At 34.2% G+C, this 144,179-nt stretch overlaps 12 protein-coding genes across 12 annotated transcripts; 6 read left to right on the top strand and 6 right to left on the bottom strand.

Moving 5' to 3' along the window:
- Positions 1–49,501: 49,501 nt before the first annotated feature.
- On the top strand, positions 49,502–55,607 carry LOTGIDRAFT_231967 (hypothetical protein; the record flags this gene model as incomplete). Its single annotated transcript, XM_009055400.1, has 5 exons — positions 49,502–49,697; positions 50,766–50,797; positions 51,749–51,806; positions 52,513–52,692; positions 53,427–55,607. 5 exons carry the CDS (start codon positions 49,502–49,504, stop codon positions 55,160–55,162), a joined length of 2,202 nt encoding a protein of 733 aa, XP_009053648.1. The 3' UTR covers positions 55,163–55,607.
- Positions 55,608–65,400: 9,793 nt separating this feature from the next.
- LOTGIDRAFT_116750 (hypothetical protein) lies at positions 65,401–66,838 on the bottom strand (the record flags this gene model as incomplete). The annotated part of the gene is made up of 3 exons (XM_009055399.1): positions 65,401–65,501; positions 65,960–66,371; positions 66,659–66,838. Coding segments are annotated over 3 exons (693 nt in total), but the record flags the coding sequence as incomplete, so codon positions are not given.
- Positions 66,839–70,519: 3,681 nt separating this feature from the next.
- Positions 70,520–72,577, top strand: LOTGIDRAFT_160351 (hypothetical protein; the record flags this gene model as incomplete). Its single annotated transcript, XM_009055398.1, has 1 exon — positions 70,520–72,577. One exon carries the CDS (start codon positions 70,520–70,522, stop codon positions 72,575–72,577), a length of 2,058 nt encoding a protein of 685 aa, XP_009053646.1.
- A 4,887-nt stretch (positions 72,578–77,464) lies between these two features.
- Positions 77,465–79,727, bottom strand: LOTGIDRAFT_160350 (hypothetical protein; the record flags this gene model as incomplete). The annotated part of the gene is made up of 5 exons (XM_009055397.1): positions 77,465–77,492; positions 77,766–78,143; positions 78,528–78,670; positions 79,130–79,231; positions 79,623–79,727. 5 exons carry the CDS (start codon positions 79,725–79,727, stop codon positions 77,465–77,467), a joined length of 756 nt encoding a protein of 251 aa, XP_009053645.1.
- A 6,735-nt stretch (positions 79,728–86,462) lies between these two features.
- Positions 86,463–88,483, top strand: LOTGIDRAFT_231966 (hypothetical protein). The gene is made up of 4 exons (XM_009055396.1): positions 86,463–86,727; positions 87,133–87,234; positions 87,416–87,573; positions 87,718–88,483. The coding sequence occupies exons 1-4, from the start codon at positions 86,635–86,637 to the stop codon at positions 88,214–88,216; spliced, it is 852 nt and encodes a 283-aa protein (XP_009053644.1). The 5' UTR covers positions 86,463–86,634; the 3' UTR covers positions 88,217–88,483.
- A 1,017-nt stretch (positions 88,484–89,500) lies between these two features.
- LOTGIDRAFT_160348 (hypothetical protein) lies at positions 89,501–97,756 on the bottom strand (the record flags this gene model as incomplete). Its single annotated transcript, XM_009055395.1, has 14 exons — positions 89,501–89,902; positions 90,111–90,390; positions 90,825–91,022; positions 91,163–91,323; positions 91,950–92,102; positions 92,465–92,631; positions 93,055–93,351; positions 93,592–93,806; positions 94,102–94,217; positions 94,614–94,811; positions 95,281–95,421; positions 96,013–96,311; positions 96,927–97,134; positions 97,568–97,756. The coding sequence occupies 14 exons, from the start codon at positions 97,754–97,756 to the stop codon at positions 89,501–89,503; spliced, it is 3,024 nt and encodes a 1,007-aa protein (XP_009053643.1).
- Positions 97,757–111,167: 13,411 nt separating this feature from the next.
- Positions 111,168–115,050, top strand: LOTGIDRAFT_160347 (hypothetical protein; the record flags this gene model as incomplete). The annotated part of the gene is made up of 5 exons (XM_009055394.1): positions 111,168–111,338; positions 111,973–112,186; positions 113,354–113,643; positions 114,153–114,299; positions 114,706–115,050. The coding sequence occupies 5 exons, from the start codon at positions 111,168–111,170 to the stop codon at positions 115,048–115,050; spliced, it is 1,167 nt and encodes a 388-aa protein (XP_009053642.1).
- Positions 114,979–118,390, top strand: LOTGIDRAFT_231964 (hypothetical protein). The gene is made up of 4 exons (XM_009055393.1): positions 114,979–115,046; positions 115,353–116,636; positions 116,842–117,073; positions 117,405–118,390. The coding sequence occupies exons 2-4, from the start codon at positions 115,399–115,401 to the stop codon at positions 117,906–117,908; spliced, it is 1,974 nt and encodes a 657-aa protein (XP_009053641.1). The 5' UTR covers positions 114,979–115,046; positions 115,353–115,398; the 3' UTR covers positions 117,909–118,390.
- A 1,300-nt stretch (positions 118,391–119,690) lies between these two features.
- On the top strand, positions 119,691–126,848 carry LOTGIDRAFT_214893 (hypothetical protein). The gene is made up of 12 exons (XM_009055392.1): positions 119,691–119,763; positions 120,449–120,655; positions 121,060–121,191; positions 121,942–122,127; positions 122,597–122,723; positions 123,144–123,364; positions 123,845–123,907; positions 124,091–124,183; positions 124,457–124,540; positions 124,892–125,069; positions 125,560–125,703; positions 125,901–126,848. The coding sequence occupies exons 2-12, from the start codon at positions 120,461–120,463 to the stop codon at positions 126,068–126,070; spliced, it is 1,593 nt and encodes a 530-aa protein (XP_009053640.1). The 5' UTR covers positions 119,691–119,763; positions 120,449–120,460; the 3' UTR covers positions 126,071–126,848.
- A 449-nt stretch (positions 126,849–127,297) lies between these two features.
- LOTGIDRAFT_160344 (hypothetical protein) lies at positions 127,298–129,055 on the bottom strand (the record flags this gene model as incomplete). Its single annotated transcript, XM_009055391.1, has 2 exons — positions 127,298–128,203; positions 129,026–129,055. 2 exons carry the CDS (start codon positions 129,053–129,055, stop codon positions 127,298–127,300), a joined length of 936 nt encoding a protein of 311 aa, XP_009053639.1.
- A 798-nt stretch (positions 129,056–129,853) lies between these two features.
- On the bottom strand, positions 129,854–136,533 carry LOTGIDRAFT_160343 (hypothetical protein; the record flags this gene model as incomplete). Its single annotated transcript, XM_009055390.1, has 11 exons — positions 129,854–129,873; positions 130,290–130,345; positions 130,596–130,740; positions 131,563–132,090; positions 132,777–132,954; positions 133,251–133,498; positions 133,724–133,966; positions 134,330–134,523; positions 135,039–135,273; positions 135,684–136,115; positions 136,476–136,533. The coding sequence occupies 11 exons, from the start codon at positions 136,531–136,533 to the stop codon at positions 129,854–129,856; spliced, it is 2,337 nt and encodes a 778-aa protein (XP_009053638.1).
- Positions 136,534–137,753: 1,220 nt separating this feature from the next.
- On the bottom strand, positions 137,754–138,182 carry LOTGIDRAFT_160342 (hypothetical protein; the record flags this gene model as incomplete). The annotated part of the gene is made up of 1 exon (XM_009055389.1): positions 137,754–138,182. The coding sequence occupies one exon, from the start codon at positions 138,180–138,182 to the stop codon at positions 137,754–137,756; it is 429 nt and encodes a 142-aa protein (XP_009053637.1).
- Positions 138,183–144,179: the final 5,997 nt, after the last annotated feature.

Here is a 144,179-nt window from a genome sequence, read left to right as displayed (position 1 = left end):
ACGTTAAGTTTTTCGGACGCTGTACTTGTAGTAAGCGCACACTTTCCGTCGTTTAAATCGCGATTCTAGCGTCCACTTGCAGAACTACCCTTTCACTTTTGACCTCTTTTTTTCTATTTTGCCTGCTGTAAATGACCCATTGCCTTAAAAGGGAAAGGAACAGTGTGATGAAGAAACTGTTTTGTGCTAGAAAATATTTGTACCCAAATGACTGCTAACCATATAAACAATGACCATGTCGTTACTGAATAAACGCTGCGAGAGTTGACTCCTTCCACAAACACCATCTTACAGGGCTTATCGAATAAGACATATCAATACTTAAAAAATCGAACTGAAAAACACTGGAGATTTAACACGGCTTTATAAGTAAAAGTACAGAATCTCATCTATTTTACGATCGTTTTAAAATTTCCAGACTTGTTAGCTCGCTGGAAATAAAGATTCTTCCGGAAATTGACGAGGTTTAATTATTTATATCAATTCAAAGTAATAATCAACATTTATTGCGAGATCCATTCCTTGATACAAAAACACAGGAAATGACAAGGAAAATATCTATTCGATAATAGTGCATCTACAGTCTGTTTCCGGTTCCTTATTTTCAAAAGTGATAATTAAAATGACGAATGAAAACGCTTATTTTTTTAATCTTGAGTCATAAGTTCTGATCAGTCCAACATTTTGAAGACAGGAATAGAAATATACGTGAAAATATCAGGTTTCTCCGATATTCAATCATCAATAGTTTAGTTTAACTTCGGGGTCACGACAGTAAAGAAGCATATATAAATCCAGATTTTCGTATCAGAACGACAATTTTTATACAATTTCGTTTCTGTAAATGGGCCTAAGAACAAGCTCGCGAATAAGGGCGATAACCATTACACATACGTGGCGCTTCTGACCCGGCTTAGGCCCCTCACTTTGGAATTTCTAGTCATTATACTGAGTTACGGAATTTCCTTTGTCTGCGTTGGAATTTCTTTTGCCCCTACTCGCCTAATGATTAATAATGATGCCAATGAGTGTATTGTATTAGTTTACATCAAAATAAAAAAAAATAAAAGAAAACCACTTAACCCTATTAAAAACAAAGAAAGAACACATTACTGTCGTTTAGAATACTCGATAACAATGGTTTATAACGCTTTAATTTTAAACAAACAAATTACAAATGAAATCCCATTCTAGGGAATCTTACTATTCCCTTCTGTAAATTTAATAACTGAACATCTTCCGAACGAATTAAGTTATGTAGCATTATTTCCATGTATCTACAGTATGAACCTACTTTACATGAAAGCCATGGGCCGGTTATAGCCCCGTCACACCGGACTGCGACCAATTGCTATAAAATTTAGTCGCGGTCAAACATGAGGAAAACTAGAGTAAAGGTCCCTTAAAATATTATTTGTTTTGGCCGTGACTCGGCAAATAGTGGCGACAATGGCGCCAAATCTAACGTGTCCTACGCGCTTATTCCACGCCTTCAGCGAACTTAACACACCCTGGGCCAGTTTTTTTTTGTCATCGCAATAGCAGCAGTAAGAACGTCTTTCTGGTGTGACGAGGCCATTAAAAAATTGCAGTTTTGACTTGCTTGCCATAAAGAACCCATTGACAATGTCGTAGTACAGGAAGAACAAGCTTTTATCACAAAATCAAGTTTTTGGTCAAATTAGATGAATAAACACTTCAGCAAAGAATCCAGGGGATCATGAAACTTATTGAGAAATCGGTTGTCTCTATCGCCAAATAATGTGATCAAAATTACCAGAGGCACACATAAATCACTAAATAATTAAGCATTATAAAAACTCTTTTCATGTTTTCTAGTGGATAGGACTTCGACAAATTCAGAAATCACACATTTGATAACCTGTGAACCTAAACGTCTCGGATCTCCTCTTGATGAAAGAAATCATTTCATTGACTCCAGTCCACAAGCGGCGAAGCTCTGACGCAGATAGTGAGAGGTTTTACCAGTCTATGGCGAGCTAAAGTTTTGAACATAACATTTTTATATTCATAATCAATTTGGTTTCAATCATACGTTTCCAGAGAATATCCCTTTAAAACCCAATTTTAAAGATAAGATTGATAAGATAAAGCATAACGCGATATATAGTTATTAAACAATACGATGTCTATCAGACAAAAGCACGCGATATATAGTTATTAAACAATACGATGTCTATCAGACAAAAGCACGCGATATATAGTTATTAAACAATACGATGTCTATCAGACAAAAGCAGATAAAGCCCACATGAAAATAAGTGATTTTATCATTACGTGATACTGTCGCGCGGTTTCTCCTTTAGTTGAACATGATTTATCATTCTTTAAGATCATTTGGACGGTTTCTTCCAGAGAACGAATCTATATCATACCTATCTGAACTATGTGGGCATATACCTTATTGTAACTTTTTCTATGAAACATGGCAGGTGTGGTGGCTCAACCTGAAGATCCACGGTTCAATCCCGGCGAATGTCGAGATAATACCTTAGGATTTTTCAACCCGGTTTAAGAGGGGCTGCCATTTAAAAAGCATCTAGTCCTTTGGATGAGGCAATAAACCGTTGCCCCGTGTGCTACAGGCTGTGCACGTTAAAGATCCCTCGACAGTTGGAAATCAACTAAGAGCAGGCCAATTCCGGTGTCCTGGCAAAATTTCCCTCATTGCACTTTGCAGTCTTGCTCGTCTTCACATGGTGCAGAAAAGTAGGACGTAAAACTCCTTTCATTTTATTTCGATATTTTATGAGACAATACATTCCCAGAGGGCACTTTAACTGTAAACTTCCGGTAGTGACATTCTGATTGTCGAGATTTGATTTTCCATTCTCTTTGTAACGGAAATTACTTTTAATCCCTTTTTTGAAACAAACACATTGATATTACAGATAACATAAAAAGTTCTTTGTTAATTGTTTCATGAACGAGACCATTGACCTAGTTTTCTAACATAATCCGAAATAGGAAAGCCCTCTTTCTTTACAAAAAGAAATCTAATACAAAGTCTCGGGCACTTTTCATGGCAATTGTGTTTGTGTAATATTGTAGTATCTGTGGACGCCTATTGGATGCTTTGTGAGATATTAATGTGTTTAAATATATTTGTATATTTTTAATTATTCTGTGAATGATTTCTCGTCTCTAACTTAGCTATAATGTGTGCAGCAATGGCATTAGGAACCAAATTTGAAGAAATCTGGTATGCATGTATATCGACCAGTTCCAATGTTTATTATTTTCTATGTTATTGGCCTTGATTTTTTCTCTTGTATTGATCTGCTTTTGCAAAACAAGTAAACAAATCTGATACATTGTTGGAGACTTTTGACAGGAAGTACTATTAGCAAGTATATTTCCACGAAAGTTAATACAAACGTAACCTTTATAAAGCTATAGTTAACAAAGTCAAGGGAAATGGAATACCGATGTGCCTTATGGAGAACTTACAAGAAGGGTTTGTCATTCGTCTATACTTTTATTATGCATGTAGCCTGTACTTCATCCAAAATAACAAGACGTCTTTCCCATTAATTATCTACGACTTTCATCTGTGAGCTAAAATTTTAAAGAACTTATTTAGATCTGCAGCGTTAACCTAGACTAACAAGTAATATCAACGATCAAAATAAAAGACAGAATATTCTTATAAACATTGCAGGACAAAGAACAAAACCTTCTTTATAGTAGCCCGCAAACTTTTATTCAGAATTCATCATAGGATTGAAAAAAAAAACAATTTTGAGATTAACGGCCAGACGATTTATAACTATTTTATTGAACTGTAAAATAAGTTAATGTTCTCACAAATTATCTATTTATGGCTGGTTTCTGTCTATGTTTTAGATGAGATAACTATTCTTTTACTTTCTTCTTCTACTGCTCTCAACTAAATTATCTCTTCTAAAAGCTTACGTTATATTATTGACCTACTGGAATGTTGAAGTAGGAATATGACGCTGATATTAAGTGTATTTAAAACAAATTAAACTGTGTATATTACTAAATTACTCGAATGTCGTATGTATATACATCTCAGAACTGCAGAATATCATTAACCATGATCGATTACGGTCATGAATTCAATTTTGCATAATCTTAGGTCTTTGGCTCCCTGATGCGACAATGATAAGCAAACTGTTCATTGGATGCATTCGCATTATATTTAATTTTCAAGAAAATAGCCCCCCACAACCCCCCCCCCCCCCCCCCAAAAAAAAACCCAAAACAAACAAAAGCCAAACAATCACAACAAAATATTAATGCCCATGGCTGCAGAGATGAGTTACTGTGCTTCGGACATAGTTCAAATTGAAAGGTAGAATTGTTAATTGCCATATTGATTTCAGGACCATTATTTTGCATAAACCGTTAAAAGGTTGTGTCATTTATCGTTTAAGATCCAAGCCATTATTGGTGACCAAAGAAAGCTAGACTTAATTCTCCTTATACAGCAATTTTATAGCTTTGATCTCTTGAAGAATGTCTTTCTAAGCATTTTTTTTTATCCTTGCTAAAAATGTATGGTGGACAACAAAACATTGCCTTCCTCTTCACGAATGGACAATGCGAAAGATTTGTTATTAAATAATTAAGTTAAGTTAACTTCAAAATATGATAAGCCAACAGTTGAGACTGAAGGTGCAAGCGAGCCTACATTTGAGCAGTCAGTCATTCGGGATATCGAAAAATGACCAGTGCGATATTTAAAATGATAACTTATCTTATTTTGTCTGTAGGGGTCAAAGAGCCGTTTTTTTTTTTCATTTTAGGTCTTCAGATAATCTAACCTAACTAAACCAAACTAAACTGCCAATCAACCAATTACCACGATCGATCAGAACGAGTAAGGAAGAATAAAGAAAGTCTACTAACTCAAGTCACACCTTCGAGGGCAGAGTTTCACCGCAATGTCATTCGACCCGACCCGACCCGACCAGATCTTACGAATTATCAACAACAAAACCAACAACACAGAATCATCCAATTTGAACCAACCCAACTACTACGACTACCAACAACTACCTTGTTTGCCATATCTACTGAAAATGAATACAATGATGTTCCTACGTTGGTTAGGAAAATAAGTGAAAGAGATTACTTCTGTTTCCGCCTTTCAATATCATATATAAGCTTGGCATTCAAGAACCTGTTGACCTTGCCGTTGAACCACCTTGCATGATTATCAAACTACTCTTTATGTCCGGTGAACGTGAGTGTAATGCTAATATAATGATCTTATCATTCGATATTAAAAATAGATACCAGAAGACAGCTTATCCCTACGACCGTATATTATAGTATTTCTATTACTTGTTGCTAATTGAATTAATATGTTTCTCTCCATATTGATCTCTCTTGCCCTTCCTTCGCCAAATGTTTGATTTTCATAATTCTTTACAGTGAGCTTGATCTGATCTTTCTTGGTTTTGTTTTTTTTTTAATCTGATCAAGAGTCCATGTTCTTACGAACTCATTCCGTCTTATACAATACTTATTCACTAATAATATAATAATTTATAATATTACCATCATATTATGCCTTTTTATCCCCAATCTATCAATAATATTTATGGCGATTATCCGGATAACGCAATACGAATTCATACATTTAAGCGACCAGTAAGATATCTGTCAATTTGAGATAAGGAAGTAAACAATGTCTCAGTGTCCTGTTCAAAACAAATGACGTGACGTACACACTAAATGGACAGTTTGCCATTTTTTTCGGCCAATCTTGTCTTAAGTCTCAGAAACGGGAATTGTTATAGCTACATTTATCATTAATGCTCCTTTCCACAATGTGAGAGCGCCACAGATCGGATAGCCCTTCTGGGGATCGTGGCGCTGTATACGTATATATCTGTGGCGCTCTCATAGATTGCCACATAGTGGATAGGGGGTATTATATTGTCAACAGGCTCACCGTTGAAATTTGAACTTTCGAATCTATGTGTGTCCAGAATTATCCGCGTTCAAAAGTTGACTCGTCTTCTCTTGAAATCCTGCTGTATTATACGTATATAGAAACACAAATGAATTCTCAGTTTCAGTATTTTGGAAGTAATAATGCTATGATATTTCCTATCCAGTACTTCAGAAGATTATTTACATTTATTCAAGACCCAAATTAACCACCCCCCCCAAAAAAAACAAATCTGCGATTCCACGATAAATTGAATACAGAACAGAAGTAGTAAACTGACGCCACGTATCTTGGAAATAAATAATTCAGTGACCAGCCTTCATCCTCACAAACATCGGACGTTACATTCCATTTCATAATAAATTCCAGTGTCTGTAACAAAGATCAAGTAATTCGCAGATGAATTTGGCACTTCTTGATTAGCGAACATACTATTCTAACCAAGCTGTCGACGACCAAACAGAACAATTTAGCGTAAAGACTGTAAATCACATGCTTGCTTGTAATCGAATAACTTGACATTTAAAAGTTCAATGTCATTACGAGATCACAAGGGGAGTCTTATAGGAGATTCATTAAGATATCTTGACAAGACTTGATTACATCAAACATTCCAAACTCCGGTACAATCCTCGATGAAACTGAGTGATAAAGTTGAAAGGATATTTTTTACCCAAAGCTGATGACTTTAAGAGAAGTGGTAGCCAGTAACTTATTGATATGTCGTTGCTTCTAAGGCTTCTTCACATATGATACACAATTCTTACCCTTCCTTAAATCTAAATGTCTTTAAGCACATTCACGTGATAAGAAGAAGGCAGGCAAGTCCATCAGGCCTCACCATTCTCGATCTTTCTAAAATCGGTCATTATCCAGTATTTAACAACACTTTTGAGACTAGGAAAATAATCATTAACCTTTTTATGGGGACTTAAAACATTATTTATATGTTAAAACCTCGGTGTGATTGTCGTCTATCATGTTCTTTGGCACTGGGTAATATCTATCTATAGACGATGAGCTGTTATTGGCGCACAAGGCGAAAGCATCCGAAATTTATATAGAGGTGTCAATAACAGCTGAAATTAATGATATAAGCTGGTTTAGAACGCATGTACATGTAATGTACTATAAACAATTTGTCGATACTTGCAGAAAAATAAGGAAGGTAGATGAAAAGTTAACGTTCGCTTCCAGCGGATACTGATATCGCAAACTAAGCTGTATTTTAATCATTTATACCTACACACGATGAGCTGTTGCCGACACACAAGGTTGAAAATAGGAATTGTAGTTACAGGCGTCAGTAACGGCTGAAATCAGGCTTTAAATAAACTAATTTAGAATTCAACTACAACTATATTATTGAAAATCCTCTTAAAAAGGAAAACTTTCGGTATTTGGTACTCTCTACATCTACAGAAAACTGAACTGCATTCTAATTGAATGTACTACCTAGAGGTGATAATCGTATATTCATAACGTAGATACATTTCATCTCGTATTTTATAGCTTGGGGTCGAATGTTATACATTAACACAACTTCGACATTCGTCAATCATGGCAGCTTTGACCCACCTATTTCGATAAATAGGCCAATGGAAGGGTTCTAGAATCCGGTACCGTTTGGCCATCTAAATCAATTTTGCTACTTTTATGGCATCTGAATGACCTCATTATAGTGTCTTTCTGGTTTAATGGAGACAATAATAATGCTAATGCATTTAGGGCATAAATATATTCTTTTCAAGACCTTCGAGTTTGTTATCAGGCTAAAATCTCGGCCAATATATACCGATATACAACATTATCATTCGTTCTGCATTCAACCATACATCAATCAAGCAATTAATCACCCGCTACAACCTATTAATTCATTCATTTGATCTGAATGATGATATAAATCGAATTAATGAATTGCAGAAGCTTGGTATTTCACGAAGCTCTGACTATCACTGTCTAAAACGTATGAATTGAGATTAATTCCGCGAATGAGAAGCAAATTGGCTCTTGTACTACAAAAGAGACGTGATGATTTTCTAAAGAACGTTCTGTTCCCAATCCTATAACAAACACTCCAATAAGTTGTTGGTCCAGTTTTCCATACACGTTTGGTATTAATGCAATCGTACGAGTAGGATTAGATCATAAGAAGCTATTGAAGAGGGAGCATTATTCCCTCTAGAAAGAGATATTGAGAGAAAACGTAATGAAAAGATGCAATTAATCTATGATGATAGAAGCACATTATCTGATCAGACTTATGTTTAGGTGAATCAAATTCTTATCTATTAGACATTATCCGACTTTATTTTGTCTAAATAACCTCTTTTCTCATTAAAATATTAAGTAACACCTATTAAACAGCTTTAAACTTCTATCACACTCAGGTGTTTTCCTCAATAAGGACTACTAACAGGTTGTGAAGATTAATCATCAAGATCTCACAGTATCATTCTAACGATTCGACATTTACAAGAATTTTCGTAAATTTCGCTCGTTTCCTCGCTAATCGATTAAAATTGTCTCATGATTTTTCAACCCAGTTTTTTCCCTGTCAGTAATTTATGCTACAGATGATGTTTGTACATGCTATACATTTTAATTGGATGATTTTAAGGTTTCATTTTTAGTATCAAAAATATAACCGTTGTTAGCATTGGTATCAGTTCATCTTGTAGACGTGTATGACAGCAACATAATCTATCCATCTTACACTTTTGCTCGCTAACCTGAAAGTTCAGTGTTCAATCCCGGCAAAGGTCGAGATAACAACCCGGTGTCCCCCTGTCAGTGATGCAGGCTGACATGGAAAAAGCGTCTAGTCGTTCGGATGGGACAATAAACCGAGGCCCCGTGTGCTACAGGCTGTGCACGTTAAAGATCCCTCGACAGTTGGAAGCTGTCATGGCAAAATTTCCCTCATTGCACCCTGCATAGCGTTGACCATCTTCATTAACCCACAAGGTACAGAAGAGTAGGACGTAAAAACCCCTTCATTTCATTTCACTTAACACTTTTGTAGATTCATAGTCCAACAATAGTACATATAAATTATTGTGTAACCTACTATTTGAAGCCTTTCATCTAGTGATTCTGTATTTGATGTCAACATATTATTCCAGTGAAAGCAGCTATCCAAGTTTCCGATTTAGATTTCTATATAAAGCCAGTTTATCACACTGTGTCGTAAATCTGTGTAATAGCGTGTTGTACAGTTCAATATATTTTTGTAAAATACTTATCATACTAAACCTGCTACCAGGTCCAGTCAGTTAAAAAAATTTCATTGACAGCCATGTTATTAATCTTTGCGTTCATTTATTACATTATATATTTCTATTAGAATCTGTGACCAAAATGTCGAACAAAACTTTAAATCAAAACCATCTGGGACCATTCAAATCCAAATGCGTTCTAGTTATATTTTCATGCTTATTCGTTTTTATGTAAATAATGATACACATGTAAATCATCTGTGTATTAAATTGCCTCTCATTACGTAATGATCCAATAGTAATACCATTTTCATCGAATACAAATGTTAGATAATTGTTATCTGGTACATCAAATATTCATGAGCTGCTGTCTTTCATGTGGAGTCTACGGTTAAATTGACTTGACATCATACAAACCAACAGATGTCACAAAACACATTCGAATTATTAATGTTTTAGCTGCGCAGCTTACAGATTAAAACAACGGTACTTGAAAGGGATTGCAACCGTTTGTTGTTTTTTAACTTTTTATGAGTATCGGGGACACTGTTAGCATTGATTTGTACCAGTCATATTCTTAAGACTATGCATTTGTATACGCCCACATCTCTCTATGTGGACCTATATTGTCGGTACCCCTGTCCGTCCGTCGATCAACATTTGCTTGTAAACGCTCTAAAAACTAGATTTTTTGATGGAATCAAATGAAATTCGGTATGTGTATACATATTCATAAAACTAAGATCAAATTCGAATTTGAGCTATTTTCGACCGTTAAAAGCAGAGTTATTGCCCCTGCCCCAAAATCTTGAATATTTACCATCCGCATGCAGTGGTGGGCGTATATGGCTGTGGTCCACTATCTTCTGAAGCTATCAGTGTTTTAGTTAAGTTATTATGTCCTTTAGTGTAATTTCAAGAACCACAAGTGTTACTGTGAATTTTTTATGTGCAAATCGATGCAATAATGTAAATATAAAGAGCTAAGAAAACATCTCCAATACTTTTAATGAAGTATTTGTTTGGTTCTTCAACAGCGGAGGTCGGAAATGTATTTTTTGATTTCAGTTCACAGAGATCATGTAGACTATGATGTGAGCCAGAGATGCAATAATGCTATTACTATTTATCTAATATATTATTGGATTGTCCAAAATCAAGCAAGGTATCGCGGGATAGAGATTTGTTCCGATGCTTTCAGTATGTGCTATGTGGATAAGAATAAAATTAACCCCCTATCCTAAAAAAAACCCCAACAAACCCGAAACAAAAATAGCTTTTAAATAGTAAAAACCGCTCTATGGTTAATTCATGATAGTGTTTAACGCTAAATGCTAACATGGAAATCATAAGTTTCTTTTGTTCCTCCGCAATGATTTATTGCTTACGAATTCGGTTGAAGCTGCGAATGGTGGTGGAAATGAAGTGTTTCTGTAAATAAAACAAATTGGCTAATAATAGGGTGAAAACTCATCAATTTCGTGAGGTGAAACTAGTACAGTTTATTTAAAGATAATCAATGGATTGAGAATTTGAGGAATTGTAGAAATGATAAAAGTTTAATGATTCAGGTTCTTGCAAAACACTGGATGTTGATATTTTCCTAAATGTACTTTCAATATGTACCCTTTTACATCATTTTCAGCAAAATTTTCTTATGGCTTATGGCACAGCAAGTTAAGTTTGGTCATTTTTTCAAATGTGGGGCATTTGCCACGACCTAGTTTTTTAACTATTGGTCAGATTTTGTAGTGTGCTAAGGAAATAATATAGAATTAAACAAATGTTACCAAAATTGTCCAGGTTATTAGTACTTTAATAGTATATAGTCATAGAAGATGGCAAAAAAAAACCTGACAAAAAAAACTTGCAAAGCCATTAAAGATCTAACAATATAGTATCCACGGATAAAAGATGGCGACTTCTCTGTGGGTTGCACCAGTCAAGATAGACGGAGCAATTCCAGCCTCTGATATCTAGTTTGAAAGTTGTCGGCTGGTGTAGGGACAGAAAAACTAGGCCACGTTTATGGCATTTTTGGCAGTTCAAAGGTCACAGTCACGTGATATTAAAAACGAAGTCGCGATGATACTTAACACTAAGTTTCAGTCGTCAAATAGGGAATTTAATATTTTGTTCGAGAATTTTTTTCCTAATATTTCAGACTCCAGCCAATAACTGTCAAAATATCTAGCCTGGGATAGAAAGAAAGCAAGAAACAAATCGATGAAATTATCATTAGGCCTTACCTCAGATAACTTTCCAGTCACTGGTTTTTAAATGAAAATGTGTAACGTTAGAATATTTACTTAAATTCCAAGTGTTTCAGGGAATTGTCTGTGTGAAATGAACCGAAAGTTGTGTAACATGTTTGAAACTAACTTGTAATGAAGTGAAAACATTTAGCTTTATAATTATCAAAAAGTTGTTTACCCTTCTTTCCATACACAGGTCTACAGACATTCATTAATAAATTTACAATGGATTCGTTTGGAAGAATTTCTCAAATTTAAAGAACTTTGCACTTTGGTTTTATTTCATGTATGTTATTGAATAGTCCCAAGCGTACTGACTTGTGACTTCAGAAAATTATTTCTGCCAGCCAGAGTGTTGAGTCAGTCATATATTACGACGTTTGCATGCTGTAGAAAGCAGAGAAAAAATTTTATAGAGCATTTAGCCCCCCTTTAGAGTACCGGATGTCGGACTGAACTCAATAGATAACACTCGACATTTTAAATTGGATTTGGTTTGACATGACGACACGCAGGTGACAAGTCAATTACTATTTCTTAATTGATGATGGAAGCAGAAAATATCCAGGCAAAGGTTATTGAAAATCCGTTTATAAAAGGATTTTAATCAGTAGAATCCGAATGAAAAATGTAATTCACAAGTAAATGTAAATTATTGTTATGATCAATAAATCCATTCAGAGTTATGTTGTTCTACAAGTGTATGGTTGAAATCATTTGAAATCTTTGCCATGGTTAGATCTCGACCTCACTTTTTATATATACAACCAATTGATCAGTGTTCGATTACTTAATCCCCTGGGAGTAGCGGACAACTCTCATAACAATCAGAGCATGGTCAAGTGGCATTCCTATTATCTATCTGTAACTTTTTAAGCAATTGAGAGAAAAACATGTAAAATTATCGCAACGATTGCAACGAGAAACTTGGTTTTGTTTATAAAGAACATTATTTAAAAGTAAGGCTACACACACAGTGAATTAATCTAAGCATGATGTATGATTTATGGAATCTGTAAAGTAAATTGCAATTATTCAAATGCCAAATACGACATGACCTGCTATTTATTTTGTGACTTCTGACAGAATAATCTATATCTGATATGAAGACACAAAACAGATCTTTGTTGATGAAACTTGATTGATGGTACGTGTATGTAAGAGTCATTTTTTACATTATTTCATATGTTTAGTGGGAAATCTAATGTTGATTTTAAAACCTTACAAATTGATCTGAGTTTGTTATATCTGATCTATACCTCAGTTGGCCTTTGATACCGTACTGTGTCAACAAATACAGTACATATATGTAAAGGTTTTAAAGCTGCGACTATCCGAATAATATTGGATTTCAAAGATTTACCGCGATTTTCCGTGTCAGTTATACTATTAATGACCGACAAGAGATAACTTTGGAAGAAATCAGAGTACATAATTTCCAGCTTTGAACTCCAGATGCAACCAAGCGTCATAGGCTGGCTTTATTATAGTAGCGATTGGCAATATAAAGTTGTAAAACTAATAAATGTCGATCCAAACTGGACCCTTTCATCAACATTTAAATAATCTCCATTGATAATGATTTGTAATATAAAGCGTTGCCAACCGTTGATAGTAGGTTAATTATTTTTGTACTTAATACTTTTACCAACTAAGTTCTTCTAAGTAAGGGAGAAAATATTTTGCAACACTAGGTATCCAGAACACCATTCATTAAGCATAAAACTTCATAATAGCATAACACGAGTAAATTATGAAAACTTCATGTAAAACGAAAATATTCTAAACTATATAAAATAAAAATGTTTTTAAAAGCGTGTACGGTACAGGTTTATTAATGCAATAGAAAATAGAAGCGAACAAATACGCCATGTAATAGCTTTTACACGCCTACATGGAAATAGTGCCGTCATCCCTGTCCGTCTGTCCGTTCACAATTCTTGTAGGTATAATTCAGACTGCAGGTTTTTTTTTTATCTTGAACCTTGGTATGCATGTATATATTGACGAGATCTCGATCAAGTCCGAATTTGGTAATAATCGGATGAACGGTGTCACAGTTATTGCCCTTGACTTAGTAAAAGCGCGTCAAATTTGGCTTGTAGGCACGATACTGGCTACAGTTATTATCCTATCTCGATGAAACTTGTTATGCATGTATATATTGATGAGATCTTGGCCCATTTCAACATTGACGATATTTTGCCTTTTTTTTTAGGAATTGCCCTCGACTTTTAAAGGATATAAAATTTGTTCTGTAAAGATCATAGAGACTGCAATATTTATCCAATTTAGATGAAATTTGAATAAAATGTGTATGTTTATGTTAGAATGTGATGATAAACTGTTATTGACTTGAAATAAAATACATAAAGAATCTGGCCTGGTTAGCTATCTTTCTACTTATACTGAATGAATAATACTGCATGGTACACTGTGCAGTTACTACCTTTATTCTATAGTCCATATAAACTGAGACTTGTGCAAGAAGCCTTAATAGAAATCCTAAAGGACCTTCTTGGGTCTACGTATACCTTTAAATCATTGAGTGTGTAAACAAAATTAAATGGAAAGTTTGTTAACGTCCGCTTCCAGCAGATGCTCACATCGCAGACTGAATGAAATGTTGGCCCCTGGAGGTTAAATTTATGGCAAACAAATCGTGTTTAAGATATTAGTATTTGTGTTACTTTTTTTCTAAAATAAATGTTATGTTTTCATGTTATTTGGCTCCAATGATAACAATCTGTTTGATGTGTTATAATGTTTTATCACAATTCGCCAGCTAATAAATTAACTAAATATAGCTCATATCACGGTAGCTAATGAATTATCACTGTTATATGTTAGTGCAGGTTTTCAACACTCGAAATCCCCTGTTTAAAGGTGGGAATAGACGAGGCAGCGAAATTTTTCTCAGTAGAAAATCGAAGAAGGAACACTCGAGATCAGAAATCACGATTGACACACTGGACACCGTGTCTATCTATTGAACCTTAGTTCAACCAAAGTGAGTAATTCATTTTCAGATAGTCTAATCTGGTATTACATTGTTCCATAAGCCGCGTTGCCCTTTACGCTTACCCAAGGTAGTATTATTCCACCACCAGATAAACTCATTACTGGCATTATGGTTGCGTACTTGCAACTTTGAAAATTTCTCAGTAACATACTGTGCAGTATGTATACAAAATATCCAACCGTTAACTTTGTCCAAGTAAATACCTATCATCAACAACTTCTTTATTAAACATAGGTTCCATATCTTGGAAGAATACAGAACTATGATGTGCGTACCATCTAGACGATCGCAAGCAGATGCAGAAGCATGCAATCTGGATAAGGTACCTCGTTTATCAACCGCGATACCCAAAGATGCCTCGATCAATGGGAACCGATCGGCACCCTTGCCCGAATCATTATAAAATGTCTTCATCTAATTCATTTTCTGGAATAACTCCAGATTGTAGATATTATATAATTCATTGGGACTAACGAAGAACGCATTTATCAATAATTAGCTGATTTGAATATTTTATACTATAATAAATCGGGGAATGTCTATTGTTTGCCAGGTAGTTATTATGTACTATATTTGCTATCGACTAGTGACAATAATCACTGTAATTTCATTGGTGTTTTTCTCTTGTGAACAATTGCGTTCTGTTCCTATAATATCAATGCAGCCTGCCGTATATGTCATATGGATTTTTTAAAAAGAATAACATTTGAAGGTTTATGGTTTTTTTTTCTATAATTGAATGGAAGATGTGATATCCGAGCATTTCGTGACGCATTCTTTTAAAACTCTAAACTAATTCTAGTTGAACAATAGTATGCTATTGTGTTAAGTCTTGTCACGTGAGGTCCACAACCCTTTTCAAGTAACGAACTCAACAGGGTAGTTATCGTGTTATTTTCATGGAATAATTGCAGGTCAGAATAAGTATTAGTTTGCTAGATAATTTGGAGGACATAATTTTAGTCTTCATTCATGTGCGAATAACTAACAGGCGATAACGAAGTAGTGTATGTGATGTTCCCAGCATACCATTGAAATTAAATGAGAACATATATTAACTTATTCATAACGTATGTTCATTCTCGCACTTTCATTGAAACCCCCGCTACACACACCCTATCTCCAAATAACCTCCTCTGTCAGGTTGGGGGTCGTCCTTGTAGATTTGGAAATGAATTATTTTGAAATGATATTAAATATAACGAGTAAAACACTGGGGGTCCACGGTTCCACCTCGGCATTGATGAAGATACTACACCCTAGCGTGTACTGCCCGTAATGCACATTTCATGGCCTTGCTGGAAAGCGAGTTCGTGTGAAGTATTTTGTTGTGAAAGGATCCAATACTATTCCTATGAAAGTATTTGTTAGAACTTAAGTGAATCGCGGTTTCTATTTTATAAGTCTTGAAGCTAAAAATTTGTATGACATATAGCTATTTTTCGTGATATTTTTTCTAGGGAATTATGACCACGGCTTGTAACATTGTTGATATATAGATTAAAATTACAAGATTTATGTCCTGCCAGTATATGTAGCTTGTACATTGTTATTTTCATTATTACTTATCAGTTTCATTAGTGCCTTCGCTTTGTATTTTTTCCATTATTTTGTTTGCATATTTCCATGCTTCTAATTAATATTGGTTCATGTTATTATTAGTTTTTGTGAGAAGAAAGAAAGAACTATGTTTTACAGGGATAACAACTTCGGTTCATTTATTATATGATCCTTTAATCAAACTGGTCTCTGCCCAAACTTCTTGGCGTGCATCTTCCCCAGATTTTCATGAGTGGCTTCTTCAAGGTCAATTCATTACACCCTGACCAAGATTAGAACCAATGACCATTAAGGCGCAATGCTTTTCCTACCACTTGTTATAGAATTATCAATACAATTAGAATCGTTGTGCAGGAAATTTATTTATTCAATCGCATACAAACACTAGTTAACTTGTCGATTTTACAAAATGTTAAATAATGCATGGTCCGAAACAGAACAAAACGTATTCAATCTATAATGGTGAATTTGTCTTTGACATCCAGGGTAAGTGATATCAAAAATCAGCTCGGCCATTAAAAAGATGAAGGCCTTACCAAAAATGTAAAATATAATGTTCGAAGAAAATATATTTTAACATATAATATCACGAAATTATTCAATAATACTCAGACTGTTCTTTAAGCATGAGAAGACAACATAAAAGGGCATAGTGTTATTGTCAGGCAATATCAGAACAAAAAGTACACCCGTGACAACGTATATGAGGAACAATGACAGACGAACGGTAATTATTGAAAGATTTGGTATAACGTATTGCTTATTGCCACGATATTGAAAACTTGATTCGTCTTCCGACAAAATACATGTTAGAAACACAGAGGGCTTAAACTGTAGAATGAAAGACACATTAACTAGTCTAGCGCGCGACAAACTCATTATTGTAAATGATCTGAATTTTAGTGAATATTTGATAAACGGGCTTTTAGAGGAAGGACTCCTTGTTTCAGCATCTTAGTAAATATCAATCCAAGAAATTGTTATGCTTCAGTTTCAATGAGTTGGAGTTCGGAAACACACTTTACGAAGTAACAACTTAATAGTGCCACCGACATTGTGACATCACTTATGGAGAATATGAGCATTGTAAATACCTTGTGTGTACCTATAACACAAAACAACTCACTAAGTCAATTTTGAAACAATGAAATGTGGGGTATGCACGAATTCGTATTTTCTGTTGACCACACATATCTCTCTTAACTGAAGAAGCTTTATCATAATCTGATCATTGTTCCTTTAGGAATTTGCTACATGAATAACCTCACAAGACGTTACATTAAAAGACAAAATGTCATTAGTATCTGACGGAAATTAATTCTCTTAATATGACTTTTCATTATCAATGTCCTTTTGATGGTTTATTACAAAGAAATACCTATATTATTGCTTTTGAAAGTTGAACCTTTTATTCATTACCTTATAGCAAATGATAGCGTCTTTCATTTGATGAAGGTTGATTAATTCCTAATAATAATTGTATTTTTCAGACTGTTGTTTCCGTTATGGATGGAGCCATGAGCAGCCACGCCTTGTTTATGCACAATATAATTATATGAATAAAAATATTTGCAATGAGAATTTGTCAGTCGAGAAACCCAACTGGAGCATTATTGATGACTCGACACAATATTTATTACAGCTCAGCTGTGTTTAGAAATAAAGTTATTGGATTCCACACGGTTTATGCGAGAGATTATATCAGGTGTTCCCCAAAAGGGTCACAAAGATCGACGGGTAGTATTGTTTGTACCATCCCAAGATGCCAACAAGACGAGGTCCCATCGTATATTAGCAAGGTATCCCAAGCATATCTGGATGAGGCTACACCAGAATTTATTCACAAGAATGACTTGCCGCCCTGATCCCCACACTATAATCCAATGGTTTATGCCATTAGGGATTCTCTTAAAGAAAAGGCGTACTGGGGTCAGTTACAAACTGACTGAACAGAAATTGAAAGGCAGGATAGTCGCTTAGTGGGTACAGATACTTTTAGAAGAAAACCGTAACAGCATCTCAAGATGGAAAAAGGGTTGCGAACGGTGGTCGAAGAAGGTGGAGGGCACTTTGAACAATGGTTGAAATAGGTAAATCCTCATTCTAGGTTGGACTGTTCAAGCATGGTAGACTAGCTGACCTTGTCAGTAGGACCGCTCGCTCTGAGTTGGTCTGCTCAGTCTTGGTTAGATTAGTTGACATGCTCACTCTAGGTTGGACTAGTTGGCCTGCTCACTCTAGGTTAGATTAGTTGACATGCTCACTCTAGGTTAGACTAGTTGGCCTGCTCAGTCTTGGTTAGATTAGTTGACATGCTCACTCTAGGTTGGACTAGTTGGCCTGCTCACTCTAGGTTGGACTAGTTGGCCTGCTCACTCTAGGTTAGACTAGTTGGCATGCTCACTCTAGGTTGGACGAGTTGGTCTGCTCACACTTGGTTAGACTAGTTGACATGCTCACTCTGGGTTAGACAAGTTGACCTGCTCACTCTAGGTCAGACTAGTTGGCCTGCTCACTCTAGGTTGGACTAGTTGGCCTGCTCACTCTGGGTTGGACGAGTTGGCATGCTCACATTAGAATTGATAAATAATTGAACCACTCAATCTAGATTAGTGGGACGGCTATCTGTAGCCGTAGAGTTTCTTAACTTTAAGTTGGACTTAACGCTAGATTAACTGAATGTTATATCAAAGTTTCTGGAAAGCGCCAAGAGTTCCCGATTCAATTAATTTGATTTTTTAGATCCGCACTAATCAATCGCCCTTGTTCCGTTTTCCCACCAAAACAACTTCATCAGTTATTTGGATATTTCAGAGTGAAGCTGAATGAACCAAGTCAATCAAATTCTGGTAGAAGGTGTTCGGAGAATTGATAGGCTCGTTAAAAACAATGATATTAATAACATGATAACATGACATTGCAAGGTCAATCCTAGTAATTACTGTATTTTTTATTCTGAATGATATTCGTATTTTATGGTAATAAGCATTCCATTTAATATTGGCATAGACGTGCGTGTTACAACTATAAAATTTACTAATGATAATTATTATTGAATTCTGGATACTGTCTATTACAAAAAATACACAGTATTTTGCGATGTTCAACCCATTTAATGATGGTAAAAACAGAGTGTTCGAACTTCATTAAAAACTTTTGTTAAAATCTTCTTAATTCTGTACATGATTCATTATTTGCTAATGATCATAATACCTGAATTCCGATCACATCCTTTTAAAAATGACAAACATGTAGGCGTCTCTTTTCTCCTTCACTCTTTAAGATGCTGATTATTTTTTAGGTCAGAACAGAAAAAACTATTAATTTCAGAATGAAGTATTTATTTCATTCTACGCCTGCACCCTCCCTTCCCCAAAAGCTAAATTTAAAAATGTAATTCGGTCGTAAACATCAGTAAAAGGTTTTAAGTTGCCATTTTCTTGCTATTATTACGATAAATCAGTGTCAAATTATAAAAAAAACTCCGGAGTCTTCCTATGCGTTAATTCTAAACGTTAATTTTCAATATTGTGCATTTTTGAAAGTTGAAAGTCGCTGGTGCAGGTATATAGCAACATGATTTCGTAGCTTAAGGTGGTCTTTTTTTTATCGTGGCTCAATCTTCACCACCTTGTAAAACAATCACTCCCCCAACCATGGATTGAATAATTACAATGATTTCCATCATATGGCTTTGTGTAAATTGAAATACAAGAATTCTTGGAACAATATTTCCGTTAAGGTGCTAAGGTCTGTATCAATGAAGATTTTTTTTTATGTCACTTGATATTATCATTAATTTCGGAATCGGTTCATTAAATGAGTTGAATGGAAATATCCTTCAAATTTAATACGTATATTAGTATTGAAGAATATTACATAAACATTAAAAGACAAAGAAGGGGATTTAGGAGAGTAAGCACACTCTTGTGTGCGACCAATCAAAAAAACTGCCTTTGCGTTGTACTGTAAAGATGATAAATTAAGACCTGGAGGAGCAAAGGTAACCGTATAAGGTCACCATTGTCTGCCAGGAACAAAATGATCTATAATGTGATCATCACGTGATCCATGATTTGATCATAACGTCATCCATGATGTAATCATCACGTTATCCATGATGTGCTCGTTACGTTATCCATGATGTGATTATAACTCAGTTTGAGTAGCTGGTAAATAAGGCTTTACAAGTGAAGTAGGTATGCTATTACCATGAATTGTTTTATAAAGTACCATTTTCATACTATATTATAAACCAATATTAAACTTGTGGTTCATTCTGTTGTTATTTCCTATTCTATTAGATGTGAAATCGTGTTCAAGCCGATAAACTATCAATTTCACTTACATATTTATATAAAAAGCGTGTAATTAATTATAGACAGGACAAGTCGGTACCACCTGAAAATTTGCATCATTCTTAAAATAACTAAACGTAACTTAGCTAAGGTTTGTTGGTAGATGACAACTGAACGCGGATGGTGAAGTCGCAAACTAGGTAGTCGTAGTAGTTGGATTAACTTAGCTAATCAGCACTTTGAATTAAATAGTTCTTGATGCAGACCTAGGCCTATGATTTCCATGAGTTTTAATCTCATATCGCCCAAATACTACCAAATATACAGCCTTGTAGAAGGCATTCATTTTATTGTTAAGATACCAATTCCAACAAATGGTACATTGAGTTAATAAAACTAAACATATTTCAGTCTTAGCGATCTAGACTATGAAATGTGCTCGTATTTCATCAGACTTCTGTAATATATGTTTCTTTATTTTATTTTAACAACATTGGAGCCACCGGGATTTATCTACCATTACTTCAGGTGATTTTATATCGGAGAATCTGAACCATTTAATAGGACCCCATCACAAAGTATAGAATGTACGCTATCATTGAAATATTCACCTAAGCCCAAAACATAGCACGAATTCAAAAAGTCACAAATTGTGAGAGAACATGTTAAATAACGTTTCTTAGTGATATCTGAAATCATGATCATGAATGAATATAGAAAATACCTTAAAATATATGTTCAAAGGTAGAATTATGTTAGTCAGTAAAACCTCGACCAACTGGTCCAGAGCATCAAGAAACTAAACAACCTTGGGTTTACTACCACAATAACTGTATGAAAAACTAGCAAAATAGGTAAACTAAATCGTAAAAGTTATTCACACTTTAAGCAGTAGTTGGTATTCATTTGCATTGAAAGTTATAGTTGAAAGCCTTCGAAATATTGAATTGCAGAGATGACATTGAAACGTTGGTTTTGACAATGCCCGAGGTCAAATTTAAGTGTACTTTACTTTATTTCACACATTTATGAATTTTCCCAAACTTGATAATGATATTTTTATTGATTTATGATTTATGTTGTGTTTTGGGTGCAATAAAAGTTTTTCTCAATTTTTCGAATTTGGAAAGTTGTTCTTAACACAGAAATCAAAGTTCCGATAAATTGAAGGGAAAATTAAAATGAAATAAAATTAAATGAATGGAGTTTTACGTCCTCCTTTTCTGCACAAAACCTTTTGTATAAGAAGTACAGTATAGAACAGCACCAAGAAGAAATTTTATAAACAAAAATCAACGTTTTTAAACAAAGTCATCTTATATCTTTGAAAGATTTTAAGGAATAGTTTTAAAATTTACCTTAACTACAGCCGATGCGCCTTTTTAATCCATCCTGTCCAAATAACTATCAGTTGATGAATAAATACGCCTCGAAAATAATGATAATCCTTTCAAAATCACGATAAAATTATGTTGTTATTGAAGTCAAAAGTTAATATCGACGTGCAAATTGGTTTAAATATTCGAATTTACTGCTGAATCGCACGCAGTCGCATTAGTTTCATTTTTTACATTAAGTCTATGTCACTTTAAGCCACTTACTTTTATGACAAGAAACTTAACAGCGCAACAACTTATACAAGATCACTACAAATAAACCAAATCAGCAGTAAATGAAAGTTAATGTTTGCACCAACACAATAACAGTCCCAAGTAAGCGGGATCTCACTTTCAACTTGTCTTGAAACTTGTAAAGTTGTCACAGACAAACAACTACACTGCTTTACAGCGGTGCTCACTTCTACTAAGTTAGACTAAGTTGAGAGAAGTTCAGTAGTCGAGATGTTAATATATCATAGTGTATACGGAACACGATGAAGACTGGTAGACTGTCGGGCTCATTCTGTATCGCTAAGAGATCGATAGTTTTATAATCAGTGATATTGACTACCTGTACTTCACTTAATAAAAGTTTAAACATAGATGTGAATATATCTGATTTGGGGCTGACCAGTAGGTATTGTAAGTTTAAAGATCTGATGTTGTAACTACAAATGGTAAGTTCTTTTTCAACCGTGGCATAATAGTTTAGATTTATAGTAATAGAGTATCTACCAGCCATTTTCTGGCCTAATCTTATAACAACCGTCCTGAATCAGCAGTTCCCATGAGCACCAGGATCAACTAGAATAAGGACCTTACTAGGCCTATGAAATTGTAATGATAACTTGAAGCTCTTTAACAAACTGGGCTACACGAATCTGGCCCTAATTTGTCTTATACATATATAATATACAACTATAACAATGATTTGGAATTTATTAACCTCAACACCCGACATAATACAATTCTCATGGAGACATAAAAGTATGTTCAGTTCAGTTGAACTCTCAAATATATCTAAAAAATACATTAACTTATTTCAACAGGTGCGCTGTTGTGATTCGAAATTTAATGACATACAGTAAAAAAAAATCATACGATAAATCAAAGTTACGATGCTGAAATGATTAACCGATATGAGTACAGAAGGTGGTTTCATCTCACCAATCTGACCAAACTAGTTCTTGCCGCACAATTGTACATGTAGCTTCCGTTTGGCATTTGACAATGCCCTTTGAACAAACGCCCTTCATAAAGCTAGGACTAGTTCGCCATAGTAAAAGTAAGTGATGGACAACTTAAACTTAATATATTTTACAGGCAAGAATCAATTTACTACACAATATATCGGAAATATAATCACTGGCTACAATAAAAAAAATAAATTCCTAGCAATTAACCGAAACCAGAGTAGAATGCAAGTGGCATAGCTTGGAGAATAAACACGTTAACAAATGTAGTTCAAAGGACACATCAATATGTGCACCACCCGATATCATTTCTTTTTTAACAAAAAGTTGTGATATTAATCTCACGCTGTGCCAGTAAATCTCATGTGTTCGACCGATTGGTCCTCGCTCGGAAACTAGTCGAATTTCATTTTCTCAATAATATTTTTGTCATTCATCAAAAATAAATTGAGCAATTTCTGTTGGTGTAACAAAAATAAATATTGCATATTTCATAAACAAATTCTCATCTAAAGAATTAGTCATGACAGAAAGAGAAGGGACGATAAAAATGTGATTTTAATAACGATTTGTCAAGGACAGTCCATCGAACCTTGAATTAACATAAAACAAAACACCCGTGTTTACCGATTCATTAAACAAAATAAATGTTGAACGATGAAGGTAAATTGAGTGATTACCAGCTTTAATGACTGTACTTTAGCTAGTCAATGACTTTTATACTCATCCGAGCTTATTCTAAACAAGAATGGTTCACTACATAAGCTAGAATAAATAGACTACATTGCTAATGGTGTACTCTGATTATACAATGATTTAGAGAGGTCTGTTGTAACAGTAACAGGGTTCGTCGTAGCAAAGCATTAAAATCGGGATTCGACCGGTAACTAGAAGCAGTAATGGTCGTAGATAACTAAAGGCAATGGAGGCACTTATTCCCTTGTCATTGATCCTCTTGTATCGATTTTCAGCCAGGTCCATTGGAATAATGGATGACTTATCAGCATGATCGTCGAAACAACACAATTTATAACTTCCTGATCCAACCACTCAAAATTTAGTCTCTGTCAGGAGACAAATGTTTTCATGTTGACTAACTTTGACGATTGACCAGTCTCCTTGTGTTTCACCACCTGCTTCAACCAATTGACGCAAGTCCAGTAGTTCTCCGATCCTCCAGTTGTCCTCAACCCCACTTGTGATATCTCATTCTGTCTGTTATATGCCTTTTACCATAACTTTGTATCTATAGCATACGAATCCCCAAGGTTCTATTCAACAACTGAGAAATCATAATGTAACTATATTTCCAATGCGATAATGCTACATCGAGATGGCCAATAATGTAGTAGCATATTCCATGTCATAAGACAACTCGAGACAATTGACTGTTCAAGAGGTGTCTCTTCCGTTGGTTGGGTTTAACTTTTTAATGATTGGCGAAAGGGAATTAGTTTATGATGGTGTAGATTGGAGTAAATCGAAGTTGTCTTATGAATAGACGATTTCAATTTATTTTTGTCACAAATTTGAGTTCCATAACAGACGACATGTTAATTATGTCATTTTAAGTAACTTAAAACGAGCATGTGTTATGTGAATTAATAATTTTTCTACTGAAACGTTAATTAATCTGTCTGCTAAAAGTTATTTTTGATAAGGTAATTTTGTATGACCATTATGTACTAACACAGCAGTTTTTTCAAGTAAAATCATACTAATGACGAACTAATTTTCACATAATTAATATTTATTATCTATTGCTCTGTGACCTAGGCCAGTGCTTTCATTGAGACTCGTCTCAATACACCCTAACACAGAATAGATAAAAATTTGCTGTGCTGTGTTTATGAAACGATTCGTGTCGTAGTATTTTGTACACGATATGGTTCGCATTGTACTGTGTTGTGATTGTGATATGATTCGTGTTGAAATAAATTGTATCTATGAAATGAATCGTGTTATAATATCATGTAGATATGATTCGCGTTGTACTGAATTGTGTTTGTGATATAATCCGTGTTGTAATATATTGAACACGATATAATTCGTGTTGTAATATAGTGTACACGATATAATTCGTGTTGTAATATAGTGTACACGATATAATTCGTGATGTAATATAGTGTACACGATATAATTCGTGATGTAATATAGTGTACACGATATAAATGGTGATAAGATTGTGGTATAATTCGTGTAGTGATTGTGACATAATTCGTGTTGTAATATATTGAACACGATATAATTCGTGTTGTAATATAGTGTACACGATATAATTCGTGATGTAATATAGTATACACGATATAAATCGTGTTTAGATTGTGGTATAATTCGTGTTGTAATATACTTAACACGATGTAATTCGTTTTGTAATATAGTGTGCACGATATAATTCGTTTTGTAATATAATTAGTGTTGTTATATATTGTATCTATGAAATGATTCGTGCTATAACACACTGTAGCTATATATTTGATATGTTTGTATTGTTATATATTATTTTACACGACATGATACTTGTTTACAAGATATAATTCGTGATGTAATATTTTGAAATTACATATTATGATTTAAATGATACTTCTGTAAAATGGTGGTTTTTTTCTCTCATTTTACAGAGATATATGTAATATTCGGGTTGTTGAACGGTATATCAATGATAAGATAAGCACAACCGTGATTTACATAGTGCTGAAAACATTGTATCAAGGTACCAGATACAGAAACCATTAAACGGTTGTAAATGATGATGGACATCATACTTGCTCTGAGATTCAAAAGAGTTAATATCGACTGATTCTGATACATTAGAGTATGTACCCTTTCATTGAATAAGTGATATACATATAAATGCGTAATATTGGAAGGCCTTGACCCAGGAACAATCTGTATTTCATAATCAAGATAGTATTATAGTATAAATCAATCACGAAATCTTCGTATTTTTAGTATTTCCAATTCTTTTCTTCTAAACGCAATTTTACACTCGGTCATATCACCAAGCTTCATCTTGTTACTATCATTCTATAATTTATGATATTACTGTGTGATATATTGAGAAAGTAAATGAGAATACTGGGTGAATGACTAACTATCAAGTAATAAAGTACTAATATAGGTGAAACTATAATGTAACAATCTTAAAAGTACAATATTCGCAGTCATTTATTACGCTCTCGCTACATCTAATAATATGTCGCCATCTTGTGTATCCATGGTCCAGCTTGATATTACACGAACATCAAGACTCCCTGATCAAGCCTTGCATTACAAGAACACCAAACCTCTCGTGTATCCGTGGTCCAGCTCGACATTATATGTACATCAAGGCTCTCGTGTATTCTTGGTACAGTCTTAAAATTACAGAAACCTCAAGGATCTCATGTATCCGTGGTCCACCTTGACATTAGCAAGAACATCAACAGCTTGTGGGGGTTGGGGGTTATGGAAAATGTACCTTAATTGTGTGATAATTTAGGTTCACACACACGTTCGAACCACACGTAGCATTGATCACGTGTATTTGGTTCTTGTAATGTCACCGGACAACATATACGAAAAACGTGACTCGCCAATACGTTAAACAGCCAGTGTAGCAACTAGTTTGATAATGAAGTTTATGTGGTTACATGAATGGCGTTACATCGGAATGTAAGAGATTAACAATTGCCTAATTTTAGATCTCTCACCTCTCTTATGATACCTTTAGATTTCGGTAACTGACAAGAAAAACCCTATATATCATACACGAAAAATAGAGTGAAAAAACAGTTAGAAAACAAGAAATTAATCAGTTGTACATATGTTATCTTGTAGATAAAACAGTACCTACACACGTAGATTATCTTAACTTGTTCATCATCTTTCTTAAGGCGACTAAAAGCTCGTGTTTAAGGAATCAAGCCAAAAATCTAGTCGCGTAATAACTTTAACATGGAAGAAACAGAGTGAAATCTAATCCACTCAATTAGAAATGTCTGTCAATGATACATGAATTAAGCTTAGTTAGTATTCCAAATTCAGAATCCAGTAGACACTGATCGTACTAGGAAATTTAAGACAACACATTGTCCCACCGACTGTAAAGCTCATCATTATTACATGATCTTCTTTGGCTGAACAGTGATTCATCTCTTTGAAATAGCGAGATTTTTCGTGTTGAAAATGGTAAATAAAACCGATTTTATCGTGTAATACATTTAAAATACGTCGCAATACGAGAATTCTCTTGTTGATAACATGAAATTCTTTCAGTGAAGTAACACAAGATTAATTTCCATTTGCAGCTAAATTACATTTCCGATAAAAAAAATTGTTTACAAAGAAAAGTGATTAGTTTGCCGGTCTCTATACACAGCATCTTTCTGCAGATGTAAATCATTATAAAAATATGAGTAAGAAACTGCAGCAAATTGATTAGCAATAAGCTATAGAGGGATATAATTTTACAGCCGTATATTATAGACACAAGAAACACAATTAATGTACCGAGCTGTTCTATGGTGCAGGTATAGACCTTTTATAGATGGGTCTTCAACTCGTCATTCTTAACACGACCTAAATAGGATAATGTTGTATATTGCAGTCTTGGGTCGCAGGGTGACAGCTTCAATCTCGAACATGCAGTAATGGTTGTACATAGGGTGCCTGAGTAACACCTCTGATCCACTCTTACTAGCGACCCACCTCGTCTCAATTTTCACGGGATGACATGTCCATTTAATATTAATCCCGCATTTCGACATTACCAATCTGTAATATTGTGCAAGAAGAACACCTTGCTTATGAAGCACAAACTTTCATCAAAATATCTATTGTCAAGGTAGTTTCAGTTGACATGAGGAGAATGATATCAGTTTATTTCACACGTAGGACTTTTAATTATCATTGAAATTTAACCCTTCATGTAAACGGAAATAATAATTCACATGTTTTTCAATGCTACTTTAATGCCAATGCATTTACGGCATATTCCTGTAAAACGTAGAAAAATATTCAGTGCAGGTGGACTTTAGAATTCTATATTTAGCCCCGTTACATTATTTATCATTAGTGCACGTTTTATAGACCACATTCATCATTAAAACATTTTATTCTGGCCTGAAGACATATTCAACCGGGTAATTAGAAGGTTTTTAAGGGTATATGAATGAGATGAAAATTGGACGTCGATTGATTTTGAGTCGCCAGGAATCGCGGAATGAACCCTGATTAAATTTCAGAAAGGATCACATTACAGCTAGGCTATCCTCAACTAATGTATAAAAATATAAGATAATGGTAACCTTAAGGAGAAGTATTTTGAGCAAAGGTATTATAAATTATTGGGAAATAAAAGTAAATGTCAACATTTAAAAAAATTGACTTTTACTTTCTCATTGTTTGAATGAACAAACATCGTCAGTGCTATAAATTAGGTATTTGTACCATAAATATAACCATGGATGGACATTATTAACTATCTTAGTATCTTTCTGACTTCTCTTTTGTTCTTTTAGTTTCGCAATTCCTAAAGTTCGTGATATATTGTCATATTATATTCCGTTTTACATTTCTATGGAAAATTAAAAAGCCAAACATATGAAGAAAGAAACAACCATTTTTTACAGGTTCAGATGAATTCTTTCTCCAGCTTGCCATTGGCCAAAAATCTTGATTTTTCTGTACCCATTTACTGCGACTGGAATTATTGGGAGATGACTTTTGAGCAAGAATAGTTTATAGTTAATGTACCTATGTCTCTTAAAATCTTTCATTATCGGATTAAATTATTTAGTGTTACAAACGAGACAAGTAAAGATTCAATTTGTCTGCCTCCTCTATCCTTTACCATAGTTGTGAAAATATATTCCTGTTGGTTCGTCGGTCGTTGGCAAGGCAAATTGAAACGCATCTTTCAAAAGCTCGGTGATCCAAGTACGCGCAGCTATCCAACAGTCAGACGAATGTTCCTGTGTCATAAATATTCGGTTCCATAGCTGATAAAAAGTTCAGATTATGATCTTTTCAGATTGTGTCAGAAAATTCTCTTAATTTTGATTTCCAGGGCGGATTGTGGAATAGACAGACCTTGGGTGCAATATATTTTGTATATTATCTTATATTTCTTTGTCTGTCCGTTCCTTCCGATTTTTGTTTGTTTTAAGGCGATAACATATATGAGATAGTATTTAGGTGATATTTGTTCATTGTGTTCACGGTTACGTAGCTATGGCTCATATTAACAAGTACAGTGTACTGTGTGATATCCGATATCTGAATATTCCGACAATGAGATAAAATATATCATATCGACATATGCAGTATAAAAAAAATTAAATGTCTGTCCAGACACAGATCATTGAATATTTCAGGCGGTTCAAACCATCTGTAGTTTTGTTTTTCGAGTAGAAGAAATAAACAATGAAAATATGCAAGAATTACATTTTGATTATCATTTAACCTACCTATAAATAAATAAAAAATCTCATGTTTATATTTTTATATTATATTTATGTTGCTGGTTGTGCACAAATACATTTACTCGTATACATTCATTGATTGATAAAGAACATCATATAATATATATATATATATTTTATATATAGGTTGTTTATATGTAGTATGTAAGAAATGTGAAATCGGTTAATTTTGTTGGGTGAATAGAAGCGTTAATAAACTGTTGTTGATAAGAAAATATGTTGCCAAAAGCATTGTTATACTCATTTGCTTCCAGTTGACCTAGCTTGTCGATAATCTGTCAGTCAGATATAGTAGCGTCCTTAACCTACTTCTCTGGACACGTCGGTCTACAATTCGTTAAGGCCTTTAAGACATAGACCTACTTCACGAACTTGGTGGATGTAGAAAATTGGAACGGGTAACCTACATCTGCACTGACCTTATTCACTTAGATCGTTTTTTTCATATTCTTAATGTGCTTGTTGTGCTCTTTGTACCGAAATAACGCTTTTTAAAATAAGAATTAAGAAAGAATTATTTCTGTTTTTTTTGTTATTAATATTTGTGCCATAAGGGTAACCGTATAAAACACTGGCTTTAAAACAGAGGCAAAATTAACTGGAAAAATATAAACTTTCAAATTATCACTGAAAGTCTTTTCAAAATGCATTCATACATCCTGTCTTTGAAAAATTCGTTCGAATTAGATAGATTTTGACGTGTGAATTTAAATCAAAACATGAAGTAGCGGAAACTAGCTCGACTTTTCTGAAGGACTATACTTACAGATAACAAAAATTATTACATTTTTTTTTAAATCTTATTTTAATGCAGCCTGACTGTTGATATGATTACGAATTATTCTAGAATTGCTAGTTTTCAAACAACTTAATTATACGTCTTACAAGGTTCCGATTAACAAGGTGATATATAGAATATTTCTCGTCTACCAAAACCATCTATTAGATAACACAACTACCAACCAGATAATGTTCGATATCAGCGCAAGATACCAATTTTCAAACTGTCCATTGCAGTACGATGCGATGGTCAATTCATTGTTTTTTTTCAAAATTTCGTACAATAAATATGAATATATTAAAGAGAGGATCGCCATGTTATCTTGTAAGCAAATCGTGAAAGTAACAACATGACATATACACGGAAAAGCCAATTATTCGTGTAACAATTTTCCGGATTTCGCTATGAGATAAAAAGCCAAGAATATGAAATGAAATACTTTGATAATGTAAGACTATTAAAATAAAAAAGGAGACTATTTTCAGCTTCGTTTATGTTTCATTTTGTTCTTGAATTAAGCTTATCATTTATAATGAAATAATATAGTATTATACACTCTGGTTATTAAGCTTATTATCATGGCATTCAAAATGATTTTTTAGTTTGTTTAAAAACCGTAATTACGCCATAGGCGTCTATTTCGTCTTCGTGATTTCCGTCGTTTGTTTAACATTTCCTCCCTTGGGAAAGAACAAAATAGAAGCTTTTAATTATGAATGAAGATTGCGTCCCCCTGTATTCATTTGTCCAATGAGCCCATGTTGACATGTTTCTGAAATGAAAGTTAATAAATTCAAAGATAGCGATGAATTTCCTACAAAATATCTTGAGATTGCACATATATATATGTATTTTTCATTTTTCTGAATTATACTTATAAACACTTCGTATGATACACTGTACTGAGAGGGGTTATATGGGCGTAATTATTTCCCCACTCCCTTTCGTGTATCAATAAAATCTTTTGTTAGTAAATAAAATGGTTAAAATCACAATGTCTCACAAGTCAAACAATTATACATCATATTCATCAACGCTGAATTTCTAGGTAAACTAAATCATATAATCAAACCCAAAATACTAAATTCTGACCAATCTCAATGCAGGACCTCGGAATAACCGGACAAGGTAATATGAAACGTATCCATGCACCAATCATCAGCATAGGTTCATCTGAACTAATCAGTTATTCACACTAATTCCTATACTACTTTATTTGAACCATCTTAAACATATTTAACGAATGATCTTTTTTTTAAGATGGGGATAGCTATCCATTCAATGTATCTGGTGATATCTTCTACTCTATTTTAGCCTCAAGCTTTCTAATTTAAGACTGTATTGTTTTTCAAATCATTCAGTATATCATTCTTTATAACTCAAGTCTACTTCTTTAACATCTGGTGTCTGGCTCGTCTTCAATATGCATGTCTATGTTTTATTCTGATATGATTTTAGTTGGCCAAGAAGATTGACAGATTTTAGACTTAAAACGCATTCTTATATTCTAAAATAAACAATCCATAATATATACCTATGTCTATAGCTGTAATTACAAAACCATTCTGTTAAAGTACGCTTGCTATGGATAAAGTACACAGCTAATGTAATGCATTAAAACTTAAAACATAACATTCTTAAAAATACAATTGTCGGCAACCATATGACTACAAATTATTTGACCAGTTGTCAACCCAAAAATTTGCATTGCGTCAAAGTCATAAAAAATACCTGAAACAACTTTGCCATCATTGCAAGAATCTCAAATCTTGCAGACAGATGTATGGCTGTCGATTCTTGCAGACAGATGTATGGCTGTCGATTCGTGCAGACAGATGTATGGCTGTCGAATCTTGCAGACAGATGTATGGCTGTCGATTCGTGCAGACAGATGTATGGCTGTCGATTCTTGCAGACAGATGTATGGCTGTCGATTCGTGCAGACAGATGTATGGCTGTCGAATCTTGCAGACAGGTGTATGGTTGTCGAATCTTGCAGACAAAAACCATGAACAAATAAATATCTAGTACGCAGAAAGATACGGGCATGCTTTGTGCAATATTGTCCAATGACGTTAATGAGAAGCGGAACAGCACATCTGGCATTGCGTTTTCCTCAAAGTTTCTCATTTGATAAACATTGTAATGATTCTGTCATTAACCTTCATCAGTTTTTGGCGTCTATGTTCAGACATGTTGATTATATAACAGAAAACAGATTTCAGACAGTTTGTATTCTAGATGAGTTTACATTAGATCGGATTTGTTTGGTTTAACATGATAGCTATTTTATTGTTTGTTTTCGTTTGATTTAAACCAGAAATGAACATTAGTTGCTATAAAAAAAATTCTTATTTGCAGATAACATTTCCTAGTTTGCGTATCTCTACCATGCATGTGAATTGCAACAAGTTGCTTGGTTAGGTTAATTCTTCGCACAGAGACCTCTCTCAATTCCTATTTTAAGATTTCCATTGCATAATACGTCAATAATTTGCTATTTTCGTTTGGGAAGTATTGATTTGGATTTGAAGGCTCAAATTTCGACGGTGAGCTGTATACTCTATTACCGATTGGTCTGGCTAAAAAAGAGCCCGTTTCTGAGACTGAAGTATGATTGATCATAAAATAAAAAGGCACATCTGCCCCTTTAAGGATGAACACTCATATGGGAACCAACTAAAAGGTTATATAATAATACTTATATAATAAAACTAGTATACACTTACCAAGAGTAGTTTTCTCATCGACTTAACGACATAAATGCACCAACTATCTTCAGGATCAAATCAACAATTCATCTTCCTATGTCGTAGCGTAATACTATTTTGCTATTTACAGGGGTCGCAATCGCAAAATTCCTTCAAAAATATCTCAAACTAAAAATGTCACTTTCTATTTAAATATTAGTCTCGAGAAAACACGAGTTGTCAATTTCATAAAAAAAAGTGGATAATTCTGAACATTAATGGATTTGGAGGCTTAAATTTCGACAGTGAGTGTGTAACCTGGGCATGTTTCCTGATTAGCTTAGCTAAAAAAAAACTTCCGTTTCTGAGACTAAGGTATGATTTGTCGAACTGATGGCGAATCTATCCCTTTAAAGTAAGGCAAACAGGTATCTGAAAAAAGAAACTTCTTTCTGATTATATGATTACTCCCGTGTCTTTGATTGTTTAGACAATCTTCATACAAACTGGATCAATGGCTATATCCATCAACAAAGCCTGATAATGCTATTTGAATTCCGAGACAAAAGATTTTTTTTATGTATAGCTGAATCCAATATTTTGGTCTGGACTAGTTATTTTGATGATAAAGCCGTAGATATCTTTTCTGGAAATAGCATAAGTTTTGAATGGCAGTATTCAACAATCAACAATGGTCAATTATTCTACGATTAGCTCATGTCTTGGACGAAAGTCATTGCGACAAATATTAATTGTCGCCGTCGGCACAATATAACAATGAACCTGATTAATCATCTCAGTACCTAATAATCCAAAAGATAAAGTAATGTCTAGAAATTGAAAAGCATCCTCCAGAAATAACACACGTCATTATGATGATTTTTTCTTTTATCAAACATTGTACCTTTTTGTCCAGAAACGAGGGTGTTACTAATAAGCCAGAATTCAACTCACTCGTCATATTGGTTATCTGGGTAATTTTATCCATCCAAATTGGATTAGACATTTGATTTGGTCCTTAAATATTTTCTTGGATGCTTCATCCTCATCTTATTTTCTTTTCTCCATATTCAATCTCTGAATAGAATCATGGTTTTTGGAGCATTTGGTAAAGATGTGAGAACTGCTAAAACTGTAACTTAAGTGCAGCTTGGTTATGATTTATACATCGCTCCTTGTCCGACTACATATGTCGTAGACACGTTATCTTGTATATACATGTATAGTTTATTACCATACGCCTTTCGGCATATAAGTAGTTTTTCATTACACAAAATACATAATATATATTTCAAGGCATAAAAGGAAATGGTGTAGTTCATCCTGAATTTCGTCAAGATGACATATACTGTAGTTTTTATACATTAGAATTTGGCAATTATTAGATGTAGGGCTAGTTTTCTCTTGACTTTGAAACTGTGTTGAAATTAGCTTGTAGAAGCTACAGTTTTTATCCTATGGAACTTTATATGTAAACGTACATAGATGGGGTCTCGGTAAATTCGAAATTGAAACTTTTTTTAGTTATTGACCTTGACTTAAGAAAAAGTGTAAAATTTGACATGTAGAAAAAAAGCTAGTTTTGATTTAATTTTGATGGAAATGGGAATGTGTATTGATTATATCTCGGTCAAGCTCGAATTTGGCAATAATTCGATGAACGGTTCTCAGTTAATGCCCTTGACTTGAAGATACAACAGTTTTATCCGATGAAAGCTTGTTTATGCATAAGCATATTGATTATATAGCACTTAAAAATATATAGATTAAGTTTGTCAATGCGATACTTAGTTATTATCCATGCGAGTTGTAATTTAATACGTACAAGCCTGTGGACGATATATAAGTTCGATGTTGACAACATTTCTTATAACAAAAAAATCAGTAATTGCCCTTGACTTATTGACTTCAGATCAGTGTGCTATTAAAAGATTTAGAGTCGGTTACATTCAATCTCCATCGATCTTAATACAATGAAACAACACATGCATTATGAATTAAAATCTTAGATATGAGAAAAACGTAACTGTCTTGGCAAATTCTTTTTAACGGAGTACTGCTTTCAGATAAATGACATTTATTCTTGACAACCTGGCTTTCTTTGCCATTTAAAAGATGTTGACATGAAAGTTAATTCTGTGATTCTCGACTAATGTGAAAAGTTATTTAATGAGCTTACACCAGATTATAATATCAATCGGATAAGATCTTGAAACGTCGTAGGAACATCCGCTAGTTAACAATACTTGTCAAAACCGTATCAGGTAAAATAATCTATTATATTATATTATTAAATGTAAAAACATGACATTGTCGCTTCCGATATTTATCAGCCATTAAACGGGTCGTGTTTTTCTGGTTGCTGACATTATCACCCTGTCATCTTTATAATAATGTACGACATGTTAAATAGGAATGTTACAAAAATGCATTCACCATCCGAATCGAATATAATGAAAGATGGAAGTTAACTTCTCCTTCATGCGTTTCTGAAACGCGACTGCAGGCAATTTCTTTCATATAGTCATTACCCTCAAAATAAAAAAAAAATCTTTCCAAAAGTTAAAAAATAAGAATTTCATATTATTTTAGAATACAGTATAAATACTGTATATCCATACTTTAGTGACGTTTAAAGGTAATCAATGATATAACTATTCCGTCTAGTCTTATTCCCTTTTCAATCATAGACTTCTTTAAAATTTTACTGGCATCGTATATCTGGACTTTAAGGCCCCGTCACACCGGCTTGCGATCATTTGCCATCTTACGCCGATTAAGAATGTACTTTGGGTCGTAGTCAACCGTAAAGAGAACGCGACAAATATTCAACAACAAAAATGCAAATTCTAACACATTCGTCAACCTCTGCGACCATATTGCGTTCCGACGATGGGAAAAGACCGATTCAATTTCTATCTATGGCTTTGGTAGGAGCTTTCGATTGAGACCTAATGACGAACACACGATGCTTATAGAGTTCTTACCAGATTGCACTGGAAAAGCTTGATCATCGAAGGATCTCGGTGCAAACTTCGTAAATTGATTCATAGTCACATTGAGAACTCTTTACACGCAATGAAAACTCAATAAAGGCACTGTACCCTTCCCGAGAACGCCACATGGACTCTTGGGAGCGTAAGAAGTGTCGTGCCATAACTCAGAAACCCAAGGTTCGTTGAATGGATGCCATTGCAAATGAAACCATTTAGCAACGCGTGCACTGCGCTTTTAATCTTTGTCATTAATGTAGTGTATCGTAGGCCAAATATGACCGGAAATCATGATTTTATTCTGTATATAGATTTTGATATGTAATGATTTTTTACACTTTAATAAACTATTAATATTATTATCATTTAATGCGCTCATGGTGATTTTACGACGATTGTCTTACATAGGATTCCAGGACTGATCGCCATACCTAGACAATGTTGACCACCTCACGATGTCTTACGTTTCCTAGGTATGCCAAGTTTATGGCGACATTAACACGCTGAGTCAATTTTGTGTCGGCCGTACCAGCGTTGTAAGGACGCATTTCCAGTGTGAAGGGGCTATTAAAAAAGAAGAGTAGTTGAAAATAATCTTAGCAATAATTACCTCCGTCTGTAAAGTCAAATTTGATAACTTTAAATGAGATGTCAGCTCAAATGACAAAACTTTCATTTTCTGTTAAAAGACCATTTTACAATTTGATTATACGTCTGTGGTGACCACGATTTGATGACTTGACATTAATATAATACGATTATTATCCAGAAAGAGAAGCAAATAATAAGTCATAATTTGACAAAGTATGGGGATTTGGGTTTGATGGCATATTATGTACTTACTGTATAATTAGATCCTGTATCCTTAACCCATTATCAGAGGAAATGTATATACCAAATCATCTGGAATACCCTCCATCTGTCCCATGCCTCCTCCTCGTCTAAAAAAATGAAACTAGATCAGATTCCATCATCATATTTTACAATATGAAACAAAACACTACGATGTGGGTACTACTACACTTAAATGCATCAAAATAACAATTACCACTATAGAGGCCATTACCACATCACGGATTGTGAACTCCTTATCAAATTTATTACATTTACCACTATAGGGGCTTTACCACATGACGGGTAGTGAGCGATTCATCACATTTATTACATTTACCACTATAGGGGCTTTACCACATGAGGGGTAGTGAGCGATTCATCACATTTATTACATTTACCACTATAGGGGCTTTACCACATGAGGGGTAGTGAGCGACTCATCACATTTATTACATTTACCACTATAGGGGCTTTACCACATGAGGGGTAGTGAGCGATTCATCACATTTATTACATTTACCACTATAGGGGCTTTACCACATGAGGGGTAGTGAGCGACTCATCACATTTATTACATTTACCACTATAGGGGCTTTACCACATGAGGGGTAGTGAGCGACTCATCACATTTATTACATTTACCACTATAGGGGCTTTACCACATGAGGGGTAGTGAGCAATTCATCACATTTATTACATTTACCACTATAGGGGCTTTACCACATGACGGGTAGTGAGCAATTCATCACATTTATTACATTTACCACAATAGAAATGTTGAACAAATTAACCATGCTTGAAGCGATTGGGAGTGTGAGTACTTTTAACTAATGGTTTATTATTTACCACAAAGGGGTGTAACCACAATCCACTGGAAACAGGTCATGATCGATACCGTTGTCGGTATTCATTTCGAAAATTAGTTTAAGAGCTATGGAGATGTTAGTTTAGAATTATTAACTCCATCTGCTTAGAAGATACAGATTACAGAGTAATCAAATTAATTACCAATTGCTGTTCAAATCATAGGGATTAAAGGATTATCTAGCTCCATTGAAGTGAATTGAGATTGAAATTTAAGCTTCTTATGATTCCTAATTGATAATTATTTCAATTATAACCGCAACAACAAGCAGTTAATGCATCTGTAATGTTGTTTATCAGAAAGATTACTTTTATTATCAAATTTCATTTCTTTTATATATTTAATCAGTGTGTTATAGATCTGTGAGATAATCTCAAATAATTAATAAAACTCAATGTTTACCAATCCAATTTTGTCCAGTTAGTAAAAGTAATTTCCGCATGAGATAATATTACACGGATAATATTATTACGGCCATTTTTAGTTATCCGAAGTCAATATCTTCTAAATAAGTCTATTTTGTAATGTGTATATAACACCTTATATTAAAGTGTCAAGTAAAACCATGCCCTCTCGGTTTCTAATTGAGTCGTATAACAATGGAAATAACATCTATTATAATAATTAAGACAGTGTTTTGGATAGATACTTCTGGTATATTCAAAGTTTCAATGTGGTTCCTATACCGCCATCAGGAATATAATAGTTATAAACAATCAGTAACATAAGTATATGTAACAAAAAACACAAGGGGTATATTTGTTATAATTATATACTCTCCACTTGTAAATGTCGTTCAAATATTAACATAAGTATGTATACACAGATAACGGAAACAAAAGCAAAAGGGAAGACATGTAAAAAGACAACTATAGGGGTAATTATACGGATTAAAAGGAATAAGACAGAGATTAGGGTAGAAGCCACAACGCGGTAGGAGAGTTTAAAGGGGGCTCCACTATTTAATCAAAATAACACAGTTATCACTCGTATTTATTTATTTTTTTGATTATTCTGATTTTCAATACAGTCCTTCGAGTGTTAATAAACAATTTCACCTTGTTTCCTCTAAATTCGCCATGAATTGTTCCTTTTATTTACAGTGTTTACGAGCTGAACGCGATTTCACAAACATGGGCAGTAACTCATATTTAATATTTTCTTTTATGTTTAATAGGGTTCATCTTTGTTTGATAATAAACACTCACACCAAGTTTCATCAAAATCTGTCGATCTGTTCTGGAGGTTTCACTAGCAATTGTTTGACGGATGGACCGACGGGCATTGGTGGACCCAATGTACGCTCCACAATTCACGCTAATCAGTTTTAAATCTAACTTTGTGTTATATTTCAATTCAGATTTTATACAACCAAACAAAACTATTCAATTTAGCTGAATGTTATAAGATTTTTTTAAAAACAACAGATTAAGACTTAATTTAGTTACTGTAAGATATTATTTTTCATTTCATTTTTTAATTTAAATGATGCTCAAAATATCAATAATCCATTTGTACTTCCTACGAAAAATCAATTTCATTCTTACCACTTTTATACTGCATGTTTCAGAGGCGTAAAGACCACCAGCAAATATTACAGTTAGCGATAGCGAAATCAGAAACATTTTATATAAAAATCTGAATAGTTATAATAATAATTCACTGCCAATAATTGAATTAGTAACGCTAGCAGCTATTGAGTAGGGTTTATGGCAGAGTTGGGGTAATCGTATTAGATCTGGGCAATTGAATATATACAAGAACAGATTTATCAAAACAACTTTAACCTATACCTCGTAACACCATGTCGAATCAATTTCATGTTTAATTTCAACCTTTAATATCATTAAATTGAATTTAATTCTCAAATAAACATAGTTTACTTGACTTTGTTGGGGTTAGATGAAATCTCTCATATAGAGTTGTCGTTCCTTGAAGCCCATTTTAATCTGTACAAAATTACCTTATGTGCTGTTCTTATTCATCTAAAGATTTGGAATCTGATTGGATATTAAATATGACATAATGTCGATTTGTTAATGGAATAGCTTTATATTTTATTCATACTCGTGCTGGGAATTATGGCGATTAATCATGGTTTGAACTGACTATTAGAGAATATATAATAAAATCTGTTTTCTCGTCAATATAGATATGATAGGTATGTTAGTTTCCTACTTGAACAATTAAATGTACGATACATCGTAGATCAATCCAAACTCTATCTTTTCAAGCCAAAAAATTAAACAGAAAATAGGTTCGGTACTTGGGTGCTGGAAACCCCGTTAACCTTTCCAATACAACTCAATCGCTAACCTGCAGGTCCAGGGTTCAATCCCGGGTTTTTCAACCCGGTTTCCCCCTGTCAGTGATACAGGTAAGAGGGGCTGACATGGATAAAGTGTCTAGTCGTTCGAATGGAACAATAAACTGAGGCTCCGTGTGCTACAGGATGTGCACCTTAAACATCCCTCGCCAGTTGGAAATCGAAAAAGAGCAGGCTATGTTGCTGTCTTGGCAAAATTTCCCTCATTGCACCCTGCATGGCGCTGCCCGTCTTCATTAGCCCACATGGTGCAGAAAAGTAGGACGTAAAACTCCATTCATTTCATTTCATGTTCCAATACAACTCTGATGAGGATCAAATGAATCAGATCGCCTGGAATAATAAAAAGGGAGATAATTAGTAATTTATAACGTTAGTAACAAAACTATTTGTTTCAGAAACCAGTAAAAAAAACTTGTATACCCATATCATGATACATGAATAATTAATATCCACGCATACAAATACCACCCAGTCCTACCAGGCAGCATAGCAGACGTCTTTAGAGCTCAAAAAAATGACTGTGAGGAGATCTAACCATATTTCCTTTATACATTGGTACTAAATGTTTCAACGACTCGAGCTACATTTATCTGAGTGTAGACGGAAATTTAAGAATATTAAATTAAATGAACATTTCGAAGCACTTTGAAAAGAAAAAAAAGAGATAAATATATAAAAGATTTGATTTGTCAATCGACAGACATTCAATTTATCTCAAGTTTAAAATTCAGGCAACAGCAGGTCATTCGCTTCCAGACATTGACGTGTTTTATAAAGAATGAATGTTAAACAGAATTTGTCCCGTTTCTTTTGTCAAGCATTAGCTATATGTGAAGAATACCAGCAATAAAAAGTGAAAATGAAATATAATGAGATATACAGAATGCAAGTTAACTCAGTCCCCAGTGAGTTGAATCGACATTCCCAAGGCGAGGATTACCAATAAAAGAGATTGTGGATCATGTCCAAATACACCTATGTGTTTGTCAAAAGAAGAAACTGCATAAAAGCTGCAGAATCTGTCGTATCCACAAGCCAAATACACTATAGCCTAATTAAATCAAGATATCTTATCAATAACCATGCACATGCGTATTAGGTTGAATCAAGATCGGATAAAAACTGTAGCATTTATCATCGTCTTTAAACATATCGTAATGCAGGATTTCTTCGGACACCAGCATCTTGCATGTCTGCATGTGGGTTTGGTTGACGCATCACAAGTTATAACGTCTTCAACAAACTGTTTGTCAGGATGTACATGTTGACAGGCCAGGTCGTTTAACATTTTTAACCCTGTATAATAATGTATCCACCTGATTATGCAAATAATAATAATAATATTAAAAAAACACGTGGTCACATAACAGATTTCGTTAATCACATTAATATAAGTACTTCAAATTCTCAATAAAAATTACCAGTCTGAAAGTCTGGACAATCGCTTCATCCTTTCAAATCTACTTCTGCTCCATCGATCAGTATTTATATCTCAGCGGTATTTATTTCTCGTTGGTAGTTTATATAACGTCTGTCTCAAATAAGTAACGGTCAAAACATAGTATTATTTTCTCTTTATTGAACACTTAGCTTGTCTGAAATCCGGTTTTACGATCATATAATGATTGAAAATTTACTCTATATTCTTTCCGTTTCGATTGGTAGAATGAGGCTAATCGGATTTTAAAGGGTTAATTGAAATGAGATCGTCTCAATAGTATTGTAAAACGGTGTCATCGAGTCGCTTTATTCTTCGACTGATTTCACACCAGACAGTATCGAATTCAATAAGAAAGTGAGAAATTGTCAGAAAAGAGAGCAACAATCAAACTAACTGAATTCGAATTAACTCTATTATTTGATATCCTGTGGATATTTATTAGTCCATCGGGAAGTGTCCAGAAAGCCAACACTACCAAACAGAAAGGAAAGGAACCTGAGAGGCTAAATTAAAAACGTGTACATCTATATACTCTATCAACCTGACTTTGTTTTAAAATGGCTAATTAAAAACGGAGTGTACGAATTGTTAGGTTTGGTGTCGAGACTTATAACGTCTAGATATTTTAAGTTTTTACCTTCTTTCTCTGTAATTTTGCGTACATTAGGGTTTCAACTCCAACCAACAGCATAGGGACTTTAAAATGTTCATGTAATCATTAGATTTTGCGTTCTAAACACTAAGAGCAAGAGTTAAGCTTTTCCAACCTACTTAAAATCAGACTGGTCTTTTGAAATTGAAAAATCTACGACTATAAGATTGGTAAAAAGACCTAGTGGGCTAATTAAGACTGGCAGTGCCATGAATTTTTGTCAGGAAAGTGGCATTTGCATACTCTTTTTCACTTGCTAACTGTCAAAGGATCTTGAACGTCCACACCCTGCAGCACACGGGGCCTTGGTTTATTGTCCCATCCAAACAACTGAACGATTTTTCAATATCAGTCCCAACGACATGTATCACTAAAAGGTAAACCGGGTTGAAAAATTAGAAGGTATTATCTCGATTTATGCCGAGATTGAACCCTGTGCGAAAAGAAAAACAGAAGCTCGAATAAAATATAGTAAGGCTTAGTAAAACCATAATGTTATTATAATTTCTACCCGACCTGTCGAGGTCTAAGTCCACGATAATAATCCTTAATAATCTACTATGTTTTTTTCTGACATGAAATCCACACAGATTGATTAGAGGTAATTAAAGTCAAGAGAACTGTCATTTCTGATGTAAATAGTCCAAATGATTGACGAGTTAAATTATGACTTTTCTTATAAAGCGAAAGATGGCTAATATATTAAATGGATTTTATGTGTTCCCGAATCACATTTACACGCTGATGTTAATAGGTGATTAAAAAAAATACGAATAGATGGATTTCAGTGGACTACGATGTTCCGCGATGGTTGCCGATCTCTAACGATTTGACACCTACGATTCAATCGGCTGTAATAGAGGAGATGTTTTGTTAAAATATTTTTGTATGACTTGTAGTGCACATATGTATAATACCATTATTCCGATGAGGAGGTTACGCCAAGGAGTCAACCTCAACCGTTTTCTACTATGACATTATCATTTCATAACGACAATTAACTGTCGTTTTTACCGCATTATACCTTAGAATAGTAACTATTCTTTCCAATATGAATGGTGTTTCACCTACGTAAATGGCCATACGTTCCCGACACATTTCGTGATAGCCGATTATTCCCGATTATAGTACGCATTAACCAATTTCAATACCAATCACCAAAACTTCATTTAATGACATGGTCATTTCTCAAAAACATAACCAACAATGGAGATTATTTGTGTACATCGTATTTATTTAGACAAATTCTAAGTAATTATTCTAATCTGATTAAGTCGACAAAACGACTAAAATAACGCAAAATCAGCTCCGTGTGTTCAAGTGAAGGTCAAAAGTCTCTATAGTAAATACAAACCCAATATTTTGTTGATGCAATCGAACGTTCCAGTCCATTCTTTTATTTTCAAGATTGAAATAAGCAAGTGGTGAAATATCATATGTAGTGCAATATCTCAATTGTCGTCCTTAATATTAGCCAAGGAGCTTTAATATTTTCTGAAGTATTAGCTATTGTATACAATAGAAATGTTTTAATATCCATGTAACTTCGGTGCATGTGTACTCATGTATAATCCTTTTGGTCGGTATTTACCTGAACACAAAAACTTTGAGACCAAAAAGGAAATTAATATCACAAAGAAGAGAGTAAAAATCAAGGACGACGATGATAATCTTTAGGAAATTAACGATTTTCAAGTCTACAGGCGAATAAAGATAAATATTTACCTACAGTTTGTTTTTTAAGCATGGTAATAACAATATGCCCACGCTTAAAGAAATTTATCTGGAAGTTAAGAGATTAAAATGTAAGAGATTTAGTTCGGACATGCATAATTTGCATCATTCCGAATTCTTACTCTTGCAGTGCTGGTACGATTTGCCAGTATGACACTTTATCAGAAGCAAAAAATTGAGTCTTCACTATCAAAACTGAGAATTATGCCGCCATGAATGTATGTGTTAAAACAATATCTTGGCGGTCTTCTATTACAGTCAACATATTTAGTTGTTGATGGCCGAAAGTCAATTTCAAAACAATAAACTTCGCAAATACAAATCTGTTACGATAGGATACAATTGATCGAGGGTGATCACGATTTGAGCAACCGAGAATGCCAGATCATCGTAACAAAGGGCGATGGATTGCATCTAGTCGTGTATCTAGAAACTCGGACAGAACCTGTTTGGGTTTATAGTTAACATAAGCGTATGAAAATTAATCGTTTTGAGTCATGATGAAGATACAGATGATATTGTTATATGTTACAGTTACTCAATATTCTGAACAGAGACAAATTCAATAATCACATGATAACTTTAGTTTTGATATTATCGTGGATAAAGTCTACTTAAATTTGCCGTCGAATCGTTGAAAAACCATGACAGTTGTGTAAGTGCTTTGTTTTCATTGCACTTCTCGATCCGAGATAACAACTCCTGACCTTTGTGGACTAGTTTCACCATACTACAAACGTTTTCCACAATGTTCTACATCTGGTATAATTGTTACTTATGTTGAAACCTAAATTATACAAAATTGTACTTGTGCCATTGGCTGGATATTACCTTCCATTACCGACTATAGTGACGTTTTCATGAAGTAACCAATCGTATTTAATGATATTAAAAGAATTGATTTTCGTAATATATTGTTTCCTTGTTGGTTGAGAAACCCATTTTCATCTCACAGGATATCTGACACCATCGTGCTTCAAAAAACATTGCCATAACAGGTAGAAATTCTTCATATTTTCGTCATCAATCCACCAATGGTGTTAAATGAATTTTGAAATTTGATATACTTGGAAAGGGATAGCTGGTAGGTTGGTAGATGAAAAAATAACGTCCACTTCCAATACAGGTTGGCATCGCTCACCCACTAGGTAGTATAGGGGTGTTTTGTAATTTGATATATTGGAAAAGGGTGTTAAGTTTGGATGAATCTGGAAAATGCTTGCGTTGATTGATGAGAATACAAATAGATTCGAAGTTGACGATGGCATCGACCTAATCGAAGCGTTGTAAAAACCAACATCCGATTTGCCATGGATTGTTGGAATTGAAAGCATTTTAATAAACAGTAATTGCACTTCGTTTGGTCAAAACCTTTCAAAATCATTTTTTAAGTCTGATAATAGCAAGAGTTTCATAGAGAATCATATGGGTTGCTGAATATCCATTTGATAGAAAATCGAAGTTTTATGCTTGAGAAACATACTTTCTTAACTACTGCCATTGACGAATCTAGCAAGTTAACTTTTTATATATACGTACGTATGTATGTAACCAAAACTGCCATACAACTATTTTCTGTGAAATGTTATAGCAACATTATGTCAGAAGTAAGGGATCTGTAAAGATAAGATTTATATCAACAGATTGTCGATCGTCTTTACACAGAAGTCTGAGGGTTTATTTTAGGAAACCGTGATGTTTGTAGACAATGTATCTGTAAGTACATCTTGATATCTACGTACTGATAACATTTCTGGATGCTGAGTACACCACAATACTGGCGTAGTTCTATTTTCAGTACAGTTACACCGGTTAATTCATACATGCTAAAATGAAATGAAATGAATGGAGTTTTACTTCCTACTTTCTGCACCATGTGGGCTAATGAAGACCATACATGTTGAACAAGACGGTTGATTTGTAGTTGACCGTACTATATATATGTTTTACCAGACGTAACATGCAGCCTTCTCTATACTCCTTCAATTATTGATTCACGACGTTCAGTTCCGCTACGATTCAACCAAAATCAAAAATATTATGTAGACAATCATTACTTCCAGGCAATAGTCAAACTTAATGGTTCGGAGGGACAAGTAATATACCCGAGGGGCTATGGAGGGCAATCCATTCCCAGTCCCATCCGCCCTGCTTTCACGTCATTTTTTCCTTTTTTGAATTGTAGTTGTTTTAGATTTGTAGTTATTTCGAATGCGTTTATGTACAAAACGACTTGCATTTTATAATGGTTTTGTTGGACCCGTTTAAATTCTGAGTTTTGTTTAACTTAATCATTATCAACTTGAATGAATAAGAAACTGAAATATATTTTCGTAGACGTGCCAAACAATTCGTCTTTTCTACTTTTTTACTCCTAAACGTCAATTGCAGAATGACTTAGATTTATTCTTCTCTGATGGGGGTAGAAAATACGTAGACATTTTAACAGTGGTGGCAGAATTGTCCCGAGACTGGGAGTACTAATGGGGGCAGACTATATTGTTGGGGGAAGGAGTGTTGGGTGACAAATGTTGAAATTTAAAATGCGGCAGGCTCTTTGCAAACTCATGCCAAGCGTCCCATGGAGTGTCTGGGAGGGTATTCACCCAAATAAATATTTTTATAAATAGTATTGATATGGTGCATTCTGGCGCATATTTGAGGCTAAAACGTGGGGGCACAAAGCATTCTCTAGGGAACAAATCGCACCCCCCCCCCCCCCCCCCCCCCCGGTATCCTACTGGCACCGCCAATGCATTTAACTTATTTTATGTTTTTTAAGAGTTATTAAAAAATATATTTCGTATCGCATCCATTATCACCTGATTTTTTTTTATTAAATCAGTCAAGAAGTTATTTACACTATGATTTTCAGATAAAATCAATGATTGACAGTTAAGATCAAGTTTAAGCAGAGTTAAACCTTTTATAAATGTATATCAAGCCTTTAAGTAGATCTCCCACTAAGGTGTTGGAACTATCGATTCTCAGTCAAAAGATTATTCTCTTGCCAGATCAGACTTGCAATATACTTTGACATCTACTGAGTGACTAGAAAATTTTTCTGTTTTTTGTATGGGTTACTACCCTCGCTAAACGTTGTCTAACGACATACGTGTAAGACTTTACGCGCCTAATAAATCCCCCCACCCAATAGTAGAACTATCAAAAGTTATTATTACCGCTCACAAGTCCGACACACTGATATTAAACTGATTGGTAAATGAAAACACATCTCTCTCTTCCTCATATGTTTATCAGTGGTGGAATCAAGAGTGCCTAACCTGTTACTACAGTTAGCTTATGCCTCGTAGTTACTATTTGTGGTGTAGTTTTACGATGAGCAAGATTCAGGGTTCAAAAAATATCTCAGGCGACAAATTGTGTGTAGAATTGAGTTTTTTTTTTTTTATGTAACATGCATCTTGTGTGTGAGTAATGTTCCACAATCCCCCAGCCTGTTGAATTTGAACTCAGATTAGGGGGATACCTGTAAAACTATGCATCGCAATTTAATATATCGTTACATGGAATAAAATATTTTGCTATTAGTTTTATATTTTTTATCTTTTTGTAAATATGTTATTATATTTGCATATACTGTAAAATTCTAGGGAAGATTATGTTGTGTTACTGGTTGTAGCAGTAATAATTATACAGACTGTCATAAATACACATTTGTTCGGATTAAAATTTCAGCAGAAAATGCGTAAATGGAAAGTTGGCTAAAAAAGAAGACAAATGTCAAAACGGCTTTTAAAAGATTATTGCAAATATTTGGTATAGGAAAAACTGTATTATTGACATTAAAATCGTAAGGCTTGAATTTGTTATTTATTCAGTTCTGTTTACATACAGTTTGAGAAAATGGATTCATAATGGTGAACTCTGTGCTTCAACCAAGGGAAATAAATACGAATAACCATCATAAAGTATCATTTCGATCTATCCTCCATACTACTTTCCCAGCTGGGGACTTAGCTAATGCTCACTTGCTTTCCCTGTCCCCAACTAGGCTATTGGAGACCAAGCTAATACTTTCTTGCTAACCCTGGTCCCAATAACCATCTGAGGAGTAGTATGGTGTATATTTCGAAATGATACTTTATCTTACTAATCAGGGTCCTTATTCTCGAAAACTTAACAACTTAAAATGATTTTAGTGTTCCAGACATCTGATTGGTCAATCACTAAAATTGATTGTAAATTCAGTTTTATTATCAAATCAGATTACTGTATTTCTTAAAATCTTGATTTTATCTTAGTTAAGTTTTGGAGAATAAGAGCCTAGGTTATTTCCCTCGGTTGAATACGACCCGGAGAAGAATCTTCAATGATTATAGAAGTACTTAACGTGTACTTATATTAGTTGAACAAAGGAAAAGTTAGCATCAAAACCTCTGTTATTCTGAAATTTTGTTGAACAAGAAAAAATTATATAATTCTCTGCACGGTTGTTTCTATTTCGAATGTTTAACGTCGCTCTTCGACTGTCTTTGTGTTAAACTCGGTAATTCTTCATGGGCATTCATAATAAGAGTTCACATAGAATAATAATAATGTGTAGACAACAGAATTATTGTCATATCAGCCTTGTTCTTTTTTCGAAATATTGGAAAGAAGATCGTACAATATTACAGGTGTAAAATATACTTTTATGGAAGTGTGGAAGGGTCATTTTGAAAATAAAACAAATATCAAATAATCCGTTATGATAATAATGTCATCGTGGAGCGTTATAATAACGCTAAGATCAAATGGAAGACACCTATTTTGGCTCATAGAATGTCTTATTTTATTCAATTATAATCATACACGCTCACAACTTGTTTACTTTTAAAAGGGATATGTTACTCCTTTCGGAGCATATATTATGTTATTTCAATTAACAGAAATTTTCAAATACAAAGGAAATTGATTTACACTGCTCGTTTCTAAATTTGAACCAACGTTTGAAAAGACTGTTAATTGATCGACTCGGTTGGATGCAAGATAATATTGTGTAGTTTCACTATCAACAGTATTTTTTCCATAATGAATAAAGAAGATTACAATTTACAAGCTTAAAAAGGAAAACGAGAACTGTATTTGAAAGATTTATTGTCTTATAATTTCTCTGTTTCGTGTTGGGAGTTGAAATGATATCGGTTTAGAATATAAATTAATTCTTATACAACCGTCTTACTTTCACTAAAATTCAGTAGAATTCTATCAATTTGTAATTAAAACCACTTTCTACATATCAATCGAATTTCTTCACTGCTTACAAATATGCGTTATCTGTTAAACTACTGTTACTATCTTAGCGAATGGACTACAGTCGGCATTGCCTCGACAACGTTTATCTATGTTACATTTTTTTTTACCAATTAACCAGAAAGGTTAGTATTGAATAGTATAGAATGAAAAGACTACACGAGGAGTTTTCTACATTGTACGAAATGTCCTATTTAATGGTCAAATGCGCCAATCAAGGGTTTTTTTGCCAATTATCAAAATGCGATTATATGCATAAATTTTCCCCAAGGTATAAATAAAAACTGGTTTAAGATTATGATAAGGTTTAAAAGAAAAAATTTAATATGATGGATGAATAAATTTAATTAAGATGGATGATCACCAGATTTCTTAGTGTGGCGATTATATCAACTAGGCCTAGAGCATATTAGTCTTAAATTTTCTTTGACCATCAAGGTTCAAAATGAAAATTACAATCAAAGAAAATATGATTAAAGACAAAGTAAGAGTTTCACCCTACAAATTCTAATCCCTCGAAGAAGTCTTTACCGTTTTTCTGTCAGTACTTTGGTTTCAAAACTTTTTGTAGAGGAAAGTGCTTCAGAAAGATGGTTATAATAATAATGTTATTATTTATTTTTTCATGGGTCAGAATTAGGCCCAATACAGGGGCATGGTCCTGTCTAATATCCAGCCCATGGGGACAATATAATGAATGGATGAGAGAAATAACCACAAGAGGCACCGAAATACATATACATTCAAATGATATTAAAAAAACCCCAAACCCACAAGGGGGTAGAGGTGGGTTTCATCCATGCTCAAGACCAACTTTTAAGATGTTTACTCATCCCTTGACATTAAGAGTTTTTGATTTTGCCAAATTAATTAATTTCAGGCCAAAAATAAAATTATTAGTGAAACAATATGTGGTATACCTGTGGGAAAAGATTAAAATATTATTGAATTAGTATAAACAATCGAATCGACCAGGATATTGAAGCATAACTGTTAGAGTCAAGATAACTATTAGTAAACAGGTGTATTATTGGTCAAATCTAAGGTTTGAAAGATGCGGCTCACAGGCAAACCACCAATCCCATGGAAGAAGACAAAAAATGAACATAGACACTTGGAGATACAAAAGCGGCAATTATGTGATATGATTGAAATGGTATGATAACACAGTCTTATAGTTACGTAATGAATACCGGTATGGAAAGGATGTATTCTTATACTTGTGAAAGATAATCAAGAATTCTTCTTCTAAACGTATTAAAATCTGATTCTGTTTGTAACTATCCCCTAGATCATTCCATAAAATTTACCCTTTGTATTTGAAACTCTTTAATCAGATTGATACGCGGTTTTTGCACCACAATTTTTGAATTTATACTCGGATATGGGGTTTGTTTATAGTTAATAGAGATATGTTGTTCGAGTTTTGTGTACGGTGTCACAAAGTGGTTTCGTAAAGGGTTGCACTTTTGTCGGCTTTAAATCTTTTTATCATAACCATCTACATGATCTAAGAAGGTCTGGACTATGACTACAAAACAGAGACATGCAGCTAACATACTGCTAATATTATGACGTCAGAGTCGACTTCTCTCATACTACTGTGTCCTCGACGAACAAGATTATATAAGTAGTCGGACCACAGTCTTATGATCTGTAATTAATGTTGACAATATTACTACATCTATCACCAATTTGTTGTCAATCAAATCATGTATTTATCACTTTTGTCTCGTCAAAGACACCAAATTGACGTAACTGTGGCCCCTTAATAGACATTAAAGACACCCATGGTCATAAAAATGTCCATTTAGTCCCTGGGAAGCGTTAGATGTACATGTCTATACATTTCAGACATGTTAGGAACTCCGTTTCATTTTAAAGAGGTAAGATCCAACAACAGTTTTCTTAGTATTAGTTGCATGAAGACAGCACGAATTATTTGCAAAGAACAGCATTATGTTAGATTATCGGAAAGGAAATATTTCTATTAAAAGTACTCCTGAGGATGACTAAAAAATTGAAATTTTTAAACTTGACCAAACTGAATCTTTGTTTATCAGTGGACTTACCTGGTGTCAAAGCTATACAACAGAATCTCTCTATAATCCAATAAATCCATATAACTAAGAAATAATCGACTAGGTAATTTTGAAACTTGCGTATTTCAGTATTTACTAGTTTAATAGATATGCCGTGTTATATATAGATTCTATTCTAGAGTCATGGCACCTGGTATTCAACTGATTAATACTCTTATTAAACAAGTTTGATACTTTAAATTGCTTGTCCTATTAAGAGGTAGTATTCCTCCAATAAATATATGGATGATATGTGTGTTTCAAAAACCTTCTTCTGTGTTTTTTGAAAAACATCTGCGTATAGATATATTAGAGCGTCTGAAATGTGAAAAAGACAAACTTTGACAGTTAATGACGTATATATGACCAACCGGCAGAATTCCATCATAGCGAGATAAAGTTAACATTCTCATTGATTAGAATATAAAAAGTCTAATTTTATTGGAAATGTTTTGAATCTGTTTTCTTAGGAAGTTTAATATATAGGCGGAGTATTGTTAATTTGCATATTTACACCACAATCTACCTGAGCAGCTAACCTACTTCCGTCGTTGCTTACTCAATAATAATTGGTTTTTCCAATATTTTAAAGATTCGGTCATCATTGCTTGCTGAAGATGAAAGTCGAAACGTCTCCAATTGTGATCTCCAATTACTGTATGCCACTCAAGGAAGTCATACATTTTATTACTTTGCATTTCTCATGCCACAGCTAATGTTATCAGTAATGTTATCGCAATGACATTTTGTTTTCAGATGTTTGGTCTCAAATTATGTCTCTGCTTGGTGTTTATTTCACAGGTGGCAGCTCAAGGTATGAATTAATTATTAATTTCGTGTTTTAAGCGTCTTGTTAGTCAAGAACGTCAGTTGTACCTAATGTTTTTTTGTGATGTGCTTTTGGTGAGAGCTGTGCATTTAGCAGAGCTATAACCTTTAAATCACTCATACTACCGATTTCGTGTTTACATCTGTAGTTTTAATTTTGATTTTGGGTTGAATAAGCGACAATGTGCTGGTGAATATGGTACAGGGGGCTTCAAATAAACATGGTGTGTCAGTTTAATATTGGTATGAATTGTCGTATTGCCAGCAAGGGCACAATCTTATACGATATAAAATTATTCCATTTCATTTGTTACAACTGCCAGGTGCTGTAGTATTACTGATCATTACTCTCCGTGGTGGCGTTAATTAGAATCCCAATTCTACCCACTTCAGTTATCAAAATTCAGGATATGAATTGTATACGTTATTGCCCCAAAATATTTGTCAGATTGCACCAAATAAATTATATTTGTCAAACATTTTCTCGGGGAGAAACCCTCTCAGAAACTCCACGGGAGGCTTGCGCCGATGTGGCTCCCCAAGAGCTGCTGCACTTTGAATTCAGCATGGCCAGTTGTCCCCTCATTTAGTAAATCTGCCACCTATTAGTCCCCTCAGTCTCGAGAGGCTGGCGCCGCTCCCATTAATCTCATTCGAAATTGTAATTACATCTTGCATTTCTATATTGTCAGGTTATTTCTCACAAATGGTTGGAGGCCCCGAGGGTATGGATCCTTTTGCACAACAGAGACAGATGGGCATGGAATTTATAGATGCACAGATGGAAGCATCAGAAGCTTTACCACCAATGCAACAAAAACAATATATGAAACAGTTAAATCGTCAGAAAATGGCCCTCTCACAAAATTATGGTAAGCTATTCAATATCTGCCTGATAAAATTGATCATTTCAATTTGACACACAATGAGATCAGTAGAATAGATTCCACAGCACAGAATGAGTTTTTTCACACTAAATAATTCTGGATTCGTCCTGTAGAATATCCATCTTGTCTAAAACTTTTGAATCTTATATAGTTATCTGATAGTTATTACCAACGGAAGTCTCATTGACTCTGTATTTGACCTCCGTTAGTGGCGGAAGTCTCACCTACTCTTTATCTGACCTCTGATAGTTATTATTGACGTTAGTCCAATCTTTAGCTGAGTCCAACATATTTCCGATCTTCACTAGGTTTTGTTGACAGAGTTTCCTCGTAGCTGACAAAAAATGACATTGACTCTTCATCTGGTTTCTGATACAAACTATTTACGGAAGTTGCTCTGGCTCTTTTTTCCTGGTCTCTGACATAGGTCATACTGCTCTTCTATCTAATTACACTCATGACTGATAGAAGTTACTACGGACAAAAGTAAAATGAAAATAGAAACAAAAGCGTAAACTGATATTCTTTGGCAATAAAAATATTAGGTCTCGTGGAAATCGAGTTCTTGTACTCCTTAAGAGGATCCGTAGACAGACACATAATACAAAATTTCTGATGACAACTGAAACATCTTTCAGAGGTTATTTTGGATTAGACTCTGTCATGCCTGAAATAGTATTTGTGAAAATATATTAATTTCAACAATTGTCCATTATCAGGTTACCATAACCACCAACAATACCAAAGAAGCAGTGCCAACAGAGCTGTATACCCAATTCAACCTAAACCAAATAATATACAAACGCCGTATGGAGTCTCCGGGGTGCAAAATTCTGGTTATCAAGGTCCGTTTTATATGCAACAACATCGTCACGCGTACAATGGTTTCCAACAAAAACCACAAACTAACGTATTTGTAGTTGATCCTCGACAATATCCTTCAGAACCCCAAAAGGCTGTCCAAATACCAAATCAAAGAAGTCAAAACAACCCGATGTCTCCTATCCCACAAACTGGACAGCTCCAAATTATGATACCCCGAGTCTCTCGACCGATGGTCAGACCAATGGCTCCCTTCGCACAATTACCACAAATAATAATAGTTTCTCGCAGAAAACCTGAACTAAACAACACTCCTACACTTCAACCTACAACTCAAAAACTAATACAAGGTAAGAATTCCGCCAACAGGGATAGTAAATATGATCAAAATTCCGGAACGACAGTGAAACCTCAAGTCACCACACCTGCAGATGTCAGATCTACGGCTCAAGCTATCATAACCACCCCAAAGGCTTCAGATTCTGAACAAAAAAGGGACATGATAAAAACATCAAATTCCCAATATATCACAAAGGATAAGAATGTAAACATACACGAGGTCATTGACGACGCCTTGAAGGCACATATTAAAAGTAAACAGAAAGCTTTAGAAGCAGCCCTTCAAACCCAACTCTTAGCTAAACAGAAAGCATTGGAAGCTGCTTTAAAAACTCAGATTCTTAATAAACACAAGACTTTAGAAGCTGCTCTGAATGCTGAAATTATGACTAAACATCGGAATTCTGAAGCAGCTCTTAGCGACCAGATTCTTAAAAAGCAGAGAACTTTAGAGACTCTTCTCAAGGCGCAGATGTTATCTAAACATAAAGCCCTCGAGGCCGCTATGGAGGCTTTAACGAAACAGAACCTAGAAAAGGCTCAAGCTATCAAGACAATTGGTATGACAGATAAGAACCAGCCCCTTCAAAGTACAAATAATGAACTAACAGGTTCAAGTGCCAGTGATAAGAATATAAAAAGTAAATCTCAGGAAGCTAAACTTACAAAGATAAATCTTGGAAGCCAGGATTCAGTTGACAAAATACAACAAGTATCCACAGTGCAGCAAACACAAATTTCAAACATTCAACCAAGTCGACTATCTGCAAAATTACGAAATCAACAGCAAATATTTGGCAAGAGCCAGTTCAGAACGAGGGTTGGTTCAGACACACAGAGTTTGATAAACAACATGGGAGTAAATATATTGGGAACTGTTCAACACTTGTCAAGAGGTCACCAAATACAGGCGAATACTCGATTGAACGACTCCACTGATAACAAAAAGATTCCAAATCAAGCTTATGAAGAGAAAACAACAGATTATATTGTAGAATCAACTACAGTTCAAACTGTAACTTCTACTCCAAAACCGAAAATAGTACAACCACCTGAAACAGTCCAGGAATCTCAAAACCAACAACTTCCAATAGCCACGAACAATGATGTGAACTCTTCGCGTAGGATACCAAAATTGGTGATAAAGTTGTCAGGTAACGAGTCCAATCAAAGAAACCTCTTGCGAAATATGAAGTCTTCAGAAAGAAACCAGCTGGTCAATTATTTTCTGAGAAGAATGGTTCGTCAACCACAAAGAGAAACTAGTCGTATAACGAGAACTGTGTCGGCTTAAGAAAGTCTGCATTTCAGAAGGATATGTTCTATTATGTGTTATTAAATGGCAGTGAAATTGATACGGTATTTGAAGTCTGAAAGTCTAAGGCCATAAATTAAACTATCGAATTAACCCTTCAAAAATTTTAAATTGAATCCATTAAGAGATAAGGCCGAAATATTACACATGTGTCTTTGTTGCATGAATGTATTGAAATCATTACTTTATTTTTGAGCGAAACAGTGGTACAATTTACCGACAAATATCCGAGAAAGGACCGATATTGTCTTTTGTTTAAAAAAATTTCAAATGATGACGACTTGTTTTTGCTTGTAATATCACAATCGCTTTGTTCTTAAAAGTAGCCGCCGTAAAATACAAACAAAAGCATTTCTTTTTGGTTTCACAGACTTTCGAATAAATGTGTATATTATATTTATTTATTAAAACGATTTTATTAATCAGAACTTGTGTTTGATTGAGTAGTGGATTGAGCAGATATTGTCTTTCATACCAATTTTGTCCAGTGAGATGGATTACGCCTTCATTTCTGCAATCGAAATCCTCTTAAGATATCGTTGAGCAATGAGTTGGTCCAGAACATCCGAAGCATGGAGGACCAATGCGTAATGACCTTCCTCTCGGGTCTGTGATAGGTCTTACTTAGAAGTGAAAATTTTAAATCCGTTGACTTCTTGACGGTTTTTGGTCCGTCCTTAAGTATTTTCTAGATAAGTTCCCGGATGAGGTTTAAAAGTGTGACCATGGCCCTGCTTTTTCATCAGAGAAAAGACGAAAGTTTGCAGTTGAGATCGATCTACAGTTGGTAATCAATAAGGTACAGACAGTTTTACTGTCCTGGAAATAAACCCCTCACACTAAATGACATCCTTAGCATTGTTTCCTCATTTAGATTCCACCTGTTCAGAAGCTAAAACATCGATTGTTTTACGACCAAAAAGGTATTTAAACACGAAATGTTTAAATCAAACTCCATCGAGTTGGAAACCTCGATAGGCATTTCGTACACCCACTACAAAATGTATGATTTTGAACTTGTTACAGGATGGTTATTCTCTCAATTAACAGTAACACCAAATTTAACTCGATATGCTTGGTATATTTTGAAAAAATTGTTTAAGCTCTGAAAAGCAACGAACATAATTTGTTAGTGGTTCATGTTCTAATGTCTCCTTTACGAGTTGAATTGCCGAACTAGTTAAAACTAGTCCTTTTGAATTAGACATACAATTTAAAGTCTTAAACGTGGTCAAAAAGTGTAAATATTCATCAGTTGGACTTACCTAGTGCCATGACTAAAAAATATAATCTCTTTAAAAGACAATATTCCCACCAGACTAAAGTATTGAAAAACGTTTCTAGGCATGTTTCAAAATTTATTTTAATAAATTATTTCTAAGTTTTGCTTCTTTTGTACAGTTATGACACAAGTTAAGTCCAATGCTGAACAAAGACTCATCTTAAAATTCCAAATGTTTGGTCCTCCTAAGAGTTTTGTGGCCCTGAATAAATTTCTGAACGCACATGAGAAGTTTTCGGTTCAAAATCAGAAATTGGACTTCTGGAAAACTGGTTGTTCCTCTCGCTGGAAACAAGATAAACAATTTGGTTAGATCCCTTTCAATGCTTGTTTCGTGAACCTTGTAAAGAATTAACACTGTCCTGGTGTATCGATGAGTGTTATCTGCCATCTCAATCTCAGCTCGACATTAAAACCATTGTACTATTAGAAAGGAAAATTTTACTTGTGGTAAAAACTTAAGGAGAAAACCGGAGATTAATCTTTCCAATGCAAAAGGCACGAGTTTAAAGAAGATTAATATGTTTAATTGTTAATAAGTAACATTCAATGTTCTGTGGTTAGCCTGAAGAATATTCCTTTTAGATAAGATCAATTCCAAAAGATGTTTAATTTTATATTCAACTGTATAAATCGTTCGCTAATCCTGTTTACGTGCAGATGTATCTAATGAAAGTTTCAATTGATTTCCGAATCTAAAAGCATTTTATTTTCGTCGAAGATTAGGACGTTTAAACAAATTTATTATTTAAGAAGATGGTTTGCTTAAGAGAAAATTTCCAATCAAGCACTAGCTCAGGTGCCTGCCTCGAGCATTCTCCCTACTTCTTCCATCGCAGAGGAGATCTATTGCCCGAGCTCTTGTCTTACCATAAATAGTCGGCTAATTCCGTAGGTCAACGGATTTAAGTTCGGACGGCAATGTTCCACGTGGCTGATCAAAAGGCAGACAGCCAAACTATGTTGCCTTAATGCCAGAGGATGATTTACGAACCAGGTGATAGACGTGATTCTCGAGAACATCAGATGCCATCCTTTTGAAACTGGTTGTATCTTTCTGTCTTTTTTGATGTATAAGGCGATAAATACCACAGTTCACAGCACAGATCGGTCTTTCAAGTTATCAGCTTACTTAGAATCCAAGTCTTCAGATATCAATCGGTCTGTTTTCTCGATTGTTGCTCTGATAAAATTTAATGTTTTTTTTTTAGAAAGCGAGTAGCCTGTGAAATCAATGTTCTTTTCTTGTTGGCGATAGACAAGTTACAAGAATGCACTTTATATGTCCACCAACATTCTGTTTTGTCGTCCACCACCTAGAATGATCCGCAATACCAATGCCTAGATTCAAGTCCTCATATATTTGATAGCTATTCACCTTAATTTTGTTTTCCCGCTTTCGTCTGTAAATCGGGTGATATGTATTGATTGGAATGTCAGGTTTAAATCATCTTAAAAGCTTCAGGATAATTCTGTGTTGACAATACTAACAGAAAGACTCATATTGTTAATCTGAAATACGCTTTTACAGATGTTAGTTTTCAGCCAAAATTTGGTTGGAACATGTTTGGCTCTCTCCTGTTCTGAAATTAATTTAAATATAATCGATAAAATTCGATTCGCTGGCGAAAGTAAGAAGGGGACAGGACAAAAAATATTTCTTCTTTATTCGTTGGATTGCACATTATTTTATAGAGAAATGAACGTCTCGTCTTGTGCTAGGATTGAAATAATGTTCGGGAAATCCCCACAACCTCTTTTCATTTCTTTTCCCATTCATCTTAATGATCCCTACAACTATTTTAGTTCCGGGGAAGGGAAGGTTTAATTTTCCCAAAGTATGGCTGATTTCTTTCATAGTTCATGACAGCTTAGAATAATAAAGAAAATTATTCCATGGAATACAAAGTCTCAGTAATCAAAAGGCATTTATCAGTGGGAATGGCCTGTTTCGCAATTATTATTGGCAAACACACTGTAATTGGGATAATTATCTGTATGTTCAAATTGACTTCATAATGGCGGCAATTATGTCACCTTTTTAGAATATTGATCATTATTGCTCGAGTGTTTCCATTATTTATGAACATAATAGAATATTATGCCATTCATAATTTTCATTAGAACAGTTTTCATCACGCAAACTAAATATAAATTATATGTAAATAACAACATGAATGTGACACTCGGTGCTAAATGTAGGGAAATTCCTGAAAATTATAACAGGAAGGCCATAGTTACTTTATTTAATGAGGCCTTTGTCTTTGATTTGGCTCAATATTAAATAATCCCGAGTCTTATTCAATTTCAAATATTTACATAAGATGTAGTTTGGTGTCAGGCTTATCTCTTTGAAAATTGTTTTGCTCTTTTAGTGTAGCTTCAAACTTCATGTATATTATTACGTAGCTCACTTTGCAAGCTGTATTTTTATGGATGTTTATTCAAGAGAAGATGAAACTTAGGGTTTTTATAATTAAAGTTAAAGTGAACTATATGCAATGCAAGTGATCCATGTCATAATTGCCATATCAATTGAATATACCTTAAGCATTAGGTCCAGAAATCAAATGACTGTCCAAGAACAAATTCGGTTTTAATGCCAAGTAAAATTAGAAATGATGGTGTCTTAGCACAAATAGATAATCGGTAAGTCTTCAAATATATTTTCAATGATCAGTGTATCATATTACTTTTTTCACAGAATTCCGACACCTTAACATCTTCTTTCCCTTTCCTTTTTAAAAGACCGGCTTTAATCTGAGTGGTTGAATCATTGTACTGTAAACAACTCGTTTCAATAGCAACACACAACAGAACAAACTATCCAAAACTTAAGTCGACTAACATTATTAATATCCATCCTGTTTGTATGTAGAGACAAGAATACTTTAAACTTGAGGTGATTTATATTCATAAAACATGTACATGTATTGCGAAATATATAAATTATTGTATTTAATCTTTATATAATCGTACATTGTAAAAGTAAGACATTAAAATGAATGTCAAACTTAACATTGCGACCCAAATACTACAACCTGATAAATTTTATTGGAATAAAGAGAAATTGAAATGGTTAAAAAATAGTATTAGTGTGCCTCAAAAAGTAGAAAATCTGTAAACGCACCTCTCTTGTTGATGCCATTTCAAAACTTATATAAACTTTGAAAAATAGATCAAATACGTAACGTTTCATAATAGCTGGCAAATCACTGCAAAGTAAAATTTAATATAATTTTGTTGAAAATCACCGTAATGTTTTATTGTAGAGTTGGAGCCCTACGTATCATAATAATGTATTTTATTATCGTTAAACATTTCGTGCTCACTGTTTCATTTATCATACCTATTGAAGGTTTATTATCGAGATTTGGCTCATGTGTTAGATGAAAATTTACAAAAAAAAAGTTTAATCATTTACAAGAAAATTTGAATATTTTTCCACAAAACAAGATTATTTTTTTTATAAAAACAAAGTTGGAACAAAAATTCTGCAATGTCAATATCAAGGACAAAATTTTTAACAAAAAAATTATAAGTTTCATTTAAAAAATGATTAATATATTGAAAACACTTTATATTAAAATGTTGGTTATGTCTAAATTAAAAAAAAAAACAATGAAAATGTTTTGATAGTGAGCGGACCTTTTCCAAAATATCTTATCTTCCATAAGGGCAGTCTGTGTTGAATAAATCTTTTGATGTTGATAAGATGGTTAAGGAACACTAAAATGTATCGTTTCCGTGCTTCGATTCGATTTTTGCGTGTCCAAAGAAATAACTGTCCGGATACGTAGCCTATTTGTGAAATCTAATTTTTAAATCTAATTTATTATTTTTGTGTCTTCTTTTATTTTGCTTCCTGTTGATTTCAGACCCTCGGCAAATTTTCAGCGGAAGACACTTCTTTTCTTTCATTGTCTTCAAATAAAAAATCCAGCAGAAACAATAAATATATAATAATATTATAGACAAATATAAAACTGAAATGTTTTGAAAAAAAATCGTGAACAAAAGTAATTGAAATTTCAGAAGAACAATATTACCCCAAATCCAGATGAAGCAAAAGAAAATAAATGCCCTTATGCCATATAATATTTTGTACTTTCATGTTAATTTGTGTTCTACATATAATGCATTTTAGAAATATTGAGTAAGTGGACAAATTAACGTCGTTATTTATCTATGCGCTTCAACAAGGCAAAAAATAGGAGCTCATATATTGAGAAATTTCTGGCAGGCCTGTGGAATAAGGTTAATTTGAACATAAGATTAACAAAATAAACCAAAGGTTGAAAATAATTATTTCAAGTACAAATTTGCCTAACCTACTTCATAATCTGAACAACCCATAACCTGTGGTCGCAGCTTAACATAATGGAATTCTACGTGTTTTCAAATCAAAGCAAATTTTCATGAATTATAAACAGTTTACTAGAAATGTTTCCAATTTTACAAAAGAGAAAACTTTTGGAATTACTGTTGATTTCATTTTAAAAAAATAGAAGAAAATCTAGAAATATCTAGGCGATATAGGTTTACAAGTCGAAGGGATCTGTTTATTTAGGATAACTGATCATGTAAATTGGCTGATGCCCGGACAAAACTATTAAGTAAGGGGGTAAAGAACATGCTCTTTATTTATCGCTGCGAGAAGACTTCTAACAAAAAATTGCGGAGGTTGGTTGGTACACGACAAGCTAAGCTGATATCACTGCTGAGGAATTTGTTGTTGGTCGTGGTAGTCGGTCGTAGAATCTGAACAGAAAATTTGCGAAAATTCTCCTTCAAAAGAACCAAACGCCTCAAAGTGTGGTGAATCAGTTGGTTGTTAGACCACAAGGTAACGTCCGCTTTAAGTTAAAGCTGTTGCCACAGACTAGGTAGTTGTTGAGCAGAAAATTTGCGACAATTCTATTTTCTCAGGAAAGGCGTCTCAAATAGTGAATAGTACATCGGTTGGTTGGAGACTGACCAATTAACGTCGGCTTCAGGAACATGCTGATAACGCCAACTAGATAGTTGGTAATCGTTGTAGTTAGTACTATTGGTTTGATAAGATGAGAAGTCTTCAGAACTGGTCGGATCGAATAAATCGTGGGTCGTGAATGTTAAGTACTAAATATGGAAGTAACACGCCTGGATAGATAGATATATATAAAGATGCCGTGAGAAGTTTTATAATGGCATGTTATGTGAAGGATATCATGACAAGAAGAATATTTGTGATGATCACTTTCTCTCGACATCCACACTAATAAAATGTCTCCTTATTGTATGATTTATTAAATTAGTCTAACCTTTATTCTGGTTCATATGTAATATCCCTCCAAATTTATATTACACGCCAAATAGTTCATGTTGTATATTGGAAGATGATTTGTTTCATCATATTAAAGGTTGTCCACACAAGACAGTTGCGTTTCTATGCATCATAAGGTCAACGGGAAAAGTGAGGGGGATTTAAAATCTCAATGATCTAGGGTCAGCCTCATTCTCCCGTAGTAACGACATATTATTTGCGAACAAGTGGTTTGACCAAGACTGCTAGTTACTGGTTACATCTTGAGGACTAGGGAACGAAAATAAATTGATGTCATTTGTTGACATCTGAAGGGGCCTGGAAAATATATATCAAACTCAATTGTTGTAATAGCCACGGGTTTATTCAATTACCGACTGACCGATGTCGACTATAAGTAGTTAATATTTGAAAGTTGAACCAGGATGCTTCAATCCAGTTCCAGAGGTTAAGCTTATAATGTAAATACTAAATGTACCTGTATAATCGAGTGAAACGTCAGGCTTGATTTTGTTTTTATCATAATCTGAAAAAGATTTATCATGGAAGCCGAAACATTTTTTACAATTTTATTAGCATAAATACTCGAACGTTTGTTGCAAAACCAATACTGATGCCACATTACACAACACCTCAAAGATGATGTCTTCAGTGGAAGAAAAGAGTATCTTAAATAAATTACCTGTTGGCTTGAAGTTATTTCATGTTTACTTTTAAGAAAAATTAACATCATAAGATTTCACAGTATGAAAACAAATGTTTGAATGAAATTTCAACGAAGTTCAATCCAAAGCATGTTGAAGTCGGTTCATAGATCCGTCGTTCACAAATGAAATGAAATGAAGGTACATCCTTCTTTTCTGTACCATGTGGACTAATGAAGACAGGCAACGCCATGCAGGGTGAATTGAGGGAAAGTTTTGCTAGCTATTTTTCGATTATCAACTGTCGAGGGATCTTTAACGTGCACAGTCTGAAGCACACGGGGCCTTGTTTTTTTTGTCTCATCCGAACGACGAGACGCTTTTCCATATCAGCCCCTCTTACCTGCATCACTGACAGAGGGAAACCGGGTGGAAAATCTCGATTTATGGGATTAAACCCCGGACCTTCAGGTTAGCGTACAAACGTCTAACTCACTGAGGCACTGCGACACCCAGATCCGTCATTCACAACTGTTCAATTAGATTATTATACTACCACCTACCTAAAATCTATATATGTACGTAAAAATAAGTCTTATCTTCTAATCAAATACTTGTTAAGTTCTTGGTAAAACTTGATCAAATCATGAATGCTGTGAAAGAAAACTTATGTTTTCTCTGAAACACTAAAATGGATTACTGACATTTGTTCAGTTGACAGAATTGTCTGGAAATGGACAAAAACAGATTCGTGCAATTAAATAATGCAGTCAACGTCCTACAAACTCTGGGCGATTTATTAGTTTTTAAAATATTTGGTGAAAAAGTAATATTTAGGGTTTGATGAACTGTTAAATAATTTTCAGAATTTGGCGAATTGAATTATTGGTGAAGACAAAATCAGGACTATCCATTACAATGCCGTTGAAGAATTACAATTATCACGATGAGTGAACGATTCAACATCACTATCTTAACTACTATTGCTCGCACAAGTGATAGACTTCCAATGCTATTCCTCGGCAGTTTCTGTGAAGCTGAATCTGACTAGGTAATGAATGGAGGATTTCGTTCTTGAGCGAGACTCTTTACTTCCGGTATTTAAAGATGATTTGTCAAAGTAATATTGCTATATTTATAGTCCATAAATTAAGAGCCTTTGGGAGATTCTTCCGTCACTTACTTATGCAAGAGAAGAATTACCAATTATACAATTTATTATCATTATATCATACAAAATTGTGTTTTTCATGGTCTTTGTTTACAAATACTCGTAGGTCTGAACGACCAGTCTCTGACATTTAGATTACCAGAATCAAGTGATTGACATAGCCCCGGTACCGTGACTGTTGCAGATGCATAACTTTCACGGTAGGCCGTTTGCATGCCAAGACCATAGCATAACCACCTCGGTTATATTTCAGCCTTTATGCCCAGTCGGAGATGAGGTATCTCCTTAATATCTCCAGGATAGGAAAAAGGCTGTTGATTTCAACAACAAACAGTTCCCGTGTATATTTCTGTGAAATATTGGGTTACAGCCTACCTTAAACCTGTTCGGAAGTAGAAATTACATTTCACTGTGAATGTTTTATTACTTTTATGACTTATCGTATATTTCATTCTCGTTGCAGTTTTCTCAGTAAAACTTGATTAAGAAGAAATTTCAAATTAACTATCTGAACTTCTAAGATAGCAATGTTATTGCAAGCAGCAATAACTGACGTGTTTATTTCCATCTGGTGATATAACGGCCTGCTATCTGTTATAAATGCACTTGGGTTAGGACTAGCGCTATAAATTAGATATAAAAACAGATACACAAATTATTTTACTGAGATTCAAAGCTGTAAATTTTGTGAAATACCCTCGGGTTTCATTCATTGAAAGGCAAAAACACACAACTGTTAGTTTTAGGTGGGAAATTTGATAGGTGACGGGTGGATAATAAAACGATCTTACAATAGGATACTTTAATTAAAATTCTGAAATTGAGGAAATGTACTCTTTGTTAAAAATAAAACTCTTATAAATAGTCCTGACTTGTCACTGTAATGTAGAAATTGAACTATGGATACAGAACAACGTCCTAAAAATTTTGTAATGTCGACCTTAAAAAAATGGTTTTAAAAAGCTGTACCTTGGAAACGTATCGTTTGGTTGATCATCGAATATGAAAGATATACCTCGTACATTCACGTCTCAAAAATGTTATTCCACAACTAATCAGAGCACGTGAGAAGGGTAGTAACTCGTCTTAATATGGCATGTGTTTTTAGAACACAGTTAATTAGATCAACCAGCATGTCTTCGTGGCTTTACTCTGTCTACAAGCAATGAATCAGTATGTCGATTTGATTAAAACTGGTCGATTATAACACCATTAGTCTGCACTTAAAAATAGTTAATCTTATATGATTCACTGCTTTAGTTAATAACAAATGCATTCTTGATTTACATAATCAACTTGACAATTTCTATCAGAGCAAAAGAGTTTAAGCTTTTGATTTGAGGAAGAAGATTGCGTCTCGAGTTGACATGTACCAACGTGTCCACTGTGAGAAGGTCTGTGCGATGGAAAACTTGATGTAATAGGTGCAGTTCCCAGCATCGTGGAGTGAACAGGTAATTCGTGATTACGGTCCGACTCTTTGGGATTGAATCCACGTGCATTCGTAGGGTTGAACCTTTGAAGGTGATGTTGTAGGGCCTGTAAAAGCCTTCCATGGGCATCTTGTTGTGAAATGGAAGGACTTGGATTGTTATTCGTGTGCCCTGCGTGATTGTTTGGTGACATAGTTGGTGGCTGAAGATTAGCATTTACCTTGGGCTCATGTCGATGGACGTTTGCATCATGTTGTGTATCATCATCTGGTAGTTGAGAAACATGTAATAAGTCGTTCGTTGAATCAATCGAGTGCCCGTGATTTTTTAATTTGATTTGATTCAAAGGCAATCCTAAAACGTCATTTGGACAGGCATCTCTAATAGCAATGTCGGCACAATTTCTAAACTCTTCTTGGTTATCACCATGGCCAATACCACAAGCTTTAACACCATCAATATTATCACAACCCCAGTTATTACCTGTATATAAATATAATATGATGTGCAGTTAGTTATTTTGGTTTGATCAATGCGAAGCTTAGTGGACTTCAAAATAGGTTTCTGGTCTGTGTGTTAATAGGAACTACAGACATTGAATGGGACACACCGGTGGTGCTAGTAGATATTAAAAGTAAGCATGATGCACGCACAAGAATTTGAGGTTTTTCTAAATCTCAAATATTGCATATCTATATTAATGACGCAATAATTTCCAAGTAATTGATAGATCCTATTAATTAACATAACAGACTTGTGCTATGCAAAAGTAAAAAAGTATAAAAGTTAAGATTGAAACTTATGCCGAGTTGATAAACCCACGAGACAGAGCGGCATCTGGTGTTCTGGAAGGGTGAGTATGAAGCACTCGGCACATTGTTTTTGAACTTGCAGAATAGGTTGGAGAAAATCTTTCCCATTTTCAATGAGATTCTACAAACCTGCTTTATAAATCCACTGTAAGACACATGCTTGACATTTCACATCATTTGGTATGAACAACGATACGTAAAAATTATCGTTAGATTTCTGCTTACTGGGGTCAATTTTCAATCGACTGGTTCCATCTCTGTACCAATTGTCTCCACTAATGCCAACTATTTCCAGTAGATTGTCATCGAAACAGTCCTGGTTTGAGGTTTTCTCTGGGTCATTTAGCTCACAGAGTCTCCACTCCATCCACCCTAGATGGTTACTTGTTAAATGGACCTCAACATCGATTACGTTGTTACTAGCGTAACATTTTGAAATTATGCCCTGTGCATATTTGCCTTCTGGTCCCGACTCATTTTCTCTCGGACCGTTGATATTATCACCACAAACGCCACATTTTCCACCATTTGCCATTTGTGTCTGGAAGAAAATCAACAAATATATTTTAGATGGATTTTCAGTTTTCGAACTGTGCGACTAAAATTCATGTATATATATGGAATTGCATCATGATTACATCAACAATTTACATTACCTCGATCTATGGAGTCTGTTCTGAAAACCGTTCCGAGTTCAACCCCCAGAGGTGCACCAGAATTTGTGTTGCTCTCAGAACGCTTGCCATTGCACAAAATTCATGCGTGTAGTTTTATCTGATAACGGTTAATTTTTGTAAATACTCTCAAACTAATCGACGTAATACTTACTGCGAGTCCGCCACAATTTAAGCCCATATAGTTGTAATTAACGTGTGGGTCTAACGCTTTGAACTTTTGGTCGTGCCATATATATGATCTGGAAGGTGGGCTTGACATATACCCATGAGCGTGCACATGGTTCCTAAAGACAGTAAACAGAATCAAGATGCCACTTAAAAAAGAATTCATTTTGCTATGAAAAGTTGAGACTGCTATGACAGAGAGAGTAAATCATCAATATTTATATAATATTAATTAGGCTTACTTGAAAATTCCAAGATGTAATTACATACGTCAAAGTTTTTAAAGTAATGAAGATTCGCCTTTCGGCTTTTTTCACGATAAATAACTTGTCCTGTTATGTAATGTAATACGACCACATCATGTTGAGTGACCGTATGTATGTATTATTTCAATGAGGACGACAGGAAACACGTCTAAATGTCGCATAAAACATTGACTAGTGATTGCTGTTCCATATAGCTGTGTTTATGTAAATCCCGTATACTTTAGCCAATATATGTTTTTGTTTGCAAGCTCTGCTTCGTTTCCAAAAAATTCCACATTGCTAAATGAAGGCGTGCCAAGGATATCACAATACTAAATATTAAAAAACTCAAAATGGTGTAATATAAAAATAAAAGAGACCCACCCTTAAATTCGATTGGCCCTTCAAAAGATGTTTAAAGGCATCTTTAAATTAACTAATTACTAAATTACCTAGAGCTATCTAATACAACGAAAACATCATCAATCAATATATTAGACGGAATTGTTTGAACCAGAAATTAATTGCGTTTCAATAATATCTTCAGAGCTAGATACAATTATGATATATCATTAACATGAAATATGCAGACTCGTAAACAAAAATGCTGAGATGACAGATCATTTCGCTGAATGGCATCTGATGTTTTGAATGGGTGAACGAGTCCTGATTCACAAGCCAAACTTATTTAAATGGTGCTCAAATAAAAAAATCTTTAAACTTGGAAATAATATGGAAAACTTCAGAATCTTATACTGAAGAAAAAATGAGAAAATATTGATTTAAAAATAATTAAATGTAATGAACTGCAATCCCATTGTTGTTTTGAGTTTCCTTGTAACGGGAACGAAACGAGGAGTTATTTCCCTTCATTTGCGATTAACATACCAAGAAAGACAACCAAATCATTAAAAAATAAAAAACTACTGTGCTCTGAATGAGCAATTCTCTGCAAAAATTCATTATCGATGCTTTTGAAAATGGTTCTACAACAGCGGTCCAGCATCTAGAGATAATTACTAGTGAAAGTCATCCAGAGACGTAATGATTCGTAAGATACCCGTCATAAACTCAACCAATAATAGTCGTGCTCGGTGTAGACATTGTCATCAATGCGCCGCAGTAAGGCATTTTTACGATTTATCCGGTCAAGACCGAGTAGGGGCCACACAAATGTCAAGGAAACTCACAGGCAATCATGACTTCCCCAAATGATAAAACGTTTGACAGTTTGGGACGAAGCTGGGCCAGTCCAATTTTGATGTAGGCCCAAAGACCTTTTACAATAAATCTTTGTCAAAGCAGGAATGAAATATATTCATTCGATACCTTCCGTTATTATAACGGCTTACGTGTATATTATCATCTAAAAATACTTGCCATTAATTAATGTCAAGGTCACGACCTTTAAACCCTTACTCACTACTTCTCTTATAAAGGACAACGTGACCTATAACCTATAGGTCAAGGACTGTATGTTAGTCTATGTTTGTTGACTTGTATTGAGACACGAAGTTTAGTGATTTTGGTGAACTACGACACGGATAACGTTTGATAATACCCAATACGTAAGTATTCTTGTTTAATTTGATTCACAAATCCACATTAAATACAACAGGCAGTGTTAGACAACAGACATGTAAAGTAGAGCAGTGGTTATAATATGGCATGTCGAGTAGCCAAGTTATCGGTTGACCTACTTTTTGTAGTACAAACGGCCAACATGGTTTGAGTTTTAAACAAAGGCACTGTGTTTTGTATCAAATAAATCTAAGGATTTATATCTTTTAGCAAAAAATTTCGAAGATGAATTGTAAAACAGTATATAATATGAATCGTTATTAGGTTCAGTTGCTATGGTGAATTGTACTATTTTTAAACATTCTTTCGATCGATAATGTTCAGTAGGCTACAGTATAATTTTGCTCTACTACTTCACTGCAGACGTTATGATAAGGATGACTGATCTTGTATTTTTGTCAAGGTTAAATCATTTAACTTGTTTAATCTATGACCCCAAAGACATTTAAAGAAAGATAAATAGTGTGCATTTGAAAATTTAATATTGAATTATTTGTGAAATAAGGGAGCTAACTCGTCGGAGAGTAAATCTGAATACAGCTTGATCAACGCTAGATTTTTACTTTGAAAACATAGTATAAATGCCTTTGAAATTTCAAGCGTGGAAAATGTCGTTCACCAAAGGGCCAATTTGAATTTAAAAAAAAAGGATGCGTAATGACCAATAAGAAAATACGAGTCTGAAGTACACGAGTACCATATTCTTCGATGTTTTTTAACCGATAAGTTGGACTACTTTCCTAGCTTTGATAGCAGTTGTCAATACGAAAATAATAATGCTTCATTAACCATGATGTTTTTTTTTTCACTGTACATGTTTACCCGTTGGTCGGCACCAAGAGCGTTCGTAAGATAGTTTATTTCTGTTCGAGGAACAATGTTCATAATTTATAGATGATAAACTGTTTTATCTTTGGTCCTTGAAGGATAATCAATTAACAGAGAATATTGATCTATTTGACTGCATAGTTTTAAAAAATTGGAAAAAACTTTGACTTCCTCTCTTTCATTGTGTACAATTATCTAATATATCTAGTGAGAAGATGTTGGAAAATGTTGCGTATTGAAAACAAATTGATATATTCGAATGTTGAAATCCACAGTCTCTACTTGTGCCCTAGATCAGTGTTCTATTAGAGAGTATATCTAATAGTCAACTTATACCAGAGCGGTGGCTCAGTGAGTTAGACACTTTCTCGTTAATCTTAAGGTTCGGGCATCCACAGATTATACCGATTTTAAACCCGGTTTTCCCCTATCAATGATGCGAGTAGGAGGGACTGACATGGAAAAAGCGTCTAGTCGTTCGGATTGGACAATAAACCGAGGCTACAGGCTCATCATCAATCTCAATCAATGTATTTGACAAAAAAATTTTAAACCAGAAATAATTGCGTTTCAATAATATTCAGGTCATCAGAGCTAGAGCTGTGATATATCATTAAGATTATGAAATATGCGGACACGCCAAAAAGCTGCCGAGATGACAGACACTTTCGCTAAATGACATCAGATGTTTTAAATGTCCTGATTCACAAGCAAAACTTATTTCAATGGTGCACAAATAAAAAACCTCAGAATCTTATACTGAAAAAAAAAAAGAGAAAATATTGACCGAAAAATAATGTAATGAAAGCAACGATTTTCGATTGGAATGGTGCAAATTGATGCTGACAATTTGGAAACCCATTTGATCTGTATATTTAATCTTGGCAACGGTTACCGTTTTTTCAAAGCTCCAATTTTTAAAAAAGCTGCAAATGGTTGCACTTTTACTTGTCAGACTGCACGACTTTTATACGTTGTTATACTTGTTAAGACGTAATGACCTTTTTAAGCCATAAGCTTAAGCATTTATAAGATATATATGGGTGGTTACTGTAAACAGAAATGATCAATGAATCTGAAATAAATTCTATTAGAATGATTATTATTACTTTCATGATCATTTTCCACTTTCAGGTCTAAGTGAACTCATTGTCGGCAGTAGTTGAGCAGTGTTTTAGACTGCGAGAATCATCATGGGCGATCAAGGTGCAGCATCTACCATCAATATACCACAATTGCCATTTAAACAGGAATCAGTCAGTGATACTAGCCTGCTTAACAACACGTTTAGTTTTGAGGAAGTAGCTGGAACCAAGTTTGTTGAATTGCTTTCCCGTAATCTAATCAGTGCCTTATCATGTACCGGGAACATCCAGCATCCTGAAAGCCTGTTGTGCATTGATATACCATATTTTTGGTGCAATTATTGCTCGTACAAGACGATACAGAAATCGGAAATGTTAGATCACTTGCACTGTCACAGGTTCCATTGTCAATTTTGTGAATTTTCTGCTTTTACGCGATGTGAAGTGTTAAAACACAGTAAGAACAATCATCAAAATGAAACAAATTTTCGTTTATTTTGGTTTTGCGTCCTTAATAGCGATCAAAGCTTAATTGAAGAAAACAACAGAACAAATCAAAAAGCAGCACTTGCTAATTTAAAACGCCCGCTTAAACTAGAAGCTAAACAAAGCGAGGTTGTACTTTTGAAAAAGATAAAACTTGAAAAGCCTGACGGAGAATTGCTTGAAACTTCAGTTGAAGTGCCGCACTCAAAACACAATGATCTACCAGTGGATTCAACGTCTCTTTCTGATTCACTTGTTATTCAAAGGATGGATCACTTTAGAAATACGTTATCACAGTTATCTGATGAAATGAATGATTTGTCAGGTCATGCTGATCCCTATGACACCGAAATGACAAAAGCTGCCCAAATACAGCTAAAAGACAATAACATATCTGAAAACACGCAAGGTTCATACTTACGAACTATTTTGACAACAGAAGACAATTCCATTCCAACAAGTGAGCCTCTTGGGAATACTCACAATGTGCCAGCAGAGCCTGTCGTTAAAATGGAAATTGTAGATGATTCGTATGTTGATAATCAACCCAACTATTCAAAAGTTGCTGAAGAAAAATCTCTTACCACATTATTGAGGAAGGACGATGTAAATCGACAGAAATCATCATCACCAGGTCCAGCCAATCTTCCGATTTTGCGGACTATGCTGCAGTGTCCAGAAATCTTGTCATCATCGACAGCTTCATCTGTATCTGGTGAAGGAAGTCAGGATGGAATGACATCGGGAAATAAGAATGATTCTGTAGATTCGTGTCTTACTGACGAATCAGAAGACGACAATGACGATGATGATGATGACGCCGATTATATGCCGACTAAAAATTACAGTTCTGGTGAGGAATGGTCGTACACCAAAAAAGGCAAGGGAAAAAAGCGGAAAAAGGTGGCTGTATATTCCTGTCCGAACTGTAGTACGGTTCAATTAACATTCCAGCCAACAAAGAATCATCTTTTCCGCGCACACCCTAACGCAAACCTGGTGCTTCGGGAAGAGATCTCGAACACTTATGTTTTCATTTGTCCATCTCTAAGGTGTAGATTTCGTCATTCGATATTTACAACTTTCGTGCGCCATTTGGAAAAGTGTGACATTTTTACTGAGAAATATGATAATGAAGAAGGGTATGATGTGATGAGCACCTTATTGGCGACGTTTCGAAATGTCCTAGAACGATCTAAAATTCCGTGGATGTATGCCTGTTGTTTGTGTACTACTAAATTTACGGATTATTCAAATGCTGTATCTCACGCTCATACAAGACATCTAACCTGTCCGTTGAGTGGTTGTTTATTTAAATTAAGAAATAAAACGGTTGTGATTTACTGTAAGCATTGTAAAGCGGAGGTATCCGTTTCGAATTGGTCAGTATTGCTCAACAAAAATTGCAAACATCACAAACTCTCTGAAGCCAATTTGACCCTGGATCAATCGTCACCAGCTACAAGTTCGCTACCTTCCACGTCCACCTCCCAACCTCCATCGAAAGCAGACTCTACTCCTCAGCTACGAGCAATGTTACAACGGAAAACGGAACAAGGCACTGATGCAGATGGAGATCGGTCCCGTGGAGCATCACCGGATGGTGAAAATCTACCAGCATCTAGAATGTTGCAGTGGCTGATGACTGAAGGTGGTCGCATGATGCATTTGTTGAAATAGCATCTTTTGTTGCAGTTTACGTTACATTTTGTCACTTTCTTTTTATTTTAATCGTTGAACAATTTATGTTTTTAAATCACCTCAGTGCTAATCCGTGTTATTTGTATCTTTGTGAGAATGTCTTCTGTCGACTTGAAGAAACTTTCTGTGAACAGCATTTCTGTGAAGTGAAAATAGTAATAATGCGTATCAAATAGACTTACGGCTCTGTACAAAAGGTTCTCTGTGTTGACTTATAATATTTTTGACTTATGTACATCAATTCAACTAATATAAAACCATCTGCAAATGTTCTTTGGTCAATTGATAAAGTTATTATTGTTTATTGTTCTATAGATTAAATAAAATTAATCACAAAATCATATTTCAAATTTCCAAATAAAATCAGAACCATGTGTACAATTAATGGATCCAAAACCCTGAAGATGCCCATTTAGGTAGAAGGGGTAAGGGTACTGGGCATACTCTGATTAAACCATTGGCATGTCTTTACATACGAAACATGGGGATAACTCGGAATACATTCGTATACTAACTTTAGAGCAGGAACTTTTACTGATCTTGATCCACATGTCAACGGGTTGTATTTTGTAGTTATTTCTTTTGAATAATTGAAAGTAACTTAAGTACAGCTCTGAGTACGGGTGGTATTAAGAGTAGATAAAATGTCATGAAGAACCGACACATCCCCGAAGTAATATTTTATTGATGCCATCATTGAGGTATAGATTCCCTAAACACCTATCTCAAAACAAGTTCATTGTCCAGCTATAGAGTAGAACTACAAAACTTTGACAAAAGTGCAATGATTTATTTATATAAAAAAGTAGTTTTCTCTTCTTCGTGGACATTTCTTATGCGGACTCTCTGATTTGATCTTTTACTTGACTATATATCCGCGCGCCGTTCAAGGTATAAGCAGGATAGTAGGACACATTGACGTAGTTTAAGAAATCATTTAGTAACTAGGCATAAGCCGTCGATAATTTGCCAGTTTTCAACATCTAGCAAAATTGAAGAAGGACTTACTGTGAAATGATGGGTTTCGTCTTCCTTTTAATCACTTTATTATTATCTCAACATTTGGATATCTGTGACAGCACAGCCTGTGGATGGACAAATCACAATTTCATTATTGATAGCGACTATAACGACATGTATGTGGAAGAAGGCATTCTTGAAAATTACACAAATGTTTACACGATTATAGTTTGTCAGAAAAATTGCTTAAGTGACGCTGAATGTATTTCATTTTTCTCCAACAGATTCACTGGAATGTGCAAACTTTTGGGTGTGAAATTATTGAAACAATTTGTTCAATCGACACAGCTTATAAATGATAATGGGGCTCGATATTATAACTTGCAAGACCGTAAGTATATCAGATTAAAAAAAAAGCTTCTTGTGATGATGTATCCTATGAAGACGTGTTCATTATAGTCAATATTCGCCCTATACCATATTGACATTTTTTCAATATTTTGTTTCCTTGCCAGATGATGATTTTTGAGTTTTCGAGACGAATTTAAATCGAATTGTTTTTAAGTTTGGTATCAATTCACAACCACCCAATCGTACAAACTAGAAAAATGCACGTCAGTATAGCGCAATGGTCAGATCTTGGAATTGGACCTTGTCCTAGGGGGGATTTTAAATTCTCCTGGATTTTAGTTTCTACTGTGAAATATGGGTACCTGTATAAAATGTAGCTTGTTAAACTCATGATTAAAGTACAAACTCGTACAGAATTGTTTCTTATATCGTTATTTAAGTGAAATTTATGAAATTGTGCCACATGCATACCAAACAGCATAGCTAAGTGGTATGGTTTGAAAAAATCAATGCTCAAGCATAACAATCCTAAATATTTGAAACTCATTTAAAAACAAAGTTCAGTAAGCCGAGAAATATGTCAGTAGATCGAATGTTACGGGTTTATCTGCGAAGTTTGTACATTGACGTAGCATTTGTTAAATCACGGACTACCTGTATTATATTTTAACCTTATTATAGAGATATAACATATCATTTCACCAAATAACAGCTTCATATGTTTAACCACTTTAAAAATAGCAGCCGTAATTGATCTAATGTTCAATGATGCCATCATTTCAGCACAAATCTATCAAAAATCCCCTTTACCATGACAAAATATTGCCACATACGCCTAAATGTGAACAAGATCGTTTGAATTGTTATTTCAATTCCAGCCGGAAAGAAGTGCACTGATTATGTTTGGGATAGACTCGACAACAAATGCTACGATGTTGTTAATACATTGGTTGGTTCTTTCGATTTGGCTAAACAGTCTTGTGTAAGCAATGGAGAAGATTTATTGGTGACGGAAACGGCCCTTTTTCTAGAACGCGTTAAGCGACAAATAAAGTCGAATTTTGGTAAGATTACACATATCATTTTACTAGGGTCAATTTCTAGGTGATAGGCACATCATGTAGTCCAGTAGAAACATTAGTTGAATGATATTTATTGAGTAATCATGTAAAATAATTAAGGTTTTTGGATTGTCTTGGTTTATGTTTTGAAAAGTTGAAAAATACTCGATCGAGATTTTCAAGCTTTCATTTTTGATGGTAAAGCGTTTATAAAAAAAAATCGGATATTACAAAATTGATCTTCATCTTTGTCAAGATTTTTGCATTTTTGTGGGTACCTCGCCACTAATTAATGTGTTTTCTGTTATCCAGTGCTTAATACTCAAAGTTACTTCCTGGGTGCTACAGATGCGAATACAGAGGGTGTATGGAAGTGGGTTAATGGAGATCTTGTGTCCACCAATAACTGGAGAACAGGTTACCCTAAAAATCAAACAGATACCTCTGATTACATGCTTATGGTCCGAGGGCCTGCAGCCGATTGGTTGTGGATTGATTCGCTTAATGACATTCAACCAAGAAAATTTATTTGTGAAAGGTATATCAGTGATAGTAGTGTGTAATATTTGAGAAGGGAATAGTCTTGAGTATCATTAAGGGAACTATGAGACCTTATGCTTGAGTATTTGTAATCAGTCACCATACTTATTCTAATTTTAAATACTGTTTGACACAAATCAATCAGCGTCCGAGCTGTTTCACGTCTTTTGTACCCACAGTTTGAATACCAGACATCCGGAAACACTGTCAATGTATAGAAACACTGGACTTACTTCTAATTTCAAACTAATATTATCTGTTGCTCTATGACTCGGGCCAATGCTTTTTTGAGACTATTCATCTTACACAACTTAATATTATGACAGTACAGTCAAGTTCTGGCAGAATGAACATTGATACCTCTCAATGGGAATCAACATTTGCCAGATGTAAAGGAAAGGAATATATTGCCTATTCTATTGACATATTGATTGTGGGAATCTGTTATATCGTGAAACTAATGACTAACGTATAAGATGGCGACTCATCAGGGACCCATTTTGATCCATCCTATGTCAATGCATATTTCTTCAGCTGAAATGTTTTATTTTAGACTGTAATTATCAATTAGAGCATAAACACATGCTAAACAAGAGCGACTACTGCACCTGTAGTACTGTTTTGATATTTTATACAATAAACATTTATCATTTTCTTAAATTTAGGAGATAAAAATGACATTTTCGGTGTTTTGAGCTACCAAATTTCGGTTTAACTGTTTTTTGTTATTGATTTGTGGCCCAAGAGTTTGTCAAGAGCACGCCGATAGCTTTTATCAAGAACATTTTTACTTATGCCTCTTAGGATAACCTCATGCTCAACAGGAGCTAGCTGGGAAGAACCCCACATTTCGTACACAAGGCGAACAAAGAAAATGTAACAACGTATTTTTATTCATATAAAAAATAAATATATAAATAAAATGAACGAACATAGATTATTTACAAACACATTTACATTTACATAATTTACAAACACATAAACATAGATTTTGATTTTGGAGTGTAATAAAATAACAGGAATAGATTTATCAAATAAGATTTTGCAAATTTCAGTTAACACACACAGCTTGGTATATCAGCGTTTTATAATGTATTAGATTTAATAAGTGTGTGTGAATAAATAAAATCATTTTTCATAAAGGTTGGTTTTGATTTCCTATTGAAATAACCCGTACATTAAAGAAACACAACTATATTTGTGAATATACGAAAACTGTTCTTGTCGATATTTGAAAATATACGCAGACCATAATTCTACAGGCAATCAACTAGTTGTGAAATTACTATTACTACTATATCTTATTTGGGTGCTAAACAATTTTAATTTTCGCTGCCACATTATAAATAAAGTATATTTTGGTATTGGACTAATTTGTAATTTTTTCTGAACCAATTTTTCTGCCAGATCATAAATATATTATATTTTTCATATGAACTAGTTTGTAATTTTATTATAAATAAAAATTGTATTTGACTAGCTGCCATTAATAAATAAACAAGATATTGGTATTTCTTTTATAAACAAATAAATTTGACTCGTTGCCATAGTATAAATAAAACATATTTTGGTATTGGGACTAGTTTGTTATTATGTTATAAACAAGATATTGGTATTTTTTTTTATAAACAAATAAATTTGATATGATCAGCTGCCACATTATAAATAATGTATATTTTGGTATTGGACTAGTTTGTAATCATTTCTAAACAAATTTTGCTGCCAGATTATAAATATATAATATTTTTCATATGGACTAGTTTGTAATTATGTTATAAATAAATATTGTATTTGACTAGCTGCCTCAATATAAATAAATTATATTTTGTTATTAAACAGTTTGTTATTATTTTGTAAATATATCGTGCAATTGAATCTAAGAATAGTTTGTTTCATACTCAGATACTGGGATTGTTAATTTGGACGGGTATATATAAATAAAAATATGAATGATTCATTCCCTCTCAATCATACAGGAATAACTGAAACACACCATATATGGAGATTGTACGGTCATAGTTATTGATTTCAGGAACCTCCTTTTAAAAAATGAAATGGATCGTCTGATGCCTTCATCACCAACACACAATGGTATATGTAATTCGTCTACTGTATCACATGCTTCGCGGTTTTCTCAAATATTGGACAATGCTGCGTAGTGAAAGACGTAAAATATGATTTCTCACGAACAGGAGTTTGTAATTCAAAGCACCATCAAAGTCTTATTAGCATCAGCTATCACTCGCACTTGTGACGTAACAGATTCCGAGTTGCCATAGTAACCAAGTTCACCAGATGTGCTATAGCAAGAATGTCCGTAATCATTATTATATTGGTTTCCAGTTACACTGTTCGTTTCATTTAAAATGCTGGAAATAGGATATTCTGGTTCCGGAAGAGGCACTAATGAATCGTTTGTTCTGATTGGTTGATAGTAAAATGGTACGTCGTGATTGATTGGTTGGTATGAATTATAATCAAACATGTATGGATGGCTGATATTTGGTTGATACATCTGACGCTCTGGAGATCGAAGCTCTGGTTGTGTAGACAAAAATGTGCTTCTAATTGGTTCATGCCATTTTGAATTCCCAATTGGTTTCTTTACAAACGTAACTAATTTCTCCTGAGCCCTAAAAGGAAAAATATAAACTCAGATTATATAATTTGTAATTTCACCCAAAGCTAAATATTTATTAATTCCTGGAGTAATGTATATATCATGACTTGAAATCACGGACTTATTTTGTCCTAGTTTCAGGATGTCAGTGTCAGCTTCATATAAAATCGGGAATTGTGACTAAATCCTAACTAAAGTTATGTGGATTTTCTTGAATAAATTTTTCCATTAATACCAATATCGGGAGTAAGTCTTTGTTATGAACTTCATTTGATCATAACTTTTTAAAATAAATGTACATTTCCAACTCTTCACCAATCCTGTAAATTGGCCCACATTGCAACTTCAATCGAGGAAAACGTCGAAACTTAGGAAAAGAACAACGAAAAGAACTTACAGATCTAGCTTAGGGGCTGTTCTAGGTTTAGGTGAGGAACACGGCGAATTACTATCACTGTCAAACTGTGATGGTGGTTTTCGTGGAGAACTGACATCGTTTGGATCACGGCGAGATCTGGCCCTTCTATTCTGGAACCAAACCTGGAAGAAACAGAATAAATATTCTTATATTGTTTATTTGAAAAGCTGATTAATAAACAGTTAACGTTCAGATCGAGAATATCTACAATGGTTGAGACGATTGTTAATTTCAGTTGTCTGTGGGAAGATCAGATGCATGTGTTATAGAGACATCAAGTAACGGTGCCAGCCTGTCGAGTTTGGGGTGCAAATAGGGACCAGACTGACTTAATTGGGGTTTGGAGGAGAGCAACTGTAAAATTGTCGAAATGTGGTAGCGCTGCAGAAGCCTCTCAAATCTTTGAAATATATAATTCATATTCGCATATTGCATAAATGTATTTATTTAAAATAATATGATGTTGAATTGCATTTAAATTGGAGTAACATATTCTGACAGGATGTTCAAAATATAAAGACATCTATCTGGTATTGATTGTTACGGATTTTGTTTTGCGGAAAGAGAAGAAAAATACAAACCTGTGCGTTTTTATGACTGATGTCCATATCTTCGCATATAGATTCTAAAGTTTCTCTATCTGGGAAGTTATTCTTGACAAATAATCTTTCAAATACACGAATCTATAAAAAGTATTCAATACAATAATAGTAAACGTCATTATACACCGAAATATGTTATTGACAACTAATAAATATCAAGTGTTAACGAAAAGAGTCTTCTTCAGCAGCCAGATAATTTTGATCCTGATATATTTTGTGGATAATTACCACATGTCTTAATAATCACATGAGATGTAGACTTAATTGAAAAATTGTAGATAACAATCAGGGAAATGGATAGAAATGATTAGATTATTCTTTGTCGGGAATTTTTTTATCTTGCATGCCCAGCGTCTATTGTCGCAAACTGGTGAGAAAACACGACATGCTTGGTATCATCAAAAAGTATACCATGATCGACTTTCCAACCTCATGGCACCAACAAAGTAGGCTTGTAAATCCAAATATTTACCTGATCAGCAGAGTAGTGCACTCTGTTACGTTTTTTCTTCACCCCTTCTGTTTTCATGTCCAGATAATCATTTGACCTGTGGGTAGGAAGAGCTCTGGTCTTCATCTTGTGAGTTTGCGGTTTCTGTTAATCTGAAATCAGATGGGTTCATATTTATAAATCAAATAATGTTTATGTACATATCGCCGAATATCAATCTGTTTTAAATAAAACTCTCTAGTTGTTCGGGTTTCTTTCTATAAATTACTACACTAATCCATGATCTTGACAGATTTTTCTTGAAATCATATTCTGTGAGGGTTTGGTCCAATGTCATCAAAAATTCATTCTAATCAATCAAAAGTTTTCTAATGTAACAAAAAGGCCACTGAATATTGTTAGGACATCTTCTCTTGATTGGATGATAGCTTAAAATGCCCAGAACGGGTGCATAACAATATAGTCAGATCATGGATATATTGCACTTTGATCTTCATATTTTATTCACATACCTATAAGCATTAAAATTTGAATTGTTGACGAAAATATATTCTAGAACAGTGGTTTCAGTCAGGTCGTCTGTGAATAAGAAACACGTTTTATAACATTCGCATGTACACACATTTTGCCCCGAGATTATCAAAGTACAGTTTCTAAAATCAATACGTTCAGTGGTTATTATATACTACAGATAGATCTGGTCCATTATTATTCTCGACACAACCAGCTGATTAATTATCATGCATGAAAGCAATGGTTGATATGGATTGATTAATGGAAAGCGACGACCTCCTGCTTCCAGCTCCACTGGTTCATTAACTATTCACAAAAATTTCAATGAGTTGTACCAAATCAAAATCATTTCTTTAACTAACTGGTGGGTTTTAATTCTATTCTCACTGTTTTGTTTAAACATTAAAATGAATCCTTTATGTATAGGTAGTTTTAACAAATTTATTATTCTATCTGTAATCATAGCATTAAAAAACTTTTTCGTAGCGATAGTCCGATTTAGCAAAGTCTTGATTATGATAATGGATAATTTATTATACTATCTGTAATCATTGCATTTAAAGACATAACCTGTTTTACTTATTTTCTTTTCCTGAGCGATAGTCCGATTTAGCAAAGTCTTGAATATGATAATTTATTATGCTATCTGTAATAAAAAACATGACGTGATTTACCTATTTTTTCGAACGATTTTGCAAGGACTGGAATACGATAATGATAATGGATAAAAATAATGAGATCAAGTTGAATATATATTTCAACGAACTTTTTCCCAGTTACTGCCTTGGACTATATCCAAGAATGGCTGACTAAAGCCCCTACGGACAAAAGTCTCTGCAATTTTGTACCAGGACAAAAACCCCCGAGGACAAAAGTGTTAGATCTGGGGCTCGTTCTATCATGTTGGTGCAGAAAAGTAGGGCCGAAAACTTTATTCATTTCATTTCATTTCTATCATTGTTGTATTTACAATAAACACGACTGATGGGTCGTTAATATTCTGTTTTGTTGAAGCTTATTAGCACGTAATTTGATATAAATAAAGAATATAATAGTCTTGAGTAATTTATAGTAATTACTTCAATGCTCTTAACAAAGTACATAACCCACTAATCTCGCAAGAAATTTTTGATTCCACGACTATTGATGTCAAAGGTCAGTGCGACCTCATTCCAATTTTCAATTTCAAAATATGTCCATGGAATAAGTGTCAAAGTAATACAAATAACATACAAATTTGTGTCTATTATGACACAACTCGTAGGTCTGACGTAGGCTGTATCGCAGACGTAGAATAATCTTCATATAATATTCCGATCTCTCGTCATGGTTCTTTGTCCATTCAAAGCGCCTTCATAAAAACTTAAATCAAATAATGCAAGAAAGAAATCGTGACGGTTTCCAACAAAGATGAGCAAATGTACTCGTTAATGAATTGGAGAAGTCTGATATGTTAGCAGGGTTTGGTCATTAAAATCGGACGTGATGTGACAGAGATGCTAACATGAATATTGATTTTACATTCGCCTTGCTTTGTCATCTCAAGGCTATTCCATGTTCAATCTTAGACACAGGATGATGTGAGATAATAAACATTAAGACGTCAAAGTTTTTTCGGTAATAAAGAAATAACTTGACGTTATTAGAATAGCTATTACTGTAGTAACATAAATTTAGGTGTAATGTACCATTGTCGAAACGTCGTACATTATAATCTACATTTAGTATATAATATGGCCATGTTTATGTTATTGATGTTACAGAAAATATCAATCCCTATAATAAAATTTTCATTGTACAATATCATCGTATATTGGACGTTGTGATGACGTATTGTTTCCTTAGGTCAAGGGGCTAGAAAGCTTCATCTTCCAGAAAGAACCAAAAATGATCGAGAGTCCCATTTCTGCTAATCCCAAATCCAGACCAAACATGTTCATTATAGTAACATTGTATATCGACATATTTCCAATTATCCCGAATTGTACATAAGTTTGTTAAAGAGTGAAAATTGTATGAAAATATCTTACGTAAAAGCACTGGTATATTTTATCTATAATATCTAATTAAAAATCCTTGAAAATAATAAAAACAACCCCTACCGACCTGAACAATTTCTTGTATTTCAGGAAAACTCGGAGTTTTAGAGTTCAAACTATCTTCATAACTCTATGAAATCTATCAATATTATGAGAAATAATTCAGATTATAGCCAATAAAAGGGTATCTACCATATTTTTTTTTTCAAAAAAAGGAAATTCTCACAAATTTTATTGTTTAAAGACCTTTCTGTCAAAATTTGACATGGAGATTTACGATCTGATTAAAGATATAATTAAAGGGATGGTAATTAACAAAATCAACAATGTCGACCACATCAATCATTTATCTAATTGGGGGTCAATTAAATTAAGGTTCGGGTTACATTGACGTAATAATCCTTTAAGCTCGCTTGAATGATCTCCATCGTAAACATTTCAAATATATTATTGACATCTTATTAATTATTTGCTTTTTATGACATTAGTTGATAAATTGCCGAAGGGAAATTACATTTATAATTCGTTCTTCTGTTTAATGCCATATATCCAGATATTATCATTAAAGAATTTAAATTTTTGTAACAGTTAAACGCAAGCACAGCTGTGTTTTCCAGCGTCTATTTCAAAATGTAAACATAAACGACTAGGGCCTAGTTCCTTGTTCCAATGACTACAAATGATTTCTTATTCAGAAATAAGTTTCACATTAATTAGCAGTAAAAGCCATCTCAAACATATTTCTTAAAGTTGTACTCACCGGGATTAAAATCTTCAAAAATCTTCTCGTTAATGTTCCTTGTTTAGTTCTCAGTTCTCGAACGTTATCCACAGAGAGACTGTTTCCTTCCTTAGACTAAAGCCAAGAGCACACGACAGTCGATTGCCTTAAAATGAAGACCACACGAGTGTAACTAAGAGTTATTGTACCGAGCAGGTGGATATTGTCATATTATGACGTAACAGTCTCCGAATGACCACTATACTGACCAATTATACCTATATAGTCAGGTCGAAAATAGTGACATGTGGTCAACTGGACTTGGTCATCATCTGGCTTAAATCGATATCAACACTGTCAGACTTATTGTTCAATATACACACGACGTTGTAATGAGTGGAGTGTCGGGTTCGTTCATTGTCCACTCACTCGGACCACTCATTGGTCAGCCTTTGTTCTCAGTCTGATTTTTGATAAGGTTTCGCTTCACTGAACTGGTGAATTCTACAGCTTGTAGAGTTCAGTCAATTTGCATGAATAGTAGTCGCTAACAACCAATATTCAACATTGACAGTTCGCTAGGGTATTTGGTACATATGAACATGTGTTAACGAAATATTTTTACATTTCCAATTTCTGTGTAATGTCCTTGCGATTGTTTGACGAACATTTGAAAGATTCAAGGTGATATCTTTTATTAACGTATAAGATATAGGACCCTAGGAGTACAAAAAGTGAATATTATTTATTTACAAAATTCAGCATATGATGGCCTGAACATATTTTCTACATTGTGTAAATTTCCAGAAGTTTACCTCTCATTAATATTTTAATAACAAAAACAATGTATAATTTTTCAAAAAAATGTAGCAATATGGAGACGTATCGTGTAGTTATGAGGTGGATCAATAAAGATGAATAAGAAACATGTTGTTAAAGCCATTACTATGAGGTTCATCATAATTCAAGGCGCTTCTTTTGATCAATTAGTTCCTATCAATTTTAATTATAGACATTGTAAGAATAATTTATATCTCCTTTCGTGTTCACTCAGGTGGATAAACCGGACCATATTGGACCAGGATGTTACAACTTTTATAACCTCATACGTTTTCACACTTACTATCAGAACCAGACAACCCATGACCTAACTTTCGATAGTTATTTTGACAGTTATCGGCATACATAAAGCCAAAAACAATATGCGCTTTTTCTGATTTTCGTTACATCCAGGTACAACATAAAATGAGACGAAGAGCAAATTGGTTTTCAGGAAAATCATTTTATTTTATTTTTATAAATTCGTTTTAAAAGGGTTAATTAAAATCAAATCGTACCAATAGGTAATTGAGCAGTTTGTCTTGGTTGTAGTGTTTGGCTGAATAATGGCTCAATTTTATTATTAGAAAAGTATTCGTTTATTTTACTCAAATCCATACAGTAGTTTTCTGACAGCTTCCAAATAGCATAACGTAAACTCAAACCTTTAAAATTGTTTGACGTTCAAAGGGCTGGACTGTTTAAGTTAAAACTGCCGGATATGTTGGTGTATAGTTCTCATAAATTTGAGGAAAAAAAGATCAGATTTCGTCATTTTCATAAGCTTTGAATTAAAACATTTGAAGACCGGACAAATAAACCTTAATCAAGCCGGATTTTCAACGTATACAGACTGAAATACATATACATATACTCTTGGTTAATTAGGCATATCCCATCCTCATGACTTGAGACCTTTCCACATCAACTCCCTCCAACCTATAGGGTGAGCTGAGTTAAAGCACCAGCCATATCTGGATTGAACCCTCAATTCTCAAGTTAACAATAAAATAGGGTTCTGGTCGACTTTCGAAGATCACCTGGATTTACTGACAGCTCAAAGAATTTCACAAGTCTTTGGATGAAAACAAACTTAGACCACCGACGACTTAAAATCGCAGTTGCCACCAGTTCCTCGTATTCATCTTTGAAATTGAATCCAAAAGTTAGTCCTTGTGCGAACCATCGCGTTGTTTATTTCCATATTTCAAGAAATCGACAAAAAATGTACGAAGAGGCATAATATACCAAAGGGTTGAAGGGATGTTGAATGGGGAACATTATTAAATACTGCATATTTTCCTTGTTGATGGTCAATGTTATACAGAGTTACTTCCCTTCATCAAGATACTTTCGAATGCTCGTAAAACAGATCCAATTGATTAATCTGCGGACCTTGTTAGCTCCATAGTTTCTGGTCAATTTAAAATATAGAGTGTGTTCAAGTGTTGCAGGAGTGCTTTGGGTCAAGTGCGAAGCATCAGTTTCCAAGACAGTGTGCTTCAAGCTGTTGCTGGTCATCCCTGACAGCAACACAAATGAAACGTAAATCTTTAACATAGAATACTCAGATATCAATGTGATTCTGAGCAGCATCCTGTAAAGATGTCGAATCTGATGCCTAAATTACACCAGATTTGAACGATATTTAGAAGCGGAGATCACGAACAAAAACAAAGAAGGATATATCATGGTATAACACACTTTGATAACAAAGTACATTTCAACACACTTCGCCATCAGATGAAATGGAATTACTCCCCCTCCTTCATTTCATCTGATGACAAAAAGCCTAAATTACATCTAGACTGAAAGGGGTCAAGTCAATTGGTTTGCTCATGATCCTTTCTTCTTCACAATGTCAACCTATTAAAACCTTTGGCTTATACTTAAATCCAATAGCCCCCTCTCTTGTATCAATGAAGTCGAAGATGCAGTAATTCAATTGGATTCTAAACTAGAGGCCGTGACAAAAATTCTGTAAGCACTAAGTCATAATATTTACAGTCAGTCTGTCGAGGGCTCTGATTAGCTGTATTCGCTGTAGCGAAAAAAGGCGGCTATAGAGACCGTGACAAAAATTCTGTAAGCACTAAGTCATAATATTTACAGTCAGTCTGTCGAGGGCTCTGATTAGCTGTATTCGCTGTAGCGAAAAAAGGCGGCTATTGGTGTCAAGGTCGTAATAGCTTGACTTTGTGATATGATCCTGTATGCTCTCCATGATTATGTGACTGTAACTGTACCGGTTATTTTAGCTTCCTAATGTTCTTCCCATACCCAATAACATTTTATTATACTTCTTCATTGGCACCAATTCATATTATACATGTATTCGATGATACCGACTGAATACCATTACCAACCGTGCTATTGCACATAACACATAGCATTTCCTTTCACATAAACCGAGAATTTATCTGATGCGGTTAATATTCATTTTATAAATCATTTGGCTCGTGTCATACAGACCCAAAAATTATAACATTTTCTTTGGTATGGAGTGTGAAGTCCCGTTCTGTCCACACCCAAAACTCTCTAGTTGATGATAGAACCACTGAACGATTTTAACACTTTATTCAGGATAAAGAAAACTTTTCATGCTTCATTTGATGGCTTTGTTTCGGTCGATAGATTCTTTTGTCTTTTTAAATTTCCCTCACACCGTGGTCATTACGTTTAGGATTAAACTGTACTCAATTTTAATCCGCTGAAACCGTTAAATGTAAGCACAAATAATAATAGAAGCTTGTTTTTAGAGAGTTGTATAAAAAAGAGGGATTACAGTCAACTTTAAGGAGCAAGACACATATGTCACATTTCTTCTTGCTACATTCGATCACATTCTATATGCCAATAGTTGGCAAATGGTCACATAATATATTGTCTAAATTGTGTAGCGTGTATTTTGGACACTAAAATACTGCATCTGAAATTCAAAATGAAGGATATATATGGCAATGGCAGATTTACGGATAGTCCAGTTAATGGTAGTGGAAAGAAGAGAAGCCGTCAAACATTCACTGCCTACCAGGTAATCAACAATATTAGATGAAATCTGCCCAAATCTTAAACCGACGAGGTGGACCAATGTCGGCTTATATCCCTACTACCTAACTTCAAAAAATGCCCTTGATATAGTCATGGGCATGTGCTCTCAAAAGTGGCACAATTAAAGATCTTTCTGAAAGAGTTGTATGAACATTTTATTCCTTCATCGGCCTTTGATGATTTCCAAGATTTCAATCATAATGTTTTGCCACGAATTTTGAACAAGAATTGAGATCTACTGTCCTTCTTTCAGTAACTTCGAGCATTGTAGAACATCTGTCACCGTCGAAGAACTGCAAAATGAAAAGTTTAAATGAAAAGTCCAAGATCTAAATCAAACTATACGGATCAAGATTTCAAATCTTACAAAGCTATTTTATTTTTGCAGACTCAAACTCTGGAGGCCCATTTCCATCGTAACAATTTTCCAGATAAATCAGCAATAGATAAAATATGTATGTCTATGGATATAAACGAAACAAGACTACAGGTAAGAACATTTGAACATCTTCGTGAAAAACACGTCTACATTTCTTGGTAGCAGTTAGTAGCCAGAAGAACCTCTCAGAAAAGTTTAGAGATGGATTTGTAAATATTCAAATCCGATTTGACCTCGGCTCAGTGAGTTTACAAGTCATAATAACACGCTTATAATAACGTTATTTCTTTAGAATTGGTTTAAGAACCGCAGAGCGAGATCTAGAAGAGATACCAGAGATGGTACACTAACTGATGCTGGTGGTGACGGTGGAGACTCATCTAATGGTTTCGATGACGTTTCACCTACCAGTAGTCCAAAGAGAAAGTCATCAAGCAAGCCGCATATTGGGTAGGTACATGTATACCTTTGTGCATGATTGATTATCAACACAAACTGTTACTCTGGAGAAATTCGAGGGTAATTAATTCAACCATCTATTGTAAATTTTTGAAGAAATCTACCTTTATTAATTTTCCTCTTCACTATATTCAGGAATTATTCCATACAGAAACTGATGGAAAAAGACAACAGAGGTCCACCAGAATTACCAAACTATCCTCCACCGAGAATGATGACACCCCTGCCACAAAATCCCCGACTTCCGAATCCTATGTTCATGCAAAGTCCACAGCCAATTCGACAACTCCACCATATGACTTCTTATATCAATAGTACCCCAGATCGATCCTTAACTTCATCGTTATCACAGGTACTTAGAAGTCAAATTGATCATCAGATGACGCCTGATATGCATATGCGATCTATTCGCCATCTTGAAGCACTCCAATGTCGCCCTTTTGAGAACAGTTCAGGCTGTTTCATCAATACCCACCCACAAGAGGAATACAGCGAATGTGAGAATCCTCTTTGGGATCTATATTATTCTTATCGAAGTGAAATTGTGCCTGTGAGAGAATATTTTGATGCCGTGGCTGGCCAGTCAGCCAATGTAATAACTGGAGAGGAAGGACAGACTCTGTTAGTTTTATAAGATTTGAAAGGTCTTCATTAGTTTAAGTACAAGTGTAGTCAAGTGCAGTATCACTGTGTCCTACATTTACTATAACCTCATAGAACGACTTATTGCTCAGTACTATCACTGTGCCCTACATTTACTATAACCTCATAGAACGACTTATTGCTCAGTACTATCACTGTGTCCTACATTTACTATAACCTCATAGAACGACTTATTGCTCAGTACTATCACTGTGTCCTACATTAACTATAACCTCTTAGAACGACCCATTGCTCTGTATCAAAATTAGCAAGCATTCTTTCTTTATGCCCCACAGTTCAAGGACCTTCAAGTAAGAGGAAAAAGTAGCATTCTATTTGAGCAAAAGCTTGTCAGTATCAGAGTTATGCATCTTTTGTTTCTTAATAGTTAAGGTGTAAGACAGACCGTCATGATCCAATCAGACTAATTTTCCTTTCAATTGTATTATCCGCAAGTGATTATCCGTATGGTGGAAACGACCGACTGAAGTCTCCTCGTATGCCCGTGCCAAGACCAAGACAGTTTATGAGCCCGCACGTATAATCATATACATTTGGATGGGACAAAAGTTCATAGAGTATATTTGGATAAAGGCAAATGCGAAATCAACACATGTTGACAGGTTTTCCCTTCTTTTATCAGCTAAGCATGATGCATGATTAAATTTGAATGGAAAACGATTGAACGATACACTTAAAACTTATTTATAAACTTTCTTATATGTACATACCAACAAATAATATATTATATTTTGTTATACGTTTGAGTGCACTCCTTTTATATAAATTTAATTTTTGTGGAATTTGGGTTGTTTACAATAAAATTCAAAATTATAGCAAGACTCATCTTTTCTTGTGATACAAAAGTGACATTTAATAGAGCATAACATGTCATACTGGTGTATAATGTACCTCTTTTAGGGTGTAAACTATGCGATTCAACATGTTCAAATAAGGAAACAAAAGAAAACTCAATTAGCACCAACGTTTACAGAAGAATTACATGCCCTGTTTACTCCTGACTGGGCTAATTGACATGCATGCATGTAGTAAGATATGAATTTCATGTTATGCTCTATATTACACTCTGTGAGTGAACAAGCTGAATACGTCATTTTAGCCAGCTTTCATTATATGCGACATTATATAAATTTTTCGGCAGAAAATTAGATATTTTTATATCAAATCTAACCAACTGGCACAGAAAATGATGTTAATATAGTTTTAAATGAAACAACATCTTAGAAATAGGAAAAATGATTGTTTTAAAATGCAATTAGTTTCCATTCCTTTCTAAAAATTTGTGGAAAAAATCAATTAATTCAGCGCACGTGAGACGTCGGGCTGGAACTTGTGACCAACATTTTGATATAACAGCTGACCATTCAGAAGGTGGTTTACATTTGAGAGTTAATGATGGTCGGAGGCCACGAGAAACGCATTCCTCAAACTTTCCCGTCAACATCATCTGGATATGATCTGCCACGTCTTGTCCATACCACATTTCCCACATTACAACTGCCAAGCCGTAAATATCGATTTCCTTTCCATATTGGTAACTGGAGCCAAGTAAGACTTCTGGTGCCATATAAACTGGTGATCCAACCTGTTTTGTTGATGCTAAGCCAATTTTGGCTAGTCCAAGATCGCTGAGTTTCAACACTCTGTCTGAAGTCACCTGTTAATGACAATTTGATTGAGATTAAAAAGATATATTTTTTGGATGAGCTCTTACTACCAAGTAGAGATAAAATTTACCAAATCGGTTATCAGAATCATTGGACTTCGTCTTTACTTTTGGGTCATATCCTCTCAACATACCAATCAATAACTTCACTGCAATAATATCAACAAACAATAATGTGTTGTTCAAAGGTTATACATACCAGAATATTTTCAGTTTTCAAATCTCTATGAATTATGCTTTTCTGGTGGAGATATCCTAAACCTGATGCAATCTGCTTGACTTGATCAGCCATATCCAGCATAGCTTTCTGCATACTTGTCTGTTTGTCACATTTGCTAGGTACGGAATAACTTTCTGCTCGAATTAACTCTTGTAAATTTCTAACACAATATTCCAACACCATAACAAATTTTAGCTGTGTTGAAGCGATAATTCTTGACGAACCGTAATACAAAATGATGTTTCTGTGTCTGAGTCCCCTAAAAAATAATATATTTAAAAAATACGAATCAAGGCATTTTCTTAATATCGCATTTCTGAAATTCTGATATTTCTAATGTGAACGAGTTTTTTGACATGTTACACTCTCGAAATCCTGGTTCATATTCAAGTGTCGCATTTTTGAAGATGTTAAAATTTCAGACCAGACTTAGAGCTATCCTATATTCTATATAGTAAGGCTGGTTTGTCAAAATGATATGATAACGACAAGAGCACAGATGTCACATGGATCGACACGACAGCAATACATGTATAACAAACTCTTTAAATGGCAATTGGTAAGTGTACACTTGTTAAAGTTTTATGCAGCGTTGCGACGTGTTTCTTTCGTCGACAGGTGTCTTTCTGGTAAACCTTAACCAGTGATTATTGTTCCACAAATTTGCGTGTATATAAAATACCAAATACTTACCTGGATGCTGCGTGTTCAGACAACACCTCACTCACGTTCGCTTCTGTTAGGGGTTCCTTACATACTTTTAGTGCCACTGGCTTATTTGTTCCAGGTATAGTAGACTTAAACACAGTAGCAAATGTCCCTTCTCCTATTTGCTTTCGATTATTTTCGATAACAAATGAATCAAATGGGAAGTCGGCCTTCATCAATTTCCTGTGAAAAATTATAATATCTAACTAAGGAACTAGAATTATATGAAGAGATTTTAGATTCACTTTAAATTTTGACATACAGAATTATATACTTATATATATACATATCATCTCGTTCATTAGAAGTAAGCTACGACTTACCTACAATAAAAGTAATCTAATTCAGAACACAAATGAGTACAGTTATGAATCAGTTGCGGATAAAATTCACTCAGTTTCTGCTCAGTTTGGTGGACATCAGCTGTCAGGGTTTTAATCATTTCTTTGTCCGTCTCCAAAAATATGGGTATCAATCGACTGATCTACAACGATTACAAAATTCTATTTCTGTAAATATAGTATTATATACGGACTTCCGAATCTATGATGGCGGTCACGCGGGTAGAATCCCAAGACAGATGCTTCTACAGTCAAAACAGTCGATGGATAACGGATAATCAAGGAACGCTAATGTCATAGGGTTTGATGAAGGAGAAGCTAGTGTTCCTTATGAATCTAAAGTTGTTATCTCTTTATGAACGTTATGATCAAATTAAATTAAAGCCACGAGGTTTGGTCAAAGAGAAGCTGGAGTTCTCACGAATCTAAGTTATTATCCTTATAAAAATGGTTATTTCTTTCAATACAACGTTATGACCTATGTTGAAAGGCCAATCTACAGCACGACTTAATACGTCGCTGTTACATTATTGAAAAAAGTTTGGGTATTCTAAAAGAAACAAAGTAAGCAAGAAACATTGACCTTTAGTATTCCAATGGTATAGAGGATTCGTATTAATATGCAAGTCCCACACGGCGACGGGCATTATTTTGCTCTTTTTGTGTCGTTTCAACAAAATTAATGTTCGAATAATAAAAATTCTGCATCGTCTATATATAAGCATTATTTCAAAGGAGACACAGTAAATGTAAAAGTGCATGCCAGTACCTCATCTATTTCTTTGGTAAATCTAGTGAAATATTTTTTCAGAGCCTCGGAGACCAATGATGGAGTTAAATCTTGTATGAAGAGATAGGTGGCTTGTCTCATCAGTTCACCAGCTTTACTGCTTCTACTATAATCCTTAAATACTTTCCTTACCTAAAATCAGACCAGGATTTTAATCATAGTATAACAGCTGACACAAACCCAATTTTACGATTCCGCAACATTACTTGCGTTCCATTAATTGAACAATCATGACTATAGTATTGCATCTGGTAATGAACTAAACAGAATGTTTCATGGAAAAATAATGAATTAATTATAATATAGTGCATCGTTCATATTTCGATGAAAGCCGTCAATCATTAGGGATATTTCATCCCTAAATTATAAAAATTGTCTAATTTTGAGCTTTTTATCTTAATGACTATTTTGGTAATATATTTTTTGGAAATATAATGAGATTAGAAGTCATAGACTGAATACTATCGACATAAGATCCATCTGGCATGATGTACCTCGGGGCTCTTAATATTAAGTGACGTAGCTTCTGCAACTGCTATTCCAATACTTCCACCATACTTTTCCTTTTTGTTCGTTTTCCAAATGGCTTTCACATTCGATCTATATTTAATGGAATGATGAAAATCTGCTATTGCTTTAGTCTCTACTCCCAGAAATGTACCTGAAATAAGAAGATGAGTCAGAGAGTTCAAATATCAGAAATTATCATTTATTGTTGTTAAATAAACCAAGTACTAAAGATCCGAAACGCAAAACGAAATCATAAACCCAAACAACACACAGGCAAAACATTGGTAGCAGCAAATGAACTTTTTCACATGAGGAAAGAATGAATGAACTTCAAATAGTTTCCACCCATACCATTGTGTCTAGATCTGGTCTGGTGTTTTGCATGGCAAACGATAAAATGCTTACTCTTTCATCCGAACTTTGTTATAAGAAATCCTAAGAATTTTCTAAGATAGATTAACTCCAGTTTTCCTCATGGAGGTGATGTTACTTAGTATTATTAATTATTAAATTTACATGAAAAGAATTTTGTCCCTTCTGAATCATCCTATGCTTATAAATACGAATTAAATACCTTTTTCAGCAATTGCAGTAAAGGTTTTGATACAATTGATATATATAACGGTTAAACCAATATTACCCTCAATTTGTTTGATCTGGTCTTCAAACAGCTCGCAATCGTTCTTAAACTTGTCCAATACTCCCTGCTTTATCTGCCCAACCACATTCCTCCTAGAATCCCATTCATCTATTAAGTTAGCTATTCGATCCGAGATGATCAAAGAGGCTTTTCTAGCCACCACCTTCCAATCTTTATCTGGTTGAGGGTATGTATTTGGTCCCCACATTGATAACTCGGCCTGGTTTTGATCTGAAAGCCACAAATAAATCAGGATTGGCGTTCAACTGAACATCCTCATGGACTTGAATCAAAACGATACATTCGGATCAAATTCACGAGCCATGTATGTAGACACTGACTTAAGAAACACATATTTTGTTCAACTAAGCGAATATGTAAACCAGTATTTGATGACTCTTCATTGAGAGAAAGTAAAGTCATCACGATGCCGCCCGCATGCTATTCCTTACCAATCTACTTTCGACATACCTATGATCTTTAATACATCATTCACAACTCTTTGGACAGAATCGTCCATGTTTGTTTTCATAAGTTTGATACGATCGTCTGCTCTCTGAGCTAAATTCGACATTTGATTTTTCACGTCGGTCATAATGGATCTTTTATCTTCAATACTTTTAGTATCTAGCACCAATGACATCTTTAAAGTGTATAACGTACGCTTGATTACAGACACAAGCCACCTAGAAATATTAAGGAACGACAGTCTCAATTTCTTTATTTTAAAGTTTTCAGTTTAAATGTACAGGGTTGTTCCAAATCACAATTTTGCCTTTGAAACAAGCTGAAAAAAGGTCATGGTTGATTCAAAACTATGCATTGGGCGAATCCGAATTTATAGAACAACCTTCCTCTTCACTACAGAAGTACAGATTTGTTTTTTTTTTCTTAAATAACAGAACTTATCATTATTTGAAGAATTCAGACCATACGAACTCAGTCGAAGAGATCGAAATCAAATAATTTGTTGAAACTGACCTATAATGGGCTGCTAGTTGAGAATGGAATATTTTAGGTAAAACATTTCGAACTGCATCAATCAATTTAGTGTGTTCTTTTAAAATTCCACGTCCATATTCAGCGGTTTTGGTTGCCTATAATGTCAACAAACATTAATTTAACCTATTAAAAACACGATTGCATCTAATATAGACAACTGTGTTCTAAATGTTTAAATGGATGGTATCAAGTCATGCATCTTCAATAGGTTTTAGGGTAAAATTATAAATTAATTGTAAATAAATAAACCAAGTACTAACGATCCGAACCGCAAAACGAAACCCAAAATCCAAAACAATATTTTGGAGAAGCATCTTAAGAACAGCTAAAGAACTTTTCACAAGAGGAAGTATATCAATCATTAGTGAGCAATTAAGACCTTATGGCGTGTATAATAAACAATACCAATTGACGCTGCTTGCGACAAGAAGATTGATGATGCAAGGATTATTGGCAAAACACACAGAAAGCTGACTAAAAAAAACTCAAACCTCCATCGCCGAAATCGGATAGAGCTGTTCTTTGACTACACCTGGATAGCATCCTTGTAACTTCTCCAGGCTGACGTCCATAACTCCCGCAACTTCATTATCTTTCAGAAGATCATGTTTATTACAAACAAACAGAGCAGCAGAAGGATCAAAATCTTCATCTCCTCTCTCTTGTGCTAATCTCAATAATCGACCAAGCTGAAAAGGAGAGAAAGGAAAAGAAAGCTAGCAAGTTGTAATACAGTTATGTCCTTTGAGAGATTTTTGCAACGAATAAACGTTAACCATTACATCGGATTAGCCTGTTTTTTTTTCAATTTTAACTGCCAAAGGAGTCTGTAAGACATCCTGTATCACATGGGGCATGGGTTTATGTTGTCAAACAGGTTGATCATTCGCTCATGCCAACTCATTCCATATTATCTTTATCATACTTCTCGCTCTATATCGTTTTTTAAGGGGATATTTTCTACCTTGATTTAAATACAAGTCTATGTTTAAAAAAGTCAAATACGACATTCGCTTGTCACGATTCAACACTGCAGCCATCTGGTAAAATTTCCATGTTTGCACATTACATAAAAACGACATCTTGAACACATAATTAATTGCAAAGAAATAGAAAGCGAAAACCCTTTTGCCTTTTTCAAAGTTATAAGCAACATACCCTATCTTTATGTATTCCACCGGCAGCAGCGCTGTTCAGAACATATATAAATCCAAAAGATTTATTCATGTATTTCTGAAGACTGGCTGATAGACTAAGATCATCACTTACGCCTGGTGTGTCAACGAACACAATTTTCTCCTGAAAGGTACAATAAATTCAATATAACTCCTCTTAACAGCAGTAAAACAAATGAATATATTATGCATTTTGTCAAGAAAACAACATTGAAATAAAGGAGACGGTCTTTAATTCATTTTTTATTTTTATTCGAAACTTGTAACACTGCTGTCTTTAACTATTACTGTATCTATGATATCTGAAAGGGCCATTCCTATTAATAATGAAGTAATAATGAATAAGATATCTTATAATACAGAGTTATAGTGTATTATAAGATATGTATAAAATAACTATACATTTAACAAGACCTATTATACCGAAGTGAAATGGTGTTTACCGATCATTAAAAAACAATTTTTTTTATTACCAATGAAATCTGATAAAGAATGACCTAGATCAAAATTTATTCCTACCATGAAGGTAGATTTAGAAAAAAAAAACAATAGGAAGGTTTAAATTACGGTAGAGATTTTATCAGGATCATATTTCTCTATTGCTTTAAAAACTTAAAAACGACACAAATTGCACACCGTATGAATAGGGTATGCATATTTTCATTTTTTTGCATTACTTAAATTGTGAGAGTTCACTGAATAGAAAAGTAATTACCATATTATATGGGAAGGGCCAGTAAATTTCGATCTTCTCGTAGAAAGTATCACCACTTTCTTGATTACTGAGGCGGATATGGTTGGCCATAATTTCCATGTACTGATCTAAACTTCGTGATTCGTCGTAATCGAATATTTCTGGGGGCTTTCGCCTGTCTTTGTGGTATAACATATAGCATCGTTTGTCTGACTGTCGTAATTCACAGATATTAGACGTACAGTATAAATCACTTGTAGGCAGAAGTCGTGTTCCTAGCAACAGATTGATGATGGTGCTTTTACCAGCCCCCGATTCACCTTTAATGAAAAATACGAAAAGGGTTACAATGTATTGATTAGACAACGTGTAAGCGGGCTTTCAACGACATTCAAGCTCAAACATATATTGAAATGTCATATCGAACAAAGTCATATCATACATTACATATGTCAGATACAGGAATGTCAGAATAGACAAAGAATTATCAGATACGGGATATGTAAAAGGAATGTCACAACAGACAAACAAACGCAAGAAGAAGATACAAGAAGTTCCAGGAGAAAGAACGTCAAATAGGACAAACGAAGACATAACCATTTGAAAGGTAAATAGGACAAAACAGCGTAATAGGTCCTACAAAAACAGAATAAAGAAGGGTACATAGGACAAAAAAGCCAAATAGGCCTGCCGCAGAAATGCCAGATTTCAGATTAAAATGAATCGTCTCATGAACCTTGTTAAAATATTTTCGAATATTTATTAGTATCGGAGTGTGCATGTCTCTCCAAGCGCCTATAACTGCATGACTTTTCGATTTTAAGTGCTCATGAATAGATCAGACGTATGGGAAATAAGGATAACTATTTTGTGATCAAAGAGACGATCCAGATTGGACGTTATTGGACAAGTTTTGTATATAGAACCCATCAAACCTGCAACTAAAATGTAGCAACTTGACTTCTCCAAATCCCGTGATCTAATGCAAAAAGATTTGTTAAACTCAGGGAACACTCTATTGAGATCTTCTTGGAAGTTACTAGATAGGGTTTTTAAAAAACCTTCTGCTTTCTTGAACATATCAGTAAGTGTATGTCTGTTCTTTTCATTTTCCTTTAAAGCTTTCTGCATTGGATCACAATCCTGAAAACCAGAAAAGAGATTTTTTAAGACACCTGGTTGTGTTCAGAAAACTTATCGGTAAATTCATTGCATGGACATTATATGAACATGTAATTGAATTTCAACCCAATCATCTGAGATGAGTAACAGTAAACATATAGTTACAACCATTATGATCCCTTTGGTGACGCTTTACACCCCCTACTTCTTATCCATTGATCTCAATATCTTGATCGTGAGGTCAATATGTTAGATTTTAACTGTAATATAATAGACATAAACCGTAACTGTGGAGTGTGTCTCTAACGAGAATGGGCACGTATACAGATCACAATCACTACCCGTGTGTCTCTATTTAACATTTATATTCGACGAGTAATTTGAAAGGCCAGTTTTTGATTCATCTTGGATCAACCTGAAAATAAGGAAGGGGTGGGGATCCAAGTATACTTACATTCTTTTTATAGATCTCTTGTGCCTTTTCTTTTGAGAAGCCTTGAATGATTCTAGCTTTAGCATCTTCAAGAGTTTTTATATTAGCTGCTGATAGACCGAGCTCCTTTAAGGCTCTTGTCGCAGAAATAAGATCTGTCAAATTGTTAACATCATCCACGGTATTCGGTCTGATTTTGATCTTAGACATTGTGTTGTTAACTTATGAACACGTTTGCTGAAATGATTTAAAAAAATAAATTTTTCAGATATACAAGCGCGGTGGCTAATCGTTCGTTAGGAACACGAAAACATCGTCACTAGAATGTTAGAAAACGTGTTAGATTACAATTATGACGGAAATTATCAGCAAACAAAATAAGAAACGATTTGGGATACACAATTGTAACCTTTTTACGGTTACTTTCCGAATTACAGTACAATTACTGTTTGTGTAAAAGTGTCGTTAAGTTCATTAATTTTTTTTAAAAATAATCCCCATAAAGGCCAAAGAACTAAATATAAAGCCCAAATTCAATTTATTGCTCAAGGACGAGCAACGAGGATGTTATTAACTTGTTCAACTATTTAGTTTTATCGAAAATCTCACGGAACGCTCTAAATACTATTCATGTTGTTTTTTAATGAATGCTCAATTAAACTTTAAACATATCTATATGCCTACGAGTGCGTATTAGCGGCTTACTTCAAACATTTCTTTCTGATTTATATTTAAAAGGAGCATTATGCGAAATTCCCATTAAAACATTGTAAATTATACTTTAAACGATTTCAAAAATATGTTTTTTTATTTCTTTTTATCTGTTTGATCAACCTTAAATTGTTTTAAAAGGAGATTACAAGGTTCTAGCTGTTAAATAAAGAATTTGAAATTAGTTTGGTATTTGGCCTCGTAACGGTTTGATAATTTTAGTTTAAAGGGAATAATAACTTTAGCATAAGATTTTGGAAATGGATGATGTCTGACTGAATATCATCTTCACAATGTCAAACTAATACGAACGATACCCCGACCGCAATAGCCACATTCCTTCTATCACAAAAGTTTATAAATGCAGCAATTTGATTGGATTGTACGCTACCGAATACAGCCAATCAGGATCCTCAACAGAAAATCTGTCAACTAAAAGCCATAACGTTTACAGTCTTTATATCAAGGACTATGATTATCCGTAATCGCTGCATTCCATGATACAAGAAGTACAGGTAATAGATTATTAGACAAGTCGTAATAGCTTGACATTGTGAAGATTTGTTAGTGCAGGACGGGTGCAAAAGTTTTCCAAAAAATAATTAAAAGGATGTAAAATCTATTTAAAAGTTTTTTTCAAGCATGAAATTTTGCATTGAAAAGAAGAGACAAACAAAGAGTTGAAAACCGTATATTATTGTGTGGTAATTGTTCAACGATTTCTTTTCTTTTAGAGTTTTATGTATGATAATTATCTTCAAAACAAATTAAAATTTCGAGCATATTACTTTCTACTACCAAAATAATTTTAGTTTAGATGATAATGCAGTATATTATCATACATTATAATAGAATTATACTCTGCTTCATTTAACGCATACTATATATAATAATGTAGAAAACGATGTTCAAACTAATGTGGGTGAATATAAGAAATTGCTGATGGCTTTTAACTTTATCTTGATAGCAACACTGGAGTTAGTCCGAAACATCTATTCTATTCAAGACTCTAGTGGATGTCTTGACAGTTAACGACTGTAGAACAACAACAGTACAACAGCCAAAAACTTTCAAAATAGCCATCAGAGGCTAGAATAGAGGCAGATGTTTAGTTCTACACGGCAGAATTTGAGAGCAACTGTATTTTCGAACACAACTCTTGAGAAGTTTAAAAATCGTTGGGTTTTGTCGACTCATTATGGATAGGACAAATAACGGCCACAAATCATGGAAATCTTTTTTTAGCGATATTACTTTTTAGGTAGCCAAAACAAACCCCAACGTTACTCACAATTTATAATAATTTAAAACGCTCTCGAGAAAAAATCTTGCATTCTCTCGCGGGTGTTTCAATGTCCAAAGCATTCTGTACAAGAAGATTCCATCGTGAAAAGGGCACAAGTTCGTGCCTGCACTGATTTTCTCTGGAATGCTTATTCAATGGATTTAAGAGGTATTTTAAACGCCCGACTGAAATGAGGCGTATATTGGTGTTTCGTCCGTCCGTCCAGAAATGCTTATAAACATTCATGGAAGAACGATTCCTGGTGGATTTTGACGAAACTTGAATTGAGTGTTTGTAATCACCCAAGGATCAATCCTCTTAAAAATGAGAAAAAACTAAAAAAATTAAGATGAGTTATTTCCCTTGTGCGCGAAAACGTGTTAAATCTCAAGAAGGCACGAATTCTTAACAGATTTTGAGTTGTGTGTGTAATCACCCATGGATGAACCCTATCAAAAATTGAAAAGAATTCAATTTTTAGCTTGTAAACACTCAAAGGCTCGATTCATGCTGGTTTTCACAAATCTTATTTGTTTAACCCATTATCACACATGGATGAATCTTTGAACAAAAACAAAATTGAGAATTACTTTACATGATTTATTGACCTCATTTTGAAAACGCATTCAATTTTAGCTCGTTAACACTTACAGACTCTATATATGCCGGATTTTGACAAAACGGTAGCCTAAAATTATTCAGTATCACCCCAAAAAGTTAAAAAGAAGTGTATGACTGAAGGTTGAATATTTCATTCTGGTGATTGTTACTGTACTGCTAAATATTTTATTTAAAATCAAAGCTGCTAGTTGGCGTATATTACCTTGCCTTGCAGGCTATCTTATGAAACATAAAATATAGTCAGGACAGGTGGATGACGTCCCTATAGTTTCTTTTATAAATAAAAATTTATCATTGATCTTTTATATAATATCTTTTTCATAAAATCTATTTTGAACTATTTATGCTGAACATTAATCAATACAGATATCTTTAAAACCTCAGCAAATCTTTAGTTTATGAATTTTTGAAACCACACCTTGGATGTTTTTGTGTTGTTTTTTTTTTTGTATTTAAAGAAAGTTTGACCAAAAATTGTGTTTTCCAAATATATTTAAAATTCCTGGGCTCATTATGTATTCTTTTAATATATAAACCAACATATGCACCATTGTATGTGAAACTTTATGTGATATGGCTAAGATAAAATATGCCAATAACAATTTCCGCTTCTGAAAATTTATTTATCCATAAAATTGTGTTCAGTTGACTTTTTATTTATCATCAAACTAATTTACTGTGTGTGATGGGTTGAACGTTGTTTCATATCGTTGGATATGAAATATGTAAATCGGAATTATTTGTGACATATTTTCCTGCAAAGAACATAGATACTAATTGCAGTAATAAACTCTTTTGTCGTCTTTAAATCCCTATTCTAATCCTCCTCAAGTTAGGAACAAATTTCAATGGCACAGTCCTGGCTTCCGACACCTACCAATCCCCTTTGTAACGACATATGATCAAGTCATTTGGTCCCACAGCTACTCTGAATTTCAAAACAAATTTCCCCATGTATACAGTAAACTTTTGAATGTAGCTTACAAAAGAAATCAAAATCTGAGCAATTTTTCGTTTCACGGTAGATTTGAACCATTGAACATTTCCCATTAATTCTAAAAGTACATATTTCCACATTTACATGTATCATGTTCTATTAATAGATTAATCGATTTCTAAGTTAATTATGTTGTAATTTATGGTTTATACTCCTATTAATACCGAGTCCAGCATTCCGGTTCGTTTTGGAAATCCCCTAAATCCTACCGATTGTGAGTTTTCGTCATCTTCCTGTTGGTGTAAACTTACACCTGTTCGTTACTGATGACTCATTATTAAACGTGTTTCTTTCAAGGATGAGGGGGTTTGTCATCTTACATTCACCTATTATAAGACATCTGGTGTTTTATCAAAATAAGATGAAAACAATTTAAAACGCTCTAGGGTGAATTCTATTTTTAATTTACTTTCCCCCTAAAAAATCTGGTTATTTTGAAAATGAGACTCAGAAGCGGTAACTGCCAACTCAAATCCCTCCAAATAACTCGACAAATTAGAGATACTACAAGTCGATGTACGAATCGCTCGATCTGATTATCAAATCGAATTAACGATCAAGCATTAGAGAATGGAACAACCTGTCTGTTAACTTAAAAAAATCCAATTACTATTATCTTTTAAAGTAGCTCTTAAATAAAACGACATTCTGGAATCCACTTCTTATTTCTTTGGCTCCCGCAAAAATCAAATTCTACATTGCCACTTTCGTCTTGTATTTCCTGCGTCACATTTCATACAGTGTCATTGCCTTTGTGGTCACCAATTCGAAGACACTGAACACTACCTTGTCCACTGTCTGATACATTCAGATATTCTCTACCTTTTAGAAACCTTCCGATTTATCAAATAATACTCTTTTATTCGTAACACCGTGTCAAAAATCATCAATCATCATGCATCATCAAGTTCACAATTCAATTCATTTAAGCAAAAGATTCGATGTTACCTAGATTTACCACCAATATCACCAGCACTGACGTGTTGACATCTTACTGTAAATATGTTTATTTTTTCATTAAATAACTTATCTTATATTTTTGCATCCATGATATGTAACTTATTTTTTCGGGAGAGAGAGGCGAAAGCCTGTTACCAAAACCCCGTTCAATTTTATATAAAAAAAAATATTGTGTACAAAAAAAAAAAAATTTAACGAGCAACAAAAGCTACTTTACAAGCTACAAATTTGAAGACTATAGTGAGTTTTTTGTTATATAAATTTGTAAAAAAACCAAGTGCGTTATCTTAGGTCAGTGTGACTTCAAATATTTTACATCTACCGATGCAATCGACAGTTAAAAACCTTTTGTAATGACGCTTGAACAACTTATCGATAATTGGCCCCGTTTACATTATGACGCTTCGACGCGTTCCGTGCCTAGTATAGACATGGATGCGATAAAATCAAAAAAATGTCACCGTTTACAGCACCAAACTTACAAGCGTCCCGACAAAAGGTCCATTGTACCGGCTGCCTTTGGAACTCTTTACGAAAAAGGTAATAACATACGTCTGTAACCCGAGTAAAAAAAGCAATTCCTCACTTTGTATGTTGACAGAAAAATGCGGGAAAAAGTCGACGTTTCAAGACACGTGTGCTCGAAGAATTCGGTGGTCTCAAATTGGAATTGTAACCAATTTTCCATCAGTTCTGAGAACAGACAGTTTTCAAAATGTAAACAGGGCAATTTATAATTGAACATTTATAATGTGCGTGATATTTTGTACTCATGTCATTTCTAGTAATGTGCTTAACAGACCATTGCATATTGTATTTACTTACAAGTAACATTCATAATTTATTACATAAGCCTAAGTTACTTCAAGATTAAGAATACTCATAAATCTACCAACTGCTTAAAAAATACCTTTAAGGTCCCATTAAATTTTGATGTTTTTGCCTTTCTGTGAATAGACATCACGTTCAAAAGCTATGACAAGTACAAAATGTACTTTACAACAGTGCACATGCCGTAGATGTTCTAATTTCTTCGGTCTAGTTTTATTTAACCTGACTTTCGCATACTTTCGAAACTACGTATGGTTCTTACATGGAAAAGTCGAAGCTATATAATATTTCAACAAAGCCTTTAAATCACATTTAAAGCCATTTCTAAACCTAGCCTTTATCAAATTTCGACTTATTAAGTCTAAAAAGATTCAAAATGGTTGTGAACTATGTGTGTTATTTCTATGTAAGAACCATACATAGTTTCGTATGTAAACTTTCATTCCGTTTTGTTATTAGCTTTTATTTTATAGCCACATTAGTTAGGGTCTAAAGACTGACCTCGCAAACGTTCGTCAAAATAACCCGTTGACCTAATCTAATGACATCAGCTTTAACCAATCAAATTCCTTCAATCTCACAAAATGCCACCTATGGAGAGGGAAGATATTTGATTGGTTATAGCACGGTTAGGTCAAAAGGTTATTTTGACTAATGTTTAATAAGCCCGTCTTTAGACACTAACCGAAGTGACTATATTGAAAAAAGCTAATAAAAAATGAAACGAAATTTTAATTAGACTGGAATTTCTTAAAGACACATCACCGAGCTTACCACACTGTTTCTAGTATAATGAAACAAGTTTAATAATAATCTTTGATGTAAAGACTCAATCAATTGTACCAAGCCCGAACAGCAACATAAAAAATGACATTCAATGAATGGAATTTCTAATTAATTTTTGTTCAGAAATTCTATATTTGAATCTATTGCTTTCAATCTTAAGTAAGTTATGTTATTAACAAATACTTATATCCGGATTATAATCTATTTTTGAAGCAATTGCTTTCAACTTAAGGTAAGATACTTTATCAATGTATATTATAAAACCCCGACTAGTAAAAGACTAGTAATAATAAAATACATACCTTTTTCTTAGAATTTCTTTTAAGTAAAGTTTACAAAACGGATATATGTGATGAACGAACCATTAACAGAGTCAAATATTTTTCATAATAGTAGTGTTGCAAAACATCATTCAAAATGGTGGGTAAAGATGAAATTACAAACCGTTAACTTTTACAAAGTAGACTCGATTGTATAGTTGTACAATAGTTTACTTTTCCCGAATTGTCTTTCTATTCGAGTTGAAATTGATTATTGATATTGTTCGTAATGAGAATTATGTTGTAGCAAGAACTCACTGATCAATATCGATGAAACATGTCGCAAGTGTTAGTAAGTGTTAAAGTGCTCATTTTATTTCATTTTAGTCCATTAATGAGTACAGCGTTCAGTTAAAACTAAGGTTGTATGCATATTCTCCTCCCCAAAATGTCGAGCTATACGATATATACCTTGATTGGCTGTAGTCGCTGGCGTACAATCCAATCAAATCGCTGCATCCGTGGTACAAGAAAGATGGCTTTTGCAATTAGGGTATAAGACGAAGTTCGCTAAAGGTTGACATTGTGATGGTATATTCTCTGAAAAATGGTCTTAAAGGTTAAATTTCAATCCAAAATATATTTTACGGTGGAAGTTAATACAAGAATATCGTATGAATACATGCTAAAAGATTACCTTGTTACGGGATTCTGGATGCTTCACGTTATATATATAAGCAACATTAAAATTGTTTGTAAAGGGTCCGGGTGATCAAGATACATTTTAATGTTTGGATTAACCAGGAAGATATCAATTTTCTAAGTAAACCCCACATAATTTCAATAGAAACTTAGATCTCGTTCTATTTTTGTCTTCATGTGAGTAAGGTTTCGTTTAAACCCTATTGACTAAACTTTTGACGTCACATGTGTCCGTTTGAATGGTATTAAGACACTCGTCGTTCTTTTCATCAACACTTTATTAGATTATACCCATGCTGAAAACTTCAACCGCTTAAAGCACGGTAAGTTTCCGGAACTATATTCTTTTTATACTTTTTTTGGCTGAGAGGGTCATCATATCATCAGTCTGTCTGGCGCCGCTAGCCATCTCCTCTAAAACACATCTATTTTGTTCAACTACTTATTCAAATTCCAGTGACAAACATTTTAATCTATCCCAGCGTATAAAGTCCACTATTTACGGCTGTGGAAATAAAGTATCGGAGATTTTCTAACCGGTTCTCCTCTGCCAGTGATGAGGGTCGAAGATTTTCTAACCGGTTCTCCTCTGCCAGTGATGAGGGTCGAAGATTTTCTAACCGGTTCTCCTCTGTCAGTGATGAAGATTGGAGATTTGCTAGCCGGTTCTCCTCTGTCAGTGATGAAGATCGTAGTGGAAAACGGCGTCTAGTTGCTCGGATTGAACAATAGATCTAAACTGAAGGCCAAAAGAGTCTTTTGTCAAGGTTTGAAAACACCCAAGATAATAAGCAAAACCATATAAATAATAGGATTTAAATGTTACTTTACAAAGTAGACTCGATTGTATTGTTGTACTATAGTTTACCTTTCCCGAATTGTCTTTGTCTTAGAGTTGAAATTTGGAAATTGAGTAAAAATGGAATAACTTATCTTCCGATGTGGGCATGGATGACTTCCATCCGTTGTCAAGTCAGTGGTGGTATTCTTCTAGGGTTTTGTTTATCGTCGTTTAAGCCCGACATGCAATTAAACCCCTTTATACCCTTGGTGTACATGCATTTTTGTGTTTTCAACAATTCAAAAAAATCAGAAAAAGGGAATTCCGCTGTTTTCTTTTTCCGTCGTCATCATATCTATCAAAGAAGTAGGACGTAGCACTCCCAATTCATTTTATTTAAGTTTAGATACACTTTTTAAACTTTAATAATGGATCAATTAGCTTTCTCCAAAGTATACCATACAAACTTGTACTACAAAATTCCTTCAGAATAAATTGATGGTGGTATGGTGTTGGTCATTTTAGACAATTTGTACAATTCAAAAACTAGTTTCAATTTTCAGTACCATCCACGAATTGGACTAACACTTTCCCAGAACAGAGTGTGCTGATTGCAGCGACGCCATGAAGGGTAATTGAGAGGAATCTTAACACAACAGCTGTTGTACCTCCTACTCATTTGGATTTCAAGCCTTCGAAGCACAACCGATAGCAGTCTCTAACAACGAGAGGCTTTTGCCTTTTTCGTATCATAATTAATGAGCTAGATTTTTGTTTTGAGTGCTATAATACTCTGTATAAGCATTTACCACGGACATAAGAAAGTTGTTTTCTAATATACCCGTTGCACTACCTAACTTTGAATTTGTTGACAGTCTACAAAGTAAAAAGTGCAGTATGATTTTTAAAATAATTTGGGAAATTTACGTGCTCCAATTACTGAAGACCACAAATATGTTGCCGTTAATTTTTACATTTTTAAAGGATTTACGCACGCCTTTTAAAGTCGCTGTGTTTTTTATTGGTGTTGTGGAACTTCATGGCATGGAGGTCAATCTTACCTTGGTTTTAGAAAAGGGAAATGTTTAGGTAAACTAATAATTTATGTGACTTGTTGTCGAAATCTGTATACAAAATGATCCAATTTTGAAAGTTAAACAGACCATCCGCATTTTTCAAGTCTCAATTTTGAAAAAAGGTTAATATCGCATTAACCTCAATCAACCAGTCCCACATCGTTGGCAAAAGATGTCTGTATGTAAAGAGACTATATCAACAAGACGTACAATTTTTGGATTTTTTCAAGATAAGCTTGTGAACGAAATAAATAAAACGTGAAATTTCGGGTATATTTGAAGGAAATATCCGATTTTGTACAGTTCTAGTACAATTATATTTTAGAATATTTTCAATGATATTTTTGAAAATAGCTTGTAGCTGGCAGAAATGATAATACAGTCTTTGGTGTCTAAAATAATAATGTTCACATTTTCAAAATCTTCATAATGCAATTGTAGTTTGAAATAATTCACATATATGTATGCTGAAATTTTCCACAACATTTATTAAAATCGATATCAATAACCCCAAAACACCAAATTCACACTGCTATGACTTAAATGTTTTAAGATATTTTATAAGTCAAGGGCAATAACTCAAAACAGTTAAGCGAGAATTTGTCAAAAATTCAAACTTGACCATTCATCAAAATAAATAAACAGGAGGTAAAATCAGATAGAAACTATTGTGCTGATGAACGAATTTTGACGCGTTTGTCCTTAGTCAATGCCAAAAACTCAAAAACCAATTATAGGAAAATCGTCAAATTTGAACGTGACCAAGATATCAATATAAACATGTATATGAACACAACAAATTTCAATTAAAATCAGATAAAAACTGTTGTCTCTATTGTGTTCACAAGAAATGTTGACGGACAGGGACGACGGGAATATACGTCAACATTTCTATGTGGGCGTATAAAAATAAAAATTTTGCTTACCATCCCTTTATAATGACATTTGGTATATGCCGTTACACACCTAATCTATATTGATATTTGAAGTCCCCGAGGTCAGGGCAATTACTTCAATAGATTTTAATATAAAAATATTGCACATGATAGTGTAATGGGTGTCAATGGCGAGACGGTTCATGCTAACCGGATCGAAAACATGACTAACAATGTGATTTTTTAATTCTTGCATATTCTAGGAAATAATTACGTATATTATGATCCCATAATAAATAGTTAAAGTCTCTTGACATGAAATGCATAGATGATATCACGAAGTAATTTGAAAAAGAAATTGGTATGCGCGTGATATAAGGTAACTCGCTTCAAACGCCTTCTGTATTACAATCTTATCCAACTGAACACACTTTGATGTTCATCGCCTACCACTTTAATTATGTTTTGTCATCTGTAAAGAAATTAAAAAAAATATAGATTTGCATCAGAAAATCGCCGAAAAAAGACTTGAACTATTGTGTGTAAATGTGGCGCAATCCGACGTTTTTCTTTTTGTAAACTATCGTCATTTGATATTTAGGGATTGTGTCTTTGTAAATCGAGATAACAAATTCATTATAATTTATCTTTTCATGCCTGGCTGGCATATGCATGCAAGCTGAACAATATCTATTTAAACGTCATACCCATGTCCCAAGCTCACAACAATTTTGTTTTCGTTTATAAAACCAGACTTCGCGATAATTGTATTAAATATCTCATCAACCTAATGAAGGTTTAGTATATTGATGTACCATTGGGGAGATATGATTTAGTCAAAAATTTACATATAAACAGGTATGTTAAGTTTAATTAGTTCTTTAACTTTATTATTGACCGTATATTTTACACTTGGCACGTGCAAATATTTCGTTTAACTTAGGCATGAATGATGATTTTAGAAATAATTGAAAATGACGAAATCATATTTGATTCTACTGACTATTATAATGCTACTCTGATATATTCCATAAAGATAAAGCATAGCAAATACCAAGTCGACATTTCTTTAAATCTTCGCGTTCTAGTTCTACGTTCTTAAACTTGCAGGCCTTGTTTTATTGAAGTCGAGAAAACAAGATAGTAATGCTGCTGAAAATATTTCGCTAAAATCGTAGCTGTGATGAATCGTCCAGAAAAGTTGTAGATACGCCCTGATATAACATACAACCAAATCTAGGCATATCCATTGCTTAGGGTCATATTCCTCGCCTGAACGGCTAGTTGTACTACAAGTTCAACCCAGGCCGATTGATAGTCGTCTCAATACAATACATAACAGTTATCAAATTCATATTAATCATATTTATCAGGATTTATCTAAAAGCATCATTTACATAGTAATAGATAATTCGAAAAGTTGCCCTTTAAACAATTATGATAATGGCTATGGAAGTAGTAAATGTTTTCAAGAATGTTTTGCTGTATTAAATATAAATATTTCTAAAATATTATATTTATATCTGTGTATCTACTTGATCAACTGAATTTGTTTTAAAAGGGTTAATTAAATACGGAAGAATACTAATTGTCTATTAATCAAGTTGACCTAGTTTTGGTGATTGGCCTCAGAATGACTCGAAATCTTTAGTTGAAACCTTCAGAATGAGTAGGAGACATTTTTTTTCTCTAATTATTGATTTAATTTGCTAGTTTTTAACACCTACCAAAAAATATAACAAAGTTAAAAAGTTTACCTAGTCTTACGTAATAGTTTTAACTAAAAAACGAAGTGAAATGAACAAATGGACACAACATAAGATTTTCAGCTTGAAAATGACGTATTTGATGGACTCCATCTCGTGCTCTCTCTACACTACAAGTTTTGCTGGATTGTTTACATTTTTAGTTTGTATATTCATTACAAGCCTTGCTTTGTCTAATGAATAAAGGTGATCCGTGCCGAATGATAGCATCAATTTACACCATTCCAAATTCCATTCAGACGTCTGTGGTTCCTGCAATTCCTCTTGAACTAATTGATGCTTTCATTGTCCCCGATACACATGACAGTCCCTTTAATAAACCATGTTAATCATGATATTTGATACACAGCTTTCTACATAGTAGTGTTTACCATTGTCACTTAAAATATATTATTACACATAATTTAAAATGATATATTCTATTACATGTATATCAGTTTAAAACAGAGAGTAGGTCATACGCGTAAATGAGTAGAAAGCCTGAAGATACGATCAATGTTTCAAAAACCTTTACGGATGATAGTTTTTCAATTTTGTACCCATGGAATAAAAAAAAAACCTATTAAATGCTTTCAAGTAATCAACAGTGATCTCAAATACTCAAAACTTGCTATTCCTTTAAAGCGCTCTCTGGGTAATTCCCTTTTATAACTCCATAACTCAATAGCCCCGTCACATCGGACTGCGACCATTTGCATCCTTACGGCGACTTACGGCACTAGGTCACTGTCAAACATGAGGAAAGCTAGAAAAAAATCCCTTTAAAATTACAAACTTAAAATCATTGCGGCCATTCTGCGCTCTTACATTTTTGCACCCTTTTTGCTACAGAAAGGACGGCTCATTTAAGTTTGCAACGGGTTCGTTTTAAATACTGCACCTAAATACGGATGTCAAGTTGATCTATGCAGGGAAGTTTTTATAAGCCCACGGTAATATTATTATAATATCATTATGAAAATAGCAATATTAAAACAGAACCTAAAAAAAAACCCCAAGTTGTAACTCAGAGTTTCACGTTAGAGTCACCCTAACTAACCCCCATTATGAAAATATATAAACTTGATTTGTGAAGGGTTTTCAAAAAATATTGCAAAGAATAAATGAAATTCGACTCTTATGAATAAGGTATACAATTTATTGAAAATCTATGAATTTAATAAGTCACGAAAATAAGTTTGCTCTCTATTCAGCTTCGTTATTTGTAGCATATAGAAGGTTTTATGTACATAATTAACCATTTCCCAAGCAGTTATTTTAATGTGGGTCGCGGTTGTGCTAGGTAATATATTGAATCTGTTTGTTTAGTATTCATAACTTTATAGTATATTCAAATGATTAGTTACTGGAGGAGACGTATTACTTCAGCAGCGGCTGAAATTAGTGTAAGTTTCCGATCATGCGTATACAAAAACTGTGATGATATTGACATTTGTTGATTAAAGTAATGGATACATTATCATTTTGAAATGCGATTACTTCTCTAGGTTCGTATATGCTATTTTTGATACAAAAAATGAAATGAATGGAGTTTTATGTCCTACTTTTCTGCACCATGTGCGCTCATGAAGACGGGCAACGCCATGCAGGGTGCACAGCCTGTAGCACACGGGGCCTCGGTTTATTGTCCCATGTCAGCCCCTCTTACCTGCATCACTGATAGGGGGGACACCGGGTTGAAACAAAGGTATTATCTCGAACTATGCCGGGATTGAACCCTGGACCTTTAGGTTAGTGAGCAAGCGTCTAACTCACTGAGCGAGCCACCGCGGCTCCTATTTTTGATACAATCAAACACATTATATTAACGCCCACATGAAATTGAATAGAATGAATAAGAAATAAGCACCTGACTACGGCTGACTCTTGACTTGACCAATTTCTAGGGAGATTAAATATTTACTACACAAATCTAAAGTGAAATAAAATAGAACAGTTTCTATTTTCAGATATCTACTAATTGAATGACGATGGGCGAGTGTACTATAGATCATAATTTTGACGAACTAGATTTGTTAGAACTGTTGGATCTCGGGGATGAATGGGGAGTCGATTTACAAGGCATAAAAACAGTGGAATCATGTAGAGAGCGCCTGGAACTTCATAAACGTAAAGAAGAAAATAAACAGTTTTTCAAATTTGTAAGTTAATGCAAACTTCATTTCTGATTTGAATCAATTATTGTAAGTACACGACAATTAAATCTTTTTTTCCACAAAATTTGTAAGTTAATGCTAACTCTATTTAAATATGAATCAATTATTGTAAGTACACGACAATTAAATCTTTTTTATCCACAAAATTTGTAAGTTAATGCTAACTCTATTTAAATATGAATCAATTATTGTAAGTACATGCCAATTAAATCTTTTTTATCCACAAAATTTGTAAGTTAATGCTAACTCTATTTAAATATGAATCAATTATTGTAAGTACATGCCAATTAAATCTTTTTTATCCACAAAATTTGTAAGTTAATGCTAACTCTATTTAAATATGAATCAATTATTGTAAGTACATGACAATTAAACCTTTTTTATCCACAAAATTTGTAAGTTAATGCTAACTCTATTTAAATATGAATCAATTATTGTAAGTACATGACAATTAAATCTTTTTTATCCACAAAATTTGTAAGTTAATGCTAACTCTATTTAAATATGAATCAATTATTGTAAATTAAATGTTGTAAATCGTATCATATGAGGGTTGCGACAAAAAGAATTATGCTGAACTTTGTTTCTGGATATGAAATTTGATTTCTTTTTGTTTTAGAATCAGGAGCAATTTAAAAGTATTAATCAGGAATACGGGGACAAAACGAAAGCCATTATAGAATTATTAAAGAAAGTAAGAACAAGTCTGGGTTCAAGTTTGAAACCTGTTGCCTCTATACTTAAAGCTGGAAATATTTCAGACGATTTAAATGAAGATTTTGATCAACATATAAAAGATCTGGAGAGTCGAGAATGTTGTTTAGTATTTGCTGGTAAGTGTTTAACTTTTTTTAGAATACGAGTTTTGGTTGATTTTCGATTCAAAATATCACTGTTTTTTTTAAAGTGAATGTTGACAGTAAGGTAGACATGTTTGCAATCATCCGAGCCAAGTTAGTAGATAAAACTTTTACAATGGGGCGAGGACATCAAGAATATCATCTTGATTTTTATGTCCTGCTTTTCTGTACTTGTTTGAACTAATGAAGACGGAAATAAAATATTTAAAAATGTCAATGTTAATTGTTAAAAATACTTACTTGTTCTTATGAATATTGAATATTTAATGTTCATCGAAATAGTTTTCAAATCTACTCACAATTTAGCTTCAGTTGGTTTTTGAATCATTTACAAATGAAGAAATTACATGAAAGCATTTCAAAAAAGTTTCTTTTAAATTTTGTTGATTATTGCTTCATATTGAGTTTTGATCGAAAACAATCAAGTTTGCTTGTTTTTTTTTATATACAAATTTTGAAATGTTTGAAATGTCAATTTCAACATACTTTATAACTGATTATTCAAAAAATATATGGCGTGTCTATATCAAACTTAATATTGCCTAATATTAAGGACATATCGTCTTTCAATATAATATTACATACAGTTTACTGTGTGAACTTCCTGCTGTATTGTGTTGAATTCACAAGCATGTTTAATGCTTTCAATATTCAGCATTTTTTTTTATTAAGAACACTCTCAACCAAATTAGCTTTTAAAGTTAATGAGCCGAAAACAAGGAAGGTTTTTAGGCACACTTGAAAAAAAGAACATAATTTTATGAACAAACTCGATATTTTGGATTCCACAAGTCGAAATTTTGGATTCTACAAGTCGAAATTTCGGATTCTACAAGTTGAAAATTCGGTTTCAACACTTCGATATCTTGGATTATACAAGTTGAAATTTCGGATTCCACTACAAGGTGTAATACACATGAAGTTTTTTTTTTATGAAATCAGACAAGTCAAAGGTTTTTGATTTGAACATTATTATTATTTATTTTTATTTTTTTTTGTTGGATTTGTCCTGTGTTAAGTCATTTATATCGCACGTAAAACTGATTGTATTCAATTAAAGTATCGTTCACAAAGGATATAGGACAATTATTCAATATTGACTTAAATATTTCACCCTTAGTGTTATTTTTATTATTGTAGGAGAAACTAGTTCGGGTAAAAGTAGTTTATTAAATCTTGTGCTAGGCATGGACATTTTACCCACACATGCTCTTAGTTGCACGTTTATAATTTGCAAACTAAAGTACTCCAAGTCATATGGATCCAAGATTCTATACAATGACGGAACGACAAAAGAATTTCAGTACGAAACATCTGAACTTGCTAAAATATCTCTGAACGAAAAAATATTTGAAACAAATCACCAGAATCGTGACACAGAATCGAGAATAAAAGAAATAGAAATTTATCTGCCAGCAGTCATATTACAGGTTGGTTTTGTTTTGTCACAGTATTTCCGAAAATGTATATGTATAGTTAGCAATTAGAAATTCATGTAACCAGGTTACCAAAGAATTTCTATGTGATTAGACAACTCCAAGAGGAGAATTTCTATTTGACTTAGAGAACTCCATGAGGAGAATTTCAATATAATTAGTAAGTTGTTATAACATAAACCCCATGAGGAGAATTCCTATGTGAATTAAGATCTCAAAGGGGAGAATTCCTATGTTATTAAGGAACTCCAAAAGGAGCCTTTCTATGTGATTAAGGAACTCCAAGAGGAGCCTTTCTATGTGATTAAGGAACTCCAAGAGGAGAATTCCTATGTGACTTCGAGAATTCCATGGGGAGAATTCCTGTTATTTGAGTGCCTCAAGAGGAAAATCCCTTTGATTTAGAGAAAACCAAGTGCTTTTTCACTTACATTGTCATTCATTCTATCTAGGACTTCATTTATATCAGTGTTAAAGTCATTCTGACGTTATTTATCTTTCAGACTGGTATCACTATAGTCGACACTCCAGGTTTTGGGGAAAATAACACGTTAAATGACAAAGTTGTTCGATTTATATCTTCGTCCTCGATAACAGGTTTTATATATCTAATCAGAACAGATACTGGTGGTGGAGTAGAGGAAGACAGGGTATGTGGTTGTTTAAGATCCTTCTGTCGGAACTTGGTTTGCGAAACATGAAAACACTAAGAATGAATTATAATTTTGTTTGAAGGTATATTACATCTTAAGATGACCAAAAATTGTAAACTTGGCCAAAATGAGTCTTTGTTCTTGAGTAGACTTACCTGGTGTCATAACTATACAACAAAATCTTTCTACAATCTAATATATCCTTAAAACTTAGTAATGATTCATTAACCTTAGTAAAATATTGTCATATATAGAGAGATTATTTTCTTCAGGGTTGACACCTGGTAAGCTGAATATATACACTTGTTGACCAAGTTTAAGACCTTAAATCTCATGTTCATTCAAATTATGTTCAAATATATCATATTTTTAAATCATTTTAAATTTTTTGTCTTTTATTCAGCTTCTCGATTTTCTCCGGGAAATACAAAAACTTCGAACCAGAAATTCAATAACAAAAATGGGCGATGCAATGAATAATAGTGGATCTATGTTTATTTGTAACCGATGGGATATAGTGAGAGACGACCAGAAAGAGACTGTTAAAGCAAATGCAATTTCAAAACTCATGGACGTTTGGCCAGGTCTCAAACAGTCTCAGGTCGAGTTTTTTTCGACTGAAGATGCTGCCAAACACGCAAATATTGACAGAGACTACATCACTCAAGATTTTGCTGATCTTCTCAAGAAGTTACTTACAATCATCCGGACTGCTCTGGATACGCGAGTCAAGCAGCATTACCTGTAAGCTTAACATTTGGTACTCGTTAATTAAAAATTAATTAAAGTCATTGAATGGCAATTAGCAATTGTGAGTACGATATATTGACTTTAACCAGTGATTGTTGTTCCATAAAGCTGTATCTATTAAAAAAAATAAAATAAAAATTTTGCTCAGGAAAGTTATCTGCCAAATGGGTTTGGTTAAATGAATTTATTCTTTAATTTTGAAATCATAAACATGAAACCAGCAGTCTATCATGTGAGTTTCAAAAAATTTTGACTTTTTTGAATTAAACGATCATTATGTGATATTTATTGTTATTTCAGTTGGCTTAAAACAATCCTTTACCAGACAACAAATCATATCATCAGCATGGTCAGTCAAATGAATAAATCAAACGAGGAACTTAATCAAAAGTTTCACGAAGCTACTGCTAAAATTCAAAACTTGAATGACAATGCAAATGAAACAGTGTGTAGTTTGAATCTTAGTATTGAGACTGAAAGTGAAAATTTGATAAGGAATATAAAAACGTATTTAAATTCGAGAGAAATACGGACTGCTATACGACAATGGAGCATAAACATGGACGACTCCACCAACACACAATTATCTCAAAGTAGACGATCGGCGATAATCAAATCCGATCAATCCAGTGGACCTAATATCTACGAATCACTAGCACTTCGAAAACTGGTGGATCAGATTGATTTTTGGATTAAAGCCAACAAATACGATGAAAGAATGATATCAACATTGGAAAACAAAATTAATTCAAAATTCGAAGTACTTAAAGGCGAAATGGCAGATATTAATAACGAGATGACGGATGGAAATTCATTATCTTCGTATTCATCAGGCTCGACGCTTCCAGAAGATGACATTGTCGAAGTGTTAACGTCTGTTAAAAAAGCGCGCCGTAAAAAGCTCAAAAGTAAAATCGAAGATATTGCACAAGGTACTCCTGAGTCTCGTGTTATCTTGATGCCTAAAGTGCTGATTGCTAGAGCCATTTTATCAACTATGAACCTTGGCCGTAGTGGTCGCAGAATATCAGCTTACACAAGTGACCCCAAAGAGTTCGTCAAAGATAAAGCCGTTATTATTGTAGACGTTCTTTTAAAGGATGAAAAACTTCTTCAAAAATTGTGTGCTCGATACACAGAAACACTTCATGACTATGTTGAAAACATCAAACAAAGTATACCTAAATTCGTTGCTGTTAACCAAAAACTGATGGAAGAAATTACATTAAGTCGTCAAATGACATGTGAAAATAAAGACGCATTAACGGAAACAATTAAAAAACTAGACAGTGTTCGTGAACTCACGAGAGGATACGAGTGTCTCTATGTTCGCGATTTTAGAAAAGAATCGCTAAAATTACCTGAAACAGATACCTTGGATAAATTATCAAAATCATCAAGACAGAATTTAGCAAAATCTTTAAGTAATCCCAGTACTTCCCATTCTGTTAATTGTACTAGTTTTTGTGGCCAATTGGGAACCGTTATCCTTCCTGATATAGAACGACCTACTAGCATTATGAGCCGAACATCAAATTTCAATCTCGATGAAGAAACAGTTTTCAAAGAAAATGCAAGATTAAGGTAGGATTAAGAAAAACGTATAACTTGTAGAAATTGGTGAAAATTGATATGGCTATCATGTTTGTAGAATAAGCTAAAAAAAAAAAAGGCAATTAATGTGCCTCTTTGGAACATGCCGTATTTAAATCGTCCAGAGGAAGCATATATAATTAGTATCTACTGACCACACTGTTACTCAATCGTACTTTCTGCTTATATTTTTCAGAAGCCTCTCAGATATTAATATTGCACCATTCCTGGGAACAGTCAGACGAGACAGAAAGGCAGTGTATATATTTGCTGGCAATTTGCGACCAATACATCGATATCTGGCGCAACCTCATTTACCAGATATTAAAGGTCTCACTATAAACATTATAAATGGACTAGTCAGTGGTTTAGCTGTTCTACATAAGATTAATTTGGTTCATATGGAACTGACACCTCAATCAATAATGGTAAGAACACTATTTTTATCTAATGACCAAAGTAGCTCTGTAAACAATTTGGCTTTGTGGACTATCTGAATGGCTACCAAGTTGACAAACCCATTTGCAGAAAGGCATCAAGTATGACTGAGTGACTATTTTCTACATACATGTAGTTTGTAACTGTTGGTGCCAAAGGCTTACTTTAAAAATTATTATATCTTAAATATACAGTTTACTCTTGTGTAATTCGACATGCACTGAGGCTATATAAAAATGCCGGATTAAGGAGAGTGAACAGTTTTGCTAACTTTGCACATTAAAGCCTAAATATTTTAATAAAAATATATACACTGTTTAGATAGATGCCGATGATGAAGAAGTGAAGCTATTTGGTGGATGTTTACCTCAAAAAATTCCATCACTACAAAACAACGATTCGGAGAAAGTAGGCTTTCTCCAGTTCCTCAGTCCCGATGTGCTGAGGGGAAACCAATACTCAAAAGCCGATGATATCTACAGTCTTGCTCTGGTGGTTTGGAACCTAATTTTCAAAAACTGTCCATTTCAAGATCAAAATGCGTTAACTCGAGCTTCGTTCATAGAACAGCTTAACCCTGAAAAAATGCTAACGATTCAGGACAGCTGGCCCGCTCAACTTCAAGAGTTTTTTAGAAGATGTCTGTTTTCGAAAGCTTCAGATAGATTTACTATCGATCAAGTCGCCGAAACTTTAAGTCAGTTTGAACTGAAAGATGTAATATGCGAAGTAAGCACGGTCCAACGAAGACAGGTATACAATCGTTTATCAAGGTCTAAGCCTAGATCTAGTCACAATTCTAACTTTGAATATGAACAATCATAAAATATTACTTTGACTGTATTTTATGTGACTTGTACTTTAGTGTAAATATTTTTAACTCCAAACTTGATTTAAGTGTTTATTTTTCAAAAATTGAATAAGTAGCTGGACTTTTCTGTTCATTTTGTTTTCATAGAATTATATTTTGCTGTTAGAACTAACTTAAGGTTGTTCTAGTTCTACCCATGATTCAAAGTACCGGATCGTGGACTCGACATTAGAGAAACGCTCATAATAACATCGATAATAAAGCTACAGCGATCAACTGTATATGGTCAACAACACGATCTAATTTGACAACTCATTTATATGTACTTTCAGTGTGTACTTTTTTTTATTCTAGATAACGTTTCGTTTTCCTGCAAATTATATATAAATGTAATGTGGTATGATGAGATATTCACTTTGTTCATAATATTTATTGTCGGCCTATAAATATACATTTCCTGTGTTAGAAATTGAATGATATGAAATGCTCTATTTTTTGTGAGTCTTTTCTTGATCAATGATTTACAAGCAACTGTATACTCTTTGAGGTTCTGTAGCACAGCGATGGCTTTTTACATGACGTCGCTTAGTTTCCTCGGCCCAATGGTTGTGGGTTTAAACATCGGTGTGAAAGCCAAACTGAAAGTAGACCACTGCATTTGATCAACATCCGCTTGTTTGTCACTGCACACGAAACGACTATTTTTAGAATTATCCCTCCGCATGAAATTCTCTCGTCATCTCACAAAATCTGAAAGAAAATACAATTTCAGACATCAAATTCCAAATCTAGACCAAAAATTAGATAGGCATGCACAGCCCCAAAAGGAAGGGAGAAAGATTTATAAAAATAGCACGGATATCATTAGCATAAAATGTTTTCCTGGAGTCGGTCCAAATCCATTTTGAGTAGCCATCGTGAAAAATGGTATCAGCTGTGCAGGAGAGTAAGCATATCCTGCCTTACACCGCACCTGTCATTGCTGCTTAAGAATCACCATGTAACATTTCAGTCTTAGGGTAATTCATATTTGTGAATATGTCGACAGCCTAATCCGTATCACCAAGCTTTGCAATGTAAGGGAAGCAATCGAAACTGATTTTAGTCTACAGTGAATAAACTGGCCACAAACAAATTCTCTGGTGTTTGTATTGGTGATAAAAGGTTTCTAAGAGATATTTTGAATGAAAATGTTTAAATTGCTACAGTAAACGCCGAAAGATGTGATGTGTGAATATTTAGGCCAGTTTTGCTATGATGCAACATGAACATTAAAGATATCAATGGCTTTTCAAACAATGTATCGTAAATTTCTGGGATAGATTTGTTCTGCTATTAAAGAGAAGGTGGATAGTGGTGAAGACTCGACAACATGGGACGTGCAGTATTGATCTATGCTTCAGGCAATGAACGGTGAAGATCCCGCGACAATCGGACAATTGGTGTTTCAGAAAGTTAAACTTCCTCCAGGTGCTCACTGCTTGCCGTTATTCGTCTTTATTAACGAATCAGAAAAATATAACCGAAAACTAATTTCATTTATTTAAATGTTTCTATTATAGACTTCTTTTTGGTCGAGCTATCTGTAAGCGTAAAACGATTTCGCAATCCTGAAGGCGAAACAAGTTGAAACCTGACGAGATTGCCTCAATACTATTCCGTGTAAATTGATTGGTCGATATTTTTAATAAGTTGAGACACGTCACTACCATTCGGTTACCTAGTCTTATGTTATATGTATACTATAATATCGATGTCTGGATAACCCTGGCTATAATACACGCTAGTTACTATTTATACAAACACGAAATATACTAAACCATTTGATCAACTCGTTCACTCTATTTTTCGTCCGATTTCTGGTCTTAGGTATGTATTTTGATTCTTTACTGATTGGGTATGCACTGAATTTGATCGTGTGATGGTTGTCATTGCAGTAAATATCTCAATGGTGCAGGGGATGTTGCAAAAGAATCAATGGGCGTGGTCATACCGGTATACATTTACTTACTATGAGATGTCCTACATTGTAAGATCAAATAACCTATTTAATATAAAGATAGTTAGCAGTAGGTATGATAACATTTCATACATGTATTTTGTAAGGGTGTGTGATGGACAAGCATTGAACATGCTTTCGGAAATTGTGTTTGACATGAATACACCATGTTGAACGTATTTTAATGTAGGTCATATGAGATAAATCTATTTGAAATCAAAAAGGGCAAAATCTACTTATGTGATCCACTGTACGTTGTTTGTAAACACATTGTTATTGCCAATCTTACTGTTTGCTCTTACAATACTATTCCTGCAAAATTTCAAGGCGAGGAGCCGTATATCATTTTAAAAAAAGCAACCTTGCAATACAAATATACATGGCTTACCCGTATATATTTAACTAAATATGAGACGTTTTTCAAAGCATACTGGAGCCACCTAACATACATACCGTGCCACTAGAAATTATAAAATTGAAGCGAATATGCATTTTCAACTAGTCTGTCGGAAATTTATTTATACAAGTAAAATTCCAAATTCCATTTATATTCAGTTTTAAACCAAGATGCCACCAAAAAGAAAGGCAGCTGCTAAGAAAGGTGCAGGTGGCAAGAAAGCCAAAGTTGTCGTTAAAGAGGAAGAAGAGGAAGCCTCTGGATCAACAATGAAAGATGCCATCAATAAACTGAAAGCTGCTGACAAAGGGAAGAAGAAATCTCACGCTATTGATAAAGCTTGCTATTTAGCTAGTAACACAAATGTAAGATTTGTTGATCTCCGTCTTGACGATGTCGACGTCATTTTAGCAAAAGGCCTTAGAAATAATCAGCAGCGTTTGCTATAGCAACGACATAAAACTCTTGAGAAAACCTTTGCAGTTTGACTGAAAATTGGAATGGTGCAAATCGATGCGTCCCCGATACACATAAGGAAGCAAGAAACAAATATATTTACAATGATAACAAATAAGGTCCATAAGGGCCCTTTTTACCAGCTGGTCCTTGAACAATCCTCTTTGCATTGATCTTCCCGAAATAACCTCGCCATTTTCAGTATGGGTCGATAATTCATAGAATTGTAACGTTTGGTCCTGGCATTTATCAGTAGCATTCTCATAAGCTAAACCTACACCATCATTATCAATATATTTTGTAATTATTCTAGGCTCGTGTATTAGATGATTATAATTGCATGCTGAATCAGACCAATATTGGTCACAATAATAATAAGTTTTATATCATACAAGTTATTGAAACAAATGGACAATATTGTGCCTGGAATAGATGGGGTCGTGTCGTAAGTACAAAGTTTACAGTTTAACATGTAGGGGATTATCTGTGCGTTATATTAAAATTTAACATCCATGATCTTGTTGAAAATCGTCAAGTCCAAACATTTGAGAGTAATCATCACCCGATAAATATTTCATCTGGGTTTAAACAAGCAACCTTCTTCTATCAACATTCCGAAAAGGTTGAAAGCGACTGCCTGTCAAAACGTGTTCCACCACCTGCATGCTGCAACCTCTTTTAACCAACGACCAATTAGCTTTCAGTCGGTTTATTTTGATGATACCACTCACCATCTGGCTCCAGTCAAAGAGAATGTAGTTATAAGTCAAGGAAATGAATATTCATGGCAAGGAAGCAACTGATGACCCTGCCTTTTACTTTTTGGTTTTCTCCACCCGATCTACTTATCCAGCAAGATAACGATTCAGCTGTCAATGTAGGCTTTTAGTACGTTGCAGAAATTTTGTTTTAGAAGTTCCTTATGAATTTGACGATATTTCCCACCAAAATAATTTACTATTTGTTTCCACCTTCTTCAAGTCAAAGTGTTGAACTTTGTTAAAGAAGTTTGAACTGCGTGAACAGGTTGATGGTTGAAAGAAGTTGTCTGCAAAAAGTGGCCATTATAAACCTACCTTTAAAACCAAATGATAAAGAATCTGCATCTGTTAATCTTGGTTTTCATTGTCTCTTAGGATGCAATTCCGATATCCCTTTCAAACAACCTATGAATTAGCATCTCTTATTTGTTTAGGGTGAAATGGGAGATTTCAAAGATATGATGTGTTCCACTAAAGCAGAGGCTATTAAGTTGTTTGAAAAGAAATTTCAAGATAAAACCAAGAATAAATGGGCTAATCGAGATAGTTTTGAAGCAAAAACGGGCAAATATACCATGATCGACATGGCTGGTGATGATGAAGAAGAAGACGAAGTTGATGTAGGTTACTGTTTATTGATTCAATTTGAAGACCTATACTTGAATATCTTTTCTGACATTGTAAATCCACCACTAGACCCCACAGTTTAATACCCCTAGATCGAACGATCTACGGACCCGTCTTTCCGCCAATACCCATGCTGTGAGAAAACTACTTCCTTAATTTTACTGGCATCTTACCCTCTCAAACAAATGTAAAGATATTCACGTAGAGTATGAACCACGTTAACGTGACAGCTTATCCAACTAAATCGGTACATTCAGGAGAATCCAGACCTCCCTTCCTCAAAATGTAAATAAAAGTCCTTCAGCACACTATACTATATATCCATCACTTCCGTCCGTTCGGGGATCTTTAATGCTTATAGCACACATAGCCTTTTACCTTCCAATCACATGCCTCATCTGCCATGACTTCAAAAATCGATATTATCCTAAGTTATTGTGGGTTTTTTGTTTGCTATTGTAGGCTCCTAAGGTGGATTTGAGTGGTAAAACAATTGCCGAATCAAAACTAGATAAAGTGACTCAGAAATTTGTGTCCTTGATATTTGATTTAGACATGTTTAAAGAGTCTATGAAGAAGTTTGATATAGGTAAGAACCACCAGTTGCAGGTCCGCTTTGTTTTCTTCTTCGATCAAGATATTGTATCTATTCACTAATTCTATGTAACAAGATTAGATAAGATCGTGAATCAAGTCAACTACAGAGTGCGGTTGGTAAAACAAGAAATTGTAATGAGAATTTAATGATATCTACATCAGGATTTGTTTGAACATTAGTTAGCTACTTGTACAACACTCTTTATTAAGCGTTATAAAAAGGAGAGGCGAAGGGTGTTCGGAAGGCGCTCGAAGTTAATCTTCAAGTTATTTGGCAAGTTGAAATACAAGTTTTGTCCACATTGTCAATGTTGTTCGGTAATAATTCATTCATACCCGCTTCCCAATTCATACTTAATATAATATGTCCTTATGTTGATTTTCACATTACAAATCTGTAAATTTATTGTAGATGTTAAGAAAATGCCATTAGGAAAATTAAGCAAAACGCAGATAGCAAAAGGCTTCGAAGTTCTGGACGAAATTGAAGAAGTTTTGAATAAAAAGAAATCGGGTAATTTGGTAGAACTTTCGTCCAGGTTTTATACAGCAATACCTCATGATTTCGGTAGAAGAGTACCCCCTAAAATTGACAATGCAGAGGCGCTCCGTCAAAAAATGGATATGCTCATGGTTAGTGTTCTTTCTTTATTTTGTAATACCCTTGATTAAATGGAAAAAAAACACGATTAACAGAAGAAAACTATACGTCAAATCTGAACACCAATGGGGTCTTCTTCTAGGTTCTTTAAAGACCCTTCGAAAGCTGGAAATCGAAAAGGAGCAGGTTAATCCCACTGTCCTGGCAAAACCTTTCTAATTGTACTTTCCAAACTGTACCCTGCTTGGCCTTGCCCATCTTCATTAGCCCACATGGTACAGAAAAGTAGGACGTTACCTTTATTTCTTATAAATTCTTAATGAAAACGCAGTATGAACTACCCTAAACCTGTATTTTGAAAGACATTTGAAGTCTCTTGTGTTAATAACCTCGACTCGAGACCTCATCTGTTTCCAGCTAAAATTATAGAAAGAATTGATTAGTCTTTTGTTTTACTGGTTGACAATATTTTATCCTGTTAAATGATAACTAGTATTATTTCATTAATATAGGTTTTGGCCGATATTGAGATAGCACAAGAAATGACAAAAGAGAAAGATAAGAAAATGGCCACGGTATGTTTGGTATTATTTATTTCCTATTTTGTACGAAGTAATGTTGGTTTTCAGCAATAAAAACAAAACTTGGAAAATATGTTCTGGACTATCATGTTGAGATCATGGATGAGTTCGAATTTGACGATATTTTGACGCAAGCATTCTTTAGTACTTTCTCTTAATACTTTATGTACATTTTAGGTAAAGGGTGAAGTACCGAATCCAATAGATGTGAACTATGAAATGTTGAAGTGTAATCTTGAGTTACTGAATCCAAAATCAGAAGAATATAAGGTAATAATATTATTTTAAGATAATTTATAATCCCACTCAGCAATATAAGTTATTACAAAATAATTATATATAGTATTAGTTACTCAGTTATATTGATACTATTCGAAATATAAAAATACACAAAAATCAGTTTTCTTTTAGCGAAACACAGGGGAAGTAACTTTTATTTTCTGTCTTGTTCTGTACAAGCCAATGAGAAACACATTTTGACAAAAGAAGTATCAAGTAGCATGGTTGTTGATTCTAATATTATACTTTATTTTCATTTTGTAGCTGATAGAAACATACACAAATGAAACTCAGGGTTATCGTTCAGTAAAATTACAACATGTCTGGAAATGTGATCGTGAAGGAGACGTAAGTTATCGTATAAATATTGTTTCGTTGGCTGTATGCTGTTTTTGAAGGCAGTCCAAAAGAATTTGTTAGCTAAAGTACGAGAATCGTTGTGCATCTTTCTATAACACTACAAAAACCTCAGCATACATTGCCAATGCCATTTAGATTTTAATTTTCTGTAATGATCGTAAAGCCGTTATCGCTATACTTGAAAATTCGTATCAAATTCGTATTCGAAAAGTGTTACTTCACTTGAATTGATGAACCAGGTGGTCAGAATGGCTGCTGGTCATTTAGATTTGTCAAATGAAAAAGCTTTGACATCTAGATTTAAAAAAAAATCACACATGTATTGTTTTATATCTCCAGGATGATAGATTTAAAGCACACGATAAATTAGGGAACAGAAAATTATTGTGGCATGGAACAAATATTGCTGTTGTTGCAGCAATTTTGAAAACTGGACTTCGTATTATGCCTCACAGTGGTGGTCGAGTTGGTAAAGGGATTTATTTTGCCTCTGAGAATGGTAAATCTGCTGGATATGGTAAGAATTTTAAGATTTCCTATTTTATTATATTTACTCAAGTAGTAGGGGACGCATATCAATGAGCTTAATGACAACCATTTACAGGGTTTCAAATAGGTTATCGCCTTTTGGAGGGAACATCTATAGCATGCATTCCTATTTTCAGTCTGACATAAGTGTGTATTTCCAGAAAAGAAGGCATTTAACCAAAGTGCCAAGTTTTTTGGGGGGTTATGGGACTAATGAAGTCATATCAGAAATCTGAATGATGTAAAAACTGAAACCGAATACTAACAAACTGCCAATATCTCGGAAAGGCTCGGACAAAACATTTTCAGAATTTTACTTGCGCTCAAATCGAGTATTCAATCAATATATGCCAAGTTGCCATAGTGTTAAGCCTACAAATTTGTGGACCGGTTTTGGAGGAGGGAGGGGGTGAGATCAACAGGAAACAGTTGGAAATCTGGTTCCAAATTATTAAGATTTGTTTTTGTGAATGTTTAAGTGTCGTGTAACAATAAGACTGGTATAATGTTTTTGAGCGAGGTAGCTCTTGGAAAGCAGAATGTCATCTTACGCGATGACCATACTTTAAAAGCTGCACCAAAAGGATTTGATTCTGTTTTAGCAAAAGGAAATACTGAACCGGGTAAGCAATTTACTGAACAATTATTTGTTATTTTAATAAAAAGGATTGACTGCACTCATCAATCAAATGCTAAACATATATTTTACTAACTATTGCAAATGACGCCTAATATCAAATATCATTGTCCATACAACATCTTCTTTGTGAAATTGTGCATTTTGTGTGATGTTTTAATATTTTACTTCTCGTTTTTATAGATTGCAAGAAAGATAAGACCATTACAATTAATGGTAAAAAGGTTGTCATACCACAAGGTAAACCTACAAAATTCGCCACAGGGTCGAGTTTCAGTCAGAGCGAATATCTTGTATACAAAGAAAGTCAAAACAGACTTCGTTACATGTTGCAGTTGGAATTCGGGTATTAATAAACAATAAAATCAATATAGATGTATAATTATGTGAAAAGGCAGATCTGTATGAATCCCTTCGTTCGTATTTTCTGAGGGTCCCCTCCAACGCTATCTGGTAAATTTGAAAATAATGATCGTTTCGAATTCCAATCTAAAATGTGGAAGGTCTGTTGGTATACACCTGATTTTTACTGTAGTTAAGTAACAGCGAAACACAACGAAATGGAACATCTAGATATGCATTTAAATCAGAACGTTTTGAGTTATTCAGTTAAATGACATCGCGTGACATCTTGGGAGTGAAGCCATTTCATTGAGAAACAATACAATGCAACTTATTATGGAAGGGACACAGCTAAATTTGCCATTTTAGAGTTGTAAACTTTTCCGGATCATGCATCAGTCAATTTTTGTGCACACATAATTGCATTTTTCCCCATATAATTATTTTGCATCTATCAAGCCGTTGACCAACGTTTCAACGTTTGAATGATACATATTTTGCATGATCACCACAATATTTATCCCTTCGTGTTTCACCCGAGATATTTTGTTATACTTTAGTCTTAGCCATTCCATGTATCATAATTTGTAAACACATTACAATGTTTATTTAAATTTGTTATTTTATATATTACAGTTACCTAGCTATTAAACTAAGTTACTATTACTTCTATTTTTAAATGTGATTAGAATTGTAATCTTGTTTTTTGTTAGTGATAGATTTGTTATTAAAATGCTATTTCATCATATTTGTGCTAGAAATATATCGCATATTGTAATGTAAACAATTAATTTTGTGTCTTTGGTAACAGAATGTAATGCTTTGTACCTTAACATTTGTCAGCCATTTTATACGGTTATTGCACAGGTTTCATTTCCCAGTACAATGAATAGTGATGACATAGTTGGTAATCCCGGCTTTCATAGAAATATCCAATTTGAAACGTCCATATAGATCAGATGCTGTTATTCAAACAAGGTTATTATAAGCCAAATAATTCGAGTCTCATATTTTCAAATTATCTTTTAAGTTATGTTTCTAACAAAAATACCAACAAAACTGTGCTATTAATAAATAAACCAAGTATTAACGATCCGCAAAACATAACCTGATGAACATTATGGCAAAACATTGGTGGCAGATAATGAACTTTTCACTTGAGGAAGTATATCAATCACAAGTGAGTTAGTAATTCATTATGAAATGGTATCTTCAGAAACGAAGATAACTAACATACATTAAAACAATTTATCTGTTGGCGGTTGTAGACCATGTCTACCTTTACTAACTCTCTTTATGTTGTCTCTGTTTCTGACGCCACTGCAGTGTACATGGAAGATGTGAATGATTTTACATGGATTTAAAACTTTATAATTGAGGACATTTTTAAACATCCATATAATTAAGTTGTCAATGCCAAATTTATAAGATTTAACGTTCATGATCTTAGTGGCGTTTGTTGGTAAGTTACCATTTGGTACGAAAATGTATCCATCATGTGATCCATGGTACTTCCCCTTAGCACATGTGTTTGATGATTTTTCTTTTCTCATATCACAGGCACTCTCTAACTGGCCATGTCTGGTCAGAGCGTACATTAGTTTTTTCTCTCTAAGAAGATTTTTGTCAACTAGGTTGAATCCGTCTCCTGGGTAGTTGTCGGCTTGCATCATCATCACAAGTCGTCCTTGCAAGTTTGAAAAAACATATTCAAAGGCGGTCAAAGAGATTACAGCGTCTTTCACTAGTTGAAATGTGATTTTGTTACGAATTGAATGATCCAACCGTGATATAATATATCTCACTATAGATGGTTGATCGTAGAGTAGATGAACTCTGGATATAAAGCGGTGATTTAGTGTAAATTTAAGACAAGTCATGTACTCTTCCATCCTCTGCATTTTATCAGTTTCGTTGCGTGCCCCGTGTGCAATTAATTTGAATGTTGGATCTAACATATAAGGAAAAGTGACGACGATCTCCAGCTGTTTTAAAGTCTCGGTCTGTTTGATGGCTTGTGATTCTATGTTAATACCAATGTCATGTTTCATGGTAAAATAATGATAGTTGGGTTGTTGCAATAAGAAAAACGCCACAACCATAACCATACACAAAGCAAACGTTGCTTTATTTCCTCTTGGAACCTGGAGCAGAAATAATATACATTATTACATCATTTTATTCAAGGTATGTTTCAATGACTGTAAAACAGTTTTCAACAACCCAGAGTGAAAGCGTTGTAGATAATATGTGTATGGATAAACTATTTTTGTCGGAGAAATATTACCATGTAGGTAAGGTGATATCAGGGTCTAGAAATGGTGTGCAGTCCTGTATCTCCGGCGTAATCAGATTCCTGTGGGCGTGGAATGAGTTAGTCAGAATATTTGAGGCCAACTATACCCGTGGTATTTCCCCATAATAGCTAAATGTTATGGCGTTATATTACTTAGTCGGGAAAATATTCCAGGATGTATTATAGAGACCTTAAGATCATTACTCGACTGTCGTTGTACTATTTCGAACGGTATTTGCATGAAAACTGAAATGGCAGCCGAAAAATAGAACTGTAAATATTAGAATGTTTTTGCGGTGATACAAAATATAATTACGGGCACACATTATGTTTTCAGAATTTGTTGGCAGAGGACACTTTTTCAGTCAAACTTTTGAACTCTTTTGGTTGAAATTTCTCATATGGAAATGTGTTGTATGTCAACATACAAGAAACTATATTCCAAGACAAACAGTACTATTTTTAGGCTGATAGTCCAATTCTCTTTACAATATAAGAATAGTCAACAACCTTCTTGATGTACCCAGACAATAGAATGCACTCTGAGTATTCAGCCTTAAGGCTGATTTAGTCTTTAAGGATACACTACAATTTGAAGAAAACCTTTCCAATATTTCATGTTGGTTTTTTCCAGATCTGATCAGAAAATGATCGATAAATCTCGACTTACCTGGTGAGTGTCTCTATCAGAATCGGTCATTTTGTCTCCCTTGTTGTATCAAACTGACTATTGTTCACTCGAGTCCACGTCGTCGTGATGTATTATCAACGTGACAAGTATTAAATAAATCATATTTACGCGGGTTCACTTACAGAATTATGTTCAACTGATTTTAAAAACTATCGCATTTTCTTAAAAAGTATACTTAATCATCAATATTGTTGACAATACCAAAAGGACTGGTTGAACCGAGTCCACAGAGCACAACCCTGGGCAGCAAAAGCAGGAGAGCAAAGTGACATTCCCGAGGGGAGGAGCCAAGAGCCCCTACTCATCTAGTTGAGCCATTGCTTGTTGGAAAAATATCGCTGTTAACAATTCACAGTAAAAGCTTACGTCATCAGTCATTAATTTTCTCTCAGATATTTCAGTATGTCTTACGATAAACATGTAAATGTAAATTTTACGAGAGATTTGAAGGAATACAACAGCTAGCGATAGCGTGACATACACTTTCTCTTAAACAACTGTTTACAACTAATTTCACAGAACATGGGCAATAACTCTTAAATATTTTTCATTTTGTTGAATTTCAATAAGGCTCATCCATGAGCGATAATAAACAATCGTTAATTGTAGCAAATCGTGTTTTCACAAATGAGGTAAGAATTTTGTTTTCCAGCGAGTTTTCGGGCTGTAATAACTTAACCATTAAAATTTGTATTCCTTTGGTGATATAAACAGACTAAACGTTCGCAGTTTTTGATATATCTGTTGGTGATCCCTGCAGTATATTTCACAATAGCCCATAAACCTATACTGATTGTAAAATGTAGCCTACCACATTATACTAAACTCTGAAATAAAGAGAAAACGGGTTCAATGTCAAACATATTAACAGAATTACAGAAAACATAATTTTTCGTTTAATTTAAACATATATTTGAGCGACCTAAACTACGGCCTGCATAATAGTACAACCCTATTTATAACGTTTAGCACAAAAATACAAACCAAAGACTCGATGGAAGAACACCTGGTGGAAATCGTTCTTGCTTGTGATTTTGCAATTGACAAAGTATTATCAGTATTAACTGGAAAACAAAAATTAAAATTAAGGTTCTGGAGACTATGTCACAAAAAGGTAGGAAGATTCCAGTCATCTGATTGGTCAATCAATAAAAATGTCATGTTGGTAAGTCGGATTCAATAATTTTATAATTTTTCAATTAATAACGTGATACTTATAATAACTGTACTGCAGAACACTTACCTCTTGAACTTGGTCGCAGAGGATCATTATCTTGATGTGGATGAACATTTGACGTTCTGAAAAATATTCCAAAATAGACAATATGTAGCATAGATTTGTTTGCGAATTTGACCTTGCTGTAGTTAAATATACCGAAAATAGCTTTGTACTGTGAACACTTATAGCCTTGCCCTTGACTCGATTTTCAGCAGAATTGAAATCAGTGAACATTTGTTTTCGTGCGATTTGTTGTCGGCAAATCAATTACTTAATTTTCAATCCCAATTTCTAAAACACCCGCTGATAATGTTTCTTGTTTTTTCATACCTGCACTTCTTTACTTTTATGAGGTAAACAATTCCTATGCAGACCAGTAAAAGGGTCTCCACTCCACACAGAATAATTAGAATTATTTTCTGCAGCGCATCAAGAAACTCCCAGAAGGTATCACCAGCCGAGTCATTAGTTTGATCTGGAATAGAGATAATCTAAAATGAACTGTGATTAATTTTCATTCCTAGCATCTGTACCAGAATTGTACCTTAACAAAAACAATGAACACAAAGCAAAACAATTAATTAAATGTAAACTTTTTGAGGCCCTTATTCCTCACTGGTCACAGAGTGGACGCTTCATACCACCTTAAAATATGAAATACTTCTTCATATAAAAAGTTCATTAGTTGCTACAAATTGGATCTATCATTTTTATATTGAAAAGAGATACGCATCATTTCACGTATGATTGGGCAATACAGTTGTAACAGAGTAACCCCATACTGGCTCTTTAAATTTTCTCGGCAACACTATTTTAACATTGTTGTAACAACATCCTGTCGATGTCTTTGATGTATTTCATCATATCTATATTTACTTCAGCAGGTGTTCAATACACGTGCTTTGGAAGATGTAAGGTTACATTATTTAATATATTCTGATCAGTTGTAGACAGGGTATTGGAGAGACAAATTGGTTTCAGCACTGCTGTGTTATTGTTCTCTGGGTAGATCTGTCTGCATCAGTGATAGCGTTAGCGCATGAGGAGAAAGGTGATGGTGCTTTCACTGTTTTTTTTCTTTTTGGCGAGGTTCATGTTGAACTCTATGATAGTTGATTGTCATATTGAATAAAATGTTTGTTTATTCTAATCCCGTCCCGGTTTATGTGTGGAGTCAGGAGGCCGCCAAAGCTGTCTCGCTCACAAATATGACCATCGCAACATTTCAAATCGCTAGGAAAAACTTTTAATATTGTTTGCCTTAAAGCTAAAATAATATTAAAACTTGAATCCATACCGGCAGTTGAATTTGTCGGAAAGGTTCCTGAAGTGCATGATGGAAATTCCATGATAAGGTAACCAATGGAAAACTTGGTAGTTGCCAGTGGATTAGCTACACAGAGTGTACTGACGATCCAAAACGGAACGGTTTCTGGTCGATGAACAAGAATCACATCACCAGTTGTTTCATTGATAAGTAAAAATTGTTTGTCTGTGTGCTGCTCCATTGAAAAAACAACGGGTACTGTTACTTCAGGGTTTGATGTTGCAATGCGAAGAATTGAAACATCTAGATGTTGGTAACATGAAACATTCACGGTAAACAGTTCCTTTTCTAGAATAGGCCAGTAGAATGAAGCATCCTTTATGACGAATGAGATCTCCAGAAATGAACTCCTAGCCAATAGAGCACCATCTGTTGCTACTACAGTTAGATATAAAGTGGTGTTGGTACAGTCGACCAGGATACGATTAACGGTGATATCGCCGGTGATTGAATTGATACTTAACAGATCTTTTATACTATGGTTCGTCATGTCATTTTCTGAAACGAGTAAAGATTCGGATATAAAGATAAAGAGTCAAAAAAAAAGTCAAACTGTCGATGATAAAACATTATGTTTATCATTAGATACGTCAACATTATGACTTTTTGAGTGATTCTGTGATACATTTTGATACATGATATAATGCTATAACATAATGAAATAGTAAACTGGTCCGTGATGTCAGCTATTTTAGCTTGATTTATTGATGTGATTTCTTTCTTGTTATAGTATCAATTTAATTCATTATTCAACACTTAAATAGAGAATCGATTTGATAATTTAGTCGTATCATATTTACTGTTATTTGCGATTTCAAAAGTATAAATAGATCGTTCAAACATGACAAGCAATTTGATTGCATATAATGTAAAGTTTATAATTTAGAAAAAAGTGAACGTGTTGCAACAGGTAAATTCATTTAGCTACAACTGATGACACGTCGGAGATTCATAGTTTTGTGTCAGCATTTGCGCACCTACCATTGCCAATACAACCACTGTCCCGCTTTGACAAATCATTCGGAATGGGAATAAAAAAGAATTGTTGCTTCGAATAGACTATCTCTAATGAAACACCAGAGTAAATCCCATGTCTGCATATCTAATTCAACCGAAGAAGAAGAAATAAGCATCCATTTATAGAGAAGTTGTACAGGCTCTTTCTGTGAAATTTGCAAACTCACCAAATGATATGTTAGTTATGGAGTATGTTATAATGCCATCTGTTCCCCAGTCATCGTCGTGTGCAGATACAGTGTGCACCAACTCTCCCGGTTGAACGGTACTCCACAAAGTTATCAGTTTCTGTGATTCATTTGCATTAGAAAGGAAAGTTGGTTTATATTCATTCACACTGAGGATCTACAAACAAAAATATATCTAATTTTCCTCCTTTGTTTTACCCTTCAAAAACTTGTTAGAGTGCTGAATTTGTTGTACATGTTTAAGCATAAAAAGATTATCAAGTATTGGTATTATAATACTAAGAATACTACGCTTGGACCTGACGGCCCCCATTTCAGAAAGATTTTCACTTTCAATTTTGTCGGAAGTATCTAGAGTTTCACACTAACGATAAGTTAGTAACTAGACCTGGACCCATATATATACTGTTATATTGTTTGACGAGTGTCTGCATGCATGATCCGAGCCCTTACCTCTATCAACAAGTTTAAATATACCGAATTGTTATGAACTGGATTCTGAGTGTCGTTAATCTGAATAACCAGAGAGATGTTGTTTTGTTTTAGAATTTCCAGATCAAAAGCACCTTCGTCGGCTACTAAAATGTCATTTTCAAACCGTATACCGTTGATTAAATGCTCTGGAGAAATTGCTGAATAAGTAATATGCGTATTGTTCGGTAAGTCTTCGTCGATACAACTCATATTAGCGATTGGTGTCTCTGAAAAAGGAAGCAATGATTCTGAACTTTACAACCAATGTTACGTAATAATCAATCACTCTGGACAGTAAAGTCATCTAGGCATAGTATCGTGGACTTTGGATCATTAATACCAAACCTGACCTTACTTAAAAAGCAAGCGTACTGCACTTCGTGAGAAATATGAAGTAACAAGATCAGAGTCAAAGTACTTGCGAAACGATGTACATTAGGTATTGTTGTTACCTGAGGAATGATCTTCATAAACTGTGACACGTTCTGGAGAAACAACACACACTGGTGGATTGTCGTTGATATCCATTACAGTTATATTTAATGAAGCTTGGCTAGTAAACCCTGAAGAGTCTACTACTTTGATAACTAATGGCCCTAGTTGATCAAATGAATTAAAAGCTTCTCTGTCTATCCGATCCTTGACTACGATGGTCCCGGTATTGGTGTGCATATCGAATTTATAAGAGTCTTCACCTGAAAAAAAAATTATCCATAGATGTACTGGCCTCGATTGTCAGTTAACATCGGCCTATTTAGCCATTTCCAAGCAAAGAGTTCCGTTATTTTATCACGAACTTTCAGATCCAATGATTAACAGTCGTTATGTCGCAACGTGTAGACCATTTTTCATTAAAAAACAATACTTAGCATCTGATGTGGTTGAGTTTTTTCAGTGTTTGCTCATAGAATATGTTAAAATGCTAATTAAATCCACCAAAGGTCCTCAAGTGAGAAATAAAGTAAATTCCACAAAATAATGACAATCAGACAAAAGAACTGCAAAAGATCACTACAGACAGATCCAACTTTTACACTAACAAGATTCAAAGCTTCTACCTTCTAAGACGAACTCCAATGTGTCGGCATCATCTGCATCAGTAACATTATAAAGACCACTAAGTTCTGTACCAATTGCGAGTTCTTCTTCTAATTCAAAGTTATCTGCGACGAATAAACTAGGTGGTTCATCAATAACGTCTACTATAATCAGACTAAGACAAACAAGCACCTTGTTTAAACCATCAGTTATGCTGTAAAAGAAAAACGATGTAGGCTTATGCCGATAACCTGACATTTCCATCGTTGAGAACCAATATTCAGCCTTTCTGCAACAATATGAATTTAGTTCGTCACGAGAGTTCGAAAAAAATCAACCATAAAGAGGTCCGGCTTGATAATTCAAATATTCGAAAATTAGAGCGATTTAAATAATCGTCCATAAGCACGTATAATTTGCTTGAAATAGAGGGCAGTTTGTAGCACAGTCTGTTAAGAGCTTTGAAATCTATACAAGACGTCAGTTGCTTCTTATCGCGGTCGGCGTGTGAAAGTCTGGTGACCTTGAATAAATCATCTTTCCTCCGTCAACAAAATGTAAATGTGTACGGAAAAGATCAATGCCAAAAAGTCTGTGTAAAGAACAAAACTTATCCTTGTCAAAGTGGATGGTTTTCCCACTATTTTCAGACTCAAAACAGCGACATGTGTTCCTTAACGTTTATTTTTTTTTTAAAGAAATTTACCCTCTGGATTTCTTAGAACTGACCTCAGTGATATATTGTATGATGTAGTTGTCTCATAGTCTAGCTTCCCTTTCAAAATTAAAGATTCATTATAGATATCAAATAATTCTGTATGAGTCAGCAAAACTATCGCGATGCTGTCATTTTCGGGGTCTGTCACGACCACACTCAGAATTGGTGAATCACTGGGCATGGTCTCATTCACATACACGGTTGTTGTTCCTGTAGGATTTGGATAGAGAACGTCAGGTGGATCATCTGCCAAATAAAAACAACAGATATTGTGAGAGAAAATTGCCTAGTCCACATAACCAAGTCTGCTTTGGCAGATCATGTATTTATATTTTTTTTTAGATATAAATGGGTCATGCTTTTTATTGATGGAATTCGTGTCATTGAAATGATATAACATTATCTTGTGAAATTCCGCTTCCACGGATGCTTCCTGTTTTCCTATATGCGATCAATCTTGATCTATCAAATAGAAGATTTATGCAATTCTTCTATAGACTCCGGAAGTTTCCAAAAGCGACTGTAAATGTTCATACTCCTGTTTAGTAAATAATGGGTTAGTTGAGAAATAAACTCCGTGGTTTTGGGAATTAAAAAGGAGCCTTACATTCGGCATACAGAAGTGGAAACAAGAATTTATGGTAGGGTAGTCTTACCTTTTATGACATTCCAATAGCCAGGTCTATAATATGACCGAAGAGTGATAAACTCCACATTAAATGGAGTGTTTGATTGGTACCTTGTCACTAAGTTCTGATTGATATCATAATCTGTACCGATTTCCACTACACCTGGCTCTGACCAAGACATCCAGAACTTAAAACTGTTTGAACAATCGAAAGTTTTAAGATATTTGACATTTGATACTCCACAAGACCCACAATTATCTCTAATACCTATATAACTATGCGTTAACACTACCTCCAGAAAATAAGAGTTTGAAGCTAGGTGTCCGACACTCCCTAGACGTAACAGTTGATCATAGCATGCATGTACACTAAATCGCATGAAATATGAGTTTTGAATATCAACATTGTTGTCTGTTATTACCATATGATTTGAAGTGGTGTTGAATTTGACAACTGTACCTGAAAATGATGGTAAACAGTCTTTAAAGAGATATATTCATTCCAGTGGAACGCGACGTAGAAGTTCGTCTGTTTCAGGTTAGGATATAAACGCCATTGGTTATAAAAACTTCTCGGAATTCAACTTGATTTTGAAAATTACAAGGAGAGCTGACATTGAGTTTTTTTCAGAAGCTGGTAAAGCAGATACGAGCCATCTATATTCCTTTCAAGAAGGGAATTGATTACTACATTGATAAGTAAACAATTCCAACCAGTCTGGAATATATGTATCATTTTATAGCAATTCCGTATAGCGTATTTCAGATGGTGAAGTAGAATGCCAAAGTGCACAAAATTCCAGAAAAAAAATGTTCTTACCCCCATAAGTTTTCTGAAACAAGAAAAAGAAGATGAAAACAAACATCACTCGCCTCATGTCCTACCAATGAACTCCTGAATAACGTCAATCCATAATAATCAGAATCTAAATTAAATCACCATTGCATGTGCTTTTATATAACCGTTAGATATCAGTTTATACAATTAGGATTTATAGTTTTGACAAGCGATTTCGTTTGGGGTAATTGAAACCATCTTACTATTGATTGTGTTATTTATGGATTAGTGTAAAATAAAAACATTTGTAACTTGATCATGGTCACAGATATTAAAAGGATCAATACGACAATTGTTCGTCCAATCTTATGTCTGATCATTAAAGGTATCGTTTGTCGTGGTTTGCAATTTGATTTTGTCTCCACAGTAAGGTTTCCGTGACATTATTACGTGACAGAACTTCTAAAAAAATATTGAAAGCAATTCAATATAGCGCAAAATATTTGCTTTATTATAATCAACTAAGGGAAGCCGAGTAGACTACTCTTTCCAAGATGAATGAGTATGCTTCTCGTGTACTTGTACCCACAATCTGGAAGCTAATTGTTAATTAGTCATTAATTTCCCAGGGACATCTATACTTTGTGGGTAACAACAATTACACAGTAACAGCATTGGACTATTAGTAAGAGAAGCTGTCTTACAATTGGATCGTATCAGATCAACGGAAGGCTTGAAGCTAAAATACCTCTTTACGAATCTGATAGTGTTTTAGTAAGCTTGAATCTTGATTAAGTGATACAATTCTCTTCGAAGTCTCAACTTATTGTAAATATTTTCAAAAGAGCTTGAAGAAACAAATGTGATCTTTATTTTGTTTTAACCACTCAGGGAAATGTTGCGAGATTCAAAATTGTTTTCACCGCAACGTTCCGTTTAAACCCGGTTTATCTATGAATCTACAATTCACAATTCAAAAACTTCCAATTAAAAGGGTTAGGTTTGCCATGCGTTTGATCAATGGTACCTTAGTCCTGGAAACTTTCTTTTTAGCTAATCAGTAAACAGTTAACAACTCTCCCTCGAAATTTGAACCTTTAAATCCACGTATGTCCAAAATTGTTCGCGTTTGAATGTTTAAATGAAGCCCCAAGTTTGAGTAATTTTTGAATGAATTTTGTGATATTCGTACATTTTTAGTATTTCTGAAGACTATATACATATAATAATCCAAGACTCAAATCAAAACCCTAAAATGGCGAATCTGTTCCTTTGAGAAGTGCATTGGCTCCAGACTATTTCAAAATCGCTTCCTTATAATCATTTCGACACAAATTGTTTGACGCGTTTTTGGGCTTCCTTTTCTGAAATGATTCGGCCATCACACAACCCCGCCTTGATTAATGACTCCATTGTTCGCTGTCGACGAATTCTTGGTTTATTTTCTAAAATCTTAGCTTCAACACGTCTGGCCAGATCGTCTAACGAAGCACCATTGTATTTTCCAAAATTACATTTTCCTTCTGATTTCTTTTCATGTAAACATTGCATAAGACTCTTTTGCTTGATGATAGATTCCCTCAATATACATTCGTCCTTGTCGAATTTCACTTCATTTTCCTTTATTCGACGATCGACATATCCCACATAAGATTCTTGTTTGGTCTTAATTAAATAATTTGCCACAAAGAGAAATTTTCTGTTCATGTCGATCTGTGTTTGAATCCTCTTCAGACTTCCTACTTCCATTTTTTCAGAAAATTTTCACAAAACCACAAAATAAAAGGTTTACAGAAAGAAGTCCACAAATTACAAAAACTGCTATAAATTTTGTGTAAACATGCTCCGCATTTGAATAAACTTTTAAATATTTTATTTACTCTGTGTCGCTATACGTTTTATTGCATTTGTATGCTGAACACTGGATCTGGTGGTTCTGTTAGCCATATTTGATCCTCTGTTATCCAAGTTCTATATTACTGATCAATAATTGAATACCGTGTACAACCTAGTTGGATTATCTGATAAAATCGATTCTACTGTATACAAGAATTATTGATAAATTCTTTAATTAACAAATTCTTACAAATGTGTCTGTCAAACGGATTCTTATTGTAATAATGTTATGATTATTCTTAGAGAAACATTTCTTTCCTAGCAAAGCATGCCATTATTGTCGTCACGCAACCAATTGCTGACGATTTCACGATATTTTTGTGAGCAAGTCGGCTTTGGTGGCCTCCATACTCCACACAGAAACAGACGAGAAAACCCACACTTTATTTAGATACATATAGATTTAGATATATATACATCACGTGAAAACAACAGATAGATCTGAACATCCCAGAGCAAGCCAAGGAACACTAACAAGGAGACATAGCGCATACACGGCCACTTTCCTTTTTCATTCCTAACTCTCTCACTGATGCAGGCACCTCACTATATTTGAACTACTCCCGGGTTGCCACAGGCCCAGAGAACAACACCACAGCAGTGCTACAACCATGTTGTCTCTCCAATACCCTGTCTACAACCTTACATCTCACTAAGCATGCATATTGAACACCTGCTGAACTAAATATAGATATGATGAAATACATCAAAGACATCGACAGGATGTTGTTACAACAATGTTAAAATAGTGTTGCCTACAAATATAAAGAGACTCGTTACATTTGTAAAATGAAATTAATGAAGTTCGCTCATGATAAATGAATTCTCGTGCAATGCTACAGGTAAAAGATAACCCTAATAGCCACATTTAGGTAAAGATCCCCAGTTAATTGTTAATATCTTTCACCTGATGATGAAAATGTAAATTGTTGGAACGTTGTGTACAGATACAACATACCATAATATTGTGTTCCGTTAATTTAGGGAAGAAAAAGAAGTTGTCTCCCTTTCAAAACCAAATTTATATAAAACAAGGGAGAGTAATGTTAATTTTGTTACATTTTAAAGTTGTTGTCTCCCTTCAATCACAAATATCCAATGACAACTCGGATTTGCTCTTGTTCAAATATTCGTACTCAGAATTAACAAATCTTCAAACAGACTGATTTTATTAAAAAAGGGTCATTCGCGAAAATTGAAATAGATACAGTTTTTGAGCTTTGCCATAATTTTTGTCTGCTTTAGTTGATATATACTTGGTGAAACATAAATCGTCATTTGCGCGACGTTCAATAAAAGAAAGCCTACCATTTTCTTTTGATCAGTAAGTCGCCTTTTTGGTATTACAAGAATTTAACAATTCACCGTTTTAGCAAACAATATCTAATATTATCAATGCTATACTTTTGAAATAGAACTTATCTTTAAAATAAGTTTACTTGATCAATCATTGTGCATCCTTATAAACATCGAAATATAAAAGGAATAATTTGCCGATGTAGCAATCAAGTTAACTAATATGAAATACATTGCACATCAATTATATTACACTATATATATTATCATTTCTCTAAGTGATGTGATTTTATATTTTTCAAACGGAAAACAACATTTTCTAGCTAAAATATATCAGTCGGAGAAGTAAGAACATGTATTGTGAAGTTACATTTCTTGATGCCTCTGATTTAAGGAGACAAGTATCGGGTTTGGGTTCTTGTCTGTCCGATACATATATTTAATTTGTTCGGAACACTGTGCGCAGTTGTTAAATTTGTTACTCAGTGGTTTATAGTTTAACTGATGTTGTTTTAAGTGCCTAATTACAACATTTACCCTAAACGGATAATTTCAGTTCGAATCAAGAGAAAAGAATTAAACTGCTACCAGCTTGCAACCTTTCAGTGAAATAGAAGCCCATTCGAAGCCAGTTATTAGAGCCTCAATATGCACTATTGCAATACAATTTAAAGTTAACCTAACTGCCGAGATAATTCGTTCGACAGACTGCTATCCAGTATCAATTAAAGCAATTAGATGACATTTTTTGGATTTCAGAGAAAAAACTCTCATTGACGCGATTGTCCCTCATAGTAATATGTTGCAAATATAATCATATATATTAGTTAGTGTACAGACCTTCTCGAGGTGATTGGGACATATATACAGTCGTCAGGATAAGACAAAAGCCGATATCCACAGAGCTACAGACTGACTGTGTACACCAGTTTCTAGAAAAACGAGTTTAACATGAAAATCATGAATAAGGGGGAAGGGAGATAGGGCGTAATGAAACATTTGATTCAGGTCAGATTCCTTCATTTTAAATTAGTCACCACTTAAATTGTACGATTTGCAGACTTTAAAAGGGACGCCAATATGACAAACCTATTTTAGACTGGCATTCCCGGCCTTAGTGGATCACAATTATGTCGAAGAGCAGAGTCAACGACTTATTGATATGTGATTAATATTCCCCATTTTACCTTGAAAATATTGTTAAATGTATTTTTTTATCGAAGTTTTAATATCGCATTGAAGATCGTTTTGTGGGATTTTCTGCTAACTATTGTGGTATAAAAATCAACTAGAAATGCGCCAGTCTTGGTGTCTAACAATGTACTTGTTCCTAGGCTACAGTTCTCTTTTTATCGAATTGCCTGTTTATTTCTTGGATTATGATAGCATCTGTGTCGACGAAGCGACCTGAGAGAGATACAGATTTAATAGAGGTTATTTTCCTTAACCACAGGATGTTGGCTCCCACTTTCACTACGATATATATATTTTTACTGGAAATAGTCAAAATTATAGGCGACTCGTGTCTAAAACATCAAGAATAAAATATACACAGTAGATTCTTATCCCCGTATTTTCATAGACATTATGTATAGACATCATTTTCCTTTTTACATGTTATAAGGTTTTTTCAGGTATTATTTTTCTGTCTCTACTCATGACGGATGCAGTTTTAATCGTACCATAGAACTATAAGAGTAAGTCTTATGATGGATTCGAGTCGGAATTATTGCATACATTGAACACCTGAATGAAAAATCCGCCTGCAATGAAGATAATATTTGCCATTTATATCACCAAGGTTATAAGCACTTTATTTAAATGCAAGCCTTGTTGGAAAGGGACGGTTCATTCTGAAAAGCGAGTGGCGTCTGCGAAGAAGGTGCAAGTAAAATGGTATTTAACGCCCTACATTTCTGAATCTGATATTGGTTCATGGTCAACGCCTTGTAGTGTGCAATATGAGAAATGTTCTTTTCATTTTGGGTTAACTGTCCATGAGTATGAACAACATTGACATATAAATACGAAGTTGAATTCTCCAAGATAATCGAAGTCGTTGTGCTATCACACAAGTCAACTCCATTTCAAAATATATTACGTAGTGTTCAGTCATCGTCTGATACTTAACATTAAGTAAGTGCCACGTGCCAACCTCTAGAGCTTTTGGTCTGAAAGGATCTGAACCTGTAGAGAACACCCCACTGTTTTATGTCAAAATACTTATAATATATCCATTACCGCGCTTTGTTTTCAAACACTTGTATGACATTTTAAAAGCACTTTAGATAATTTGAATGGACACACAGTGGAGATTGGCACAACTGTTTGAAAATATCGTAAGTAAATTACATTAAAATAACATGCTGCTCTGAACCTGTTAATCGCCATTTGAGGTTAAATTTCAGAAAGTCTAAACCTTGTCAATATGGTCTGTACTCTATTGGGATATCTGGCATGAACTAATAACATATTGCCCATCTGAAAATGTTTTTTTTTTTGTGTGTATGTAATTCCTATAATTATGCTCCTTTGTAAGACCGACTGTATAAAGAGGCCGAACGTAGATTGGTTTGGTCCAGATAGTATCCGATCCTTGTTTTGGATTATCGGCCACATATTTTGAGAAAATAGTGAGAATTTGGAAAGCATTACCCTATCCCCTCAGTCTTCCGATGATTGGGTAACAAAATAGTGTTCGGCATATTTTCAAGCATGTTGAAAAATTCAGTCCAATCTGTCCCATCAAAAAAACTAATTCATCGAGGACAATTTGGATCAGATTGGATCGATTGAAAAGATGAAGATCCCCGGTGAAATACGGGTACTATGAATTCAGTCCAATACATTTACTTTTCGGGAGAAAAGGGTTAAAGTGAAAAGGCTATGGACTATGTTTCTTATTACAAATATTAACGATTTTAATAAAAGTCTTGTCAAGGCCTAGTGTCATGGAATAAAATTGATAAGGACATAGACCACAGCATCATGGCAGCATGAAAAGGAAAACATCAGAAATTGACCCCCTTAGGGACACCAAATACATGCCGTGACCCCATACTCTCACTCCTATTGAGTGTTGACTCAGGATTTAATCAGACTTCTATCAGAAGTTTATTTAATAAATATGATCGCGTGGCAGGAAAATGGACAGGAAGGTAGTCTTCTGTAATGTCTAGAGGGCTCATGGCATTAACTGGTCACCAAAGGTGGTCAAACGTTATCCACCCATTTGATAAACGTGTAAATATTGAGATAGTAAACAGTATCCATGCTCTTCACCAGTACTGTCAACAGTATCAGCTTCAATCTACCATACTGATTCGCAATGAGAAGACAGACTGTTTAGACAGAACCGACCATCACTTCGTCATAATTTTGGAAATGTTGTCTTTTCGCAATTTAGAAAACGAGACTTATTTTGTATCCATGCTCTTCACCAGTAGTGTCAACAGTAACAGCTTCAATTCACCACTTTGATTCACGATGAGAGGAAGGGCTGTTTTGACAAAACCGAAACTCACTTCGTCATAATTTTGAAATATTTTTGTCTTTTCCCAATATAAAAAACGAGACATATTTTTTCTTTAGGACAAAATATTTTTGACACGATATTGTGTATACTGGACAGAATTAAATATTTTAATACATAGAGAATGTTTCTCCGAACCCGGTTTTACGGTAAATAACAATGTAACGGAGTGCTTAAATCTTTTTTTTCTTTTCAGATTTTGGGTTTATAACCATAGTAACCCCTGCGTTCGGTACGGTAACGATTTAATTGCAAACAAGTGTAACGTTAGAAAACGGAATGGGTGGAAAGGAAGTTTACCTTCTATTTCTCTACTAACATTCATTCGTAATGCTGTTATTGACGAAATGGAAGAGAACCAAGCCAAACTGGTTCGACAAGATGGCCTTCATTAATGAATACTTGTCATGACTCTTTAACAACCATTTTGGACATAAATATACACCGACACCTCATATCTTCTACAATTATACTTTTAATGAGACTCATCAGGTTGGACGGTGTGAGGTTTGGTTGATGGTGTATGGTGCACACCTGTTGCCATTCTACAGTATGTTAAAGAGGTTGATACTGGAAATGTTGTTTTCAGAAGGTTATTCAAGCAGGTTTCAAACCCAAATGAAAATAAAATGATTAAGCTAAAAAAAGGAAACAAATTAACCAAGTAATGAAAAAAAATAAGTATTTAATTCACACGGAGAAGTTCTTTGAAGCTTTAAGATGTAACTGTACATTCGGCTAATGCATAACACTGTTAGCCTATTAACACTCCATGCAAAATGTACTTATTCTCTCGTAACATTAGCCTTTACCTTGTTCTAAATTGTATTTGTAATATTTTAAAATGCATCAAATCATTGCGTTTTTGTGTTAACGTGCCAGCTGTAAACAGGTATAATATAGAAATAATTGAAACTGGCATAGCACAAGTACGTCTTATATATTCTGATGCCGGTGTTGTTGAAGCTGACAATCTTAAGTAAGTAATGCTGACAGACAATTTAAAGATTTATGCTGACCGT

This window comes from Lottia gigantea (assembly GCF_000327385.1).
Source record: "Lottia gigantea unplaced genomic scaffold LOTGIsca_24, whole genome shotgun sequence".
NCBI lineage: Eukaryota > Metazoa > Mollusca > Gastropoda > Lottiidae > Lottia > Lottia gigantea.
This window is presented reverse-complemented; position numbering and strand designations above follow the sequence as displayed.

What these genes read in the sequence shown, in the direction of transcription:
- LOTGIDRAFT_231966 (XM_009055396.1), top strand. Translation starts at nt 86,635, where the DNA reads ATGAAGGATATATATGGCAATGGCAGATTTACGGATAGTCCAGTTAAT. An exon ending in AAACATTCACTGCCTACCAG is followed by an intron (nt 86,728 to 87,132) that starts GTAATCAACAAT and finishes TTATTTTTGCAG; the next exon opens with ACTCAAACTCTGGAGGCCCA. An exon ending in TAAACGAAACAAGACTACAG is followed by an intron (nt 87,235 to 87,415) that starts GTAAGAACATTT and finishes TTATTTCTTTAG; the next exon opens with AATTGGTTTAAGAACCGCAG.
- LOTGIDRAFT_231964 (XM_009055393.1), top strand. Translation starts at nt 115,399, where the DNA reads ATGGTCAGTCAAATGAATAAATCAAACGAGGAACTTAATCAAAAGTTT. An exon ending in AAAGAAAATGCAAGATTAAG is followed by an intron (nt 116,637 to 116,841) that starts GTAGGATTAAGA and finishes TATATTTTTCAG; the next exon opens with AAGCCTCTCAGATATTAATA. An exon ending in TGACACCTCAATCAATAATG is followed by an intron (nt 117,074 to 117,404) that starts GTAAGAACACTA and finishes TACACTGTTTAG; the next exon opens with ATAGATGCCGATGATGAAGA.
- LOTGIDRAFT_214893 (XM_009055392.1), top strand. Translation starts at nt 120,461, where the DNA reads ATGCCACCAAAAAGAAAGGCAGCTGCTAAGAAAGGTGCAGGTGGCAAG. An exon ending in TATGAAGAAGTTTGATATAG is followed by an intron (nt 122,724 to 123,143) that starts GTAAGAACCACC and finishes AATTTATTGTAG; the next exon opens with ATGTTAAGAAAATGCCATTA. An exon ending in AAAAAATGGATATGCTCATG is followed by an intron (nt 123,365 to 123,844) that starts GTTAGTGTTCTT and finishes TCATTAATATAG; the next exon opens with GTTTTGGCCGATATTGAGAT.